The following is a 107,460-nucleotide window of genomic DNA, read 5'->3' as shown; positions in this document are numbered from 1 at the left end:
TCATTGACATAACATAAGAATAATAAGGGACCCAGAATACTACCTTGGGGAACTCCACATGTTATCGGCAGGGGTCCTGATTCTGTTTTGTTGATTTTGACTATTTGTCTCCTGTTGCTAAGGTAGGACTTAAACCAGTCTACAGAACCTATACCGATAGCTTGAAGTTTATTACATAATATATTGTGGTTGACAGTATCGAAGGCCTTTTGCAGGTCTAAGGTTACCATACCTATGAGGTTCCCCTTTGACATTTCAGTTCTCAGGTAATCCATCAGATTAATAAGGGAGGTGTCGGTTGAGTAGGATCTTCTAAAGCCCGATTGATATTATTATTATTATAATCAAAAAGAAGCGCTAAGCCACAAGGGCTATACAGCGCTGCAGGGTAGGGAAGGAAGCAAGGGAATTGGATGGCAGGAGGGAGGGGGGATGATCAGCAGGTTACAGAAAACAGCGGGGCAGGGGATAGTACGGGGGTAGAGGGTAGCAAGAGATACAAGTAGAAAGGGCTGAAAGTATCAGAATTTGTGAAGTAAGTCAGTCGTTGTCAAAAAGTCAATAAGAGAGTCCGGATGAAAGGTGGGTCCATCAGCGAGAAGGGAAGGTAAAGAGAGAGCAGCGGGGCGAAGACGACGACAGAGGTAAATTCTGCGTGCTCGTTGATAAAGTGGGCAGTCCAACAGAATGTGGCTGACTGATAATGGAGCTTGGCAATTCTCACAGAGAGGAGCAAGACGCCTCTCCATGAGATATCCATGAGTAAGACGAGTATGGCCAATGCGAAGACGGGAGAGAGTAGTCTCCCAGCCTCGACACTGGTGATAAGAAGACGGCCAGTAACCTATACTCGGTTTAATAGACTGAAGTTTGTTGCCGAGCATAGTAGACCAACGTTGTTGCCAACGGGTGTGAAGGTGGGAAGATATTACAGCAAAATAGTCCGTACATGGAATACCTCTGTAAGAAACTGGTAGGTCATGTACTGCTGACCGCGCAGCAGTGTCTGCCTGTTCATTGCCCTGTACGTCAACATGACCAGGGACCCAACAAAAAACAATATCTTTATGCTTAGTAAAGATGCGGCGTAGCCAAAGTTGGATACGGAGGACTAAGGGGTGAGGTGTATCAAATTTTTGTATAGCCTGTAAAGCACTAAGGGAGTCTGAGACAACCACAAATGATGACACAGGCATAGATGCAATACGGATAAGTGCTGTAAGGATGGCATATAATTCAGCAGTAAAAATACTAGCTGAAGATAGTAAATGCCCTTGTACGACGCTGTCCGGAAACACTGCTGCGAATCCTACGCCGTCAGAAGACTTAGAGCCATCTGTGTACACAGCAATGGCATGAGAATGAGAGTGAAAGTGGTCAAGAAAAAGAGAGCGGGAAGCGACCGTAGACAGTTGGGCTTTCGAGCAAGGGAGGGAGAAAGAACAGACTCGAACAGCTGGGACCTCCCAGGGGGGTAGGGAAAAGTGAGATGCTACATGTACATAGAAAGGTGGTAGTTGAAGAGAAGACAAGAGCGAATGAAGGCGAAGAGAGAAGGGACGGAGTAAGCAGGGGCGGCGAACAAATAAAGAATGTCTACTAATATCAGTGACCATTCTATAAATGGAAGGATTGCGGAGATCATGAGAGCGTACATAGTAGCGCAGGCAATGGGCATCACGGCGATCGGATAAGGATGGAACGTTCGCTTCTGCATAGAGGCTTTCGACAGGGGAAGAGCGAAAAGCACCAAGGCATAAACGTAATCCTTGGTGATGAATGGGGTTAAGGCTAGAGAGAGTAGCAGGAGATGCCGCTGAATAGATCTGGTCACCATAATCAAGTTTCGATAAAATAAGGGTGGAATGTAGGTGAAGGAGGGTTCGACGATCAGCTCCCCACGAAAGATGAGCAAGGGTTTTAAGAAGGTTCAGCCGGCTGTGACAAGTTGCCTTCAGAGAGGTAATGTGAGGTTTCCAGGATAACCTACGATCAAAGAGGAGGCCCAGAAACTTGACTGTATCACGTTCAGGGATACGTGAGCCATAGAGGTACAAAGGATGATCAGAGATGACAGAGCGTCTAGTGAAAGTGATTTGGTGGGTTTTAGTGCTGGAAAATTTAAACCCATGTGTGGTGGCCCAATTGGAAACACGGTCGACTGCATGCTGGAGAGAAACTGTAAGGAGGTGACAGTCAGCGCCTGCACAGGCAATAGCGAAGTCATCAACATAGAGTGATGACCAAATATTTGATGGAAGACTAGAGGCCAAATCATTAATAGCAAGGAGAAAAAGTGTTGTGCTCAGAACACATCCCTGGGGGACACCTTCAGCTTGGACAAAGTCCGGGGAGAGCACATTATTAACCCGAACACGGAAATGCCTGTCAGTTAAAAAGTTCTTAAGGAAGGATGGTAGATTGCCTCGAAGGCCTAAGGAGTGGGCTTGGGCTAAAATATTATACCTCCAAGTTGTGTCATATGCCTTCTCAAGGTCAAAAAATATGGCAATAACTGAGTGGTTATTCGCAAAGGCATTACGAACATACGTATCCAAGCGCAGTAAGGGGTCTATGGTAGAACGTCCCTTACGAAAGCCATATTGACGAGTGGAGAGACTGTTGTGTGTCTCTAAATACCACACTAAACGTCTATTTACTAGACGTTCCATTACTTTGCAAACTGCACTGGTAAGAGCAATGGGACGATAGTGGGAGGTTTCATGTCCCGTAGTGCCTGGTTTGCGGAAAGGGAGAACAATGGCGGATTTCCACAGCTGTGGAAGAACTCCTTGTGACCAAATAAGATTGTAAAGGTGTAATAGGACTGCAAGGGCTGACTGATGTAAATGTTGTAGCATACGAATATGAATGTCGTCGGGCCCAGCTGCCGATGATCGACAAGCTGAGAGTGTTGCCTCCAGTTCTTGAAGTGTAAAAGGCACATTATACTGTTCTTCTCTGAGAGAAGAAAAGTCCAAGGGTGCTAACTCTCTGGCAGACTTTGAGGAAAGAAATGAGGGGCATAGATGGAGTCCCTGAGAAATACGGACCAGATGATTGCCAATTTCATTGGCAACATCTAGTGGGTTTGCTATATCAACACCGGCAACCCGCAGAACAGGAGCCGGGTCAGGAGAATATTTACCACTCAGTTTTCGTACTTTTTTCCAGACTGCACTCATAGAGGAAGCAGAGGTGATGGTGGAGACATAATCTCGCCAGCAAGTGCGTTTAGCATCACGGATGACACGGCGAGCGATCGCACGCTTCTGTTTAAAATCAAGGAGTCGCTCTGTGGTTCTATTGTACCGGTACCTGCCCCATGCAGCGCGTTTCAAACGTACTGCACGAGCACAAGCAGGAGACCACCAAGGCACGCATTTCTGAGAATGCCTGCCCGAAGTTTGGGGTATAGAATGAGAAGCTGCGGTGAAAACGGAGGACGAGAAGAGGTGTAAAAGCTCATCGATGGAGGACGAAGAAGGAACCTCTTTAAAAACAGTCAGGTGAGAGTAAAGGTTCCAATTTGCCCGATTAAATTGCCAGCGTGGGGTGCGAAGAGGTGGCGAATATGAAGGGGAAGTAAGAATGATTGGGAAATGATCACTGTCATGTAAGTCCGGGAGAACAGACCAAGTAAAGTCTAATGCGGCGGAGGAAGAGCAAACTGAGAGGTCGATGCAAGAGAGAGTATGAGTCCGAGGATCAAAATGGGTGTGAGTACCTGTATTTAAAACATGGAGGGGGTGGGTGGCAAGAAAAGCCTCTAACTGAATTCCACGGGAATCACAGTGAGACCCTCCCCAGAGGAAATGGTGGGCATTAAAATCACCAAGTAACAGAATCGGTGGCGGTAATGACGAAACAAGGAAGGCAAAATCCGGAATAGATAATGCCCGAGAAGGAGAGAGATATAAAGAACAGAGCGTATACCACCTATGTAAGTGGATACGGGCTGCTGTGTAATGCAGCGAAGTATGAACAAATAGCTGATGGTACGGAATATCAGTGCGGAGAAGAAGGGCACTTTCATTAAAGGTCCCATCAGGAAAAGGATCTGAAGAATACAATAAATTATAGCCTGAGATGTGAGAAATAACAGCAGAGTGTAATTTTGGTTCCTGTAAGCAAACACCAACAGGGGCAAACTGGGAGAGTAACATCTGAAGCTCACCCCGATTACCCCTGAGGCCGCGTATATTCCACTGTAAAAAGGCCATGATTGGCAATGATAAAGATACTTGAAATCCGCAGGTAAGGGTTCCTACGGACTAGAAGGGTTAGAAAAGTCCACATGCGGAGGCAGTGGAAAATGTTCAAGCAGCGAAGGAACGGTGCGCTGTGAAGAAAGGAGTTGCGCAGATGGAGCAGAGGAGAGAGGAAGAGCGGAAGGTGGATCAGTGTCCATTGATGGTTTGGTCTCTGCAATATATTCAGAGATTGCTTCAAGTGTTTCGGAATTCAGAGATGTCGTATGGGAGACAATATTGGGAATGGTAGGGGGAGGATGAGTAAAGATTGGAACTGTATTGGACTGTACCAAGGTAGGGGGGGGCGAAAGGGTGGAGGGAACTGGAGAAGCGTGGCAGGGGACAGAAGAGACAGGAACCTGGGAGGTGGCAGAAGAGGAAGAAACTTGGGAGGGAACAGGGGAGGAAGGTACATTACGAGGAGGAGGGTGAACCTCTGCACTTGTAACTGAGCCAGTGAGAGGGGAAGAACTAGGGACAGAGACAGGGAGGGTAAAATGAGGAGGTGGAAGATGGGTAGGAGGTGTTACCGGACCTTTTTTTGACTTTTGAGAAGTAGAGGGACGATTGGGAAGAGGTGTCGTACGAGGTCTCGTCGATACTGAGGCTTGTAAGAGAGAACTCGAAGAAGCGAGATTAGACTGAGGCGTTGAAGTAGGGACGTCTGAGCCGAGGACAGCAAAAGGATTAGATACAGGAGTGATTATGGGAGAGGTAACCACAGAGGTGGGTGTAGAAGATGGGATACCAGAAGTGGGGGGACGTTTTGAAACACGGGAATAAGAAATACGTGGGAGTCTCCCTTGGAGGCGGAGATGAGAAACTGCCATGGCATAAGGGAGACCTTCTGTCTCTTTGAGGTAACGGATTTCCCGCTCGTTTAAATAGACCTGACAACGGCGAGAGTACGAAGGGTGAGCCTCATGACAGTTAAGGCAAGAGGGAGATCGATTGCAAGACGTATTAGAATGGTCATCGGCACCACAGACTGGGCATTCGGCGATAGATCTGCAATATTTCGCTGGATGGCCAAATCGCCAGCAATTTCTACACTGTTGTGGTGTAGGGATCACCTTTCGAACTTGTAACCGATGTCCTGCTATATAAACGGAGGATGGGAGTTCTCGGCTGTCAAAAGTTAAACGAGCCACATTGCTAGGGTATCGTCTCCGCCCACGGGCAGGAAGAACGTAAGTGTCTACCTTGAGGATTGGGAGATCTTGGAGTTCCAGCTGTTCTAGAATGTCGGTGCCACATGTCTGGAAATTTTGTTGAACTATGGTATGGGGCAGAATAACGGTACCACTACAAGAATTGAGGGAATGATGTTTTTCAAGGGTGACAGGAACAGTATCTATATGGGTAAGACGAGAGAGCTCACGAGCCTGGGTAGCATTCTGTACGGTAATGATGCGCGTACCGCTCTTAAGAGCATGAAAAGAAATATCTTTACCAACATGGCGTAGGAGTGCCTTGCCAATACTATGGTCAGAAAGATAGGCAGTAGAGGAAGTTGGTCGTAAAGTGAAGAATTTAGTCCACTGTTCAGTCTGAAACTGAGCGTGGAAAGGTAGTGAAGGACGTGTCGATCGTTTCTGAGAAGAACGAGAAGGTGAAGGTGGAGAAGTATCATCAGCAGGTAATTGTCGTTGACGTTTAGGCGTGGGACCAGAGTTGGTCCGACGTGGAACGGGTCGGCGATTTGAAAATTGCCGCACCGTAGAGGGAGAGGCCGGAAGCATAGTCAGAGGAGAGCGAAGGTCTGATAAATCGAAGGAGTCAGTCGAGGCCTCAGTACCTGAAGCGGGTGAGGAAACAGCACCGGCAATAGGTACAGAGGCATGAGGAATGTCTGAAGAGTGGTCCAAAGACGAGGCGGGGTCAGAACGGGGTGCGGTATCAAGAAGGGGCCCGGGGGTACCAGGTTCATGGACTAGGGCTGCCATGGTTAGGTTACTTCTTTCTTTTTGTTTTTAAGAAAAAAAAAGAAAGAAGAAAAGAAAATAAAAATAAAAAAAAGAAAAAAAAAGGGGGGACCGGGGAGGGATAGTTCCTAGGAGGGATGAAAGGGCCAGAAATCTCCCTCCACGCCCAAGAGGACTCGACACCGCTAGTAGTGCAGATGCAGCATGGAACCCGTGCCATACCCTACCCTTCATGCCAGTAAACCAGCAATCTGGGATAGCAACCTCACATCTGCCGAGCTACCTCGGTGGACAAAAGAGAGGGCGGCCGGATATCCGCCACAAAGCATACCTCCTTCAGCCACCACCCCCGGAATCCGAAAGGTGGCTTCCAGAGCTACACCCGTCGCCCAAAAGACACCCAAAGCTACTCCGGGATGCCGGAGAGGGATCGGGACATCCCTAGGCAATCCAGATTCCACGGCAAACTACGCCACCGCCAAGAAACCTCAACGGAATGGGATGGACCCCGGTGTCCTTTCTCCTACCTAGGAACTAGCGCGCCTGTGGGAGAAATCCCAAAGGACAAAAAGAGGAAGGGCAAAAGGGAGGAGTGGGGAGGAGGAGGAGGAAAGGAAAAAGGGGAGGATGGGGAGGATGGGATAGGGGAGGGGAGATTGGGGGGTAATTAGGTTCGGTCTGAGGAAGAAGACCGATAGGTCTAATTCCTCAGACCAAGAGCCTCTTCACCACGCCAAGGAGCCCCCCTTGAAGAGGGCCCGATTGATAGCTATGGAGAATGTTGTTGTCATTAAGGTACTTAACTACTTGAGAATACACCGCCCTCTCTAGAATTTTAGATATTATACTGAGTATACTAACAGGCCTATAGTTGCTTACATCAGACCTATTTTTCTTGAAGATAGGAGTAACTCTGGTCTCCTTGAACCCCTCCGGTACGGTATTAGTGGTGATTGATAGATTTATTATGTGAGCAATAGGGATTGACAGTTCAGAAGCACCATCTTTTAGGAACTTAGACGGGATGTTATCAGGGCCTGTGCTCTTAGTTGGGTTTAACCTGCTTAGTTCTTTTTGAATAAAGTCATGAGATACACTTACTAGTTGACAACTGTTTGGGGTTACCCCTTTATTGGTATAGTATGTTTGAAACTTATCAGAGTCTGTGTTAAAGGTATTTGATGCAGCTGGTAGTTGACTTACTAGTGTTGATGCAACAGATGTGTAGTATGAATTAAAGGAATTTGCCACCTTAGATGTTTCATGGCATACCTCATTATCGATAGTGAGTACTATGTTAGACCTATCTACTGGCTTATGGCTATACCCCAAATGTTTTAGTTGTTGCCAGAGCTTTCTGGGGTTATGCTTATACTCTTCAATTTTTGAGCAGTAGTGCTTTGCCTTTGCTCCTTTTATATTATTATTATAATCAAAAAGAAGCGCTAAGCCACAAGGGCTATACAGTGCTGCAGGGTAGGGAAGGAAGCGAGGGTATTGGATGGCAGAAGGGAGGAGGGATGATCAGCAGGTTACAGAAAACAGCGGGGCAGGGGATAGTACGGGGGTAGAGGGTAGCAAGAGATTGAAGTAGAAAGGGCTGAAGGTATCAGAATTTGTGAAGTCAGTCAGTTGTTGTCAAAAAGTCAATGAGAGTGTCCGGATGAAAGATGGGTCCATCAGCGAGAAGGGAAGGTAAAGAGAGAGCAGCGGAGCGAAGACGACGACAGAGGTAAATTCTGCGTGCTCGTTGATAAAGTGGGCAGTCCAAAAGAATGTGGCTGACTGATAATGGAGCTTGGCAATTCTCACAGAGAGGAGCAAGACGCCTCTCCATGAGATATCCATGAGCAAGATGAGTATGGCCAATGCGAAGACGGGAGAGAGTAGTCTCCCAACCTCGACACTGGTGATAAGACGGCCAGTAACCTATACTCGGTTTAATAGATTGAAGTTTGTTGCCGAGCATAGTAGACCAACGTTGTTGCCAACGGGTGTGAAGGTGGGAAGATATTGCAGCAAAATAGTCCGTAAATGGAATACCTCTATAAGAAACTGGTAGGTCATGTACTGCTGACCGCACAGCAGTGTCTGCCTGTTCATTGCCCTGTACGTCAACATGACCAGGGACCCAACAAAAAACATCTTTATGCTTGGTAAAGATGCGGCGTAGCCAAAGTTGGATACGGAGGACTAAGGGGCGAGGTGTATCAAATTTTTGTATAGCCTGTAAAGCACTAAGGGAGTCTGAGACAACCACAAATGATGACACAGGCATAGATGCAATACGGATAAGTGCTGTAAGGATGGCATATAATTCAGCAGTAAAAATACTAGCCAAAGATAGTAAATGCCCTTGTACGACGCTGTCCGGAAGCACTGCTGCGAATCCTACGCCGTCAGAAGACTTAGAGCCATCTGTGTACACAGCAATGGCATGAGAATGAGAGTGAAAGTGGTCAAGAAAAAGAGAGTGGGAAGCGACCGTAGACAGTTGGGCTTTCGAGCAAGGGAGGGAGAAAGAACAGACTCGAACAGCTGGAACTTCCCAGGGGGGTAGGGAAAAGTGAGATGCTACATGTACATAGAAAGGTGGTAGTTGAAGAGAAGACAAGAGCAAATGAAGGCGAAGAGAGAAGGGACGGAGTAAACAGGGGCGGCGAACAAATAAAGAATGTCTACTAATATCAGTGACCATTTTATAAATGGAAGGATTGCGGAGATCATGAGAGCGTACATAGTAGCGCAGGCAATGGGCATCATGGCGATCGGATAAGGATGGAACGTTCGCTTCTGCATAGAGGCTCTCGACAGGGGAAGAGCGAAAAGCACCAAGGCATAAACGTAATCCTTGGTGATGAATGGGGTTAAGGCTAGAGAGAGTAGCAGGAGATGCCGCTGAATAGATCTGGTCACCATAATCAAGTTTCGATAAAATAAGGGTGGAATGTAGGCGAAGGAGGGTTCGACGATCAGCTCCCTATGAAAGATGAGCAAGGGTTTTAAGAAGGTTCAGCCGGCTGTGACAAGTTGCCTTCAGAGAGGTAATGTGAGGTTTCCAGGATAACCTACGATCAAAGAGGAGGCCCAGAAACTTGACTGTATCACGTTCAGGGATACGGGAGCCATAGAGGTACAAAGGATGATCGGAGATGACAGAGCGTCTAGTGAAAGTAATTTGGTGGGTTTTAGTGCTGGAAAATTTAAACCCACGTGTGGTGGCCCAATTGGAAACACGGTCGACTGCATGTTGGAGAGAAACTGTAATGAGGTGACAGTCAGCGCCTGCACAGGCAATAGCGAAGTCATCAACAGAGTGATGACCAAATATTTGATGGAAGACTAGAGGCCAAATCATTAATAGCAAGGAGAAAAAGTGTTGTGCTCAGAACACATCCCTGGGGGACACCTTCAGCTTGGATAAAGTCCGGGGAGAGCACATTATTAACTCGAACACGGAAATGCCTGTCAGTTAAAAAGTTCTTAAGGAAGGATGGTAGATTGCCTCGAAGGCCTAAGGAGTGGGCTTGGGCTAAAATATTATACCTCCAAGTTGTGTCATATGCCTTCTCAAGGTCAAAAAATATGGCAATAACTGAGTGGTTATTCGCAAAGGCATTACGAACATACGTATCCAAGCGTAGTAAGGGGTCTATGGTAGAAAGTCCCTTACGAAAGCCATATTGACGAGTGGAGAGACTGTTGTGTCTCTAAATACCACACTAAACGTCTATTTACTAGGCGTTACATTACTTTGCAAACTGCACTGGTAAGAGCAATGGGACGATAGTGGGAGGTTTTATGCCCCGTAGTGCCTGGTTTGCAGAAAGGGAGAACAATGGCGGATTTTCACAGCTGTGGAAGAACTCCTTGTGACCAAATAAGATTGTAAAGGCATAATAGGACTGCAAGGGCTGACTGATGTAAATGTTGTAGCATACGAATATGAATGTCGTCGGGCCCAGCTGCCGATGATCGACAAGCTGAGAGTGTTGCCTCCAGTTCTTGAAGTGTAAAAGGCACATTATACTGTTCTTCTCTGAGAGAAGAAAAGTCCAAGGGTGCTAACTCTCTGGCAGACTTTGAGGAAAGAAATGAGGGGCATAGATGGAGTCCCTGAGAAATACGGACCAGATGATTGCCAATTTCATTGGCAACATCTAGTGGGTTTGCTATATCAACACTGGCAACCCGCAGAACAGGAGCCGGGTCAGGGGAATATTTACCACTCAGTTTTCGTACTTTTTTCCAGACTGCACTCATAGAGGAAGCAGAGGTGACGGTGGAGACAATCTCGCCAGCAAGTGCATTTAGCATCACGGATGACACGGCGAGCGATCGCACGCTTCTGTTTAAAATCAAGGAGTCTCTCTGTGGTTCTATTGTACCGGTACCTGCCCCATGCAGCGCGTTTCAAACGTACTGCACGAGCACAAGCAGGAGACCACCAAGGCACGCATTTCTGAGAATGCCTGCCCGAAGTTTGGGGTATAGAATGAGAAGCTGCGGTGAAAACGGAGGACGAGAAGAGGTGTAAAAGCTCATCGATGGAGGACGAAGAAGGAACCTCTTTAAAAACAGTTAGGTGTGAGTAAAGGTTCCAATTTGCCCGATTAAATTGTCAGCGTGGGGTGCGAAGAGGTGGCGAATATGAAGGGGAAGTAAGAATGATTGGGAAATGATCACTGTCATGTAAGTCCGGGAGAACAGACCAAGTGAAGTCTAATGCGGCGGAGGAAGAGCAGACAGAGATCGATGCAAGAGAGAGTATGAGTCCGAGGATCAAAATGGGTGTGAGTACCTGTATTTAAAACATGGAGGGGGTGGGTGGCAAGAAAAGCCTCTAACTGAATTCCATGGGAATCACAGTGAGACCCCCCCCAGAGGAAATGGTGGGCATTAAAATCACCAAGTAACAGAATCGGTGGCGGTAATGACGAAACAAGGAAGGCAAAATCCAGAATAGATAATGCCCGAGAAGGAGAGAGATATAAAGAACAGAGCGTATACCACCTATGTAAGTGGATACGGGCTGCTGTGTAATGCAGCGAAGTATGAACAAATAGCTGATGGTATGGAATATCAGTGTGTAGAAGAAGGGCACTTTCATTAAAGGTCCCATCAGGAAAAGGATCTGAAGAATACAATAAATTATAGCCTGAGATGTGAGAAATAACAGCAGAGTGTAATTTTGGTTCCTGTAAGCAAACACCAACAGGGGCAAACTGGGAGAGTAACATCTGAAGTTCACCCCGATTACCCCTGAGGCCGCGTATATTCCACTGTAAATAGGCCATGATTGGCAATGATAAAGATACTTGAAATCTGCAGGTAAGGGTTCCTATGGACTAGAGGGGTTAGAAAAGTCCACATGTGGAGGCAGTGGAAAACGTTCAAGCAGCGAAGGAACGGTGCGCTGTGAAGAAAGGAGTTGCGCAGATGGAGCAGAGGAGAGAGAAAGAGCGGAAGGTGGATCAGTGTCCATTGATGGTTTGGTCTCTGCAATATATTCAGATATTGCTTCAAGTGTTTCTGAATTCAGAGACGTCGTATGGGAGACAATATTGGAAATGGTAGGGGGAGGATGAGTAAAGATTGGAACTGTATTGGACTGTACCAAGGTAGGGGGAGGGGGCGAAAGGGTGGAGGGAACTGGAGAAGCGTGGCAGGGGACAGAAGAGGCAGGAACCTGGGAGGTGGCAGAAGAGGAAGAAACTTGGGAGGGAACAGGGGAGGAAGGTACAGTACGAGGAGGAGGGTGAACCTCTACACTTGTAACTGAGCCAGTGAAAGGGGGAGAACCAGGGACAGAGACAGGGAGGGTAAAATGAGGAGGTGGAAGATGGGTAGGAGGTGTTAACGGACCTTTTTTTGATTTTTGAGAAGTAGAGGAACGATTGGGAGGTGTCGTACGAGGTCTCGTCGATACTGAGGCGTGAGAGAGAACTCGAAGAAGCGAGATCAGACTGAGGCGTTGAAGTAGGGACGTCTGAGCCGAGGACAGCAAAAGGATTAGATACAGGAGTGACTATGGGAGAGGTAACCACAGAGGTGGGTGTAGAAGATGGGATACCAGAAGTGGAGGGACGTTTTGAAACATGGGAATAAGAAACACGTGGGAGTCTCCCTTGGAGGCGGAGATGAGAAACTGCCATGGCATAAAGGAGACCTTCTGTCTCTGAGGTAACGGATTTCCCGCTCGTTTAAATAGACTTGACAACGGCGAGAGTATGAAGGGTGAGCCTCATGACAGTTAAGGCAAGAGGGAGATCGATTGCAAGACGTATTAGAATGGTCATCGGCACCACAGACTGGGCATTCGGCGATAGATCTGCAATATTTCGCTAGATGGCCAAATCGCCAGCAATTTCTACACTGTTGTGGTGTAGGGATCACCTTTCGAACTTGTAACCGATGTCCTGCTATATAAACTGAGGATGGGAGTTCTCGGCTGTCAAAAGTTAAACGAGCCACATTGCTAGGGTATCATCTCCGCCCGCGGGCAGGAAGAACGTAAGTGTCTACCTTGAGGATTGGGAGATCTTGGAGTTCCAGCTGTTCAAGAATGTCAGTGCCACATGTCTGGAAATTTTGTTGAACTATGGTATGGGGCAGAATGACGGTACCACTACAAGAGTTGAGGGAATGATGTTTTTCAAGAGTGACAGGAACAGTATCGATATGGGAAAGACGAGAGAGCTCATGAGCCTGAGTAGCATTCTGTACGGTAATGATGCGCGTACCGCTCTTAAGAGCATGAAAAGAAATATCTTTACCAACGTGGCGTAGGAGTGCCTTGCCAATACTGTGGTCAGAAAGATAGGCAGTAGAGGAAGTCGGTCGTAAAGTGAAGAATTTAGTCCATTGTTCAGTCTGAAACTGAGCGTGGAAAGGTAGTGAAGGACGTGTCAATCGTTTCTGAGAAGAACGATAAGGTGGAGAAGTATCATCAGCAGGTAATTGTCGTTGGCGTTTAGGCGTGGGACCAGAGTTGGTCCGACGTGGAACGGGTCGGCGATTTGAAAATTGCCGCACCGTAGAGGGAGAGGCCGGAAGCATAGTCAGAGGAGAGCGAAGGTCCGATAAATCAAAGGAGTCAGTCGAGGCCTCAGTACTTGAAGCGGGTGAGGAGACAGCACCGGCAATAGGTACAGAGGCATGAGGAATGTCTGAAGAGTGGTCCAAAGACGAGGCGGGGTCAGAACGGGGTGCGGTATCAAGAAGGGGCCCGGGGGTACCAGGTTCATGGACTAGGGCTGCTATGGTTAGGTTACTTTTCTTTGTTTTTAAGAAAAAAAAGAAAGAAAAAATAAAAATAAAAAGAAGAATAAAAAAAGGGGGGACCGGGGAGGGATAGTTCCTAGGAGGAATGAAAGGGCCAGAAATCTCCCTCTGCGCCCAAGAGGACCTCAGCACCGCAAGTAGCGCAGATGCAGCATGGAACCCGTGCCATACCCTACCCATCATGCTAGTAAACTAACAATCCGGGATAGCAACCTCACATCTGCAGAGCTACCTCGGTGGACAAAAGAGAGGGCGGCCGGATATCCACCACAAAGCATACCTCCTTCGGCCACCACCCCCGGAATCCGAAAGGTGGCTTCCAGAAATACACCCGTCGCCCGAAAGACACCCAAAGCTACTCCGGGATACCGGAGAGGGATCGAGACATCCCCAGGCAATCCAAATTCCACGGCAAACTACGCCACCGCCAAGAACCTCAACAGAATGGGATGGACCCCGGTATCCTTTCCCCTACCTAGGAACTAGCACGCCTGTGGGAGAAATCCCAAAGGCCAAAAAGAGGAAGGGCAAAAGGGAGTGGTGGGGAGGAGGAGGAGGAAAGGAAAAAGGGGAGGATGGGATAGGGGAGGGGAGATTGGGGGGTAATTAGGTTCGGTCTGAGGAAGAAGACCGACAGGTCTAATTCCTCAGACCAAGAGCCTCTTCACCACGCCAAGGAGCCCCCCTTGAAGAGGAATCTTATTGTAGCTAGCTGGCCGGTCTGGAGTTTTACGACTCTCACCGCGAGTTCAATCCCCGCCCGTACCGTGGCTTCAGTTAATGTTTTGTAGACGTCATGCTCACCAGTGTCAAGTATAAACTTGTTGTATCCAGACGACAGTGCCCTGATAATGTCAGATAAAGACCCACAAGATATAGCTAATATACTATCACTAGAACTTTAGATTATTATAATCAAAAAGAAGCGCTAAACCACAAGGGCTATACAGCTAGAACTTTAGAGTCTTGCAGCAAATGGTTAGTAGAAACTATCGTTGCACCTCGGGAAAACAGAAACCATGCTCTGACACGAAAACGGAAAAGGGTAAATTTTTTTTTTTTAATGTGCAGTGTAATGGGGAACCCATCATAAGTATCTTCAGTGAAATCTCTGGTAATCACTGACCCATATCAAGTAAATTGATAAGGAACAGCTGTAAAAACTAATACCGGGAAACAAAGTTCCTCTACCTCTAGAACAGAGTATACTACAGACTAGCCATACAATAGAGCGGAAATAATGCAAGGGACCTGGGAGTAGTAATGTCTGAGGATCTCACTTTCAAGGATCACAACAGTGCCACGATCGCACGTGCAAAGAAAATGATAGGATGGATAATGAGAACGTTCAAAACGAGAGATGCCAAGCCAATGATGATACTTTTCAAATCACTTTTTCTCTCTAGGCTGGAATACTGCTGTACATTAACATCTCCATTCAAAGCAGGTGAAATCGCAGATCTAGAGTGTACAGAGAACCTTTACTGCACGTATAAGTTCTGTCAAGCACCTTAACTACTGGGAACGCTTGGAAGCACTTGACTTGTACTCGTTGGAACGCAGGAGGGAGAGATATATCAATCTACACTTGGAAAATCCTGGAAGGAATGGTCCCAAATCTACACACAGAAATCACTCCCTACATAAGTAAAAGACTGGGCAGGCGATGCAAAATGCCCCCCAATAAAAAGTAGGGGCGCCATTGGTACTCTAAGGGAAAACACCGTAAGTGTCCGGGGCCCCAAGACTGTTCAACAGCCTCCCATCAAGCATTAGGGGAATTGCCAATAAACCCCTGGCTGCCTTCAAGAGAGAGCTGGACAGATACCTAAAATCAGTGCCGGATCATCCGGGCTGCGGCTCGTACGTTGGACTGAGTGCGGCCAGCAGTAACAGCCTAGTTGATCAGGCCCTGATCCATCGGGAGGCCTGGTCATGGACCGGGCCGCGGGGGCGTTGATCCCCGGAATAACCTCCAGGTATCCGAGAGAGTGTTTACCTACCGAGGCTCGCAGGACCCTATGTGTAGCTCTTACACAGTCAGATTCTTGATCTCCATAGTATTCTGCCTTAAAAAAAAAATTACAAATCACCCAGAACAAAATGGCGAGATTTATCCTGGACCTGGGTCCAAGAAAGCATGTAGGCCAGGATGAATTATAACTGGATATGATGAACGTTGAAGGCAGTATAGCAGCTGAACACAACTCGCACATAGAAGAGAGGAGCTTACGACGACGTTTCGGTCCGACTTGGACCATTTACAAAGTCACAGTGTTATTTGTGTATCGTTCCAGTCACGGTATTGTGCCTTGTTTTGTTATTTAAGCAGTTTTAGTTACAAGTATATGAATTTGTGCACAAGCAGTGTCCAAAATATCCTGCTGGCAAGTCTATCAAGGTTGGGAACCAAAACTAGTATGGTAGTACCCACAGCAGGTGATCAGGTTCAAACACCTTTTATTGTACAGCAGTACAGGAGTGGAACAGATTGCCTGCATATATCAGCCTGTCCTAGCACGAGCCAGTTCAGGAACTGCTAAAAGGTATTTATGTCTACTTGTACCTAAATAAACTTACTTGGTTACCTAATGAAGCTACAGAAAGGGAGGAGTGATTTATAGTTAACATTCGTGTACCTATTGCAATTATTATTATAATCAAAAAGCGCTAAGCCACAAGGACTATACAGCCCTATTATTGCAAACTGATCCTTTAATTTTAATGCAAATAGCTCAGCTTACCTTATTCCTAGTATATTAAGTTACTTAGCTGTATTAACTTAAAGGTTTAAATATTACAGTGACACTCAATGGAAACGAGAACCTTCGACTTTTTTTTTTTTTTTTTTTTTTTTTTTTTTTTGAGGAAGGGGGGGGGGAGTTATTCTGGTGGGTGATTTACACACGTTACTACGCATGATAATTTGTGTAAATATTTGTGTAACTGTACCTAAATAAACTTACCGATGCTTACGGAGGCCCTCAAAGTAATTTTCATTAGTATATTCATATATAATATTGTATATGACTAAGTTCAGTATAGCCATAAATAAGTACACGTACACACAAGTACAATTATCAGTGTAAATTACCTAGGATAACCCTCTCCCCCCCAAAAATATCTGACTTTTCCATTGAGATCCACGTCATATCCTTTTCATTTGCATATACACAGTGTTAGTACCAGTTTAAGTATCTGAATGCTGTACATAACTCAGGGTTTTGACACGTGATAATTCTTTAAAAGTATGAAATAAAAGATTAGAACTCCAATGGAAACAAGTCACTGACTTTTTTGGGTTGTCCTGGGTTCTCTACATATGTGCTGCTATGTATAATAATCTATAACTATTTGTGTATACCTGAATAAAATTTGCTTTCTAGAGCCCATCACAGAATACTTCAGTTACCCGACTTGCAAGTTTTCTTTTCTAAATGTAGAGGAAATGAAAACTAAAAGGGGATACTGTTATAATTGTTGTTCTTACAGAGCGTTAAGCTATCATACATAGTATAGGGGAACAGGCAGTGATCCAAGGAAAGCCATGCCAGGTCCAGTCCTTGGATCAAAAGTGTCCCATTGGCGTCAAGGCAACCCTCTACGAGGGGAACTCTCGTGCCAAATTAATTTTACAATTTTTGTGTAGTTCGTCCAATATATTAATAGTTAAAGTTCAATGATACACTTCTTAACTCGTGGAAAATTATCATATTAAAATAAACGCTAAATCAGCATGGGGTCATTTAACGCCATGGCAATAACATATAAAAATTTAATTAAAGTACTGACGCCTCAAAAATAAAATCACACGTGGCTAACAATCTAAAAATCTAAGCAGTGGTGCCTTGGTCTTGAAAAACTTGAAAGTACATAAACTTGGAAAGTATACATAAAAGACTAAAAGTTTACTTATAAACAAAGTTTAAGCAGAAATCTGAGACCGCCTCTTAACTAAAAATTTTCCGAGGGACGGTAAAATACCCTTTGTAAATTAGTTTAAAAACACTAACAATGACGATTTCGTTCCCAACTGTTTTGCTACTACGTCCTTTCAATAAAAAAAAAATAAGAAATTAAATAATTCTGTTACCGAGTAATGTGGTTCCTGATATCATTGGGATCTGCGTATATTAGCTTGCGTTTCTGCAGCCTCTGAGAAGCGATGATCATCTGACAGACTGTGTTTACCCTGGCTTTGAGGTCTTCAATATTGATACCTAACGCAGGAGTGCGAGTCGTCAAGCCGGCTGCATTTGCGTCTGAATTTACCGTCCAAGATGACTTAGTGTTTGCGTCGACGGTGTCAGTGCTCCTGCAAGGGGCTAACTCTCTCTTGACCGTAAACCATCGCTGGAAGGGCGTCGTCTTGGAGTTTTCTGAAGGGAATGGAACGCCTGGAGGAACAGATTTCGGCCTGTCTTCAGCGAAGTTCTTCACCTTTGAAAGGAAGAAACGAAGTTTAAGCACATGCTATCTCCTCTTATACTTTATCATCGCTTGTATTTGTAGCAATGTTTTATATTTGTGGTAATGTTAGTTTAATTGGTAAATAAACATGTACATAGGTAGCCTTTGAGCTCTGTTGAACTTCAGTGTTACAATGTTCTATGTAATATTAATCTTTTGCATGTATTTAGACGACCTGGTTGGGGTGTCACTGTGTTGGAGTCTTGTGTATTAATCTGTCCTGTGTATTTATACCACCTTGTATTTGCATTGCTTTAAATATAAAAAAAAAAATTCTTAAGATAATCTAATTGATAAAAATGGAAGTTAAAAAAGTGTATTAAACCTGGAATGCTAGGAGACAAATATTCCAAATTCTTCATTATAATTATAATCATGGGGAAGCTTTGAACTCAGGATTATACAGCGTCAGTGAAGGGGGGGGGGAATGGAAGGTATTCAGGCTTAATTCGGGGAACTGGAGCACAGATCCAATTCCCTAGATCAAGAGCCCCTCATCATTGCCAAGGAACCTCCCTTGAGAGGAAATTCAATAAAAACTGTCAGTTTAGGATACACACTAAATCTAAATAAAATCTTCCACTAAAAAACACCAGCTTTGATGCTAAAGAGGAATTATCTTAAAGACCAATGTCTTTTTCAGCAGCACTTAATTTTTTTTTAACCAGATAGCATTTTGCGTAAGTTAACTTTTTATCGTTGATTCAATGACTGTCTGAAATTATAATAAAAAAATTTGGCCTGAAATAACTCGGCTCTTGACAAACTCAGATTCACGTTAACTTGTTTGAAGTTGTAGTTCCAACATACAAAAGTATAAAAGTATAACGCGTACTCACAGCTTCTACAAATGCGATTTTATCACTTTCATTGATAGTAGTTTTCTAAATGCTTATTAATTAATTAACCAGTCAATCCTAAGAACTTGTGTAAAGAAAGCTATTGAAAGCGCTCCCTGTTTTATCATGGTGTTAAAGTACAGTACGCATGTGACTGGTGTCGGAGCTAGCAAGTTTTATTTTGGGTTATGGGTTTACAAGTTTGACTCCTAGTTGAATTAAACATTTTTGAGGACTGGATGAAGAGTACTTAAGGTACCCACGTAATAAGACTACCAGCACGAACACAAGTACTATTACACCAAGATGAAAGCCACCATTAGTGAAAAAGTTCTCACCTTGGGAAACGACATTGTAAGATGCGAGAGACCATCTGGTAGAGGAGGGATGTACACAAAGGGAACCTCCGCCGACGAAGCTTCGTTAGTTCTCGACCTAACTTCACGCTGGATCGAAGTGACCCTGGAGGAGGCATCGAAGGTGTCGTTACCAAGGCGAGGAACGTGTGTCGAGATACATTTGACGGGGAGTGGTATTTGCGATGGTGGGTACCTGTTGAAATCATGGCTTCTAGAGCCTACGCTGCTACTGCTGGGAGCACACGAACACCTGCTGCTAGAAGAGGCCATGCTGCTGCAGGGGACCATGCAGCTAGTATGATTATTGTTGATAGGCTTTCTGTTCTTGGGACCGCTGCCTTTCGGCTCTGTCCCGCAGTTGCTAATGACGCTGCCATGGGGACCCATGCCATTAAGTACCATGCTGCTGTTATTACCACTACCGCTAGGCCCCATGATGGTGCCGTAGGTGTTTATGTCACCGCTATTAGAAGCTTTGACTCGAGGACCAGCCCTGGTGGCCAACAATGGGCCCCTGTCTTGATCCTCGAAAAACCAGCTTAAAATTGTGTTTGTATCGCCTCTCTGGACAAGATAAAGAAAATTCAGAATTGTAAGTTCATTTCAACCTCCTCTCCCGATATAAAAACCCTAACATTGAGAAAAAAGACGCAAATAAAAAAATAAAGGAAAAGAAAAAGAACAGAACAATACCTTTATTCTTTCATAGCAACAGTAAATGAAAGCAGCTAGTAATATAGTTGCTATTCCAAGAGCTATTACTAGAGATCCAGCTAGTGTCACCAAGGACGCCACCACCTTCAATCTCGCTTCCAGTGGAACATCCTCCATCTTAGTTACGGACGCGACTTGAAAAAGAAAAAAAAAGCCTAAGGTTCCACAGACTAGAGCAGCTGGTGTTAACAGGTTAACTGCACAGAGTGGGAGTGACTGGTGACTGGGTTAAGGGACCCGTCTGTCTCGAACTTCCTCCTGAGACTTTGCTCCCTCGTTCGATCCCCCTTCAGGTTCGTTTACCCCTTAAAATATAACCTCTCAGTATGGAGAATTTTGATACTGAGACCCTAAGATACAAAGATCTCCACGCGTAAAACTACAAAGCATTAAGCGTGCTAGATAAACTAAGTTTACACTACACCCAACCATTCCTCATTCATATATTTTGAAACTACCCAAAATACTTCCTTCAATTAGTTTATTTGATTATTTCACAAAAGTATCATAAATTTCTGTAGTTTCCACGTAGCCTAGAAGACACAAGAATGTAAATAATAGAATTAATTAACCTGCCTCAATTACGTGAAATTCTTCCCAGTAGAATACAACAAATTATTGTTGTAGTTTGTATATGTACTAGTGTATATATTTACTGTGTGTATATGAATACTAGTAGGTTTGAAGCCTATCCACCGAATATGTATTATTAAAGCTTCCACTATACACTGCCATTAAAAAGTACATTGCCATTAAAAAAAATGCGATTATACACTGCCATTAAAAAAACTGTAATCCCCATTTTAACCATGAAGCGCTAAACCCGTAGAGATCATGGAGAGGCACTTAAGTTCCGTGAAAATGAATCCGGTTCCTTGAATCAAGAGCACCACCATCAAGGAACTTCTTGAGGAACCTATTATTTTTTAAAAGAGGACAAATATTCGTACACTAATAAAATAAAAGACTATCATATAACGTGTGGGAGGTTAGGTTTGAAGCCTATCGGCTCCACCAGTTGAATTTCTCCTATACACCACGTAGCGCGTATTAACTAGCAAATATACACCTCAGTGTATATACCCTATGTTATGTAACATGTATATTGATGAGTATATACGTGTGTATGTATTTCAGCAGTGATTACACCTTCTAAGTGTACAGAATTGCATCCCTTGATGTTGGTGAGGGGCTCTTGATTTAGGGAATTGGATCTGTGCTCCAGTTCCCCGAATTAAGCCTGAATGCCTTCCACATCCCCCCAGGCGCTGTGTAATCCTATGGGTTTAGCGCTTTCCCCTTGATTGCAATAATAAATAATAATAATAACAGAACTGCATCTCCTACTGAAGAGCGGTGTTGCTGTGGTCTGATGTGTTCATTTGCGGTTGTTCGTGCAGTGTGTTCACTCGCTGATGTCTGACGTGTGTTCATCCACAACGTTTCGAGCACTGGGCCCACTCGAGAGGTGAAAAGTTTCATTAATTAATCTCCTTGACCCTCTGACACGCCTCACATAACTGAGAGTCGGAGTTCCATCACCCATTGTGGTCCATCACCAGGTCAGCTCCATCACCAGGTCAGGTCATCTCCATCGCCAGGTTAGCTCCATCACCAGGTCAGCTCCAGTTCCATCTCAGCTCCAGCTCCATCACCAGGTCAGCTCCATCACCAGGTCAGCTCCATCACCAGGTCAGCTCCATCACCAAGTCAGCTCCATCACCAAGTCAGCTCCATCACCAGGTCAACTCCATCGCCAGGTCAACTCCATCACCAGGTCAACTCCATCACCAGGTCAGCTCCATCGCCAGGTCAGCTCCATCACCAGGTCAGCTCCATCACCAGGTCAGCTCCATCACCAAGTCAGCTCCATCACCAAGTCAGCTCCATCACCAGGTCAACTCCATCGCCAGGTCAACTCCATCACCAGGTCAACTCCATCACCAGGTCAGCTCCATCACCCTCAACATTATGCAAATAATCCGCACATAAAAGAATGAAACTTATGGCTGCATTTCGGCCCAATTCGGACCGAAACGTCGTCACAAGGTTCAGTCACCTTCGTGCGGGTTATTTGCGCCTGGTAGTAGTAGTAGTAATAAATTAGTAATGAAGGATGTTGAGCTAGCAGTAGTAATAGTTATACTGAGAAGCAGGTGGCACCTGAGGCTTTGTTAATAAGGGAAATATGTGGCCACTGAGGGTGCTCCTATTACTCTAGGGCCCTCGGCTACTCTAGGGCCCTCGGCTACTCTAGGGCCCTCGGCTACTCTAGGGCCCCCGGCTACTCTAGGGCCCTCGACTACTCTAGGGCCCTCGACTGCTCTAGGGCCCTCGACTACTCTAGGGCCCTCGGCTACTCTAGGGCCCCCGACTACTCGAGGGCCCCCGACTACTCTAGGGCCCCCGACTACTCTAGGGCCCCCGACTACTCTAGGGCCCTCGGCTACTCTAGGGCCCCCGACTACTCAAGGGCCCCCGACTACTCTAGGGCCCCCGACTACTCTAGGGCCCACCGACTACTCTAGGGCCCTCGACTACTCTAGGGCCCTCGACTACTCTAGGGCCCTCGACTACTCTAGGGCCCTCGACTATAGAGCCCCCGACTATAGGGCCCCCGACTACTCTAGGGCCCCCCGACTACTCTAGGGCCCTCGACTACTCTAGGGCCCCGACTACTGAGGGGGTCAGGGCTCTCAAATTAAATATCTGTTTCTTAACACTCCGTTTGTGGCGATACTGTAAATTTTGACGAATTGTGGTGGCACGAAGACCCCCATCCCCTCACCTATATATTTGCATACCTGGAGTTTACCTGGAGAGAGTTCCGGGGGTCAACGCCCCCGCGGCCCGGTCTGTGACCAGGCCTCCTGGTGGATCAGAGCCTGATCAACCAGGCTGTTACTGTTGGATGCACGCAAACCAACGTACGAGCCACAGCCCGGCTGGTCAGGAACCGACTTTAGGTGCTTGTCCAGTGCCAGCTTGAAGACTGCCAGGGGTCTGTTGGTAATCCCCCTTATGTATGCTGGGAGGCAGTTGAACAGTCTCGGGCCCCTGACACTTATTGTATGGTCTCTTAACGTGCTAGTGACACCCCTGCTTTTCATTGGGGGGATGTAGCATCGTCTGCCAAGTCTTTTGCTTTCGTAGTGAGTGATTTTCGTGTGCAAGTTCGGTACTAGTCCCTCTAGGATTTTCCAGGTGTATATAATCATGTATCTCTCCCGCCTGCGTTCCAGAGAATACAGGTTCAGGAACCTCAAGCGCTCCCAGTAATTGAGGTGTTTTATCTCCGTTATGCGCGCCGTGAAGGTTCTCTGTACATTTTCTAGGTCAGCAATTTCACCTGCCTTGAAAGGTGCTGTTAGTGTGCAGCAATATTCCAGCCTAGATAGAACAAGTGGCCTGAAAAGTGTCATCATGGGCTTGGCCTCCCTAGTTTTGAAGGTTCTCATTATCCATCCTGTCATTTTTCTAGCAGATGCGATTGATACAATGTTATGGTCCTTGAAGGTGAGATCCTCCTACATGATCACTCCCAGGTCTTTGACGTTGGTGTTTCGCTCTATTTTGTGGCCAGAATTTGTTTTGTACTCGAAGATTTAATTTCCTCGTGTTTGCCATATCTGAGTAATTGAAATTTCTCATCGTTAAACTTCATATTGTTTTCTGCAGCCCACTGAAAGATTTGGTTGATGTCCGCCTGGAGCCTTGCAGTGTCTGCAATGGAAGACACTGTCATGCAGATTCGGGTGTCATCTGCAAAGGAAGACACGGTGCTGTGGCTGACATCCTTGTCTATGTCAGATATAAGGATGAGGAACAAGATGGGAGCAAGTACTGTGCCTTGTGGAACAGAGCTTTTCACCGTAGCTGCCTCGGACTACTACTCTCTGTGTTCTGTTAGTGAGGAAATTATAGATCCATCGACCGACTTTTCCCGTTATTCCTTTAGCACGCATTTTGTGCGCTATTACGCCATGGTCACACTTGTCGAAGGCTTTTGCAAAGTCTGTATATATTACATCTGCATTCTTTTTGTCTTCTAGTGCATCTAGGACCTTGTCGTAGTGATCCAATAGTTGAGACAGACAGGAGCGACCTGTTCTAAACCCATGTTGCCCTGGGTTGTGTTACTGATGGGTTTCTAGATGGGTGGTGATCTTGCTTCTTAGGACCCTTTCAAAGTTTTTTTTTATATGGGATGTTAGTGCTATCGGTCTATAGTTCTTTGCTGTTGCTTTACTGCCCCCTTTATGGAGTGGGGCTATGTCTGTTGTTTTTAGTAACTGTGGGACGACCCCCGTGTCCATGCTCCCTCTCCATAGGATGGTAAAAGCTCGTGATAGGGGCTTCTTGCAGTTCTTGATGAACACGGAGTTTCATGAGTCTGGCCCTGGGGTAGAGTGCATGGGCATGTCATTTATCGCCTGTTCGAAGTCATTTGGCGTCAGGATAACATCAGATAGGCTTGTGTTGTTTAAATCATTCCGATTCTGAAATCAAAATAGTTTTTAAGTTCTCACATTTTGTTGAATATTTTTTGGAAAATTAATTTGATATGCAGTAACCGAAGAATTATGTTTATTCTATATCTCAATTTATATAATTTAATACCATTTCGAATTCTTTCCTGGTTAGATTTTCTTGGTACCCCATTGAAATTTTATCTTATACCTGACTTCTACTTGTCTACCTCAGTCGTATCTTCCTTCATTCCTACGTCTTTCCAAAGCCAAATGTAAAGGAGCTCCGCAATTGCCAGTTATATCCGCATAAATCATGCGTACCAGAAGTGAAAGTTGGTTGGTTGTTAGAGGCAAATATAAGGTTTTAGTGTAAAATGGCTTTAAATATTTTGTAATTGTTAACACTGTGCAGTGTGGAACCTACTTAAAAAGTGAATTCGTAATTTCACGTGAGGGGTCGTATCCATTTCCTAGAAGGGCCACATGCGGCCCTCGGGCCGCATGCTGGGGACCCCCGCTCGAGAGTATACAGCTTCAAGGATCTCAGTCATTCTTCGTACACAAGTTTTCTTATACAGTGTATTAACCTCGTCATCCCTCTCTGTATATTTTCCAGTGCGTTGGTGTTTGCTATGTAGTACTGAGACCAGAACTGGATATGTGAAACTCCGTGTGGAGGATGAGATGAAGTATCTGTCGGAGAAACTGCCAGAAACCAAAACAAATATGTTTCCTCAACAGCGTGAATAAGGCTCAAACCTCTTTCCGCACGAAGGATTTCGGATACAAGTCTCTTCGTCATATCGTCTGCAAGTCTGAGGTGATGGTTATACCTAGAGCTTTGTCCGTCTCTCACTCCGATGTCCAGAGTGTGGAGTATCATCCCCCTGTGTATAGTACTCCAGTGTGTAGTAACACAGACGCAGTAAGCAAGGACTGTCAGCAGCTCTACGCTACATAATGCAAAAGGAATCGATCTCTCAAGCAGAAGGTCTCTCAGCCTTGATAAGTTTACTCTGAAACCTTGATAAATATCTTTCCGGTATTTAATTCTCACGGGTAATACTCATCCACACATCACTGTCAACACAGTTTACAGAATTATCAATACATAATTCATCCAGCGAATGGCTAGAAGTTTGATGTATAATATTTTGACGATCTGGAATAGATTTATATATAAAAAAAAAGACTACTCAATATGGTATCTGTTTAAATAAAGTTTCAATATCCCGAAGTTGTTAGACAGAACTCAAGGCGACACAATAGACAAATAACCTGCACATTGTAGAATGAAACTTACGGCAACGTTTCGGTCCGACTTGGCCCATTAACTAGTCACACATAAGCGCGAAGGGAAGGGATTGTTATCAAGCTAGGAGTTGATAATGGAGCAGAACCAGCCGAAACGTCTGAAGGTTCCTCTGCAAATTATGGGTCAGTTGTGAGTCACGTTCATAGCGACGATTAAATATCTGAAGAAAAGAGACTCCAACGGGTTTATAATGGTTGTAAAAAACTGTGCAGAGCAAGATGTCACGAGGGATCGACCCTCATTTGCCATCTCTAGATCAAGAGGTTATAGAACACACCGTAATAAAGCCCCCGGTGGGAGAGACGTCTCTTAATAAAGATATCCAAGGGGGGGGGGTTGTACATGTTCTTTATTCGTACCTCTTTAAGATAAGATAAGATTTCGTTCGGATTTTTAACCCCGGAGGGTTAGCCACCCAGGATAACCCAAGAAAGTCAGTGCGTCATCGAGGACTGTCTAACTTATTTCCATTGGGGTCCTTAATCTTGTCCCCCAGGATGCGACCCACACCAGTCGACTAACACCCAGGTACCTATTTGCTGCTAGGTGAACAGGACAACAGGAGTAAGGAAACGTGTCGAAATGTTTCCACCCGCCGGGAATCGAACCCGGGCCCTCCGTGTGTGAAGCGGGAGCTGTAGCCACCAGGCCACCGGCCTCGTTTCTTGATGCTGTTTATGTTGACGAAAGTAGGGCATTCTAATCACAGAACGGGGTGAGGAGATGGGGGTGAGGATGGAACTCGAATCCATGACAAGTGAGTTCGAAGTGGTTCGCCGGTATGGTTCCGGCCCGGGTCTTTTCCATAAGGTGATCCGACAATGGCTCCCCAGGTTGGGGTGTCCAACATCATCTTTCTTGATGTCTTGTGCCGTAGTCTTGGGAAGAGGGGTCCTCTTCGTTTCTTCGGACGCTTGCAGTCTTAACTGTAATCTTGTTATCACGACTTCGTGAGTTGTATGGCGTCCTAGTTTGCAGACTGACGGTGTTTACAGTGTTCCTTTGGCAAAGTTCGCTGCCCACGGGAAGAGTTTGGAACCGAATCATGAAGGGTCGGCGGCTGAACCGTGTTATCAGCAACTTGTGATTCCAGCGGCTTGGTACAGCTGGTCCCCACCAGCTGCAGTTCAACAGTGTTCCCAGTAGCTGGTGTTGAACTTTGGCTCCAACTGTTGGCATAAAACAGGGCCCCAGCAGTGAGTGTCGAGCAGGGCCCCCAACCTTTCCGTGAAGGTCACTGTTAACAAGGTCAACGGTAAGCAAGGAACTTTGAGTGCTCAGGCTTCTGTTTCTAATTAAATAAGTCCAGCCAGTGTCAAACTTTGATAATTTAGTGAACTTGGAACATTTGTTATACGTTATTACCTCTTGTAAATGGATTTTAATGGCTACCACCCTCGCTACTGATCAGTGACGTCAGCGATCAGTAACACAGCTGAACAGTGGCGTCAGCGATCAGTAACACAGCTGAACAGTGGCGTCAGCGATCAGTAACACAGCTGATCAGTGGCGTCAGCGATCAGTAACACAGCTGATCAGTGACGTCAGCGATCAGTAACAGCTGATCAGTGACGTCAGCGACCAATAACACAGCTGATCAGTGACGTCGGTGATCAATAACTGGGGTGACATTCAGAATTTTGTAGATCAAAATCTTCGCCCTTTAAATTGGATGGAGAAAACGGAGAGGCGCCCCCTAACCCGCCCTTGATACCGGTGAAGGGGGTTTCTTGATCCAAGGAACTGAAGCTTTCCTTCTCTCCTTGGATCAAACGTAATTTTGTTCCACTGCCCACAGGCACTGCCTGACCCTTACGGGTTTAGAGCTTCCTTTTTACAGAAGCAACAGAACCATAACCATTACAACACCAATTCAATGTCATCATTCCTCTAGTCTATGGCATTATCCTTCTAATTGGTCGACGTATGAACCAATCAGCAGACTGGTCTATGTACGAGGTCTTCTGATTAGTCAGTATACAGAGGAGGCGCGTGTATGGCTAGTGTATGGCGCCTTCCGATTGGTGGTCGTATGGACACGAGCCTGATCATTGGTCAACAGAGTGGTAGTCAGGAAAGGAGGGAGGTAGGTAGGAAGAGAGGTAGGGAGGTATGCAGGAAGGGAGGTAGGTAGGTAGGGAGGGTGAACACAAGAACACTCCCTCAGAAGTGTTTGGTGTGCTCCGTCATCAACACGTATATACCATCAACCTCTATCAGCATTGCTCTGACAGTTTCCAGGGAGTTGAATACATTGTTGTCCCGTCTATCGTGGCCGCTGACGTTGAGACAATAGATACTCTCAGGAAAGATGGTCAGCGGAGGTGTAAGTAGACTCTGAGCTTTATATCCAGAGAGGTATTGTGTCTAGTAGCTCTACAGGTAGCGCACTCAGTACATACACACTGAGGTCCGTGATTCGATCCCCGGTACGGGTGGAAGAAGGATCAGGGCGTATTTCCTTAAGACATCTGCTATCACTGTTCACTTAGCAGTAAAATAGGTACCTGGGTGTTAGTGGACTGATGTGGGTCGCATCCTGGGACAAAACTAACCTTATTTGCCCGAAATGCTCTACATAACAAGAGGCTTTCTATATAGCATGTCCCTGATATCAGCTATGGTCTTTTTAAGTTGTATCATGTATCTGTAGAAATAGATTATATTAATTATTGCTTATAAGCTTGATTTAACCCCCTATTTTAGGTATTTAAAGTATTCTTGGGTGGTGATAGACAGGTGACATGCAGCCTTCGTGTCATTGATAGACTTTAAACCATATTATATTAAAAGCAGACTCTAAACCCGCATGGGACGTCAGTACTGCATGTGTTGGCTCGAATGCATGCCAATATGAACAAAAAATACAGCGTGTAGAATTGAAAAGTTTGTTGAACAGTTGCGACCAGAGGAGAAACCTTTGTATACCTGGAGGGTGTTTTGGGGGTCGACGCCCCCGTGGCGCGGGCCATGGCCAGGCCTGGAAAAAGATGCCAGCAGCGTCTGGTGTTCCCATCCAAGTACTAACCAAAACTGATCTGACGAGAAGCGGTGCAGTCAACGTGGTATGGCTCTTGATGTCCTTGATGCTGGTGAAAGGGATCTTGATCCAAGGCATTAGAGCTGCCCCTTCCTCGTATTAAATCTAGCACCCATCCTTTACATGTATACCATGCACCAGGTGTTTCAGGGGGCTGCACGATCCAAGAAAGGTATCCCCTTATCCCATAAGCCCAGCCCCTTCTACCACAGTAAACTCGAAAGTAATGCAGCAGTGTGGCACAAGTTTCTAATCCACTTAAATATCGACGTTGAGAGTTTGAATCCGATCTGAAGAAGCGTTCACGTGTTATCTAAGTTTCTACCTTGAAAGTTGACAGACAATCGGAAAAGTCATTCTCTAGTTGCCTCAGGAACCAATATCCCAGAAGACACAGAGGTTAAAACTCTCAAGGTATCGGTATTGATGGTTTGAAACCGATCGGATAATGCATTCACAAAAATTTCTCAGGAAAACCATGATCAAAATTTTTCAAATTTCTTAAATAAAATTGATGAATTAGTACCCACAGTGCCCAAAATCAAAGCCTTCCTCTGGGTAACATACCCTAGCGTTGAAAGTTGCAATCAGACTGAACGATGCATTCTTTAGTTATCGGCGAGCTTGGAGTCTCAATTTGATTATGTTCAGTGAGCCGTTAATCAAAGTGCAAGTCGACAATCTGAAGGAATTTTTTATAACCGAGACTTAAAATTCTGTCAATATCTCCAGAATTTTTAACATAACCCTAACACCAATAGACTTTGAAAAGCAGTTTACAACATGCTTATGCACTGCCCAGACTCGTCAAATTCAGAGTTCATCAAGAACTGCGAGGAACTTTTTTCATGTACCTTAAGTATTCTATGAGAAGGAGCCTAGACACTGGGGTCACCAGTTACTAAAAACAACAGTTCCATTCCACAAAGGTGGCGGTAAAGCAATAACAGATTTATAGACCGACAGCACTAACGTCCCACATCATAACAATCTTTGAAAGAGTTCTATGAAGCAAGATCGCCAACCACTTGAATACCCAACAATTGTGCAATCCCGGGCAGCATGGGTTTAGAGCAGGTCGCTCCTGCCTATCACTACTACTGGACCACTATGACAGTCTTGGTTGCACTCGAGGACAAATGGAATGCAGCTGTAGTATACACAGTAGCGAGAGCCTTCGAAAAGTGCGATGTGCGATCTTGGTGTAATAGCACCCAAAATGCGTGCTATTACACCATGAATACTGGGGAAAGTTGATTAAAAAAAAAGTAGATTTTGAAACGACAGCCGTTCACCTATACATTCCAATGTGTCTTAATCACTTAATTACGTTTCACATATTGTTTCAGTTGGAAGGCGATCGAAAGAGGCTTTATAAAGTTATTCGCACGGAAACCAAATTCGGAAATGATCTCCAGAAAGTTAACCCTTCGAGGGAGGTGACCTGACGCTGTTAAAAAGTTCTTGTTCCACGAAATTGGAACTACCTTATAATTTAACCAAACCTGGTTGTCTCCAGTTTACAACCTACTACTACTACTACTACTACTACTACTACTACTACTACTACTACTGCTACTACTACTACTACTACTACTGTACTCCTCCAGGGAGGTTCCTTGACGCTGGTGAGGGGCTCTCGAATTAAGGAATTGGATCTGTGCTCCAGTTCCCTGAATTAAGCCTGAATACCTTCCCCCCCAAAGGCGCTGTATAATCCTACGGGTTTAGCGCTTCCCCATTATTATAATACTATTACTACTACACAAAAAAACATCCACCAGGCCAAGTGTCCATCGATAAGTGCCTTTGACAATTAGTAAGTACTACACACACACACACACACACACACACACACACACACACACACACACACACACACACACACACAGACAGTGTTACATAACACTTGATTGGTCAATACATCATTGCCTTGCCACCTCTCTCCCACCCGTGAATCGAACCCGCATTCATAAAGATGTCAGCCGAATACTCTGAGCCATGCGCATACCTCATGCTGCTATGCCAGAGAGGCATACCAGCATAAGGATAATTATAAAAACACGAGGTTGAAGAACATCTACATAAGTGTTTCAAAATAAGACCCAATTTCAAAGCAGTCTGCTTTGAAATTAGGTCCACAGTTTTGAAACACCCTGTATATACACAGAGCTGCCCTCTGTAGGTACACTGAGATTATACTTTAAATTCTTCATTAATGGAGTATTCTTCATTGGTGGTGACCAACTGACATGCAGCCTTCATGACGTTTGTGTAGTAGATAGGTTTTAATGACCCTGGTATAGTCGATAGCCTTTAATGACCCTAGTGTTGTCAATAGTCTTTAAACTCCATTAAACAATTAGCGTGTGACTGTAGTTGTAGGTGAAGCCAGTAAGCCAGTGTTTACCTCTGGCCGTCTTGACGACCCACCAACACCAGTGACCTCGATTCTCTCCCTATTGTGATCAATACCCATGAGCAGCCTTGATGCTGCTTGTGGGCTCTTGATCTAATGAGATGGAGCCACCGTCCCCTTGGACCAGACTTTATCTCCTTTGTTTCTCCAGGTCATGTAGTATCCCTAAGGATTTAACAAGAGATTAAATCCTCCCACTCCTCGTATCAAAGCGATTACCTCCCATTCCCCAGGCGCTTGGAATTACGATTGTTCCAGCTCCTGGTGAACGAAACTCTCCCAGAATGTTTTAAGAACATGAAGAAGGAACACTGCAGCAGGCCTACTGGCCCATCCTTGGCACGTCCTTCTCAGACCCACTAACAATTTTTGCCCGACCCATTTGTTGCTGCCTTGTATAGACTTTACTTGACCATCCTAATATTTGTAGTGTGAGCTAAGTGTCAGGTATCAGTGTGAGCCAAGTGTCAGGTATCAGTGTGAGCCAAGTGTCAGGTACCAGGGTAATGTGAGCCACCTGTCAGGTATCAGGGTAATGTGAGCCACCTGTCAGGTATCAGGGTAATGTGAGCCACCTGTCAGGTATCAGGGTAATGTGAGCCACCTGTCAGGTATCAGGGTAATGTGAGCCACCTGTCAGGTATCAGGGTAATGTGAGCCACCTGTCAGGTATCAGGGTAATGTGAGCCACCTGTCAGGTATCAGGGTAATGTGAGCCACCTGTCAGGTATCAGGGTAATGTGAGCCACCTGTCAGGTATCAGGGTAATGTGAGCCACCTGTCAGGTATCAGGGTAATGTGAGCCACCTCTCAGGTATCAGAGTAATGTGAGCCACCTGTCAGGTATCAGGGTAATGTGAGCCACCTGTCAGGTATCAGGGTAATGTGAGCCACCTGTCAGGTATCAGGGTAATGTGAGCCACCTGTCAGGTATCAGGATAATGTGAGCCACCTGTCAGGTATCAGGGTAATGTGAGCCACCTGTCAGGTATCAGGGTAATGTGAGCCACCTGTCAGGTATCAGGGTAATGTGAGCCACCTCTCAGGTATCAGGGTAATGTGAGCCACCTCTCAGGTATCAGGGTAATGTGAGCCACCTCTCAGGTATCAGGGTAATGTGAGCCACCTGTCAGGTATCAGGGTAATGTGAGCCACCTGTCAGGTATCAGGGTAATGTGATCCACCTCTCAGGTATCAGGGTAATGTGAGCCACCTCTCAGGTATCAGGGTAATGTGAGCCACCTGTCAGGTATCAGGGTAATGTGAGCCACCTGTCAGGTATCAGGGTAATGTGAGCCACCTGTCAGGTATCAGGGTAATGTGAGCCACCTGTCAGGTATCAGGGTAATGTGAGCCACCTGTCAGGTATCAGGGTAATGTGAGCCACCTGTCAGGTATCAGGGTAATGTGATCCACCTCTCAGGTATCAGGGTAATGTGAGCCACCTCTCAGGTATCAGGGTAATGTGAGCCACCTCTCAGGTATCAGGGTAATGTGAGCCACCTCTCAGGTATCAGGGTAATGTGAGCCACCTGTCAGGTATCAGGGTAATGTGAGCCACCTCTCAGGTATCAGGGTAATGTGAGCCACCTCTCAGGTATCAGGGTAATGTGAGCCACCTCTCAGGTATCAGGGTAATGTGAGCCATCTCTCAGGTATCAGGGTAATGTGAGCCACCTGTCAGGTATCAGGGTAATGTGAGCCACCTGTCAGGTATCAGGGTAATGTGAGCCACCTGTCAGGTATCAGGGTAATGTGAGCCACCTGTCAGGTATCAGGGTAATGTGAGCCACCTCTCAGGTATCAGGGTAATGTGAGCCACCTCTCAGGTATCAGGGTAATGTGAGCCACCTGTCAGGTATCAGGGTAATGTGAGCCACCTCTCAGGTATCAGGGTAATGTGAGCCACCTCTCAGGTATCAGGGTAATGTGAGCCACCTCTCAGGTATCAGGGTAATGTGAGCCACCTCTCGGGTATCAGGGTAATGTGAGCCACCTCTCAGGTATCAGGGTAATGTGAGCCACCTCTCAGGTATCAGGGTAATGTGAGCCACCTGTCAGGTATCAGGGTAATGTGAGCCACCTGTCAGGTATCAGGGTAATGTGAGCCACCTGTCAGGTATCAGGGTAATGTGAGCCACCTGTCAGGTATCAGGGTAATGTGAGCCACCTGTCAGGTATCAGGGTAATGTGAGCCACCTGTCAGGTATCAGGGTAATGTGAGCCACCTGTCAGGTATCAGGGTAATGTGAGCCACCTCTCAGGTATCAGGGTAATGTGAGCCACCTCTCAGGTATCAGGGTAATGTGAGCCACCTCTCAGGTATCAGGGTAATGTGAGCCACCTCTCAGGTATCAGGGTAATGTGAGCCACCTCTCAGGTATCAGGGTAATGTGAGCCACCTGTCAGGTATCAGGGTAATGTGAGCCACCTCTCAGGTATCAGGGTAATGTGAGCCACCTGTCAGGTATCAGGGTAATGTGAGCCACCTGTCAGGTATCAGGGTAATGTGAGCCACCTCTCAGGTATCAGGGTAATGTGAGCCACCTGTCAGGTATCAGGGTAATGTGAGCCACCTCTCAGGTATCAGGGTAATGTGAGCCACCTGTCAGGTATCAGGGTAATGTGAGCCACCTCTCAGGTATCAGGGTAATGTGATCTGTTTCTCAGAGATGCTTCAGTATCTGTGGCTTCAGTGATGAATAAGACAGGTGTGTAACACCTGGGTATCTTTTCTGTGGATTTATTAGTGATTCTGGTCTTCTTTTTTTCCTGTTGCTCTCCTGACCAGTTGTTGGGATTTATTTTCTTTGTTATTCATTCTTCAATCGTTCTTCATTGTCCTCCTTCCCTGTCCTTTTGTCCTCTGTTATCTTTCTTCACATGTCAATTATTTCTCCTCCCGTTACCTTCGTCTCTGTTGTTCCTCTTCCCCGTTCCTTTCGCCTCTGTTCCTCCTCCCTTCTCTTCGTCTTTGGAGAAATATTTTGTTTCTTCCTTTGTTTTAGACATTATGATAATCGAAGTTCAGATAAAGTTCAGAATTTCACTGAAATGTGCACAGCAAAGGTCTCGTTGTGAAGCTTAGAAAGCTCAGTGCTGTTGGGTACATATACACACTCGTTATAACCTCGTATGCCTATATATATATATATATATATATATATATATATATATATATATATATATATATATATATATATATATATATATATATATATATATATATATATATGTCGTGCCGAATATGTAAAACTGGTCAATTAGCAAGAACTCATTTAAAATTAAGTCCTTTCTGAAATTTTCTCTTATACGTTTAAAGATATACTTTTTTCATTAATGTTAATGTAAAAATTTTTAATTTTGCACCAAAAGAATCTTAGAAAACTTACCTAACCTTATTATAACAAGATATTATTATTATTTATTATTAAAGATTAGCCGGTATTCTCCCGGCCCGGGCCTTTTCCAAGTGGTGGCCCGGCCTTGGCTCCCTCTTTAGGGAGTGTCTGAGACCGAAGTCTCCCATGGGAGGAGATAAAAGTACCTCCTCATCTTTGGGACCAACTGTCCCCAGGCCTAGCCACAAGCTAGGCCTCTCTGGTCTGCCATCCCCGCCCCAAGGGGACAAATGGGAATGACAGTCTTAGGAGCTAAAGGCTCGGGCTCAGGCACCTACCCTACCCTAGAAGGATTAGACATGGTGTCGATGTTATAACAAGAGCAATTTATTTTAGCATAACCCAACTAAATATATTTAAAATACGTTTACAATAATTTAGTACTAAATAAACACAATCAAATATATTTTTTCGTTAGGTTCAGAATGATTTTGGCGAAATTATTGCATACACAAATTTTCATTTGTCCTATATGGCAAGATTAACGTTGTTATTTAAGCCAAGATGGCAAGTTCTGCCTATTCGGCACGACATATATATATATATATATATATATATATATATATATATATATATATATATATATACATTTATATATATATATATATATATGCATACGAAGCCATGTTATACTTAAACATCCGTGTTTAATACAATATTTTCACTTGATACAATAAGTCTTCCCAGTACTTGTTGTTAGACTTGTCACAACAACGTCCAACAATAAGTACTGGCAAGGCTTATTGTATCAGGTGAAAATATTGTATTAAACACGAATATTTATGTATTAAATCACAGATGTTTAACCCAGGCTCAACTAGTGTATTAATAAATGTTTATTGTGTATCTCGAACCCTCTCTGCTGAAGAGGATCTCGTTTGTTTTTCCGTTTGAAGGCGTTTTATATGGGTGACGGCCATATTTTTCTAGTGAGGGTGGATCAGCAAATACCTAAGAGGTATTCTTGTATTTTAGACTTGTATGGTGTTAGGTAGACAATATTGCTAAGAAGACGGCAATAATGGTGATAAATGGTATTAAATACCGACACGATGGAAAAATCCACAAATGCAGCATGATGCGATCCTATATTGACAGATCTGTTTGATAAAGGCCACCGTGTGGGCGCGCATTATACTGTATTTCCTTTTCTATAATGATTCTGAGGTTTGGCTTCATCTCCGTGACAGCGAGAATGTATCAGCATCCACGTGGGTCAGGCTGGTGTGCAGATGGGGAACGCCTGCTGGGAGCTATACTGCCTCGAGCATGGTATCCAGACAGATGGTACCATGCTTCATGATGAGAGTGTGGGCTACGAGGCAGATGACTCCTATAATACCTTCTTCAGTGAGACCAGGACGGGTAAACACGTCCCCAGGGCTGTCTTCATAGATCTTGAACCTACCGTCATTGGTAAGTACTCATCTCCTTGTTAGTTCTCAAGGCAGGAGTTGTTTTTGTTACCCTTGCGTTCGTGTCCGTTGTCTCCAGCGAAGTTCATTTCCAGATGCATCACCAGGCGCCTTGATTTTCTTTTCCAGGACTTTACAGAGTCGACGCTCTGTGATACTGGCTTGTAATTGAGTTATTCTTTCCTAATTTCTTCCTTATATTGGGATAACATTTGTAGTGTTGCAACTATCTGGTACGTGTCCTCTATGTAGTGAACTGTGTAGTCGCAATTGGCTCTTTTAATTCTGCTGCTCCTTGTTTCACTACCCATGGGACTATATTACCATGTCTCATAACTTATCTGGAATCCAGTTCTCTCAACCGTTTAATCACTTCTTCCTTCGACGTTTGGATGCTGTCTAGCTTCATCTGATCTCTGCCACCCCCTAGGCTCGTGAATACTGATCCTATTTAGGCGAAGAGTTCCTGGAATTCTTGTTCAGCTCCTCTCATACCTCTATCTTTAGTAAGTTCTGGGTCCTATTTACTCAGTATTATGACTTGATCTTTCATATATTCCCAGGCGTTCTATGATCCATACGGCCTTAGCGTTTTCCCAGCGATATAATTAGTAATTTTTAATAACTTTTAGCAGAATTCATGGTTATCGTAGTATTTTTTTTCATGGGGAGGAGCATCAGCTTTAATTATTCGTCAGAGGCTGGAACTCTTTGCCAAAACAGAAGCCTGGAGAACACTGCACTAGAGGCTAGGAACACTCGTGAGTTCGTAAGAAAACGCAGCATAGATCCCGCCAGCCAGCTGAATGTTAACTCTAGTAAGATACCGCCCGAAGGTTTTGTTCGGTTTACACTCGATGAAGCTTAACGAATAGCAAAACGTTATCCCAATGAAAGTTAGTTACGGAACGTTTTTCTTCCCTGCCGAAATCTAAGAGGTAGACCCAAAACTAAGGTACGAAAACGCAATAAAAATAAGTCACTGACTCCTTTGGGTTACCCTAAATAATTACAGTACTTACGTGTACCTGTGTCTAAATAAACTTATACTCGTCACTAAAAACAAACTTTCCCACAACAGTTACAAGAGTTACGTCTGCCAGTAGACTTATTGACGAAAAAAAAAGTGGAAAGAATACCTCTGAATTATTCACGCAAGTTAGCACGCAAAAGAATGGCCCGATAACTTTTAGCTGTCAGAGCTGAAACATGTCAATACAGGCATGTTTAGACAGTCACTGGATTATTTACACCCTGTCAATGGCTTATTCAGACAGTCAGGGCCTTGTTCAGACATTTGCGTTAAACATACACGAATATTTGCAAGAGTTCGTAACATTCCCAGGCAGTGATTTTTTCCACATAAATTTTGAGCTATGTATGATAATTTATGTAACTTTGTGTACCTGACTAAACTTGCACACATGGACTCTGCCTCGACCACTTCTTCTCCAAGGTTATTCTACTGCGTAAGATTTAATTTTATCTTAATATCTGAGGAAGCAATAACCTAAGTACCTTGGGTAGGCTGTGACCGAGGTAATGAGCAGTTGGTATATAGACACATAGCGAAGAGGAAGTCTTTCAGGCGACGTTTCGCTCAGGACTGAGCTTTATAATGGCATGATAAAGAACAGTTATTATTGAGACTTGTCAAATAAAGCTTTGCTCTGCCTTACCTGTCCTTGCATATTTTTATGGTAGAATTTTACCCTTATTTTTATTTTATATTACTGCATTTTCCGGCATATAAGGCGCACGGCAGAGGTATAATGGTAAATCAGTAATAATATTAGTGTTAATTACCCTCTTACTTTACGCTAAAGCGTAACACACAGCCTACCCTTAACCCCTGTCCTTCAGCATATAAGACGCAGGCTGATTTTGCAAGACGTTTTGTGGGAAAAAAAACGCGCGTTGTATGCCGGAAAATACGGTATATTGTTAGGGCTATGAGAGCTGAGTGACCTGCGATGTCAGAGATCCGTCAAGGTCACAACTAGTGCCAATTTTTGAACCTCCTGGGGAACGGGTGAGAAAATCTGGTCATATCTGGATGAGGAAATGAGGCCAGTGAGAAATGTCAGAATAAGAGTCAATACGAGAAGTTGCTGTACGACCAAGCACAGTCGTCTACGACTCTATTTCCACGAGATGATCTTTCCTTAGTCTGTCTGCGGATGGATGTCCCTTCCAGCTAGCTAAGGAGATTCTCCAAAGTTAAAACTCTGATTTTTACCAAAGATCCTTCCGTTTTCATGCGAAGTTAACGTTTTCTTATGTTGTCAATAGATGGATGTTCCTTCAACATGGTTAAGGAGGGTCCCAAAGCGAAAATTCTGGTTTTACAAAAGACTCCAGTTAGTTTAATATGTTTATTATGCACCCCATACCCATCCTGTGGGCGGTAGTCAAAAGATTACAGAGGTACATAATTGGTCCAGGGACTGGACTCCAAAGTAAAAAAACTCCAGCAGTTTCATCCGTGAGATCAAGATGTCCGTGAGCACACAGTCACGCTGAGCATCCCTCAAACTGGAACGAATTAACACGAACTCTGTTTCCTTGTAGGTGGACATTCCTAAACACCGTTATACTTCCGAGAACGGTGTCGTATTGGAAGAGTTCCTGGAAGTAGGTTGGTGGGTCAGGCTAGATTCTGGTATGTCTGGCAGAAGTTCCTCGTAGCGGTGATGGTACTCGGGGTGGAATGCTGGTTCACGTTCGGGTCGATATCTGAATACCGAACTTGGCGTCAGCTGTGGACCCTATTGTACTATATATATCCACATTTATATACGATAATCACAATATCATCGCTGAAAAGTTCCTTGAATAAGATTTATAATAAATCTAGTTTAAGGAAACTAGAGTATTCTTAAAGAATATTTTAAATCAGTTTAAGATATCTTTATAGTTATTTCTAGGCCTAAGAACGAGGCGAAGTTCCATGTGTTTTATGTGTAGATATTCTTAATATTAATAAGATTAAACGGCTTAGTGAGAGAAGAGAGATCTGGGCCTCAGGTTCAGAGATTCCCTTAGTCTGTTGATATTTACTGATCTATTTTTCACTTCTTTCAAGTGGTTCCTTTCAATTTATCGATCAATGTTTGATATAATCCAAGCAACGAGTGCGTGAAGTAAATTATTGTACGTGTTCCTGGGTGTCTGGGATTATATGTTCCATTATGGAATGAACACTGTGATCCTTTTGGTGGTGGAAGCCTGGGATTCTCCTGGCGGTGGAAGCCTGGGATTCTCCTGGCGGTGGAAGCCTGGGATTCTCCTGGCGGTGGAAGCCTGGGATTGTATACGAATTTCCAGGATTTCGTAATGACCTTTTAAATTTATCTTTATTCCTAGGAATTTGCTCGGCAGTCTGAGAGTCTGGAATGACTTAAATTATTTAGGGACAATACCTGGCAGGCAATATTAACAAATTCATTTTATTGTTTAACTATGGTGTTTAAAAGTGTAAACATTTGTGATAAGCAAAATTCCTTCTCGTATAGCCTTGATACATTTGAAGGGCTCTTGATCTGAGGAGTTGGAGTTACGTCTTAACTTCAGTGGGTCAAACCTGACTGCCTCTCATTCCCCAGGCGTCGCATAACGCTTACGGATTGAGCGCTATCTCATAATATATACTCTAATGTTCACATCTCGGTGAGAGGTGTGCATATCAGTGTATTAAACATACCTACACAGTGTGTATATTCACGTATATGGTAGCAAGGGATGTGTGTGTGTGTGTGTGTGTGTGTGTGTGTGTGTGTGTCTCACCTGCAGCAGTAATGATCATTATTAAGTATGTCTTTGGGGTGATTAAGTAGTTTAAGTGTGGGAGAGCTTTATTGTGGGTGAAAAGGAGCCTCACTCTTCCCGTCTCCCAGGTATAACATGAGGAGCCTCGCTCTTCCCGTCTCCCAGGTATAACACGAGGAGCCTCGCTCTTCCCGTCTCCCAGGTATAACACGAGGAGCCTCGCTCTTCCCGTCTCCCAGGTATAACATGAGGAGCCTCGCTCTTCCCGTCTCCCAGGTATAACACGAGGAGCCTCGCTCTTCCCGTCTCCCAGGTATAACACGAGGAGCCTCGCTCTTCCCGTCTCCCAGGTATAACACGAGGAGCCTCGCTCTTCCCGTCTCCCAGGTATAACACGAGGAGCCTCGCTCTTCCCGTCTCCCAGGTATAACATGAGGAGCCTCGCTCTTCCCGTCTCCCAGGTATAACACGAGGAGCCTCGCTCTTCCCGTCTCCCAGGTATAACACGAGGAGCCTCGCTCTTCCCGTCTCCCAGGTATAACACGAGGAGCCTCGCTCTTCCCGTCTCCCAGGTATAACACGAGGAGCCTCGCTCTTCCCGTCTCCCAGGTATAACATGAGGAGCCTCGCTCTTCCCGTCTCCCAGGTATAACACGAGGAGCCTCGCTCTTCCCGTCTCCCAGGTATAACATGAGGAGCCTCGCTCTTCCCGTCTCCCAGGTATAACATGAGGAGCCTCGCTCTTCCCGTCTCCCAGGTATAACATGAGGAGCCTCGCTCTTCCCGTCTCCCAGGTATAACATGAGGAGCCTCGCTCTTCCCGTCTCCCAGGTATAACACGAGGAGCCTCGCTCTTCCCGTCTCCCAGGTATAACATGAGGAGCCTCGCTCTTCCCGTCTCCCAGGTATAACATGAGGAGCCTCGCTCTTCCCGTCTCCCAGGTATAACATGAGGAGCCTCGCTCTTCCCGTCTCCCAGGTATAACATGAGGAGCCTCGCTCTTCCCGTCTCCCAGGTATAACATGAGGCTCTTCCCGTCTCCCAGGTATAACATGAGGAGCTCGCTCTTCCCGTCTCCCAGGTATAACATGAGGAGCCTCGCTCTTCCCGTCTCCAGGTATAACATGAGGAGCCTCGCTCTTCCCGTCTCCCAGGTATAACACGAGGAGCCTCGCTCTTCCCGTCTCCCAGGTATAACATGAGGAGCCTCGCTCTTCCCGTCTCCCAGGTATAACATGAGGAGCCTCGCTCTTCCCGTCTCCCAGGTATAACATGAGCCTCGCTCTTCCCGTCTCCCAGGTATAACATGAGGAGCCTCGCTCTTCCCGTCTCCCAGGTATAACATGAGGAGCCTCGCTCTTCCCGTCTCCCAGGTATAACACGAGGAGCCTCGCTCTTCCCGTCTCCCAGGTATAACACGAGGAGCCTCGCTCTTCCCGTCTCCCAGGTATAACATGAGGAGCCTCGCTCTTCCCGTCTCCCAGGTATAACATGAGGAGCCTCGCTCTTCCCGTCTCCCAGGTATAACATGAGCCTCGCTCTTCCCGTCTCCCAGGTATAACATGAGGAGCCTCGCTCTTCCCCTCCCAGGTATAACACGAGGAGCCTCGAGGTATAACATGAGGAGCCTCGCTCTTCCCGTCTCCCAGGTATAACATGAGGAGCCTCGCTCTTCCCGTCTCCCAGGTATAACATGAGGAGCCTCGCTCTTCCCGTCTCCCAGGTATAACATGAGGAGCCTCGCTCTTCCCGTCTCCCAGGTATAACATGAGGAGCCTCGCTCTTCCCGTCTCCCAGGTATAACACGAGGAGCCTCGCTCTTCCCGTCTCCCAGGTATAACATGAGCCTCGCTCTTCCCGTCTCCCAGGTATAACATGAGGAGCCTCGCTCTTCCCGTCTCCCAGGTATAACACGAGGAGCCTCGCTCTTCCCGTCTCCCAGGTATAACATGAGGAGCCTCGCTCTTCCCGTCTCCCAGGTATAACATGAGGAGCCTCGCTCTTCCCGTCTCCCAGGTATAACATGAGGAGCCTCGCTCTTCCCGTCTCCCAGGTATAACACGAGGAGCCTCGCTCTTCCCGTCTCCCAGGTATAACACGAGGAGCCTCGCTCTTCCCGTCTCCCAGGTATAACACGAGGAGCCTCGCTCTTCCCGTCTCCCAGGTATAACATGAGGAGCCTCGCTCTTCCCGTCTCCCAGATATAACACGAGAAGCCTCGCTCTTCCCGTCTCCCAGGTATAACATGAGGAGCCTCGCTCTTCCCGTCTCCCAGGTATAACATGAGCCTCGCTCTTCCCGTCTCCCAGGTATAACATGAGGAGCCTCGCTCTTCCCGTCTCCCAGGTATAACATGAGGAGCCTCGCTCTTCCCGTCTCCCAGGTATAACACGAGGAGCCTCGCTCTTCCCGTCTCCCAGGTATAACACGAGGAGCCTCGCTCTTCCCGTCTCCCAGGTATAACATGAGGAGCCTCGCTCTTCCCGTCTCCCAGTTATAACATGAGGAGCCTCGCTCTTCCCGTCTCCCAGGTATAACATGAGGAGCCTCGCTCTTCCCGTCTCCCAGGTATAACATGAGGAGCCTCGCTCTTCCCGTCTCCAGGTATAACATGAGGAGCCTCGCTCTTCCCGTCTCCCAGGTATAACATGAGGAGCCTCGCTCTTCCCGTCTCCAGGTATAACATGAGGAGCCTCGCTCTTCCCGTCTCCCAGGTATAACATGAGGAGCCTCGCTCTTCCCGTCTCCCAGGTATAACATGAGGAGCCTCGCTCTTCCCGTCTCCCAGGTATAACATGAGCCTCGCTCTTCCCGTCTCCCAGGTATAACATGAGCCTCGCTCTTCCCGTCTCCCAGGTATAACATGAGAAGCCTCGCTCTTCCCGTCTCCCAGGTATAACATGAGGAGCCTCGCTCTTCCCGTCTCCCAGGTATAACATGAGGAGCCTCGCTCTTCCCGTCTCCCAGGTATAACATGAGGAGCCTCGCTCTTCCCGTCTCCCAGGTATAACACGAGGAGCCTCGCTCTTCCCGTCTCCCAGGTATAACATGAGCCTCGCTCTTCCCGTCTCCCAGGTATAACATGAGGAGCCTCGCTCTTCCCCTCCCAGGTATAACATGAGGAGCCTCGCTCTTCCCGTCTCAAGGTATAACATGAGGAGCCTCGCTCTTCCCGTCTCCCAGGTATAACATGAGGAGCCTCGCTCTTCCCGTCTCCCAGGTATAACATGAGGAGCCTCGCTCTTCCCGTCTCCCAGGTATAACACGAGGAGCCTCGCTCTTCCCGTCTCCCAGGTATAACATGAGGAGCCTCGCTCTTCCCGTCTCCCAGGTATAACATGAGCCTCGCTCTTCGCGTCTCCCAGGTATAACATGAGCCTCGCTCTACCCGTCTCCCAGGTATAACATGAGGAGCCTCGCTCTTCCCCTCCCAGGTATAACACGAGGAGCCTCGCTCTTCCCGTCTCCCAGGTATAACATGAGGAGCCTCGCTCTTCCCGTCTCCCAGGTATAACATGAGGAGCCTCGCTCTTCCCGTCTCCCAGGTATAACATGAGGAGCCTCGCTCTTCCCGTCTCCCAGGTATAACATGAGGAGCCTCGCTCTTCCCGTCTCCCAGGTATAACATGAGCCTCGCTCTTCCCGTCTCCCAGGTATAACATGAGGAGCCTCGCTCTTCCCGTCTCCCAGGTATAACACGAGGAGCCTCGCTCTTCCCGTCTCCCAGGTATAACATGAGGAGCCTCGCTCTTCCCGTCTCCCAGGTATAACATGAGGAGCCTCGCTCTTCCCGTCTCCCAGGTATAACATGAGGAGCCTCGCTCTTCCCGTCTCCCAGGTATAACATGAGGAGCCTCGCTCTTCCCGTCTCCCAGGTATAACATGAGGAGCCTCGCTCTTCCCGTCTCCCAGGTATAACATGAGCCTCGCTCTTCCCGTCTCCCAGGTATAACATGAGCCTCGCTCTTCCCGTCTCCCAGGTATAACACGAGGAGCCTCGCTCTTCCCGTCTCCCAGGTATAACATGAGGAGCCTCGCTCTTCCCGTCTCCCAGGTATAACATGAGCCTCGCTCTTCCCGTCTCCCAGGTATAACATGAGGAGCCTCGCTCTTCCCGTCTCCCAGGTATAACATGAGGAGCCTCGCTCTTCCCGTCTCCCAGGTATAACACGAGGAGCCTCGCTCTTCCCGTCTCCCAGGTATAACACGAGGAGCCTCGCTCTTCCCGTCTCCCAGGTATAACATGAGGAGCCTCGCTCTTCCCGTCTCCCAGGTATAACATGAGGAGCCTCGCTCTTCCCGTCTCCCAGGTATAACATGAGGAGCCTCGCTCTTCCCGTCTCCCAGGTATAACATGAGCCTCGCTCTTCCCGTCTCCCAGGTATAACATGAGGAGCCTCGCTCTTCCCGTCTCCCAGGTATAACATGAGGAGCCTCGCTCTTCCCGTCTCCCAGGTATAACATGAGCCTCGCTCTTCCCGTCTCCCAGGTATAACATGAGGAGCCTCGCTCTTCCCGTCTCCCAGGTATAACATGAGCCTCGCTCTTCCCGTCTCCCAGGTATAACATGAGGAGCCTCGCTCTTCCCGTCTCCCAGGTATAACATGAGCCTCGCTCTTCCCGTCTCCCAGGTATAACACGAGGAGCCTCGCTCTTCCCGTCTCCCAGGTATAACACGAGGAGCCTCGCTCTTCCCGTCTCCCAGGTATAACATGAGCCTCGCTCTTCCCGTCTCCCAGGTATAACACGAGGAGCCTCGCTCTTCCCGTCTCCCAGGTATAACATGAGGAGCCTCGCTCTTCCCGTCTCCCAGGTATAACATGAGGAGCCTCGCTCTTCCCGTCTCCCAGGTATAACATGAGCCTCGCTCTTCCCGTCTCCCAGGTATAACACGAGGAGCCTCGCTCTTCCCGTCTCCCAGGTATAACATGAGGAGCCTCGCTCTTCCCGTCTCCCAGGTATAACATGAGGAGCCTCGCTCTTCCCGTCTCCCAGGTATAACATGAGCCTCGCTCTTCCCGTCTCCCAGGTATAACATGAGCCTCGCTCTTCCCGTCTCCCAGGTATAACATGAGGAGCCTCGCTCTTCCCGTCTCCCAGGTATAACACGAGGAGCCTCGCTCTTCCCGTCTCCCAGGTATAACATGAGGAGCCTCGCTCTTCCCGTCTCCCAGGTATAACATGAGGAGCCTCGCTCTTCCCGTCTCCCAGGTATAACATGAGGAGCCTCGCTCTTCCCGTCTCCCAGGTATAACATGAGGAGCCTCGCTCTTCCCGTCTCCCAGGTATAACACGAGGAGCCTCGCTCTTCCCGTCTCCCAGGTATAACACGAGGAGCCTCGCTCTTCCCGTCTCCCAGGTATAACATGAGGAGCGTCGCTCTTCCCGTCTCCCAGGTATAACATGAGGAGCCTCGCTCTTCCCGTCTCCCAGGTATAACATGAGGAGCCTCGCTCTTCCCGTCTCCCAGGTATAACATGAGGAGCCTCGCTCTTCCCGTCTCCCAGGTATAACATGAGGAGCCTCGCTCTTCCCGTCTCCCAGGTATAACATGAGGAGCCTCGCTCTTCCCGTCTCCCAGGTATAACATGAGGAGCCTCGCTCTTCCCGTCTCCCAGGTATAACATGAGGAGCCTCGCTCTTCCCGTCTCCCAGGTATAACATGAGGAGCCTCGCTGTTCTCCTGTACATCCCTCAACAATGTTGCTATCAAAATCACATAAAAAATAATAAGCCGGATAACTAGAACGTTCAAAACAAGAGACGCCAAGCCACTGCTAGTCTCCAGGTCACTCATTCTATTTCTGTTGGCATATTGCTTCTTACCAACAGTCCTCGTCAAGACAGAGTCTTCATAACTCTTATAACTTTAGCCAACCACATAAATTACTGGGAGCGCATGAAGTCCCTCGAACTGTACTCCTTAGAATGTAGGCGAGAAAGATGCATCATAATCTACACCTGGAAGATTATGGAGGGATTGGTTCCAAACCTTTACACCGAAATTTCTCCATATGAAAGCCAGAGGCTTAGCAGACTGTGTACGATACCTCTGGTGAAAAAATCACGAGAGAGAATTCAGTGTAAAGGGACCAAGACTCAACACCTTCCCTTCATGAATAAGGGGAATTGGCAACTAACCCTTAGGTGCCTTCAGAAGGAGACTTGATAAATTCCTGAAGTCACTTCCTGATCACAGGGGCTGTGATGCTTGTGTTAGATTGCGGGCGACAGGCACCAACAACCTTCTCGATCAAACTAGAAACTAAGCGGGGAGAAAGACCCACGAAAAAGACTAGTAACATCTAGGTAACCTCTAGATAATAAGATCGGTGCCTTGATGCCAGTGAGGGGGGACCTTGATATAGGGAACCGAACCTTTCGTCCTCCTGGTTCAACCTTGATTTCCTATCATTCTCCAGGCATTAGATGATCCCTACGAGTTTAGCGCTTTCCTAATAGTCGTATGGGTGCATTAAGGAAGCCATTAGAGCCGTATGGAAGCCTCAAGGAAACCTGAGTTGTATGGTGGGTGTAGTGGGTGACTTAGTAAGAGCTTAATGGCGATAGGTGTAGTGGAGTGGGTTGTGGGAATGGTTTCTCAGGGCGGCAAGTTATGGTTCACCAAGGAAACATTGATTCTCAACGACAGCCAAACCTCGTTGAGCACACTGTTCCTCGTTGAGCACACTGTTCCTCGTTGAGCACACTGTTCCTCGTTAAGCACACTGTTCCTCGTTGAGCACACTGTTCCTCGTTGAGCACACTGTTCCTAGTTGAGAATCTCCTGTGAACTTGCTCTAGCATAAAGACCTTCCATTCAATAAATAACGTTTTAACTTCACGTAGATTTTACTTGTGATAACCAAATAATGAATGAGCCATATTTCTCACTGAATAAATTTATGCTATTGTAAAATAAGTTGTATTTTACCTAAATAAAATATATACGAATCACAAGTATGTACTTAAGTGTGTATCTCTGTGCAATAAATTTATTTCCAACCCTAGTTTAGACATTAAAAATAACCTTGGTAACGTATGTAATAAATATATATATATATATATATATATATATATATATATATATATATATATATATATATATATGCAATAAGATCACAGTAAACAGGTGATTTTAGAATATACAAAACAACCACTCTGAAAGAATAGAGAAATTCCAAGCGCTTTCGTGACTACTCACATTATCAAGGAACTATGAAAGTAAAGCATCCAAGGAAGCTATATAAGGGGTCTGGCCAGCACCTCACTATCAGATCCCACAACGGTTAAACACCTGACGCGCGCCGACCCAACTTGGATAGGTCCTTTGCACAACTCACCCACAAACTATTCTACCCAAGAAAATTTAAAAATTATTATTTGTCCAGTGTATTATTAAATTCTTCCCAAATTCTATTAATTATAAATGGATCTAATTTATATAAACCAAAGGAAATATTCATATTATTGTCAAAACTGCTTTTTATGAAACAAGATTCAATTATATTCCTGTCGACCATGGACTTGCTTGATACTACTTTCTCAACTTTTTGAAAATCAATTAGATCCATTTATAATTAATAGAATTTGGGAAGAATTTAATAATACACTGGACAAATAATTTTTAATTAAAATTTTCTTGGGTAGAATAGTTTGTTGGTGGGTTGTGCGAAGGACCTGTCCAGTTGGGCCGGCGCGCGTCAGGTGTTTAACCGTTGTGGGATCTGATAGAGGTGTTGGCCAGACCCCTTATATAGCTTCCTTGGATGCTTTACTTTCATAGTTCCTTGATAATGTGAGTAGTCACGAAAGCGCTTGGAATTTCTCTATTCTTTCAGAGTGGTTGTTTTGCATATATATATATATATATATATATATATATATATATATATATATATATATATATATATATATATATATATATATATATATATATATAATAACCCTCGTGTAGTCGATATTTTTGACACAAAATGAGATCATCTATTTGCTAAGCAGCATGTGATTTAGTAATGTGATATATTTTTTTACAGACGAGATCAAGACTGGCACTTACAAGTCCCTCTTCTCCCCAAACACACTTCACACTGGCAAGGAGGATGCTGCTAACAACTACGCTCGTGGTCACTACACTGTTGGTAAATTTTCCCGTTTCTTTGGCTTGGTGGTCACTGCTTCCAGTATGCAAGTGTTGAGAACCATGAGACCTCCAGCATAGCTCTGCTGCCAGGGTTTTTTTTCTTACTGACGTTATTAGCGGTGTGGTATGTTGTAAGTGGTTAATTTTTATTCAGTATTGACAAGTTGGTATGTAAGACTCGCGTGCAACAATTGTGTATATAATAATGTTGGTATAATTAGCGACAGTTTGTTAGATAAAAGGCACAAGTGCCTCGATTGACATAAATGTCGCATTAATTGCACTTGGCCTTTTACCAAATAACACTTGGGTACCTTTACTGCCGAAACTATGTGCCTGCTCAGCAGGCTTCTTCAGTCAAATTCAGGCTAATATAACACTTGAGACACTAACACTATGGTATCTTGGTACAGAGGAAGCTATATGCAACTTCTTTGCTATACAAGTGCTAGACATGACCTACTTCCACTAGTGGATCACACTTTCCTGTGGAGTCACCTCCAGCTGCTACACCTCACTTCCGCTCCACTATACAAGGTCTGACTGCACACCTCTCTTTAGACTGAGGGACTGATCACGTATTAGACTAAGGGACTGATCGTCTCAAAATTACTCCCGCTCTCTCTTGTCATATTCGACTGAAGAAACCTTCTGAGCAGGCGAGACGTATCAACAATAGATACCCAGGTATTGCACATGCGTTTTATTCATCGGCTTCTCCGTATTACCATCATTAACATGATAAAAGCCACAGTGCTCATTACTCTAAAACTCTCTTAGGATTCTAAATGAATCAGTTACCCCAAGGGAAAATGTTTGACTTTAAATAAAGTAACAGGTTATTGTGTTTGGCCACAGGTAAGGAGCAGCTGGATGTCGTCAGGGAGAGCATTAGGAAACAGGCGGATCAGTGTTCAGGTCTCCAGGGCTTCCTCGTCTTCCATTCCTTTGGTGGAGGCACTGGCTCGGGCTTCGGCTCCCTCTTAATGGAGTACCTCTCCCTCGAATACGGGAAAAAATCCAAACTCTGCTTCTCTATCTACCCCGCCCCTCAGGTAGGGTCTGCTGCCTCAGGTAGGGTCTGCTGTCTCATGTAGGTTTCTGTTGTCAATGATTGAAAAAGCCTATCCATAGGCGAAACTTCTCTATTAATGCTCATTTCCACAATTCTTTCTCACCACTTGTCTCCCTAAAACTACTAAACATCACTGCAAACATGCAGGCAGGTGATGGGATGTGCAAATTAGCTCTCTGTAACGTCGACAGGTCTCGACGGCAGTGGTTGAACCTTACAACTCTATACTGTTCACACATACAACGCTGGAGCACGCAGATGTGACCTTCATGGTGGATAACGAAGCCATCTACGACCTCTGTCAGAAAGAGCTGCACATCACACGACCTACCTACACCAATCTCAACCGCATGATTGGCCAGGTCGTCTCCAGGTATGGCAAATGAGTTAATTTTAAGAACGATTGGAGAGTGGTCTCTTATGTGTTGGTCAGTTTGTAGCCGAGTAGTCTGTGGTAAATTAATGGTATCTGGTTGTGGTAAATTAGTTGTATCATGGTCTGCATTATTATGGTCTCCCGTAAGTTAGAGTGATATCTAGTAAGACCCTTGGCTGTCTTCAAGCAAGCACTAGACTGGCACCTAAAGCCAGTACCTGACCAACCTGGCTGTGGTTCGTACGTCAGCTTGCGTGCGGCCAGCAGTAACAGCCTGGTTGATCAGACCCTGATCCACCATGACGCCTGGTCTCAGACCGAGCCGCGGGGGCGTTGACCCCCGAAACCCTCTCCAGGTAAACGCCAGGTAAGAAAGACAATTGGTTCGATCTCCAGTAAGGTAACCGAGTGATCTCCAATATGGTAACCAGGTGTTTTGGAACATGGTAACGAGGTAGTGCACGAAGATAATCAAGACTTACCATAGACTGATGAATACAGATGAGGCTTTTTCTATGGAGGAAACCTTCCCGAAACATCTGAAATGAGTCACATTTCATTGACTGATACTGGCCTCTCAACCCAGGAAGATTCATCAAGCTTTTAGCCCAGCGATCTGCATCCATCGCCTCCAGTCATCTGGCTAATTGGCAAGCACAGATTGCTGGGATCAGAGAGTTCTTGGAACTTGACTTAGAACCAGTAGAACCTTGGTAAGCTTGGTAGGCCTACACTGAAAACCGATTGAATGAGAATTTTGTCTGTGTAAACATTAACATCGTTTTTTTTTTCGTTCTTCGGTAATTATAACACCAAAACCACGTCTTCAAGTGTGATAGACTGATTACATCTCTATTACTTCTGCTGCTGCCTCTGTATTAGACTGAAAAAGCCTACTGCGTAGGCGAAACGTTTTGGAATAAAGATAACTGTTGCACATGTCTTATCAACGTCTTACACTCATACAGGTTAATACAGCACTAGTTAAGACTGTTCTTGTAATGCAGAATACACACGTAGAGAGATGCGTGTGTGTCTACTAATGTACGCACTAAGATTGCATTTTGGTCCCATTTATGGGGGATAAAGTATTCTTGACTGGTGGTGTACGGGTTAAATGTAGCCTCAGTATTCCTTGTCCAGTCGATCGGCTTTAAACCTTATAAATCAATCTTTTGTTTTACAGTATCACAGCCTCGCTTAGGTTTGACGGAGCCCTCAATGTTGACCTGACGGAATTCCAGACCAATTTGGTGCCCTACCCCAGGATACATTTTCCACTGGTAAGTTACTCTGGAACATCACTCTGGAACGTCACTCTGGAACGTCACTTTACGTCTTGTGCATGCTACTGAAGTAGCTGTGACCAAGTAATTACAGCATAAAGAACAGTTGTCTCCTCGTGTTCTGCTTTCACTGATTAATTCATTATTAAAAACGTGTATAAATTTCCAATCCATAAGATTTAATACGTCCTCTTGTAAATTGCTTTCATTTATTCTTCCAGTGTGAAGAAGGACACTCTAGTATCCTAGAGTATCGTAGTTTCCTAGGTAGGTATAAGGTTTGTCAGGAAACAGGACAAGTGTTTCCTGACGCGGGTCTTAGTCATATAATGACCCACAGCTGGAGCTTTTGGTCATCTGGCAGAGACCTTCAGCTGGCTTACCCCTCCACCCTTTTAAAAATATGGTTGTGATTATAACTGTGTTCTTAATATAACAGATTCCTGTTCATAATTCAATTTAAATATGATTTTTTTTTTGCCTCTGCGTTTTTGTATATACCGTAACATTTCAACTATCATACCTAATTAGCATACTTGATTCACTGATATTTTGTTTTATTTTGCTATTATATGTACGGTATATGGACCTGGGGTCTATATCTGCAAGATTGCAGTTTATTGCTAATACTACAGTAGTCCACTTGAAGAAAAGCATTTGATCTAGTTGATAAATGACACTGTGCAACAAGATAGCCAAATGTTGCACAAGTGTCTAATTTATTGTCTTGGTTATCTAGTTTTTAGAGAAAAAAAAATTGACTTAGACACTGAAATTTCTTGTCATTTCCTCCCCCAGGCAACTTATGCTCCTGTAGTGTCTACAGAAAATGCCTTCCACGAGAACTTTGATGTTCGGTCTATAACTGCGAAGTGCTTCGACACTTCCCACCAGATGGTATGTATTTTCTCAAGTTACAACTCGCTAAATCATAATGACACGATTGTAAATGGACCTGCTCCGCATGGGTCAGTAGGCCTGTTGCAGTGTTCCTTCTTTCTTATGTTCTTAAACAAATCTCAGAACGAGTGGGATTTGAACCCCTGGCGAGTGAGTTTTAGGACACTCTTACCATGGGTTCAAGACCCTCACTCGTTCCTTGATTTACGAAGTTGACAATTGGATTATCACTGGGGTTTGTGTTGCTTCTAGGGTCATCTGACCGAGGTCTTCCGCTGGCTTACCGGTCCACCCCTTTAAAAATTATGATCATTTATATGTTTTTGTGGGTCACATTATTATTATTATTAAAGATTAGCCGGTATTCTCCCGGCCCGGGCCTTGGCTCCCTCTTTAGGAGTGTCTGAGACCTAAGTCTCCCATGGAAGGAGGTACAAGTACCTCCTCATCTTTGGGACCAACTGTCCCCAGGCCTAGCCACAATCTAGGCCTCTCTGGTCTGCCATCCCAGCCCCAAGGGGGCAAATGGGAATGACAGTCTTGTGAGCTAAAGGCTCGGACTCAGGCACCTACCCTACCCTAGAAGGGCTGGGCATGGTGTCGATCTTGTGGGTCATTATTATTATTAAAGATTCGCCGGTAATTCTCCCGGCCCGGGCCTTTTCCAAGTGGTGGCCCGGCCTTGGCTCCCTCTTTAGGGAGTGTCTGAGACCTAAGTCTCCCATGGGAGGAGGCACAAGTACCTCCTCATCTTTGGGACCAACTGTCCCCAGGCCTAGCCACAAGCTAGGCCTCTCTGGTCTGCCATCCCCGCCCCAAGGGGGCTAATGGGAATGACAGTTTTATGAGCTAAAGGCTCGGGCTCAGGCACCTACCCTACCCTAGAAGGGTTAGGCATGGTGTCGATCTTGTGGGTCATTATTATTATTATTAAATATTCGCCGGTATTCTCCCGGCCCGGGCCTTGTCCAAGTGGTGGCCCGGCCTTGGCTCCCTCTTTAGGGAGTGTCTGAGACCTAAGTCTCCCATGGGGGGGGCACAAGTACCTCCTCATTTTTGGGACCAACTGTCCCCAGGCCTAGCCACAAGCTAGGCCTCTCTGGTCTGCCATCCCCGCCCCAAGGGGGCTAATGGGAATGACAGTCTTATGAGCTAAAGGCTCGGGCTCAGGCACCTACCCTACCCTAGAAGGGTTAGGCATGGTGTCGATGTTGTGGGTCACATTTCAAAAGACTCAAAAGCACTTTAATATAAATTAAAACAATTTCTCAATATCTGTATGCTAATTTTAAGGCTGATTTGGAATACTCTGCACAACCAGAAACATTTTTAAAGTATTTCAATCATGTTAATTAGTTTTATATTAATTGTATACCCCAGTTTATTAAAATATAATTGCTATAATTAGTTACCTATTATAGTCTCGAACTGAAATTCTTTCCCTCTCTGCAACTCACTGCTTCGTTTTGCATATCTTGAAGATTTTACACTGACAAAATATCGCTAGATTATTCTACTGTATAGGTATATCGCTCTAATTACAGGTGAAGTGCGACCCAAGGAAAGGTAAATACATGGCCTGCTGTCTGTTGTTCCGCGGTGATGTAGTTCCGAAAGACGTCAGCGCCGCCATTGCCGAGACCCGTACGAAGAAAAATATCACCTTTGTTGACTGGTGCCCGACGGGTTTTAAGGTAGTTTTTAGTTTTTTAATGTTTATTATGCACCCCATACCCATCCTGTGGGCGGTAGTCAAAAGATTATAGAGGTACATAATGGGTCCAGGGACTAGACCTCAAATTTTGATAGCTGGACAAATTACAAAGGTAATTCACTCCAGGTAGATCTGGTCTTCATCTCTAGGTACGAGACTAGATTTCGTATTACACTTTTATTTATCTTGCTTACAGTATTGTGGTTTTATAAGGTTTTTGTTGTATGACTGCTGTTGGTGTGATTTAGGGGGAACCAGGTAACTGGATTTGGTTCAGGAGGTGGGAAACGCAGTGCCAGCACCCGGATGGGTGGGAATGTTGCACTCCTGGAGATGAGAAATACAGTGCATGCACTCTGAAAGATTTAGATGTTTATGAGAAATGAGACGTTTGCGCACTCCTGGCAAGACTACTACTGCATGAATAAAGGTGCTCCTTATGCTTGGGATCTTTCTGCCTTAGTGAGAAGCATCTGTTGTAACAAAATTCTAAAACCTCTCGGTTCTGCTGGGTGTTATTTTATATATTAAACCCGGTGCTGTAAAAATGCCGTTTGCTTGTCCTGTCTTGATAGATGCCTTCCCACTTCACGTATGTAACAATTAGAATAGTTGGTGAGTCCTTGTACAGGAAATAATACCAGCTATCCATGTAAAGAGTTGGGTTCCTGGTGTTTCAACTTGCAAAGGAGTTTCAGTCGAAGGAAAATAGCACAATGGATGATTGAAACTCACTGACTCAGCAGTTCAACCTTTGTAGAACATTACCTGGTTCCCTAAGAGCATTTATAAGTTTAGTATTTGACTGAACCTCTATTAGACATGTGTGTTTCAGGTGGGAATCAACTACCAGCCCCCGACTGTTGTTCCTGGCGCTGACTTGGCTAAGATAGACAGAGCTGTGTGCGCCCTCTCCAACACTACTGCTATCAAAGATGCCTGGGAACGCCTCGATCATAAGTTTGACTTGATGTACTCCAAGAGAGCCTTTGTACACTGGTATGTTGGAGAAGGCATGGAAGAAGGTAAGACATAAGCATCACTAACGTGCGAGGGTGTGGCTCTGACCACCTCATTCAGTAATTTACTATAAATGAGGCTTCCTGTTATGAGCGTCCTGGACTGGACGCAAGTGTGGTTGAGTAATCCCGAACCAAAATGATAGGCGGTCGATTTTCCACGAAGCAAAATAGATTGGTCATTAACCAGGATGATGGGTGGTTGACCGGTCATTAACCAGGATGATGGGTGGTTGACTGGTCATTAACCAGGATGATGGGTGGTTGACTGGTCATTAACTAGGATGATGGGTGGTTGACCGGTCATTAACTAGGATGATGGGTGGTTGACTGGTCATTAACCAGGATGATGGGTGGTTGACCGGTCATTAACTAGGATGATTGGTGGTTGACTGGTCATTAACTAGGATGATTGGTGGTTGACTGGTCATTAACCAGGATGATGGGTGGTTGACTGGTCATTAACCAGGATGATGGGTGGTTGACTGGTCATTAACCAGGATGATGGGTGATTGACTGGACATTAACCAGGATGATGGGTGGTTGACTGGTCATTAACCAGGATGATGGGTGGTTGACTGGACATTAACCAGGATGATGGGTGGTTGACTGGTCATTAACCAGGATGATGGGTGGTTGACTGGACATTAACCAGGATGATGGGTAGTTAACTGGTCATTAACCAGGATGATGGGTGGTTGACTGGTCATTAACCAGGATGATGGGTGGTTGACTGGTCATTAACCAGGATGATGGGGGGTTGACTGGTCATTAACCAGGATGATGGGTGGTTGACTGGACATTAACCAGGATGATGGGTGGTTGACTGGACATTAACCAGGATGATGGGTGGTTGACTGGTCATTAACCAGGATGATGGGTGGTTGACTGGACATTAACCAGGATGATGGGTGGTTGACTGGTCATTAACCAGGATGATGGGTGGTTGACTGGACATTAACCAGGATGATGGGTGGTTGACTGGTCATTAACCAGGATGATGGGTGGTTGACTGGACATTAACCAGGATGATGGGTGGTTGACTGGACATTAACCAGGATGATGGGTGGTTGACTGGACATTAACCAGGATGATGGGTGGTTGACTGGTCATTAACCAGGATGATGGGTGGTTGACTGGACATTAACCAGGATGATGGGTGGTTGACTGGACATTAACCAGGATGATGGGTGGTTGACTGGACATTAACCAGGATGATGGGTGGTTGACTGGACATTAACCAGGATGATGGGTGGTTGACTGGACATTAACCAGGATGATGGGTGGTTGACTGGACATTAACCAGGATGATGGGTGGTTGACTGGTCATTAACCAGGATGATGGGTGGTTGACTGGACATTAACCAGGATGATGGGTGGTTGACTGGACATTAACCAGGATGATGGGTGGTTGACTGGACATTAACCAGGATGATGGGTGGTTGACTGGACATTAACCAGGATGATGGGTGGTTGACTGGACATTAACCAGGATGATGGGTGGTTGACTGGACATTAACCAGGATGATGGGTGGTTGACCGGTCATTAACCAGGATGATGGGTGGTTGACCGGTCATTAACCAGGATGATGGGTGGTTGACCGGTCATTAACCAGGATGATGGGTGGTTGACTGGACATTAACCAGGATGATGGGTGGTTGACTGGACATTAACCAGGATGATGGGTGGTTGACTGGACATTAACCAGGATGATGGGTGGTTGACTGGACATTAACCAGGATGATGGGTGGTTGACTGGCTGATGGGTGGTTGACATTAACCAGGATGATGGGTGGTTGACTGGACATAAACCAGGATGATGGGTGGTTGACTGGACATTAACCAGGATGATGGGTGGTTGACTGGACATTAACCAGGATGATGGGTGGTTGACTGGACATTAACCAGGATGATGGGTGGTTGACTGGACATTAACCAGGATGATGGGTGGTTGACCGGTCATTAACCAGGATGATGGGTGGTTGACCGGTCATTAACCAGGATGATGGGTGGTTGACTGGACATTAACCAGGATGATGGGTGGTTGACTGGACATTAACCAGGATGATGGGTGGTTGACTGGACATTAACCAGGATGATGGGTGGTTGACTGGACATTAACCAGGATGATGGGTGGTTGACTGGTCATTAACCAGGATGATGGGTGGTTGATTTGTCATTAACCAGGCTGATGGGTGGTTGACTGGACATTAACCAGGATGATGGGTGGTTGACTGGACATTAACCAGGATAATGGGTGGTTGACTGGACATTAACCAGGATGATGGGTGGTTGACTGGACATTAACCAGGATGATGGGTGGTTGACTGGACATTAACCAGGATGATGGGTGGTTGACTGGACATTAACCAGGATGATGGGTGGTTGACTGGTCATTAACCAGGATGATGGGTGGTTGACTGGACATTAACCAGGATGATGGGTGGTTGACTGGACATTAACCAGGATGATGGGTGGTTGACTGGACATTAACCAGGATGATGGGTGGTTGACTGGACATTAACCAGGATGATGGGTGGTTGACTGGACATTAACCAGGATGATGGGTGGTTGACTGGACATTAACCAGGATGATGGGTGGTTGACTGGACATTAACCAGGATGATGGGTGGTTGACTGGACATTAACCAGGATGATGGGTGGTTGGGTAATCTTTAACATGAGCGATGATGGGTAATTAACTTGGAACCTTAACACTTTTGTCTTGATTAGCTTAATTAGGAAAACTGAGTAAAGTTATCTTAACTGAGTTAAATTTATTCCTGTGAGACCGACAGGATAAGACTCGAAAATAAATTACTACTTTGTAAATCTTTTGTAAAAGATGGGGAATGAGGTGACTTTTTGAAAGTTCTTGGTGATTGTGGAATGTTCCTGATGGTACAGACCATAGTTGATCATTCCCTAGGGAAAGAGCTCTTGGTTCAAGGAAATGGAGCTCCCTCTTCCCCGAATCCTGATAAAGTCCCATCCCCAGGCACTGTGTGAGAAAGTCGTCTTCCCATAGTTATAAAAATAATGATAATGGCAATTAAATAGCTCGAAAGACCTCTTTAAATATAACTGTAATTAAGAGTGATTCGATTTTTTCCTATTTTATTCTTCGTTATGGCGCATCTGGCCATTGTTTTGTTTCTGAACTTACTGGTATATAAGGGTTGTGAAACAGATTTTGGAACATTTTTTTTCACTGTTTACTCTCATTACGCATTGTAGTATAGATAGATAATTACTTTTGAGTTATATTATTATTATTATTATTAAATATTCGCCGGTATTCTCCCGGCCCGGGCCTTTTCCAAGTGGTGGCCCGGCCTTGGCTCCCTCTTTATGGAGTGTCTGAGACCTAAGTCTCCCATGGGAGGAGGCACAAGTACCTCCTCATCTTTGGGACCAGCTGTCCCCAGGCCTAGCCACAAGCTAGGCCTCTCTGGTCTGCCATCCCCGCCCCAAGGAGGCTAATGGGAATGACAGTCTTATGAGCTAAAGGCTCGGGCTCAGGCACCTACCCTACCCTAGAAGGGTTAGGCATGGTGTCGATCAGTTATATTACTTTATCATTGTTTATTATATTTATAGTACAAGGCTATTATCGTAGTTTTACATTTCATAATGTTAAGTCGGTTTCTATAATTCACTATAGGCCAAAATTTGCATTACAATTTTTTTTTTTTTCTATCAGTAATATTTTGAAAGATTATTTTTTGACATATGGCTAGGAAGAGCATATTTTTTTTTAAACCAAAGCAGAAGAGGACGGAGTGGAAGTAGACAGTGAATAGTCACGTCAAACTCTGGAATAGTCACGTCAAACTCTGGAATAGTCACGTCAAACTCTGGAATAGTCACGTCAAACTCTGGAATAGTCACGTCAAACTCTGGAATAGTCACGTCAAACTCTGGAATAGACTGTGTTGGTTAGTTAGTTAAAGATTAGCCGGTATTCTCCCGGCCCGGGCCTTGTCCAAGTGGTGGCCCGGCCTTGGCTCCCTCTTTAGGGAGTGTCTGAGACCTAAGTCTCCCATGGGAGGAGGCACAAGTACCTCCTCATCTTTGGGACCAACTATCCCCAGGCCTAGCCACAAGCTAGGCCTCTCTGGTCTGCCATCCCCGCCCCAAGGGGGCAAATGGGAATGAGTCTTATGAGCTAAAGGCTCGGGCTCAGGCACCTACCCTACCCTAGAAGGGTTAGGCATGGTGTCGATGGGCTGTGTTGGTGAGTAGTTCGGATGTGACAGACAAGAGGAGCTGACCCTCTGTCTACAGAGATTCTGTGCATCACCTGTCTTCCACAGAGTTACCTGGAGCATACCTGAAGAGGGTTTCGGGGGTCAACGCCCCCGTGGCTCGGTCTGAGACCAGGCTCGCAGAAGAAAATGCAAAGGAACGAGTGGGATCTGAATCCATGGCAAGAGTCCTGGGAGTTACAGGATACTCTTAACATGGATTCGAATCCTCACCTGTGTTCACCATTGTGAAAGTCAGACATGTTTGTTTATATATGGTCCCATGCTGGACAACAAGTTTTAAATAAAAAAAAACACCAAATTTAAGCAAATGGATAAGCAAGACATGCGGAATTTACCTGTCTTAAGCTTACAAAAGACATTTTATGGAAAATATTAAGTAATATAGTTGAACGACCATCAGATTCTAAGTCCGTCACTCTGTATCCACAATTATTCAATTTATAGAGATATAAATATTACATTAAACAGTTATATACACTCGTTATATAAATTATTAGGAAAACTAAATAAATCCATAAACATAAATTCATACTTTATTGTCTCTTTGTTTACTGACAGAACATGTGTTCATCACATATTTTTTTTTTTTTGCCTCTCATTTTAGTCTGTTTTTCCCACCATACACATCTTTATCCTCCCATTAGACCTTTTCTCTTCATGTCTACTCTTTACAATCACCACAACCCTACCTAATATTTTCATCCAACAAATTTTATTCCCATATCTTTTATCTTCACCATACCTACCTTGTTACCTCTGCCATGGTTTTGTTGCCTTTATAATTCCACCGCCTCTCTAGGAGAGTTTGCAGAGGCCAGAGAGGACACCGCTGCCTTGGAAATGGACTATCATGAGGTTGAAGGTATCTCAGCAGAGGATGGTGAAGAGTCCCATGTGTAAACTGCCTCAGTTTACCTGCGTATTGTTTACCTTCCAGCCTCCCTTTATCCTTAACAGAAACGTAATTAAAGATAAAGTTCAAACTTTATACTCGCTTCCTTGTATATATGGATAACTAAAGTATAATGGGCACTTGTCAAATTCAGGAGATTAATTGGTCTGTATATTTAGATCCCCTTCTGGGATCCTCTTCAACAGATGATGAGGATCCCAAAAAGGGGTCGAAATTTACAGACCAATTAACCTGGGTTTCTATCATTGTATATGTCTTTAAATATTCGTACAGTAGAGCTATCCACTTGTAGCTTGTAACGCATCGTCACTTGCAGCCATGTATCACTTTGTAGTTACTGTAGTGATTATGGAGGATTTTGACAAAGAGTAAAATAGTATATTAGACAATAGTAATGTACGTTTATGCCTATAACATAACATAACTTTTGTTTTATATAAATAGGAAATATAAGCAGGTGGAAACAAGGTTATGGTCATGGATCAAATCCATAATGATTTTCATGTTAATTTTAGTTCAAAGTTTTTAATTTGTTTAGATATAGAGTATGATGCACCTGAGGCACTCCGGATAGGTATTTATATATGCCATATTTTAATATATAATTTACTTGTGGTGTTAAGCCTTCGTATGCCCTGTTCGATTTTTTTTTCTGTTTATTCAATCAACTTTTCTTGACATGGTCATGCGAATTTCCCTGGATGCAACCATATCTCCACTCGATCGTTCATAGATCACCCTACAGTTTTTTTAATATAGCTTCGTTTCTACATTTTAGATCTTGAATTCAGCCTTACCTAGTGATCTATAGTAAGCCATCACCATGGCAGCGTCTTCCACTCTGATGCCAAGAAAGTTTTCTCCCACTATAGGATAATGTACGCAGGCAATCTCTACCCCCCCCCCCCCATTCATACCTATACACAGATGTATATATCTTAGTGTGTCGTTTCACTTTAAATTTCTCTCGTCATTTGCTTCTAGCAACAACAGTTTTGTACTGTGTCAAGAGCTGTACCACTTTAGAATCCCTCTTTTTAGCTTTTATCAACAATTTATCTCAATACCTTCGCTGCATTAGCAATGATTTCTATATCTCGTCGCCATTATCTGTTCAAACATAAAATCTGATTTTCTCCTATAGCTCTCTGATTTTTCCCTCCTTGCATTTGTCCTCGTCTTCCATTTCTGAAGTGTTCCTGCTTCCCCTTCCAGCATAGATTTGTCAAGGTGGGAGAAGAGAATAAGGTTTGAAGGACCATAGGTAAATAGATGGAGTGATGTTACTGTGAAAGGTCAATGGATCTGTGATACCTGTTGTCTTCTGTGAGGATTTGTTGATATCTATAATTGGGGGATACATAGATTTTTATGGGTTATATGGGTTGGTTTCCATTTGCTTTAAGACTTGGTGCAACTCGTCATTCAGAAGCACAGAGCCGCTGCGAGGTCAGTGTTGAAATATGACAAAAGGGTCTGTACTCAAACTTTGTGGATTACATTACGTGTGGAACTTTCGATGTGTTTCGTACTTGAAATATTCTTTGAAACTGAATATGGCAACGATAGTAAACGAACAGACAAACTCTGACCTAGAAATTCTTTGAACGATGGACAAAATAAGTAAACAATTTAGAAAAAAGTGCAGTGAAGTGTGATAAATAGAAACATGAAGTAATTTGTTAGCTAGAAAATCTCAATTAATAAAATATAATTATTTGATAAATGACATTTGCACATTTTTATTTCCATGAAAAATTAAAAAGTCTTATAATTTCAAAGATTTCTTATTAATGAAAACTTGTTTGCAACAGAAGGTAAACATGACGTGACCTGGACACTTAATCTAGCAGATCATGGAAAGTGAAACATTGTATGAAATTAATAGAATTTGTCTTGAGATGTATGCAACAATACACAAGTTAAAACAGACAAGATAATTGCAACATCAACTGTGAGGAACAGCAGCAGCAACAAGAAAAACGGGAAATAGCAAGTCAGTTAAGAAACCCTGGAAGGAAGCAGGTGTACTGGAGGAGACACTGGATGAAGCCTCGGTAAGACGTCTGTACTCTCTAGTACCTAGACCTCATCACCTTCCTCAGACTGATCTAGTCTCTAGCCACATCACTGCATCTCTTCTGTTTTACTGAACTGTCACATAACAGACAATCTTGCAAAACTGCAAACCTATTAAAGTAACAATGTTTTTGAAACTAAATTTTAATGCTTCTTACACCAGCAATCTATAGACTAACCTCGTACTGTGTACTAGAGAATAGGTCTATTTCGCGTATAGGCCACCCCAAGGCCTAAAATTTTTTTGTGTAAGTCGTCCTAAGTTTTCGAGGGACGGTACAGCAGAACTTGTCAAAGTTCCGTACAATGTATTATTTGAGCATATTATAAGTTAACTTCACTAGCCATATGCCATGACTGCAGTTTGTATTTAGTTGTATGCAGTATTATTACCCAGACACTGTATGACCCCTACGTGTTTAGTGCTTCTCCAAGAATATAAGAACTACCAAAAGTCTAAGATTAAGACCTAGACCTATGCTCCAGTACATATTAATAGTGAACTGAGACCCTGTATTGTACTATATACATATACAGTGCTGTGACATTCACAACTATCGTTATTTAGGTTAATTACTTTACCAATTTGCATGTCTTAAATTATATATATTTTATATAATATACTATACATATGTAAATATATAAATTACACTCTCCACCTCCAGGACTTGAGCCCTGCTAACCGGTTTCCCTGAATCCTTTCATAAAAGTTACTTTGCTGACACTCCAACAGCACATCTTGTCACAAAAACCATTTTCCTCTACTCCTGTTAAACAGGTTCACGCAAGCCTATTGGATGTTCAAGGTTCCTTTACCCCCTCCCTCTAACCCTTCCTGGGGCGACCCCCCTATCCCTCCTTCCCTCCACCCCAAATTTATACACCGTACTATACATATATCCTGTTTTGCTTCTTCCTTTCTAAATGCCCAGACTACCTCATCAACCCCTCCTCAGTCCTCTGAATTATGCTTTTGGTAACACCGCGCCTTCTACTTTCAAAGCTTCGAATTCTTTGTATAATATTAACACCACACATTGCCCTCTAAGACAGACATCACTGCTTCCATCTTCTTCCTCACTGCAACATTAAAATCTCTTATTCACACGGATGTTAGTGTTTGGTTTTCCGATATATTCCCTTTTTCTTTCTCCAAGGATAAAGTCATCTACTTCCCCAGATGCCTAAATGCACCATCCACCTTTTTCCTCATACTCTGTTCTATGGCTCTTCATTTTAATCATGGCTCCATTTACCTTGAGTTTACCTGGAGAGAGTTCCGGGGGTCAACTACCCCGCGGCCCGGTCTGTGACCAGGCCTCCTGGTGGATCAGAGACTGATCAACCAGGCTGTTACTGCTGGCTGCACGCAAACCAACGTACGAGCCACAGCCCGGCTGGTCAGGAACCGACTTTAGGTGCTTGTCCAGTGCCAGCTTGAAGACTGCCAGGGGTCTGTTGGTAATCCCCCTTATGTATGCTGGGAGGCAGTTGAACAGTCTCGGGCCCCTGACACTTATTGTATGGTCTCTTAACGTGCTAGTGACACCCCTGCTTTTCATTGGGGGGATGTTGCATCGTCTGCCAAGTCTTTTGCTTTCGTAGTGAGTGATTTTCGTGTGCAAGTTCGGTACTAGTCCCTCTAGGATTTTCCAGGTGTATATAATCATGTATCTCTCCCTCCTGCGTTCCAGGGAATACAGGTTCAGGAACCTCAAGCGCTCCCAGTAATTTAGGTGTTATCTCCGTTATGCGCGCCGTGAAGGCTCTCTGTACATTTTCTAGGTCAGCAATTTCACCTGCCTTGAAAGGTGCTGTTAGTGTGCAGCAATATTCCAGCCTAGATAGAACAAGTGACCTGAAGAGTGTCATCATGGGCTTGGCCTCCCTAGTTTTGAAGGTTCTTATTATCCATCCTGTCATTTTTCTAGCAGATGCGATTGATACAATGTTATGGTCCTTGAAGGTGAGACCCTCCGACATGATCACTCCCAGGTCTTTGACATTGGTGTATCGCTCTATTTTGTGGCCAGAATTTGTTTTGTACTCTGATGAAGATTTAATTTCCTCGTGTTTACCATATCTGAGTAATTGAAATTTCTCATCGTTGAACTTCATATTATTTTCTGCAGCCCACTGAAAGATTTGGTTGATGTCCGCCTGGAGCCTTGCAGTGTCTGCAATGGAAGACACTGTCATGCAGATTCGGGTGTCATCTGCAAAGGAAGACACGGTGCTGTGGCTGACATCCTTGTCTATGTCAGATATGAGGATGAGGAACAAGATGGGAGCGAGTACTGTGCCTTATGGAACAGAGCTTTTCACCGTAGTTGCCTCGGACTTTACTCTGTTGACTACTACTCTCTGTGTTCTGTTAGTGAGGAAATTATAGATCCATCGACCAACTTTTCCTGTTATTCCTTTAGCACGCATTTTGTGCGCTATTACGCCATGGTCACACTTGTCGAAGGCTTTTGCAAAGTCTGTATATATTACATCTGCATTCTTTTTGTCTTCAAGTGCATCTAGGACCTTGTCGTAGTGATCCAATAGTTGAGACAGACAGGAGCGACCTGTTCTAAACCCATATTGCCCTGGGTTGTGTAATTTATGGGTTTCTAGATAGGTGGTGATCTTGCTTCTTAGGACCCTTTCAAAGATTTTTATGATATGGGATGTTAGTGCTATCGGTCTGTAGTTCTTTGCTGTTGCTTTACTGCCCCCTTTGTGGAGTGGGGCTATGTCTGTTGTTTTTAGTAACTGTGGGACGACCCCCCGTGTCCATGCTCCCTCTCCATAGGATGGTAAAAGCTCGTGATAGGGGCTTCTTGCAGTTCTTGATGAACACGCAGTTCCATGAGTCTGGCCCTGGGGCAGAGTGCATGGGCATGTCATTTATCGCCTGTTCGAAGTCATTTGGCGTCAGGATAACATCAGATAGGCTTGTGTTAACCAAATTCTGTTGCTCTCTCATAAAAAATTCATTTGGATCTTCGACTCTCAGTCTGGCTTGCTAAAACCTGAGTCATATTGGGACTTGAGTAGCTCACTCATTTCCTTGCTGTCATCTGTGTAGGACCCATCTTGTTAAAGTAGGGGCCCAATACCGGACGTTGTTCTCGACTTTGATTTGGCATAGGAGAAGAAATACTTTGGATTTCTTTCTATTTCATTTATAGCTTTTAGTTCTTCCCGCGATTCCTGACTCCTATAAGATTCCTTTAGCTTAAGTTCGATGCTTGCTATTTCTCTGACCAGTGTCTCCCTACGCATTGCCAAAAAGTCCTCTCTCAAACATTTTAGGATATTTACTTCCTCCATACTCCCTCCAATTTTGTATCCAGTTTTTAATCCCCTTGCTCTTTCCTACGTCCATTTCTAATTTTCTCTCAAGTTCGTCCACAAAACTTTGCAGCTTCTCTTCAGAAACTCCGAAAAGTACCGCATCATCGGCAAAGAGCAACTGTGATAACTCTCTGTATCTACTTATCTTTTTAATCCCACTCCTCTCCCCAGCACCCAAGCTTTCACTCCTTTTACAACTTCATGTATATATGTTAAATAACTTTGAAGTCACGCGTTCCAGTATAAGGCCTACTTATCCTGGAAAATAATCTTTCTCTCTTTTTACATACCCTATCCTGAGTTTCATTCTCCACATAAAGATTCTATTAAGGAGAATTTGATATAAGAGTATATGTCCTATGATCGTATTAACTATCACATTTTTTTATGAATAACTTAATATACCTAATGGATATTAGTTTTTTCTGTAATGTGCATGATGTGTACATGATTTTTATTGTTACATCGTTTGCACTTTTTTAGGTTTAAAGCCAAATGGACATGGTTTTAGAATATTTTAATTGCCTCTTTGTAGCCAGAGGAGCAGAGCTAAACTCGGTGTCCCCCTCTTCAGGATTTGATCTGTTATATAGGTTTTGAGTTTCCAGTGGGTGTAGCTTACTGCCTCCTCTTGTATATATCAATCCATTGCTTTATCATTCTGTGAAGAATTTTCTAATATCTCTACGGTGCTTCTGTTTTAAATTATAGCCATAGCCTCTTTCCCTGTTATTAGAAAAGATTTATCATTCCTTAGATAATATTAAATCTGGTCACCCCGTCAAACTTTTGTTCGTCTTATCAGTTAGAGTAAGCATGTTTAATGCCTTCAGCTTTTGCTCGTAATTCTTATCTTCTACTTCTGGGGGCCGTTTTATAGTATGTCAGATCAAATTATTTTTTTATCCTCTTTTAGGTACGAACAATGTATTAAGTTTATATTACAGTTGGGATTTGCCATGAACAACATTTAAGCTTTTCCATTCATGTTTAATTAAGGCCAATTTTAAAGTGGTGAAGGTTACACTGGGGTTCCTCACTACTTATCAATGCGAACTTCCGAATACAGACTTTTGATAACACTGACTCCAGGTTTCCTCTATTCTTCTGACATTTTTATTATCATGCAGTCTATCTACATTATACTAAATCTATCACTTCCCTTGCTCAGTCTATCTAGGTTTACGTGCATGAGTACACATTTATCTTGTAATTGATCTTCGCATTATCCACAAACATGTTCATATACATTTTATTCCTTCTGGTATGTCCCTTCAGGACCTTTTCTTCCGATCTCTTGTAACAATTTCTTAGCTATAAGCGTCAGTGACTACGGGAGTCTTTACTTTCGCCTCTTGTAGACTGATGGCACATGCCATAGATTCTATATCATAGATTCTATATCATAGATTCTATATCATAGATTCTATATCATAGATTCTATATCATAGATTCTATGTCATAGATTCTATGTCAGATTCTATGCCATAGCTTGAGAAATTTCATGAGGCTTTCCACTCCGTAAATTAAGGTTATAATTGTAACTTTTCTAGTTTCTAGAGAGAACGCCACGAACAATTGTTCTGCACTTCGCAGAACTGCATTCTCCATTTTGGTTTAGGTATTAATTGTACGAAGACAAAATATCTCGGTAAAATTAGCAAAGGAGAAACATGCGAGGAAGTGTCGCAAGGAATGGGAAGCAGTAGTGAATATGAAATATGGAGGAGGATTGGTGCTTGAGTGTAGCCCCTCAAGGAAGGTTCCTTGATGCTGGTGAGGGGATCTTGATCTAGGGAATTGAATATGCCTCAGTTCCCTGAATTGAGTCTAAATGCCTTCCATCCCTCTCCCCACAAGCGCTGTATAATCCTACGGGTTCAGCGCACCCCCATGATGAGTGAAGTTTGAGTGGGCCGCGGGGTGGTCATCCCAGCAATCAACATAACACTGATTAACAGTTAGAATGGCCATTATTATGGGAAGGGACACCGTATTCACATTTACTTGCCCCGGGGTGGGGATTTAATGAGTTACCCCATTTTAACCACCAATTAGAACTACGCTTTATTTGTGTTTAGTAAAGTGTCCTTTTAGAGTAAGATTTACTAAGTTCTGACTTGTGTTTAATAATATGATTTTGTTGCTGGTTTTGTTGTTGTAGTTTTAATAGACTGCTTGTCTTAAATTGTTTAGTAATATTTTTATATTACCAGCTGGTGAATTCCCAAGCATTTAATTCCGTTGTTTGTGAGTTCAGTACATGTAGTTGAGCAACCATGAGTGAAGACTCTAACATGTACTAAACATGTGGCATACGGGAATTAGAGAGACTTGCACGTACTGAAACACTGACTTCATGGTGTAGTAATATGTAAGCAAATAAAGAAAATTTACATGGTACTGAAGTGATATTGTCTCCATGAATGTATTTTCTTGTCCACAGGGGAGTTTTCTGAAGCGCGAGAGGACTTACAAGCACTTGAACAAGATTACCAGGAAGTTGAAGAAGTCTCTCCTGAAAATGTGGATGATGAATATTAGATTACAATATGCCTCGTTCACTTTTCCTAAATCTAACTTTGGACCATCCTAGATTAAGCCAGTTTTATCCATAAACTGACCCAGGAAGTGAACTGGACGTCTATAGTAAATGAACTGGAAACTGGATTGCTAAAGAACCTTAAGTGTTACCAACCTGCGCCTCAATCAACGACTAAGTGGACAGCCCCTACAATATTTTTTTACACAGAAAACGGATAAGCATAATGGGGAGAAAATTGGTCACAGATCATGTTTTACTAATAAGTAGAGATTGTATGGTCGAGAAACATGACCTTCGCATAGATAAACCATGGAAAAAAAAATATACACTGATATTAGAGGAGACAAAACTTACTGAATAACATTTCAAACTGTGCATCCCTGGAGACGGTTTCGGGGTTCACTGCCCCCCGCGGCCCGGTCGTTTTTGTTTACATAAATTTAAATGCCTCGGTAAAGACAAACATGTGCGAGTATTAGCAATGGTTTCAGAGTCTGTAATCTGTAGCCAAATGGGGTGACTCCATCACTCTTTGTCGCTTTTCCAGCTGGACGCAAAAGTGGTAGGCCAGTACTGGCCTGCCAGTGTCACTTACCTTCCTCTAGTACTGGCCTGACAGTGTCACTTCCCTTCCTCTAGTACTGGCCTGCCAGTGTCACTTCCCTTCGTCTAGTACTGGCCTGCCAGTGTCACTTACCTTCCTCTAGTACTGGCCTGCCAGTGTCACTTCCCTTCCTCTAGTACTGGCCTGCCAGTGTCACTTACCTTCCTCTAGTACTGGCCTGCCAGTGTCACTTCCCTTCCTCTAGTACTGGCCTGCCAGTGTCATTTCCCTTCCTCTAGTACTGGCCTGCCAGTGTCACTTCCCTTCCTCTAGTACTGGCCTGCCAGTGTCACTTCCCTTCCTCTAGTACTGGCCTGCCAGTGTCACTTCCCTTCCTCTAGTACTGGCAAGCCAGTGTCACTTACCTTCCTCTAGTACTGGCCTGCCAGTGTCACTTCCCTTCCTCTAGTACTGGCCTGCCAGTGTCACTTCCCTTCCTCTAGTACTGGCAAGCCAGTGTCACTTCCCTTCCTCTAGTACTGGCCAGCCAGTGTCACTTCCCTTCCTCTAGTACTGGCCTGCCAGTGTCACTTCCCTTCCTCTAGTACTGGCAAGCCAGTGTCACTTCCCTTCCTCTAGTACTGGCCAGCCAGTGTCACTTCCCTTCCTCTAGTACTGGCCTGCCAGTGTCACTTCGATTCCTCTAGTACTGGCAAGCCAGTGTCACTTCCCTTCCTCTAGTACTGGCCAGCCAGTGTCACTTCCCTTCCTCTAGTACTGGCCTGCCAGTGTCACTTCCCTTCCTCTAGTACTGGCAAGCCAGTGTCACTTCCCTTCCTCTAGTACTGGCCAGCCAGTGTCACTTCCCTTCCTCTAGTACTGGCCAGCTAGTGTCACTTCCCTCCCCCAAGTGCAAAAGGACAGGGAGTGAACCCCCATCTGGTTATCCGGTTGCTGTGAATCTCGAGATATCAGTGCCGGTTACACCTGATTTCTAAACAGAAATTGGTGTCGGTTGCCTTGGTTTTCTAGAGATTACTTCTCCTGGGTTTCTAGATGGTGCTGGTTACCCTGGGTTTCTAGATATTAGTGATGGTTACCCTGGGTTTCTAGATATTAGTGCTGGTTACCCTCGATTTCTAGATAGTGCTGGTTACCCTGGGGTTCTAGATAGTACTGGTTACCCTAGGTTTCTTTATATTAGTGTTGATTACATTGGGCTTCTAGATATTAGTCCTGGTTACCCTGGGTTTCTAGATATTAATGCTATTTACCCTGGGTTTCTAGATAGTGCTGGTTACCCTTTGTTTCTAGATAGTGCTGGTTACCCTGGGTTTCTAGATAGTGGTGGTTACCCTAGGTTTCTATATTTCAGTGCTGGTTATCCTGGTTTTGTACATAGTGATCGTTACCTTGGGTTTCTAAATATTAGTGCTGGTTACCCTGGGTTTCTAGGTATTAGTGCTGGTTACCCTGGGTTTCTAAATATTGCTGGTTGCCCTGTGCTTCTAGATGGTGCTGGTTACCCTGGCTTTCGATATATTAGTGCTGGTTACCCTGGGGTTTCTAGCTATTAGTGCTGGTTACCCTGGGTTTCTAAATATTCCTGGTTACCCTGGGTTTCTAGACAGTGCTGGTTACCCTGGGTTTCTAAATATTGCTGGTTACCCTGGATTTCTAGATGTTGCTGGTTACCCTGGATTTCTCGATGTTGCTGGTTGCCCTGGGTTTTTAGATATTAGTGCTGCTTACCCTGGGTTTCTATGCAGTGCTAGTTACCCTGGGTTTTTAGATATTAGTGCTGGTTACCCTGGGTTTCTATGCAGTGCTAGTTACCCTGGGTTTCTAGATAGTGCTGGTTACCCTGGGTTTCTAGATATTAGTGCTGGTTACCCTGGGTTTCTAGACAGTGCTGGTTACCCTGGGTTTGTAGACAGTGCTGGTTACCCTGGGTTTCTAGATATTTCTGGTTACCCTGGGTTTCTACACATTGCTGGTTACCCTGGGTTTCTAGATAATAGTGCTGGTTACCCTGGGTTTCTAGATAATAGTGCTGGTTACCCTGGGTTTCTATGCAGTGCTAGTTACCCTGGGTTTTTAGATATTAGTGCTGGTTACCCTGGGTTTCTATGCAGTGCTAGTTACCCTGGGTTTCTAGATATTGCTGGTTACCCTGGGTTTCTAGATATATCTGGTTACCCTGGGTTTCTACATATTGCTGGTTACTCTGGGTTTCTAGATATTAGTGCTGGTTACCCTGGGTTTCTATGCAGTGCTAGTTACCCTGGGTTTCTAGATAGTGCTGGTTACCCTGGGTTTCTATATATTAGTGGTGGGTACCCTGGGTTTCTATATATTAGTGCTGGTTACCCTAGGTTTCTATAAGTGCTGGTTACCCTGGGTTTCTAGATATTAGTACTGGTTACCCTGGGTTTCTAGATATTGCTGGTTACCCTGGGTTTTTAGATATTAGTGCTGGTTACCCTGGGTTTCTATGCAGTGCTAGTTACCCTGGGTTTCTAGATAGTGCTGGTTACCCTGGGTTTCTAGATATTGCTGGTTACCCTGGGTTTTTAGATATTAGTGCTGGTTACCCTGGGTTTTTAGACATTAGTGCTGGTTACCCTGGGTTTCTATGCAGTGCTAGTTACCCTGGGTTTCTAGATAGTGCTGGTTACCCTGGGTTTCTAGATATTAGTGCTGGTTACCCTGGGTTTCTATGCAGTGCTAGTTACCATGGGTTTCTAGATAGTGCTTGTTACCCTGGGTTTCTAGATATTGCTGGTTACCCTGGGTTTCTAGATATTTCTGGTTACCCTGGGTTTCTACATATTGCTGGTTACCCTGGGTTTCTAGATATTAGTTATGGTTACCCTGGGTTTCTAGATATTAGTACTGGTTACCCTGGGTTTCTAGATATTGCTGGTTATCCTGGGTTTCTAGATATTAGTGCTGGTTACCCTGTGTTTTTAGATATTAGTGCTGGTTACGCTGGGTTTCTATGCAGTGCTAGTTACCCTGGGTTTCTAGATAGTGCTGGTTTACCTGGAGTTTACCTGGAGAGAGTTTCGGGGGTCAACGCCCCCGCGGCCCGGTCTGTGACCAGGCCTCCTGGTGGATCAGCGCCTGATCAACCAGGCTGTTGCTGCTGGCTGCACGCAAACCAACGTACGAGCCACAGCCCGGCTGATCAGGCTGATCAGGTTACCCTGGGTTTCTAGATATTGCTGGTTACCCTGGGTTTTTAGATATTAGTGCTGGTTACCCTGGGTTTCTATGCAGTGCTAGTTACCCTGGGATTCTAGATAGTGCTGGTTACCCTGGGTTTCTATATATTAGTGCTGGTTACCCTGGGTTTCTATATATTAGTGCTGGTTACCCTGGGTTTCTATATATTAGTGCTGGTTACCCTGGGTATCTAGATATTTCTGGTTACCCTGGGTTTCTAGTTATTGCTGGTTATCCTGGGTTTCTAGATATTAGTGCTGGTTACCATGGTTTCAAGACATTAGTGCTGGTTGCGCTGGGTTTCTAGATATTAGTGCTGGTTGCCCTTGGTTTCTAGATATTAGTGCTGGTTGCCCTGGGTTTCTAGATAGTGCTGGTTACCCTGGGTTTCTAGATAGTGCTGGTTGCCCTGGGTTTCTAAATATTAGTGCTGGTTGCCCTGGGTTTCTAGATATTAGTGCTGGTTGCCCTGGGTTTCTAGATAGTGCTGGTTACCCTGGGTTTCTAGATAGTGCTAGTTGCCCTTGATTTCTAGATAGTGCTGGTTGCCCTGGGTTTCTAGATATTAGTGCTGGTTGCCCTGGGTTTCTAGATATTAGTCCTGGTTACCCTTGGTTTCTAGATATTACTGCTCGTTTCCATGGGTTTCTAAATATTAGTGCTCTTTGCCCTGGGTTTCTAGATTGTGCTGGTTACCCTGGGTTTCTAGATAGTGCTAGTTACTATGGGTTTCTAAATATTAGTGCTGGTTACCCTGGGTTTCTAGATATTAGTGCTGATTACTCTGGGGTTATAGATATTAGTGCTGCTTACCCTGGGTTTCTAGATAGTGCTGCTTACCCTGTTTTCTAGATTAGTGCTGGTTATCCTGTTTTCTAGACATTAGTGCTGGTTACCCTGGGTTTTTAGAAATTAGTGCTGGTTACCCTGGGTTTCTAAATATTAGTGCTGGTTGCTCTGGGTTTCTAGATATTAGTGCTGGTTGCCCTGGGTTTCTTGATATTAGTGCTGCTTACTCTGGGTTTCTAGATAATGCTAGTTACCCTGGGTTTCTAAATAGTGCTGGTTACCCTGGGTTTCTAGATAGTGCTGGTTAATCTGGGTTTCTAGATATACTGCTGGTTTCCCTGGGTTTCTAGATAGTGCTGGCTACCCTGGGTTCTAGATATTAGTGCTGGTTACCCTGGGTTTCTATATATTAGTGCTGGTTACCCAGGGTTTCTAGATCTTAGTGCTGGTTACCCTAGGTTTCTAGATATTAGAGCTGGTTGCTCTGGGTTTCTAGATATTAATGCTGGTTACCCTGGGCCTCTAGATATTTGTGCTGGTTGCCCTGGTTTTCTAGATATTAGTGCTGGTTGCCCTGGGTTTCTAGATAGTGCTAGTTACCCTGGGTTTCTAAATATTAGTGCTGGTTACCCTGGGTTTTTAGATATTAGTACTGGTTGCCCTGGGTTTCTAGATATTAGTACTGGTTGCCCTGGGTTTCTAGATGTTAGTGCTGGTTACAATGGGTTTCTAGATATTAGTGCTGGTTACCCTGTGTTTCTAGATATTAGTGGTGGTTACGCTGAGTTTCTATACAGTGCTGGTTACCCAGGGTTTCTAGATAGTGCTGGTTACCATTTATTTCTGGATAGTACTGGTTACCCAGGGTTTCTATATAGTGCTGGTTACCATTGATTTCTGGATAGTACTGGTTACCCTTGGGTTCTAGATATTAATGCTGATTACTCTGGGTTTCTAGATATTAGGGCTGGTTACCCTGTGCTTCTAGATATTAATGCTGGTTACCCTAGGTTTCTAGATCGTGCTTGTTACCCTGGGTTTCTAGATATTAGTTCTGCTTACCCTGGGGTTCTAGATATTAGTGCTGGTTACACTGGGTTCTAGATAGTACTGGTTATCCTGGGTTTCTAGATAGTCCTGGTTTCCCTGGCTTTTTAGATAGTCCTGGTTACCCTGGGTTTCTAGATATTAGTGCTGGTTACCCAGGGTTTCTAGATAGTACTGGTTACCCTGGGTTTCTGGATATTAGTGCTGGTTACCCTGGGTTTCTAGATATTAGTGCTATTTACCCTGGATTTTTAGATAGTCCTGCTTACCTTGGGTTTCAAGATATTAGTGGTGGTAACCCTGGGTTTTTAGGTATTAGTGCTGGTTACCCTGGGTTTCTAGATATTAGTGCTGGTTACCCTTGGTTTCTAGATGTTAGTGATGGTTAAATTGGGTTTCTAGATATTAGTGCTGGTACCCTAGGCTTTTAGATAGTGCTGGTTACCCTGGGTTTTTAGGTATTAGCGCTGGTTACCCTGGGTTTCTAGATATTAGTGCTGATTACCCTGGGTTTCTAGATATTAGTGTTGGTTACCCTGGGTTTCTAGATATTAGTGCTGGTTACCCTGGGTTTCTAGATATTAGTGCTGGTTACCCTGTGTTTTTAGATAATGCTGGTTACCCTGGGTTTTTAGATGTTAGTGCTGGTTACCCTGGGTTTCTAGATATTAGTGCTGGTTACCCTGGGTTTCTCGATATTAGTGCTGGTTACCCTGGGTTTCTAGGTATTAGTGCTGATTACCCTGGGTTTCTAGATAGTGCTGGTTACCCTGGGTTTCTAGATAGTTCTGGTTACCCTGGGTTTCTAGATATTCGTGCTGGTTACCCTGGGTTTCTAGATATTCCTGCTGGTTATCCGGGGTTTCTAGATATTAGTGATGGTTACCCTGGGTTTCTAGATATTAGTTATGGTTACCCTGGGTTTCTAGATGTTATTATTATTATTATAATCAAAAAGAAGCGCTAAGCCACAAGGACTATACAGTTCTAGATGTTAGTGATGGTTATCCTGGGTTTCTAGATATTAGTGATGGTTACCCTGGGTTTCTAGATATTAGTGATGGTTACCCTGGGTTTCTAGATATTAGTGATGGTTACCCTGGGTTTCTAGATAGTAATGCCAGTGTCTATGATTTCCAAATTGATAGTGCCGGTTGTCCTTGGTTTCTAGAGATTTAGCAGTGCCTTTTTAGTGGTTAAAGAGATGCCATAGATTACCAGCCTCCTCGGGTAGTGCCTTGATGCTGCGGAAGAGCTTTTGATGCAAGGAATTGGAGTTCCCTCCCTCCTGGATGAAACCTGGTCGCCTCTCATTCCTCATATGCAATTACAACCCGTATATACCTGTAGAGAGTTCCGGGGGTCAACGCCCCCGCGGCCCGGTCTGTGACCAGGCCTCATGGTGGATCAGGGCCTGATCAACCAGGCTGTTTCTATTCATCACTTTTATGTGGGGGGAGGTGTCAAACGCTAGGAGAATGGGAGGCAATCGGGAAGTGGAGGGTAGAACCCGTCTCGTGGATCAAGAGCCCTTTCTTTGACGAGCCCTATGGGTTTAGAGCTTCCCTTGATGATAATGCGGGAGTTATGACTTATCTTTTAAGGAAAGATAAACCAGTATGAGTAAATTGACTTTCTGAATTTTAGTCTATAATTTATTAGTGTGTTAGCCTCAGCAAAGCCCCGCCCGTTGTACGGTTTGTCATTGTGTTATGACGATTTCGTGAGTCAAAACCAGGGTAAATTCGTGAGTGGTGGTGGTGGGGGGGGGGAGGGATGACTAATTTGGTCCTAAGATGAGTTGTATTACAATTACTTTCCCTTTGAAACTCCTCCTCTGTTAGTGTGACTTTGTCAATGGTCCAAGTCGGACCGAAACGTCGTCGTAAGCTTCTGTCTTTTATGTGCGGGTTATTTGTGTATCGTTCCAGTCACGGTATTGTGCCTTTTTGTTATTTATTTATTAATTAACGAGCTGCCTGAAGTGATCTCGGGGAACTTTTAGGAAGGTATTTTGACGTTAATAATCTAATAAAGGGGGGTTTAACTGACAACTGCTGTTTTATCTTGGTATGACAGTATTTATTTGTTAATTGCTTTTTATTGTTTGTTGATTTTTATCTTTGTGTTTTGTATATTCATTTATGCCTGTGAGTACCGGGTGACCTATGCCACCCAGGAGCTCCGTAAATGTCAGAACTATTATTACTGTTTCAAATTATTAAGCTTAGATAAACTATACATGTTGCATTATGTAAATTGTTAGTTTCTACACTTGTATGGTTTTGAGTTTTGTTTATTAGCAACTGGCACAGGTGATTACTTCCTTGTCAGTCAGCCTGTCATGTCGTTCAGTCATGTCAGTCATGCCTCAGCCCGACCATCATACAGTCCTCCAGTTAAGTTTTTAATAGCGATTATAATCTTTAAAAAAATCTGTATAATAAAAAAATTGAAGTTAAAATGGTTAATTCATAAGCTTTAATTATTTAATAAAATTTAATTAAAATTTGTGATTTTATTTTGCATTACCGAGTTGGTGTTTCCTCATTATTATAATCAAAACCAAACGCTAAACCCACAAGGGTCATACAGCGCTGCTGTGTTTTCTTGTTAAGATTAGTTTTTATTAAACTATTTAACAGGTCTCAGCCTCCATAATCACTGCTAGGTATTTACTTCTATACATTGGGCAGTTGCACAAGAGACTCGTCTTGTATACACAACTTTGGCAGCTTATTTCAAGTAGACTCGGGGATAAAATTGTTATATGCTCAGTATTTTTGTCTGTGACTCTCCATATGTGTAATTGTGTGTGTGTTATATATATTTGCTTAAGATTCATCCTTTTTCTGCAACATTGCAAGCTCCTGATGTATCGATTGCTACACGAAAGGCCTAGAGCCGTTTAACTCCCCCATGGCTGTTTTGCATATATTATATAATTTCTCTCCCCCCCCCTCAACAAGTTGGCCACCTCCCACCGAGGCAGGGTGACCCAAAAAGAAAGAAAATCCCCAAAAAGAAAATACTTTTATCATCATTCAGCACTTTCACCACACTCACACATAATCACTGTTTTTGCAGAGGTACCCAGACACAACAGTGTAGAAGCATATATAAAGATATATAACATATCCCTCCAAACTGCCAATATCCCGAACCCCTCCTTTAAAGTGCAGGCATTGTACTTCCCATTTCCAGGACTCGAGTCCGGCTATATAAAAAAATAACTGGTTTCCCTGAATCCCTTCACAATATTACCCTGCAAACACTCCAACAGCTCGTCAGATCCCAAATACCATTAGTCTCCATTCATTCCTAACACACTCACGCACGCTAGCTGGAAGTCCAAGCCCCTCGCGCACGAAACCAACTTTACACCCTCCCTCCAACCTTTTCGAGGATGACCCCTACCTCGCCTTCCTTCCCTTGCAGATTTATATGCTCTCCATGTCATTCTACTTTGATCCATTCTCTATAAATGACCAAACCACCTCAACAACCCCTCTTCAGCCCTCTGGTTAATACTTTTATTAACTCCACACCTTCGCCTAATTTCCACACTCCGAATTTTCTATATAATATTTACACTACACATTGCCCTTAGACAGGACATCTCCACTGCCTCCAACTGCCTCCTTGCTGCAGCATTTACAACTCAAGCTTCACACCCATATAAGAGAGTTGGTAATACTATACTTTCATACATTCCCTTCTTTCCCTCCATAGATAACGTTTTTTGTCTCCACATATACCTCAATGCACCACTCACCTTTATTCCTTCATCAATTCTATGATTAACCTCATCCTTCATAAATCCATCTGCTGACAAGTCAACTCCCAAATATCTGAAAACATTCACTTCTTCTATACTACTCCTGCCCAATTTGATATCCAATTTTTCTTTATCTAATTCATTTGATACCCTCACCACCTCACTCTTTTTCTATGTTCACTTTCAACTTTCTACCTTTACACACACTCCCAAACTCATCCACTAACCTTTGCAATTTTTCTTTAGAATCTCCCATAAGCACAGTATCATCAGCAAAAAGTAACTGTGTCAATTCCCATTTTGTATTTAATTCCCTATAATTTAATCCCACGCCTCTTCCGAACACCCTAGCATTTACTTCTTTTACAACCCCATCTATAAATATATATATATATATATCTATATAGTATTTTTTTTTTTGTTTTTTTCCAACAAGTCGGCCGTCTCCCACCGTATATATGTATATATAATGTGTGTGTGTGTGTTATGCCAAATAGGTAAAAATTGTGATTCCGGCTTAAATAACAATGGAAATAAGTCACTCTGTCTGACTTTTTTGGGTTATCCTAGGTTCTCTACACATATGCTGCTATGTATGATAATTCTATGTAACTGTATTTGTGTATACCTGAATAAACTTACTTACTTACTTACTTCTTGCTGAATAAGGCAAGTGAAAATTTGTGTATGCAGTAATTTCGCAAAAATCATTCTGAACCTAATATATTTCAGTGTTAAATTATTGTAAACTTATCTAAAATATACTTACATAGTTGGATTACACTAAATTAAATTGCACTTGTTATAATGAGGTTAGGTAAGTTTTCTAAGACCCGGGCCGGGAGAATACCGGCGAATAAAAAAAAAAAAAAAATTTTGGTACGCATTATTATTATAATAAAAAAAAAGCGCTAAGCCACAAGGGCTATACAGCGCTGCTTTTGGTACAAAATTATGTATTAATTTTTACATGAACATAAATGAAAAAATATATCTTTAAACATATAATACAAAATTTTAGAAAGGACTTGATTTTAAATGTTCTTGCTAATTGACCAATTTTACCTATTCAGCACAATTCATATACATATATATATATATACAGTGGACCCCCGCATAACGATCACCACCGAATGCGACCAATTATGTAAGTGTATTTATGTAAGTGTGTTTGTACGTGTATGTTTGGGGGTCTGAAATGGACCATCTACTTCACAATATTCCTTATGGGAACAAATTCGGTCAGTACTGGCACCTGAACATACTTCTGGAGTGAAAAAATATCGTTAACCGGGGGTCCACTGTATATATATACTATATACATGTATATACTGTATATACCCTGGTGAAAGGAATGTATATTTTGTATAACCTTTGATTTTAACAAAATGTGTGGATTATTTTTATGGCATAACTTGCTTGAACATTTTATGGTGCTCTAAACCCATAAGGGTCATATGCAGGACCTGGGGAAATTGGCAGTTATCAAGTTTGGTCCAAGGATGGGGGAGAATAGCTCCGCTTATGTGAATAAAGAGTCCTTCATCGGCACCAAGACAACCCTCTTTTTTCTTTTTTTCCACAAGGGCTTTTTCCTAAACTTTAATTTCTAAATATGGTTTCGTAATTCTTATGAAGTCTGGTTATCGCAGGAGAGTTTGCCGAGGCGCGAGAAGACTTAGCAGCGCTGGAGATGGATTACCAGGAAGTGGAACAGAACCCACCTGAAGAAAATGAAGACAATGATTACTAGATGCAGCTCCACAATGATTACCAGCTGCTGCTTGATAATGATTACCAGCTGCTGCTTGATAATGATTACCAGCTGCTCCTTGATAATGATTACCAGCTGCTCCTTGATAATGGTTACCAGCTTTTTGACAATGGTTGCTAGCTGCTATTTGATAATGGTTACTATATTGTACAGGGTATGGAGATACTGACAAGAAGTGGAAGACACGTACTTTTATGACTTTAAAGAAAACATTTTACCAAGAGTGTCTTCATCAGTTCTAATAGAGACGGAGGTAGGCAACATGAAACGAGAAGGCAGTCATTTGCTGCCAGGAGTGGAATCACTACTGCCAGCTTGTAATGCCGTTTGTAAAATAGTATACTGTGGTGGCTGTGTCTTGGCTGGCCAACAAATTAATTGCTACACAGAGATAAAACTCGTGGAACAGGGAGTGTGTGGACCTAGTAACGACCAACGAAGCAGGAGGGCCAAGAGCTGTGGCTCAACCCCTGCAACCACAAATAAGCGAGTGTGTGAATTCTGTGGGATGGTGTTTGAGATCCTAATGAGGTTTGATAAACTAATCATCCATGAAAATAACCTGTGCTGACAGAAATGCTTAGTAGGCTCCCTTAGAGCAATCTCAAACACCATCCCACAGAGGTCAGGCAGTTTTGGTGTCTTTTAAATAATGTATTTGGCAATTAACTTGTTACCCAACCTTGATACAGCAATCATGCAACACCAACTCGTGTGTACCATCCCGTGGTATCCACTACTCATCAGTGACCCCAGCCGATTGCTGTACCACTTCATGTTGCCTGTCTTCAACTACTATGTATGCTCCAGTCTTAGTCATCTGTTATGGGATGATAAGCCATCTTGATAAAATGCATGTACTGTAATACCGAAGAGATGACGAACAAAACACGTGCAACACCTGGGTATCTTTATTTCGTAGACACCAGGACCTTTATCAATCTAACAGACATGAGAAAGGCTTTTATAGGGAAGCCAGGAAGGTGGTGATGGTAGCAGTCACAGCATGGTAGAGGCTTGCTAGTGGAGATGTAATTTTATTTGATAACTATGGAAGTAGTGGACAGGTTTGATGAGCAATACAGCCTTTCCTCACTTAACGACGGAGTGCCATTCCTAAGATGTCGGTAAATGAATTCGTCACTAAGCTTGGAGCATACTATAATGGTAGTAGGTTTGTCAACCACCTTTGATATTGTTTTACTGTCACAGTTGCACCATTTATAACTTTTTTGTATATTTTTAAAAGTTTATACAGTAGTGTACTGTATATTGTAATAAAAAGAATAGAGGAAATCAGCTCTAATATACATTTATGTATGTATACTGGTCAGAAAGCCAGTCGTAAGTCCGTAAGTCAGTAAACGAGTATGTCGCTAAGTGAGGAGAGGCTGTATAATAGGAACAGTAGTAGTAATAATACCAATAGTGGTGGTGATGGTAGTCGCCTAATCTTATGTGACCTCTGGTTCAACTACACACCCTTACTTTCACCTCTGGTTCCACTACATCTCATTTTTCATGGTTTGTATTGGATAAATAAAGCCCCCTCATGGAGAAAGTATCACTTGTGCCCAAATATTTCTCGTGTTTTATTTATCAAGTAACTGATAAAACAGGTAACATGGGGGTCTCTTGGTTTTAGTTTAGTTTAATATATTTATTATGTACCCCATAGCCATCCTGCGGGTAGTAGTCAAAAGATTACAGAGGCACGTAATGGTAATGAGCTATTTACATGCTTATATCTGGTAATATAATGAGTTACACTGACATGAACCATCACAAAAATATTAGTGTAGTTATATATGGTTCTGAGTTATTTTCATTACTAAATTATTTAAGCAAAGTACGGGTGAGAAAAATATGGGAAATAGTAGCTAGTAATAGTTTAATTTTAATGTTAGATGGACAAAACAGTTAATACATAGGTCAAACATTGTTTAAAGGTAGGATATAAATCAAACAATTTTGTTTATAGGTGGGTAGGATAGAGATAAGACAGAATACAAATGCAGACTGGTAGAATGTTATATGCATGGAGAAGCACTCCATCTATAAGGGTCATAGTGTTCAGGGAGGAGGGGGAGGTAATCATGTTCAATTCAAAGGGAGAGTTGCTCTAGCACCTTGGATAAAGAGCCCTTGGCAGAATTGAGGGACTTCCACAAATCCTTGAAAGGGTGGAAGAAAGCTTGTAATGGGTGGGAGGTAGTTGACATGAATGCATGTGAATGACCAGTAAAATGCTTTAACTTTTTGGGAGGATTGGGGGCATTGAACCCATAAGGGCTGTACAGTGCCTGGAGAACTGGAGTTTATCTGGAGTTTATCTGGAGAGAGTTCCGGGGGTCAACGCCCCCGCGGCCCGGTCTGTGACCAGGCCTCCTTAGGTCAGTGTCCCAGGATGCGACCCACACCAGTCGACTAACACCCAGGTACCCATTTTACTGATGGGGAACATAGACAACAGGTGGAAAGAAACACGTCCAATGTTTCTACTCTGGCTGGGAATCGAACCCAGGCCCTCACCGTGTGAAGCGAGAGCGTTAACCACCAGGCCACCAGAGCCCCCAATTAAATTCAATCCCATGAATTAAAAGCCCCTCTCACCATGAGGAATGGTAGAATGTTAAGAGGTGGGTGGGAGATAGTCAACAAGCAAAATGCACGTGAAGGACTGGCAGAACAGTAACTGATTGGTTGGTTAATGGGGTTGAAAACCTATCAATTAAATGAAGGGGTGTTAAGGTTACAGGTCCCCTGTTCTCCACTAGTCAAAAATACTTTAATCCCTAAAATAGGGAATAAGTTAATTCTCAGCACATATGCACCGAGAAACGTACATCTCTATGTATATGTGGTCGATAACACTGTGCATCAGTGCTTTCCTAGTGTTAGTTTCTTAAGCTGTGCTTCAAAAGTTTCAAAATGCTTACACAATCTAATATATTGGTCTTACTAGAAGTAAATTTTAATGCTCTTTTTAATCAATAAGTAAAAACCATGTCAGTCAGAATTATTTGACAGTTTAAGGAAATGCTCAACATGTACATAAAAATTGTTATATACATACTGTATATGAATTATAAATCCTCTCATAATTAGTCAATATGCAGTGCTGTAAATGATACTGTACTGAAGTTCAAAAATCATATGGATAATGTATATAGGAATAATGTACCTTTTTACAGAATTATGCATTAATACATCACTGGGAATGAAAGTGGATGCTTGTTTATACATGCACTCTGTATGAGCTTTATATCTTTGAATAAATACATAACTCTCTACATACTATGACACACAACTTGTATTTTAACGATGATGCAAATGGTAGGAGGATTTAGCTGGGTCATTCTACTATTTTAACTATTTTAACTTTATACCAGACAGCCAAAAAACATTAAACTAACATCGATGTTGCTTGTAACATTTACGTACGAGACATTTCATTTCTTCTAGAAATCTATTCAGTTTGCTTTGCTGCACTGAAATTATGCTCTGCAACCCTTGTAGGTTTAGCACTTCTGATTATAATAATAATGCAATGAAATTGTTAGCTTAGCAGTAAAGTAATTTTAAAACCATTCTTCTGAATCAAGATTGCAATCTTCTGTAATTTTAAATTTTTACCAAGCTGAACAAGTTGTATATTAGTTTTACTATTTTATTAATGGCACTCACTGGACAGTGCCTGTCAGTACAGGTTTCCCTTGCATTATGCTGTTATGTGACATCCCAATTTTATTATGTACAAGAGAGTGGCCCCTGCTTATACAGCAGGTAAGGTTCTGGGCTACTGCTGTAAAGTGAAACATAGCCTTTTTCACTTTAAAATGCATATAAAAGCCTGATAACATATTTACACTATCATACTTTAAGTGAGCACTAGAGCTAGGCCTAAAAAATGCACATACAGTATACACTTTACTTATAATATTTTTGTCCCTAGCTATTAGCGAGGTGAATATATTGTAGGAAGTCTGAATAAATGAAGAATGGGTATATGTAATTGAAAACTGCTGCATTAGTGAATCCCCATAAAGCAAAGCACTGTAAAACGGGGTTTGCCTGTATGTGCAACAGACATTCACTGCACACAATTAGTGCACTTTCCAAAGTATTAACAAGAGTGGTTATGCAGAATTACCCCTAGAGAGTGAGGTAATCTTGATCACAGGACTGGACTTACCCCTCCCTTCCTTAGATTGAGCCTGATTGACTCCCCATGTGGGTTTAGAGCTTTCCAATTATTAAAATAAAAAATTACGTGGAATTGTGCTGATGGTGTGAGTGAGTGTAGTAAAGTTACCATTGGCTTGAAATGTATCTAAATGCATAAGTGAGGGACACCTGTACTCAAACGAATTGTCTTTTACCCAAAACAATGGGAACACAATCGTTCATAAACTGGGAATTCCTGAATGTGTGTTAATGGTAACTCTGTGACATTTATCACAGTGTGTGTGATGTTGCCAAGCCATGATTTGCTCAATAAAATTGAAAAATACTAATTGTAAAAATTATTCTTCTCAATTATTTACCTACTATCTGAGGCCTGGTCATGGACTGGGCCATGGGGCGCTGACCCCCAGAAACATCAACTGTTTCTCTCTACAAGCTCTGCAATGGCAGGAAATACTCATCAGTCATGGTAGCATCAACTATCTACTTCACCATACGAGTCCCATCTGGGTGTGGATGCTACTGCCATGCCAGTGGATTGAGTGAGAATCAAGTCTATCAGAGGAGGAATCAATGATACAAAAAATAAAAAAAAGGAAATAAGTCACTGCTGTATGGACAGAACTGAACATCAAATTCTCTATCCTCTTAAGAGTTCAGGTTCCCTCATCACTGACTGCTTCAGTGATTCAGATATCAACCTAATCATTGCTACCCTTGCAGTGAAGCTACCAAAGGGCAACCCCTCTAGGAAGACATCTTGATGCTAGTAAGGGAGCTCTTGATCCAAGGAATTGGACCTGCCCTCCCCTCCCAGGCACTATAACCCAAATGGGTTAAGTGTTCTCATATGAATGTAACAATAATAATACTGAAGAGCAAGGACTAAGAGGTCATTTTTTTTTTTAAGAGGTCATATTACAATCAATTCCGAAGGCCAAGAAATTAATCCTCAGACTAAATAAAACAGAAAACCTAAAAACCGTTCCCTCTTCAAGTTTCACCTTCAGAAAGGTCTTTTCTATTTCTGTTTGCTTGATAATTTTGAAACAAACCATAATTCAATGACAATTCCTTTACAAGATAACTTTACTAGGCTGGTGCACCATTTCAACTTTTTAATTTAATCCTATCTGTTGAAAGCAAATGAATTATAAAATCAGTAATACCAGTGATGTTATCAAATTATTGTTGCAGCAATCCAACAGTATACAGCCACAGAACCCCAGGTACTGTAGAAAGATCATTTATATTTTTTAACTCAAGACAGGGGAACCCAAAAAAAAGAAAACTTATTCACCCAATCAGAATCTTTCCAGAAGTGAGCTGACGTCCCAATCAGATTACCTTCTCCGGGCATAACATCCCCCACTATATAATGAAAATAATTTGATAATAAAACATTTTTCCATTAATATTACATATACTTGTACAAATAATATTCATATATTTATAAATGTGTATACAGACAGAGGCTTCACATACATTTTTACATTCAATAAACCCAATATATCACAGTTCTCTGCAGAACTAATATATTCTGCAATTGGTAAATTAAAAAGTTTTGCAAACTTAAACACAGGTTCAATACATGTGTATATATGTATATACAAAATTGAATTTATTGGAAAAGTATATTCAATTACTTTGTTGCAAATTTAAGTACATTAGGACACCATAGGAAAAGCTCAAGATTTAAATCTGCACACGTGATTCAATGTATCTTCAATTTACAAGATTATGTCATAACATCCTACCCTGTACGAAAACCCTCATAGCTCTAGGTATGAAGCTGGATTTTGGGAGAGGATAAATCGTAAGGCATGTTTATCACAAATGTTATGTTTTGAATGGTTACCTTATTGCACACAGATCCTGGGCTAGATAATGCCATTTAATAACTAACAATTTATATAGCCTAGCTTTTTTAATTCAGCACCTATCAACAGTTTACAGAAAAAATGTATATATTCACGTACCCCTTCATGATACCCCATCGTTTATCTAACTGATCATGACAATAAAGCACAAAAAGTCATCATTAATCAAACAAATGATTACTGTCATATGACAAAGCAGAAAAAATCATCATTAATCAAGGTAATGATTTTTGTCTTTAATCAAACAGCAAGTTACTATGTGATCTGCCATGTCTTCTCAAATCTCCACATAATCATTCTCAAATTATTTATTATTTCTCTATATTGTTCCATGCTACAGCTTTTATATTCATATTTGACTTTCTGTAGTTATGCTTGACCCTTGTATACTTGCCAAGGCAAACTGCATTCCTATTCACTGCTCTTCCAATGGAGGGTGCAAAGTGCTGCTAATAATGTTCGTCTTCCAGAACATTCAACTGATTTTCTATATGAAGAGGAGCCAAGAGTATGTCATTCGAGACATCCATCTTGCTTCCTCTACATTCAAACCACAGCTGCCTATAAAAAAAGAAAAGCTAAATATCAGAGGCATATATTCTGGGTGTGCTAGGTGAGAACTGCGCACCCACTAAAGATGGTAAATTCATCATAAATATTAAGTTGACTCAATAATATAATCATGGATCATAATGGGAAAATAATTTTTGCTCCTTGAAATTTCTTCTAAACCATTTGGCTATACTGATGCTCTGAGTAATACCTATGCCACAGTAGTAGGTTTAGCACAGAGCACACCCTGTGACAATAACCGCTATACGCTATTGATAAATATTGTCATTATTAACCATATTATCATAAACAAAACACAAGATTCCACAAAAGATCTTGAAAAATTGGGCACCATGTGTGTGATTTGATTAGCACCCAGAAAAAAAAAGTCCCCACTTACATTACTATACAAGAGCAAAAATGACAATGAACTAGTTTCATATTTATATACATAGTCTCAATAGAATATGATAAACTGATCCCATCAGCAAATATATAAGGCAGGTAAAGAGCTTGAACATCCCACAGTTCCTATATCATTTAATTTAAGGGCATAACTAAGGTATAGTTATCTTAACTTCAGATGCATAACTATTGTATAATAATAATATTTATAATTGCTTAAGAGAACACAAAATAATTGTATTAAGATAAACTCAAGTGTATGGTTATGAGAACAAAATATATTGGAGAAACCCACTGTCTATAAGTTGCAATCATAGAATAACTATAATACTTAAAAAATTCTCAATCATTTTTCACATGTTTGCTACTGCTGCAGTGTCATTAATACCTGAGTGCATGTTAATGGTCAATACTGGAATTTTGGGGGGAAAAAATCTAAGCATGGGCTACCCAATTAGGACAGTCCCAATAAAAGTTCTGTAATGTGTGTGTTGTCTTCACTACTGTCAGCAACTCAGTATTAAGATCCAGTTTGGACAGCTGACACTCATACAAAATGAAAAAAGTTTTGACTGCAAAATGTTCTCATAAAAAATTATACGAGGTCACTGAACTAATTATGTGATATTAGACGAAATGATCAAATGATATTGTGTGAATCACTTTTAGAATGCTGACATAATTAACCCTTTCAGGGTCCAAGGCCCAAATCTGGAGTCACGCACCAGTGTCCAAGAATTTTCAAAAAAAAAATTTGTTATTTTTTCTTATGAAATCGTAGAGAATCTTTTTGTGAAGGTAATAAAACAAAAAGTACGAAATTTGGTGGAAAATTGACGAAATTATGCTCTCGCGAATTTTGATGTGTCAGCGATATTTACGAATCGGCGATTTTGCCGACTTTGACTCCCATTTTAGGCCAATTACATTATTCCAAACAACCAAATTCTTAGCTATTTCACTAGTATTACTTCTATTCTATCGATTGAGCACAAGAAATCGCCAAGTCAACTGTTTCAACTACAAAATAAAGTGATCGGAAATTGTTAATTTGGCCAATTTAACACAAAGTTCAAAATATTCCAATTTCAAAATAGGGTCCAGAATGAACAATGTAGGCATTCCTTGCACTAAACTAACATTTCCTCTGTTCATTAGTTATGTTTTGAGGCTTTACAAATAAATTCCATTTTGATTTTTTATTCACATAATGAATTTTTATTCACACCAAAAAATAGAAGATTTACTGTTATGCAATACTGTAATAATTGTATAAATATCATCACCATATTTGTGAATGTATATTAGACCCACCAGCTGATGTGTATTAGACGTGTGAGGTCGTTTGTTTACTCTTGAATATCGGCAAAAATTTAACATTTCCGCTACTTTGAGCTCAGTTTCAAGCCATTTCCAATGCTAAAACCAATCAAAATCATCTCTATTTCTGTAATATGTCTTCCATTCTATCAAATGAGACCAAGAAATCGCAAATACAACTATAAAAAACATACGAAAAAACACTGCAAAGTTGCTGTTTTAATCGAAAAATCATGATTTCATTTTTTTTCTCTCATTATACACAGTGTGCTGCAGGATCTGTTTTATGTGGTGCACACATACCACATAGATGTATTCTCTCATATCTAGGCCCAAATGTACCACTCACAGTTTATCAGAGTGAGCTGAGCTCATGGCGTAGATCTACGGTTTGGACCCTGAAAGTAAAGCCGTAGATCTACGGGACGGACCCTGAAAGGGTTAAAACAAATTACAAATTATTCCCAATACAGTGGAACCTCGACTTAGGAGTGTCCCAATATATGAGTTTTTCGAGATATGAGCCATCGCTCGATCGACTTTTTGCTGAGTTACGAGCAAACTCCCCCCCCCTCCTTGCCTTCCCCTCAACCCACAACCCGCACACCTCACTTGTTTATCTGTGATTTCGTGCTTTAATTCCATTAACATCATCCTCTTTTCCTTCTCACCACTGTCCTTTGCACTTATTTTCTTAGGACCCATGGTTAGAAAAAAGAAATTTGGCAAAAAAACTGTAAAAATGCAACAGAGCTCTCATTATTATTTTTTTTTTTCAACAAGTCAACCATCTCCCACTGAGGCAGGGAGACCCAAAAAGAAAATACTTTCATCATCATTCAACACTTTCACCTCACTCATATATAATCGCTGTCTTTGCAGAGGCGCTCATATACGACAGTTTATAAGTCCCTCCAAATCGTCAATATCCCAGACCCCTCATTTAAACTGCAGGCATTGTACTTCCCATTTCCAGGAATCAAGTCCAGCTAAATCTATAATAACCGGATATTTCCCTGAATCCCTTCACTAAATATTACCCTGCTCACACTCCAACAGCTCGTCAAGTCCCGAAAACTATTCGTCTCCATTTACTCCTAACACGCTCATACATGCTTCCTGGAAGTCCAAGCCCCTCGCCCACAAAATCTCCTTTACCCCCCTCCCTCCAACCTTTTCAAGGACGACCCCTACCCCTCCTTCCTTCCCCTACAGATTTATACGCTCTCCAAGGCATTCTACTTTGATCCATTATCTCTAAATGATCAAATCACCTCAACAACCCCTCTTCAGCCCTCTGACTAATACTTTTAGTAACTCCACACCTCCTCCTAATTTCCACACTCCAAATTTTCTGCATAATATTTACACTACACACTGCTCTTAGATAGGACATCTCCACTGCATCCAACTGCCTCTTCACTGCAGCATTTACAACTCAAGCTTCACATCCATATAAGAGAGTTGGTATCACTACACTTTCATACATTCCCTTCTTTGCCTCCATAGATAAAGTTTTTTGTCTCCACATACACCTCAATGCACCACTCACATTTTTTCCTTCATCAATTCTATAGTTAACCTCATCCTTCATAAATGCATCTGCTGACAAGTCAGCTCCCAAATATCTGAAAATGTTCACGTCTTCCATACTCCCTCTCTCCAATATGATATCCAATTTTTCTTTATCTAAATCATTTGATACCCTCATCACCTTACTTTTATCTGTTCACTTTCAACTTTCTACCCTTACAAACCCTCCCAAACTCGTCTACTAATCACTGCAACTTTTCTTTAGAATCTCCCATAAGTACAGTATCATCAGCAAAAAGTAACTGTGTCAACTCTCATTTTGTACTTGATTCTCCATAATTAAATCCCACTCCTCTCCCCAACACCCTAGCATTTACTTCTTTTACAAAAAAAGCATTTTAGCCACCCTTTGAAGCACTGTCCATATACAGTGGACCCCCGGTTAACGATTTTAATCCGTGCAAGAGGGCTCATCGTTATGCGAAATAATCGTTATGCGAATTAATTTTCCCCATAAGAAATAATGGAAATAAAATTAATCCGTGCAAGACGCCCAAAAGTATGAAAAAAAATTTTTTTTACCACATGAAATGTTAATTTTAATACACACAAACTGAAAAAGGCATGCACAATTACATGACACTTACTTTTATTGAAGATCTGGTGATGATTGATGGGATGGGAGGAGGGGAGAGCATTATCTTCTTACTGTTTAGAAGGGGAATCCCCTTCCATTAGGACTTGAGGTAGCAAGTCCTTTTCTGGGGTTACTTCCCTTCTTCTTTTAATGCCACTAGGACCAGCTTCAGAGTCACTGGACCTCTGTCGCACAACAAATCTGTCCATAGAGCTCTGTACCTCCCGTTTCTTCAAGACTTTCCTAAAATGGGCCATAACATTGTCATTGAAATAGTCACCAGCACGGCTTGCAACAGCTGTGTCAGGGTGATTTTCATCTATAAAGGTTTGCAGTTCAAACCACTCTGCACACATTTCCTTAATCTTTGAAGTAGGCACAATGGATTCCACAACTGGCATAGGCTTCTCAGGGTTAGCCCCAAACCCTTCAAAATCTTTCTTAATTTCCATACTAATTCTCACCCTTTTTACCACAGGGTTGGCACTAGAAGCTTTCTTGGGGCCCATGGTCACTTATTTTCCAGAAACACCACCGAAAACACTGTAATAATACGAAATATTCCGAGTGTATGCTTGGATGTTACCGCGGAGGCTGGCTGGTAAACAATGGGACGGCCGGCACATGTGAGGGCACATTGGACGCGTCTCGGACGAAAATCGGTATGCGGGTTTTTAATCGGTATGCGGGGCAAAAATTTTGCGATAAAAGTAATCGTTATGCGGAAAAATCGCTATGCGATGCCATCGTTATGCGGGGGTCCACTGTATATATATTACTAAACAAGTGTATTAATATCAGTATACAAAGGTAGATGTTATTACAGAGGAGGAGAAGCAGAAAATCTGTGCTCTGTAATAACATCCACCTGGACAGACTCACTCATTATAATAATAATAACTATTATTATTATTATTATTACTAATTTAGGGAACTGGAGCACAGATCAAATTCCCTAGATCGTCAGCCCCTCACCAGCGTCAAGGAACCTTGACGCCAGAGAGGGGCTCTTGATCTAGGGAACTGGATCTGTGCTCCAGTTCCCTAAATTAATAATAATAATAATAATAATAATTATTATTATTATTACTATTTCTTTCTTTCAACACACTGGCCGTATCCCACCGAGGCGGGGTGGCCCAAAAGGAAAAACGAAAGTTTCTCCTTTCACATTTAGTAATATATACAGGAGAAGGGGTTACTAGCCCCTTGTTCCCGGCATTTTAGTCGCTCTTACAACACACATGGCTTATGGAGGAAGAATTCTGTTCCACTTCCCCATGGAGATAAGAGGAAATAAACAAGAACAAGAACTAGAAAGAAAATAGCAGAAAACCCAGAGGGGTGTGTATATATATATATATATATGCTTGTACACGTATGTGTAGTGTGACCTAAGTGTAAGTAGGAGTAGCAAGACGTACCTGTAATCTTGCATATTTATGAGACAGACAAAAGACACCAGCAATCCTACCATCATGTAAAACAATTACAGGCTTTCGTTTTACACTCACTTGGCAGGACAGTAGTACCTCCCTGGATGGTTGCTGTCTACCAACCTACTACCTTTAATAATTACTATTATTATAATAATAATGAGTGAGCTTCAGAAGACCGCCGCTAGGTGTTGCAGCAAACGCCACAACATCAGCAGAGCTGTGCATGTGTATATGTCGCTGTGGAAGCATTTCTCGTGTTATTACTGCCAAATTTCTTTTTTCTAACCATGGGTCATAAGAAAGCAAGTGCAAAGGACAGTGCTGAGGAAAAAAAGAGAATGATGTCCATGGAATTACAGCATGAAATCATAGATAAACAAGCGAGGTGTGCGGGTGGCAGTACGAGCTAGTGGCAAGTAGCCTATCTTCCACTCTCCACCTTCACTAGCGTATGTACACTTTATAAAACCACTTTTTTACATTCTCTATTATGCTTTTATACAATATTTCTTATTTATACATGCATTCAGTGTTTTCCTTATGAAACTAGTGATTAGTGCAGTTAGCCTCACAAACACTCTATTTTCTCTTACAATAAGAGCATGAGAAGATATGGTCAGAGCGGGAGAGGGAATGGACACCGCCACCACCACTCTCCATATTATGGTCTATTGTATTCATTCTAGAGTATATATCATGTTTCAACGTTAATTATACTGTTTATGTCATATGAGATGAATTGTGATAGATAAATAAGCCGTAGAGTTGATATTAGTGTCATATTGAAGTATTTTTGTCCTGCCTCAAGAGAGCAGGAATTCTGCTGGAATGGATTAATGGTATTTCAATTAATTTAAATGAAGAAAATTTATTTGATATACAAGCAAATTGAGTTATGAGCTTGGTCACAGAACTGATTAAACTCATAAGTCGAGTCCCACTGTACTGCAGTCCTTGTGGAATTCTAAACTTTAATATCCATACACTGTGTTGTACCTGCAACTGATTTCGAAAGCTCTTCTATCCTTGCAAACCAGGTGGCCTCATGTCTGACTTCTTTATTGACTGCTTAGTCAAGCAGGCTGTTGCTGCCAGCAGTCCACAAGCCTACATAGCCATTACCACTTTACTGACCAGGTCTGTGATATATAAGCACACATCATTTCACAATGGCTGTTCAGAATACAACTACATTTTCCTTTTCTAGCAATTCTTTTCTTTCGACGTACCGTATCCCACCGAGGCAGGGTGGCCCAAAAGGAAAAACGAAAGTTTCACCTTTTAAATTTAGTAATGAATACAGGAGAAGGGGTTACTAGCCCCTTGCTCCCTTTTCTAGCAATTGTCATTATTAAAATACTGTTTAAACATAAAATTATTTACAGTACATCTGCTATCTGTTTACTATTTTGTGTGCTTAATTAGATAGATAATCCATTTTTAAAGTGAAGAAATTCTAGATTAAGTTATCCTGTATGCACATTCATCTCAAAAAGCAAGTGAAGATACAAATATTGAAATGTGATGAGAAGCAATTAAACCTTATATACAAAAATGGAAGCACATGTTAAAATATGTTCTGGCATTTATGAATAAAAGTAACTTTGATAAATATAAAATATACTTTCTTCTTGCATCCAAATACTATAAATGGTTACTTACAGTTAACAGTCATCTATTAAGTTACAATAATATTTACTATAGTATATACAGTATTTATTGAATAAGTTATATAGACTAGTATATACAATATTTGCCTAAGATGTATACTGATAAACAGAAACTGGAATAAAATAACACACTTTACTGCAGCATGGAATCTTTATATGTGACAACTTTTCACTTAATTTACAACCTTTTTCAAGCAAATCATTGACGTACACAGCATGAATGGTCCATACTAGGTTAAGTGTTTCATTTTATTCACAAACCATTCCACCTGAAATAACCACTGATAACATAAGGCTTGAACAGTGGTATATCTCCAAGTCCCACCTCTTGCATTACAAAGTGTGTTCATACTAAATGAGGTTAAGATACTGAATGAGATTTTCTTTTTTTAATGCACCGGCCATCTCCCACCAAAGGTAGGGTGACCTAAAAAGAAAAACTAAAGTTTTTCTTTTTAGGTCATGAAAGATTTTTTTTTTTTTACATGGTAATTTATACAAGAGTTACTGACTACTTGTTTCCAGCATTTTAGTCACCTCTTACGACATACATGCATGGCTTAGAGGAAATATTCTACTTCCTCATGATATAATTACCCAATAAAAAAAATCAACGAAGAATGTTTCAGATTCTTTTGTTAACCTATGGACATTATTTATTGCTACATAAAACCTGCTTTTACGTAAAATTACCGTTCATATATGTGTAAACAGAGGAAATATCCGTCCTGTCCTCTTTAAAGCAGAAGCCCATCGTTCAACCCCAAGGATCATAACAGGACAAACTAAGTGGCTCAATTACCCCACCCCCACATTCACAACATGCACACAGACAGCATTCACAATAAATCCCCTTTCTCCAACAATAGTTAACTATCACTAACTCCCATCCATTAACAATTTCCCATAATGCCCCTACACATTAACACTGCAAATCAATTTCTCCAATTATACTGAGGCAAATGCACTTTTTCCTACGTGTTACCTCCCATGAACTCTCACACATCACTAAAAAAGCATTCTGAGAATCATTGCAGATAACTCCAACCCCATTTCACTATATCTATAGCACCTAAGTGCACCCTTAACTACACACTCAAGGTTAAACTCTCCTTCATTACTAACTCTTCCTTCCCTTATCTCATACCAACTTTTTCCTAGATTCTTCATTCATCTACACTATATGATTTCCATATTTCACTCTATACAACTTACAATCTCTTACAACAATTAATGTTCAATACAATACCCAATTACTGACTCCCTCAATGCATCCCCCAAGCTTCTCCCTAGTCAAATTATGCTTAAATATATACCACCCCAGCTTCACTGAACCACATCATCATATACACTAAGTTCCTCTACAGGACACCATCAACCCCAACTTAACATATCTGCAAGTCCCATCAATTTCTCGAGTTCCAACACCCCCATAGGGTCTCTGTACTCATTCAAAATCAGACATATCCTGGTCAAGCAGAAACATTCAACAAAGTAATGTATACATAGATATGATAGATAACCTAAGACAACTATGGATGTAACTTTCTTGTAGGTTACTACATGAAGAGGAAGGAGAAAAAGGTAACGGAGTAGCAAGCCTTATTACAAAATAGGTAAAAATTGAAGAAATGCAAATTCTAGACTGTAACAGTTTTACAAATTATATATTTGGTTCAACTTACTACAGGTTATCCCAGGGTCTCCACAGCTGTCATTTATATCCTGCCACCAAACAACAGAGAACCCCCCAAAATAAATCAGAAACAACACAATAACAAACAGAAAAAAGTAGTTATTAATTACTGGGCTAAATGATTACAGCAGAAAATTTAAACCATGGGGATTACAACCTGTCGGTATTTTATACCATTTTAATGTTCAAACCATGGGGATACAGAATGCATGGGAAAATAATGGAATGAGCAGGATGAGGAAGTGGTGAAGGCAAACTCTTAACACATTTCACAAACAGGTATAACATGCCTAAGAGGCCAGGAACCAGTAATGCCACCCAACCTAGCTTAAGAGGCAGAATCATGATATGAAACTCAATCAATGCCAACACAAACTGGCAAGTACAAATTGGTGTGTACACTCTTGGGACAAACCTGGAATGTATATATTTATATATATACAGTATGCACTTTTCTCACATACAGCTGCTGACCTTAATATTCATATTGCTTGCTTCGTAAAACAACAAATAAGCTGCCGAGGACTTAACAGTGTCTCGTGAGATATCATAAACTTCATGGTCATCAAATTTGTACCACTGTTTATTGTGAGATGATTTGCAGAATGCTGTGTAGTGACCGCCATCCATAGTACCGTAGTGGTTAGATACTCCATAAAGATCATACTTGGTGTACCTGCAAAAAAAAAAAAAAAAAATGCACACAAGAAAGAGGAGGGAGATGGAGAAAGAATATCACATGAAAGATAGAAAATGGTAGTAAGGAAGGAATGATAATTTCTGGAAGCTGTAGGTGTGTACAATTATTCGAAGTTGTAGTGTGTATAATTACTGGAAGTTATGTGTAAAAAAAAAAAAAAAAAAAAGTAAAATAAGGTGCATGGAGAAATGTAAAAAATTAATTACCATGTTGTAGGTGCAGATGTGTAACTTAGGAAGTTTGTAAGTTGGGGTTCCCTTGTATGTAAGGAAGTGGAAGGGAGGTGATATGAGGGTATGAAAGGAGGGAGGGAAAAGTAAGAAAGAAGGATGGTGAAAGAGAAAGCAGTGATAAGAGAAATAAAACAATAGGATGTGAACACAGAAAAAAGATAGGAAATTATGTATGACAATCTATGTAACTGTATTTGTGTATACCTGAATAAACTTAGTTACTTACTTATGAGTGGAATAAAGAGAGGAGTGGAAGTGACTGAGCCGTGATGGTGTTGACCCCCAAAAGCCCCTTCAGGTATTCAGGTATAAGGAAGAAACTAAGGGAAATAAGAAACGAAGTTATGGGGAAAAGGGAGTGGGGAAATAAAGCTAGAAGGTGCTTGGGAAAAGGAAAATAGAAAGAGTGAAAGGAGGATGCCTGTGATGAAATATAATAACAAAGAAAATAAAAATATAAAAAGACAATTTTTCTTTTCCACACATCAATGGCCACCATTAATAAGACGATTCAAAAAAAAGTGGGTTCCTCAACATTCCATAGCTATCACTCAATACCTGTCATGTCAGAAGTGTATACTTCTTTCAACAAACTGGCCGTATCCCACCGAGGCAGGGTGACCCAAAAAAGAAAAATGCAAGTTTCTCTTTTAAAATTTAGTAACAAACAGGAGAAGGGGGTTACTAGCCCCTTGCTCAATTGTATACATATCACAATTTAAATGACCCTCCTAACCACAACATCCCCACCCCACCTTCAGAATGCAGATACTGTCCTTTCCACCTCCAGGACTCAAGTCTGGCAAACTGGTTTTCTTGAATAAACAGCTGATGTGATTACATAAAAATTATACTCTAATTGTGAAGGTAAATACAACAAAATGCATGTGCATAAAAGACAGAATAACATGAATTATACACATTGTCGGTTCTCTGAACCATTTATCTACACAGAATAACATGTTTGGACTTTCCCAGAACATGTAACAAAGTGGACATCATGGCAAGACATTATCATTTACTGGTAGAAACTCTTTAGAGGCTACTTTTCCTGATAACACTATTTTTATGAAGCACCATAGATGCACTGGCCATTTGCCACTGAGGTAGGGTTACCCCCAAAAAATGAGGATATTCATTCACCATTATCCAGTCAGTCGCTGTCTTGTCAAAAGTGTGCTGACATCACAGTTAAAGGCATGAACCTGATCATACCAAATCATAAGCAACTGAGTCAAACCCAGCAAATTCATAATCATGCACAATATACCTGTACACTCACCTGTTATTTATACCACAGTGCTTACTGAGATCCAAATTATCCAGAGGAAAGTCAACAAAGTTCTGCTGTTTCTTCATCAAAACATCATGTTCAAACCTGGAAAAAATATTTTTAAGCAATTTAAATAAAATTTTCTAAACTGTCATAATTAAAAGATACTGGCAGCTTTCTTACAACTATTACTTATAAATTTCTTTAAGTCTCACTATGCATTGGAACCTCGGTATACAACCAGCACCCTACTCGAACAAATCTCAGCACTCGACCAAACAAATACGACATACCAAAACTTCTCTGTCAACTATTTCATATTTCTTCACATTTTTTTTTTTTTTTATTATTTGTATACATAAGTCACCATGGAGCCTACAACAATTAGTGATAACAGCCAACCAAACATACATATACATTTAAAGAAATGTAAATTTACCCAATTCATTTATAATCTCGTAAACCATATAATCCATTCAAATATATATAATACTCTCAGAGTATCTTGTTAGTAAGCTATTATTTATATAAAAGCTTGCTTTTATATACCTGAAGTCTATACATACTACTATATCTATATATATATATCCAACCATCTTATTAGTTAGTTCATTGCTATAACCTACTAATAGTTATATAGCATTCCCGGTGTATCTATCAGAAAATTACTATAAGTAGTGGCTTTGCTTTATCTTATTTAACTTGTTCGATACCTTAACAGAGTGGCACTCAAACAGCCTTCTGGAATGAATTAAGGTCGCATACCGAGGTTTCACTGTATACGTTATAACAGCCATGCATTTCTGACTGGTGACTAGATATTCTTGGAGCAAAAGACAAATATAAAGCAAATTCTTATTGTTACAATGTTTCAATTTGTGTTGAACTTTATTAAGTCTAAATAATGTCAACATCAAAGCCTGTCCTGCATATATGGTAGGTCGTCTACTAGTTACTGCTTCATGAGACTTGATCTGCCTACATCCAACACTGTCAAAACAATAAAAAATTAAACTGCTATCAATGATTCTCATAGTACAAAAACAATATCTATGAAAAGTTTCTCTCTTGACTTTAATCTGATTATTACAACATAAACAAGAAAAAATCACTAAGCAATACTGAACACTGGCACCATGACCAAAACTTTTCTCATGAAGCAACAAATAAGTAATCATAAAGAATAAGCATTACCTAGCCATACGAGTTTCACTCTAAGAAAGATATATGACAGAACAGTTGGCAAAAATGTACCTGTTAGGTAAAAGGACACAAATGCAACTAATGTGACATTTTATTGTGGCAACGTAAAATGTCACATTAGTTGCATTTGTGTCCTTTTATCTAATACATTGTCGGTAATTCTACCAACATTAACACAAAAATGTACCTGTTTAGATGCAAGATCAATATTGGTGGTAATTTCCATATGTCAAGCTTGCGAGTGCAGTTGCGCATCTTCTTACATTTGGAGCACTTGTATTCAATATTTGTTTCTTTATAGAAGTGATGAAGCATATCCTGTCAGTGTTTAAAAAATAATATGAACATGAGAACAGTTGCGCATCTTCTTACATTTGGAGCACTTGTATTCAATATTTGTTTCTTTATAGAAGTGATGAAGCATATCCTGTCAGTGTTTAAAAAATAATATGAACATAATAAAGAGAACCTTTAACTAAGAGATACTAAAGTTCTTATACTGTAAAGGATAAAGGAAGGTAGAAGGTATAAAGATACCGACAATATGGATGAAATGGCACAAATGCATTTACTTAGGACATCGTTACTGAATACATTTCTGTCTTGATACCTTGGTCACAGATTTGGAGTAACCAAGGTCGAAAGACTGAAGCATAACCAATAAATATGTCCTAAGTGTATGTATGCACCTAGGACATCCAGTACAGGATAAAACAGGTCGTCAAAATGCAAACATCCTAATTTACACACACCACCACTTATGAACAGGGTATTTCTTCTTCTTTCAACAAACTGGCCCTATCCCACCTAGGCAGGGTAACCCCAAAAAAAAAAGAAAGAAATTTTCCTTCTTTATACATTCAGTAATTTATACAGGAGAAGGGGTTACTAGTCCCCTATTCCTGGCATTTCAGTTGCCTCTTACGACACGCATGGCTTATGGAGGAAGGATTCTTCTCCACTTATTAATATTATTATTGCTGTACTCAACAGCTGTCTACTTCCAAGGCAGGGTGACCCAAAGAAAAACATTCACCAACACTCGGTCAATTCCTACCTTTCCAGACTGTTATTCAGTATGATTTGAATATCTTTCCAGAATATCTTTACAGCACATACTGCTCTCATTATTATTAACATCATTATATTCAAATAGAAGTGCTACATCCAACAGTATTATACAATTCCAAGGGAATGGGAGGTAATCAAATCTGATCCACGAACAGGAAGAGTGGCTCAAATTCCTTGTATCAAGAACCCTTAGCCAATATCAAGGTAACCCTTGAAGGGAACAAATAACGAAAATAACACATACGCAACTGTGTAGCTACTGTCAGGAAAGCAGTAAACTTACTCTAAGTGAACATCTGCTTGACGAAGGGAATGATAATGAGAGTATGGAGAACGGTTCAAAGGTGAGGGAGCGATGATAACAAGTACCACACACTATAACGGAACGGTGGAGACCGTGGAAAAGATAATAAATAATGGACTGGTCTTGACATCTTATCTCTTCTATTCTCTTCTCTGCAGCAGCATAGTCAGGGAGATTATCATAGTTCTGCTCCTTCATAGGTGGCTTCTTACCAGTAACCTGAAACATAAGAATTTTCTTGACATTATATAATTAATAAAACACACAAAAAAAGTTACCATCAAAGCTCCTTAGAGTATCTTTTTTTTTATATATTTTATTGAAAACATTGCACAATACAATAAGGAATAAAGTATAATAAACAAGCCATGTAAGTTCTACAAGACCACATGTTCATAGTAATTTATTCAAATTTTTATTTTTTTTTTTAACACACTGATCATCTCCCACCACGGCAGTATGACCTGAAAAGGAAATTTTCACCATTATTCACACTATCACTGTCTTTCCAGAAGCACACAGATACTACAGTTCAGATGTCCCTCCAAATAGCAAATATCCCCACCCATCCTTCAGAGTGCAGGCAATGTACTACCCACCTCCAGGACTCAAGTCTGGCTGACTGGACTGCTAAGTACTATTATTATATTAAAGGAAGCATTAAACCCGTAGATGTCATACACTGCCTGGTGAATAGGGGACAATATGGTTTGATCCAAGGAAGGGTAGCTCTAATTCCTTGGAACAAGAGCCCTTCACCAGCATCAAAGGATCACCCCTGGGTATATAGTGCTAAGCCAGTGTAATTTTTCACTAACTACTTTTATTAGGTACAACCATACTGCAACCTGACCACAAATTTACAATATCACAACATCAAAAACAAACAAAATATCTGAACTTACCAAATACATTTTTGATGAAAAATTTACTAAAACTTATGCACTTATAACTGATAAATTATATATATATTTTTTTTTTTTTCAACAAGTCGGCCGTCTCCCACCGAGGCAGGGTGACCCAAAAAAGAAAGAAAATCCCCAAAAAGAAAATACTTTCATCATCATTCAACACTTTCACCACACTCACACATTATCACTGCTTTTGCAGAGGTGCTCAGAATACAACAGTTCAGAAGCATATACGTATAAAGATACACAACATATCCCTCCAAACTGCCAATATCCCAAACCCCTCCTTTAAAGTGCGGGCATTGTACTTCCCATTTCCAGGACTCAAGTCCGACTATATATGACTATATATGATTTAAAATTAAAATGCATTCTCAGTACTGTGCTTCAATAGAAATTACCTTGTTTAAATCTTCGTGCAACCAATCCATTAGTTTGATCAGAAACTCATGAGAATCTTGCTGATCATAGCCCTGAAATGGTTTGTGATAGTGGCCCACAACACTCTGAAAAAAAAATCCATGTTACTGCAACAACAATGAGAGAAAAGCCAGATTTCACATACATATAAGAAACATCATAATGTATATTTTTTTAAATAATTACAATAATTTTATAAATTGTAAAAAAAAAAAGGTGAAGTAATTAAATTTTTGCATTAGGTTGTAATAGGTAGTAGATAGCAACCACCCAGGGAGGTACTACTGTCCTGCAAAGTGAGTGTGAAATAGAAACCTGTAATTGTTTTACATGATGGTAGGATTGCTGGTCTCTTTTTCTGTCTCATAAAAATACAAGATTTTAGGTGGTGCTTAGCCTGCTTGATACTCAAGCAGGCTAAGCACCACCAACCCAACAACACAGGAGTCACATGATCTCATTGTCTACCCGTCCTCATCCCAACATGGCATTCTTCAGGTCACCATGCGTCACTCACACCTCACTCTCCGCCTATATATAAAATCTATTTTTTTTTTTATCTTTCTACCTCTATGTTAGAAGTGATCAAGGTCCCAGAACCGAAACGTTTTTTAATAAATATGTCGTAGTGTTTGTTTACGTGTCTTTCTAAACCAAGATTTTAGGTACATCTTGCTACTGCTTCTTACACTTAGGTTACACTACACATGCGTGTACAAGCACATATATACACACACCCCTCTGGGTTTTCTTCTCTTTTCTTACTAGTTCTTCTTCTTCATTTCCTCTTATCTCCATTGGAAAATGGGACGGAATTCTTCCTCCAAAAGCCATGTCTGTCGTAAGAGGCAATTAAAATGCTGGGAGCAAGGGGCTGGTAACCTCTTCTCCTGTATACATTTCTAAATTTAAAAAGAGACACTTTCATTTTTCCTTTTGGGCCACCCTGCCTCAGTGGGACATGGCTGGTTTGTTGAAAGAAGAATAGGATGCAATCAGATTTAATATAAGGAAGGTGAGGGTTAGCCCCCAAATTCCTTAGGTCAAGAGTTTTCACCAGCATTAAAACCACCCCTTTGAAAAGTGTCCTAGAGGAGCAAAGGGTCAGGGATACAATCAAGAGTATAAGATACACAAGGTAGTAGGTTGGTAAAGAGCAGTCATCCAGGCAGGTATTGTACTACCCTCCTGTCACAGAGCAAAATAGAAGATGTCAAATGTTCTGCACTCTGGCAAGACTGCCTGTCTTCTCTTTGTTTTAGGAATACTTAGGATGACGGGTAAGTCTTACAAACATCTACTTGCATTCAGCATTCACTTATGTTCACTATTCTGTGTGTTTCTATATAATTACTCTTCCTGTAATATTTCCTTTCCAATTTAGTATTACCAATCGATACTGGGCTACGATGATCCCTAGAGCATAAGAACATAAGAAAGAAGGAACTGCAGCAGGCCGATTGGCCCATGTGAAGCAGGTCCAAGTCTCCCACCAGCCCAAGCTAATGTCCCAACCCAATTAGGTCAGGTCACATTCACTTAAGGAAGGAGCACGGTATCTGACCTAGTAGCACAAGCTAGTCAGGTCCAACTCACACCCACCAACCCCCACTCATGTATTTATCTAATCTATTTTTAACCCTTAAATGGTCCAAACGTATACATACGTTTTTTCAACATTTGAAAGTATGTAAAAAAATGTACATCTTTTTTTTTTTAATTTGAAAATGTGTAAAAAACTTTTATCTACTTTTTTTTTGTTATATTTGAAAATATGTAAAAAAACATAGATCTACTTTTGGAGCACTACGGATTTGAACGTCGATATATTTGGACTGTTTAAGGATTAAAACTACACAATGTTTTAGCTTCTCTTACAGTACTTGGGAGTTTGTTCCACTCATCCACAACTCTATCACCAAACCAGTGCTTTCCTATATCCTTCCTGAATCTGAATTTTTCCAACTTAAAACCATTGCTGCGAGTCCTGCCTTGGCTAGATATTTTCAGCACACTATTTACATCCCCTTTATTTATTCCTGTTTTCCATTTATACACCTCAATCATTCTTTCTTTCTTTCAACGCACCAGCCATATCCCACTGAGGTGGGGTGGCCCAAAAGGAAAAACGAAAGTTTCGCCTTTTACTTTTAGTAATATATACAGGAGAAGGGGTTACTAGCCCCTTGCTCCCGGCATTTTAATCGCCTCTTATGACACGCATGGTTTACGGAGGAAGAATTCTGTTCCACTTCCCCATGGAGAACACCTCAATCATTTTTTTTTTTTTTAACAAGTCAGCCGTCTCCCACCGAGGCAGGGTGACCCAAAAAGAAAGAAAATCCCCAAAAAGAAAATACTTTCATCATCATTCAACACTTTCACCTCACTCACACATAATCACTGTTTTTGCAGAGGTGCTCAGAACACAACAGTTTAGAAGCATATACGTATAAAGATACACAACATATCCCTCCAAACTGCTAATATCCCGAAACCCCTCCTTTAGAGTGAAGGCATTGTACTTCCCATTTCCAGGACTCAAGTCTGGCTATATAAAAATAACCGGTGTCCCTGAATCCCTTAACTAAATATTACCCTGCACACACTCGAACAGATCGTCAGGTCCCAGATACCATTCGTCTCCATTCACTCCTATCGTACACGCTCATGCATGCCTGCTGGAAGTCCAAGCCCCTCGCCCAAAAAACCTCCCTTACCCCTGCCTTCTAACCTTTTTGAGGACGACCCCTACCCCGCCTTCCTTTCCCTACAGATTTAAATACTCTCCATGTCATTCTACTCTGATCCATTCTCTCTAAATGACCAAACCACCTCAACAACCCCTCTGCAGCCCTCAGACTAATACTTTTATTAACTCCACACCTTCTCCTAATTTCCACACTCCGAATTTTCTGCATAATATTTACACCACACATTGCTCTTAGACAGGACATCTCCACCGCCTCCTCGCTGCTGCATTCACAACCCAAGCTTCACACCCATATAAGAGTGTTGGTACTACAATACTTTCATACATTCCCTTCTTTGCCTCCATAGATAACGTTTTTTGTCTCCACATATACCTCAATGCACCACTCATCTTTTTTCCCTCATCAATTCTATGATTAACCTCATCCTTCATAAATCCATCCACCAACACGTCAACTCCCAAGTATCTGAAAACATTCACTTCTTCCATACTCCTCCTCCCCAATTTGATATCCAATTTTTCTTTATCTAAATCATTTGATACCCTCATCACCTTACTCTTGTCTATGTTCACTTTCAACTTCCTACCTTTACACACATTCTCAAACTCATCCACTAACCTTTGCAATTTTTCTTTAGAATCTCCCATAAGTACAGTATCATCAGCAAAAAGCAACTGTGTCAATTCCCATTTTGTATTTGATTCCCCATAATTTAATCCCACCCCTCTTCCAAACACCCTAGCATTTACTTCTTTTACAACCCCATCTATAAATATATTAAACAACCATGGTGGCACTACACATCCCTGTCTAAGACCTACTTTTACCGGAAAGTAGTCCCCCTCTCTTCTACACACCCTAACCTGAGCTTCACTATCTTCATAAAAACTCTTTACAGCATTTAGTAACTTACCACCTATCCCATATACATGTACTTGCAACATCTGCCACATTGCACCCCTATCCACTCTATCATATGCCTTTTCTAAATCCATAAATGCAATAAAAACTTCCCTACCTTTATCTAAATTCTACACCTTTCTACAGAGTGCAGATTCAGTGCCTTCAGTCTATCCTCATAGAAAAGATTTCTGATACATAGAATCAACTTTGTCATCCTCCTTTGTACGTTTTCCAGAGCATTTATGTCCATTCTGTTATACGGTGACTAAAACTGTGCAGCATAATCTAAATGAGGCCTAAGCAAAGATATAGAGTTGAAGAACAACCTGAGGACTCCTATTATTTATGCCTCTTGACATGAAGCCAAGGATTCTGTTTGCTTTATTGTGAACACTTAGGCACTGTTGTCTTGGTTTTAGATTACTGCTAACCAGAACTCCCAAATCCTTTTCAGAAACAGCAATATTAAGATCTACATTATTTAGTTTATATGTGGCATGGTTATTTTCCTGTTCAATGTTTAGAACTTCGCATTTGTCTATATTAAACTGCATCTGCCACTTCTCCGACCACTGCATTAGAAGAGAACAGATATACAGTATACTGAACATATGGATGCTGAGGTTTTAAGTGTGTTTACTCTATATAGCAAACAAGGCTAAAAAAAAAAAAAAAAAAACATTCTGAATGTGTACAGTATAACTGACCTTAAGATCTCGCATAGCTATAGATCGATACTGCCCACTCCAAAGGGCGTTGACAGCGGCTCCCAATTCTTCTGCTATTTCTCCACGACATTTGCTATTAGGGTTGATGTCACTGCTGTTCAAATATAAATATGATGGAAATGTGAACAAGAGTTAACAAGCAGACTAATAATTACAAAAATTTAATAACTGGTCGACGGCTTACTGTTTTTGGTATCCTAGGAAAAGAAAATATAACCTATTTTTCAAATGCTGTGGAAAGTCTAGCTCCAATAAGCCAGCACTCTTTTGATCAGATTCCCAGCAAAAGTAAGCCAGAGGCTACTTAATCAAAAATACACAGTTCCAATATGCCAGAAGTTACTTAAAAAGTTAAACAAATTCAACCTCTTTACAATAATAAATTATATACTGTTCTTAAAAGTTTATGGATAAATAAACTATTAAATGTACATTCAATATTCTAAATTCTGTATTATAATTTCTGTAATATCAGAATACAGGAAATAAAATTACAAAACTCATTTCTTTTTTAATATGCTGGCCATCTCCCACCGAGGCAAGGTGACCCGAAAAAGAAACTTTCACCATCATTCACATTATCGCTGTAGTACCAGAGGCGTGTAGATATGATAGTTTAGATGTCCCGCTAAACAGGAAATATCCAAAACCCCTCATTTAGAATGCAGGTACTGTACTTCCCACTTCCAGGACATAAGTTGTGGTTTGAAAATTGACAAAATAAAAGCAAAATTGAATTGGTCTAACCTGTAAGTGCCTTCTATGAAGTACTTGACAAGTGGTGTGGTGTTGTTGAGGCACTGTATGATGGAGTTCATATAACAGGTATTTCCAAAATTTTTCAATCCAGTTCTTGCAGGGAGCTGGTGAAAAATAAAAGAAGCATTAATTAGAGATGCTTCCACAAAAACACAAAGTTAACTACAAAGATATAAATTACAGATCAAGCCTTTATTGGGATAACTTTTCATTGTTTATTAAATTTAAAGAGAAAACCTTTCATTTTTCCTTTTAGGTCACCCTGCCTCGGTGGAATGCAGCCAGTTCACTGAAAAAAAACTCTGTGTAAAACTTTATAAAGTTCTACAAAAAATATTCATAATTAAACTATTTTTTAGATACTATTACTTTAACCTTTTCATTGGCCATCACTAGATCTATGTTATTTATACCGAGGTCCCTCATATAGATTTCCATTTTGAGCACAGTTCCCTCTGATAAGATTAGCTGTGAGTGGTAAATTTTGGCCTAGATATGAGAGAATGGGTGTGTATGGTGAGTGCGCACAGTAAAAAAAAGTCCTGCTCCACATGGTGCATGATGGGAAAAGCAAAACTCGAACCTTGTATCTGGTTTAAAATAATGACTTTGAGGTGTTTTCTAGGATGGTTTTTATACTTTTATTGGCTGATTCTTGGTATTAACTGATAGAATGGAAAATATACTACTGAACCAGAGGCAATTTTGAATGGTTTCAGGACCAGTAACAGCTTGAAATCAGGTTCAAATTAATGGAAATATTAGATTTTTGCCAATTTTTCTGAGGGCATATAAGGCCCCCCTACAACCCCAGTCTGTTTTATAGGTTTTTAATAGGTCTGATTCAATTTTTGCGATGCTGTAAACTATGATTTTTTTGGATGACGATGAATTCAAAATGGCAGGTGCGTGTAATATAGAAGAGGCCTGGGTACATGAGAAAATGCTTTAGTGCCTAAAATATCTACAATGCTTATTTTAGACTCTATATTTAAACTGTAATTTATTTAATTTTGTGTAAAATTGGCCAAATTACCAACTTTTGTTCACTGTATAGGATAGTTTTGATAGCCGAATGGGTTTTTTCTTGTGCTTAATAAAATAGAAGGCATACTAGCATAACAGTCAAGAATTCTGTCGAAATGAGCAGTGGAAATGATTTAAAATAGGACTCAAATTTGGCGAAACTGCTGATGCATAAAGTGCGCCCAGACCGCAAACTTTGCACCTCTGTAATTCCATGAGTTTTCCATCAAATTTCATACTTTTGGTGTCATTACCCTCAGAAAAAGATTCTCTACCATTTCAAAGGACAAAAATATTTTTTTTACATGTGGACACTGAAAGCAATATTAATTTCAAAGGGTTTGACAGTGAAAAGGTTAAATAAATATGTCAGAGAGAGAACTTACCACACGTCCATATTTTGGTTCAAAATTTCTCTGTCGAGCAGCATTGATATTTCTTCGTTGTGGGACACCTAATGGTTTGAGGCCTCGGTCAAAGTTTGGCATTGCAGTCCCAGAAACCATTTTATCATCATCGTCCTCAAGCTGAAAAAAATTCATAATTATATTTGGATCACATACATCTACAAAATATCTAGTGTATTAAATGTTTACATACAAGCTCTGGTTATAAATGTGTAACGAAGTTACGCATAATTTTCAACATAGTTCATGTTACAATCCAAATACAGTAAATATACTATGGTTTAATCCTCCCTCAACAAATGTTTTAATCTGTTTACAAAAGAGCAAAAAAACACAGCAGTTTTCTCAAATGTATTTGTCACTGCCAGTTAAACCCTAAATTCTGCATTTACCTGATCATTTGTTTTGTACATGCACTAAACATTGTTCAGTCATGTTTCTTTCACAACTGAAGACACAATATGGCTTAGAGAGCCACAAATAGCAAAACAATGGCAGAAACCCTGAAGAATTTGTTGAAGACTGATATGAGGTTTCAATTATAATGAAGCCAGCTAGAGGGCTTAATTCAAACTATGACAGAGCACCACATGGGTATGTAATACAAAACTAGAATAACAGGAAGAGTATAAGAAAATAATTTTGTGAAGGCTAGCCACTGAGAGTGACAAATGAACAAAGAGGCATAAACATAAAAGCATAATTAATGATATACAGAAGAGAGGGATGGAGCAGAAAAAATAGGAAAAAAAGGGGTATTTAGAGTGTTTGGATATACATATTACATACAGTGGATGAATTAGTTTTGAGACTACACTTAAAAAATAAATGTTTGGACAGGAAAAGCAGTGTCTAGAATAATCTACAAAAATAAGGTGAATAAGTACATGTCCAAAAGAGATGTCATAGTGTACAATGTTATGCAAGAATAGCAAAATCTGAAGAGACTGTACAGTTGCCATTGAGCAAGTTTTTTTTTTTTCTTT

The 107,460-nt window shown here is 42.3% G+C and overlaps 3 protein-coding genes across 8 annotated transcripts in view; 1 reads left to right on the top strand and 2 right to left on the bottom strand.

Annotated features, from left to right (window-relative positions):
- Nucleotides 1-16,925: 16,925 nt before the first annotated feature.
- Nucleotides 16,926-20,067, bottom strand: LOC128701128 (uncharacterized). The gene is made up of 3 exons (XM_053794709.2): nucleotides 19,824-20,067; nucleotides 19,110-19,694; nucleotides 16,926-17,902 (listed from the first exon to the last, which is right to left on the bottom strand). The coding sequence occupies exons 1-3, from the start codon at nucleotides 19,959-19,961 to the stop codon at nucleotides 17,552-17,554; spliced, it is 1,074 nt and encodes a 357-aa protein (XP_053650684.1). The 5' UTR covers nucleotides 19,962-20,067; the 3' UTR covers nucleotides 16,926-17,551.
- Nucleotides 20,068-27,784: 7,717 nt separating this feature from the next.
- LOC128701129 (tubulin alpha-2 chain-like) lies at nucleotides 27,785-81,484 on the top strand. 3 transcript variants are annotated; one of them, XM_053794710.2, is made up of 10 exons: nucleotides 27,785-27,957; nucleotides 35,682-35,907; nucleotides 47,712-47,816; nucleotides 48,677-48,873; nucleotides 49,085-49,266; nucleotides 50,456-50,552; nucleotides 51,354-51,452; nucleotides 53,000-53,149; nucleotides 54,005-54,194; nucleotides 78,381-81,484. In XM_053794710.2, the coding sequence occupies exons 1-10, from the start codon at nucleotides 27,943-27,945 to the stop codon at nucleotides 78,479-78,481; spliced, it is 1,362 nt and encodes a 453-aa protein (XP_053650685.1). In that variant the 5' UTR covers nucleotides 27,785-27,942; the 3' UTR covers nucleotides 78,482-81,484. The 3 variants fall into 3 exon arrangements, with proteins under 3 accessions (XP_053650685.1, XP_053650686.1, XP_069956640.1); XM_053794711.2 differs by lacking the exon at nucleotides 78,381-81,484 and adding an exon at nucleotides 67,244-67,885; XM_070100539.1 differs by lacking the exon at nucleotides 78,381-81,484 and adding an exon at nucleotides 59,260-59,521.
- Nucleotides 81,485-84,093: 2,609 nt separating this feature from the next.
- Nucleotides 84,094-107,460, bottom strand: part of LOC128701132 (ubiquitin carboxyl-terminal hydrolase 8-like) — a 60,491-nt gene continuing 37,124 nt past the window's right edge. Inside the window, exons 15-23 of one of the 4 annotated variants that reach the window (XM_070100536.1) lie at nucleotides 106,454-106,594; nucleotides 105,030-105,145; nucleotides 104,262-104,376; nucleotides 99,919-100,023; nucleotides 98,586-98,825; nucleotides 97,419-97,549; nucleotides 96,038-96,133; nucleotides 94,238-94,498; nucleotides 84,094-85,131 (exon numbers count right to left, since the gene is read on the bottom strand). In XM_070100536.1, the coding sequence (XP_069956637.1) occupies nucleotides 94,279-94,498; nucleotides 96,038-96,133; nucleotides 97,419-97,549; nucleotides 98,586-98,825; nucleotides 99,919-100,023; nucleotides 104,262-104,376; nucleotides 105,030-105,145; nucleotides 106,454-106,594 (1,164 nt within the window). In that variant the 3' untranslated portion in view covers nucleotides 84,094-85,131; nucleotides 94,238-94,278. Of the gene's footprint in view, nucleotides 85,132-90,113; nucleotides 94,499-96,037; nucleotides 96,134-97,418; nucleotides 97,550-98,585; nucleotides 98,826-99,918; nucleotides 100,024-104,261; nucleotides 104,377-105,029; nucleotides 105,146-106,453; nucleotides 106,595-107,460 lie in introns of those variants that run through there. The other 3 variants (XM_070100537.1, XM_070100538.1, XM_053794717.2) reach the window with 3 other exon arrangements.

The sequence above is a fragment of the Cherax quadricarinatus genome, chromosome 73 (genome assembly GCF_038502225.1).
Source record: "Cherax quadricarinatus isolate ZL_2023a chromosome 73, ASM3850222v1, whole genome shotgun sequence".
NCBI classification, from domain to species: Eukaryota; Metazoa; Arthropoda; class Malacostraca; order Decapoda; family Parastacidae; genus Cherax; species Cherax quadricarinatus.
This window is presented reverse-complemented; position numbering and strand designations above follow the sequence as displayed.

Bases quoted from the DNA above. Each gene is read 5' to 3' on its own strand.
- LOC128701129 (XM_053794710.2), top strand. The intron at 35,908-47,711 runs GTAAGTACTCAT...ATTTTTTTACAG, and splicing joins TCTTGAACCTACCGTCATTG to ACGAGATCAAGACTGGCACT. The intron at 48,874-49,084 runs GTAGGGTCTGCT...TAACGTCGACAG, and splicing joins CTATCTACCCCGCCCCTCAG to GTCTCGACGGCAGTGGTTGA.
- LOC128701128 (XM_053794709.2), bottom strand. From the start codon at position 19,961: ATGGAGGATGTTCCACTGGAAGCGAGATTGAAGGTGGTGGCGTCCTTG. The intron at 19,695-19,823 runs GTATTGTTCTGT...TATCTTGTCCAG, and splicing joins GTTGCTATGAAAGAATAAAG to AGAGGCGATACAAACACAAT. The intron at 17,903-19,109 runs GTGAGAACTTTT...TTCCTTTCAAAG, and splicing joins TTACAATGTCGTTTCCCAAG to GTGAAGAACTTCGCTGAAGA.